The sequence below is a fragment of the Neovison vison genome, chromosome 3, assembly GCF_020171115.1.
Source record: "Neovison vison isolate M4711 chromosome 3, ASM_NN_V1, whole genome shotgun sequence".
Classification (NCBI taxonomy): Eukaryota; Metazoa; Chordata; class Mammalia; order Carnivora; family Mustelidae; genus Neogale; species Neogale vison.
Genome location: NC_058093.1, coordinates 85,649,558 through 85,793,736, shown reverse-complemented (window position 1 = coordinate 85,793,736; position 144,179 = coordinate 85,649,558).

Here is a 144,179-nt window from a genome sequence, read left to right as displayed (position 1 = left end):
CATGGAAGTTTAAGAGTCTTGACATCAAGTCCTTAACTTTTCTCACCTTACTTTGTTGACTTTTGGGTTTTGGTGCCACTGAGTTGCAATGTAGTTTAGTGACTAAGCACCAAGTCTCTGAGGTGGGATAGGTTTGATTTAACATTTCATTTCCCCTACCTTGTAACTGTGTTAACACTAGCTTTAGAAAGGATCTTATTTTTTCAAACTTATGAAACATTTATATAATAATTCATCAAAAGATGTAAAATTACATCATCTGGTTATATTTATCTGTATATATACATCTCAGTTTCCTTATCTGTAAAGTGGGAAAAAGCATAGTATATACTCTCTGTATATAAGATTAAGAGAGAGAGTTTTATTTTAAGAAAGTGGCTTAGTAATTGTGAGAGCTGGCAAGTTTAAAATTTATAGGGCAGACTCACTGGAAAGAAATTCAAGAAAGAGTTGAAGACACAGTCTTGAGCCCCAAATGCATAGGGTAGGGTACCACATTAGAAACTTAGGCAGCGTGTCTATGGTACTGTTTTGAGGCAGAATTCTTTCCTATCTGAGAAATCTCAGTTTTGTTGTTAAGGCCTTCAACTATTTGGATAAGACCCACCCCACTTTGGGGCACCTGGTGGCTCAGTTAGTTAAGCATCTGCCTTCAGCTTAGGTCATGATCCCAGTATCCTGGGACTGAATCCAGCATTGGGCTCCCTACTCAGTGTGGAGTCTGCTTCTCCCTGTCCACCCTCACTGCCCCCCCCTTTCCCATGTTCTCTTTCTCTCAATTTCTCTCTCAAATAGAAAATAAAATCTTGGGGGGAAAAAATTACCCTCCAACATTATGGAGGATAATTTCATTCACTTAGAGTCAATTGGTCATGAATGTTAATCACATCTACAAAAATACCTTCCCAGCAACATATAAAGTATTGTTTGACCCAACAACTGGGCACCATAGCCTGGCTAAGCTGGAATAGCCATCAATGTTTTGGTGTAGAATACAAGTTAATGTGTAGGGAAATTGAATCACTTTGGTGGGACAGAGACTAGAGATGATTCTCTCTCTGCAAGCATGGGAGGTAGGGGAAGGGATTGGTGGTCTTGATCCACTGTCCTTAGATTCTTGTTATAAATTGTCATGGACGTTAAGACCTCTGATTTCCAAATGTTCAGCTCTGCCACTTACAACCTGTGGACTTCGGCAAGTTGATAATTCCCATGTGGCTCCTCAGAGTCCTTATCAAAGGGGATGCTTGTGATAGTTTCCTTATGATGGGAGGTTGTTGCTAGGAGCAAATAAAGTGATACATTAAATCTCATAGGACAATGCCTGGCATATACTAATATTCCATAAAAATGAGCTTTGTTTTGTCTTTGTTTTTGTTTTAATTTCACCTGATCTTTAATTCCCATGTGATTGGCTTATTACTAGGGTATAAGACAATTTTGTAAAAGTGGGTTATATTTGAGAATGAAAGAGGGGTTTGTAAATGTTTACAATGTAAACATAGACCAGAGTGTCCAAGGAAAACCAGACCATATGGTGAATCTAGCTGTACTGAAATTTGCTGTAGATTTCCTTTTAGGGTTGAAAGTGCTTAATACATTAAGTTTCTTAACTTTCTGAAATTTTTTTGGGTTTGTTTTGGTTTGTGTTCTTTTTTCTTCACAACAAGTTAGTCATCACATATAAACTAGGATGGACACAACTGCCTTAGGCAGACTCTCTTCATTCCTTGTAGGTAGGAGGTGTTAGATAAAATTTAAATTTTCCTGAGGGTCCCTTCAGATGGAATTTCACTAGCTTTATTCCATCAAATTCAAGGTCTTGCTGCTATTATTCAATATGTAGGTATACCTACATGCAGGCTTGTCTGCCAGCCAAGTTCAAATCACTAAAAAAGTGATATTTATAATTATCTTTATTTTTCTATGAGCAAGATGATTTCTAACTCAGGAAAACCACGTTGCTGTAACAAAACTATGGCATGCTTAAACCATGTAACATATGGGATAGGGATAAGGGGAAGTAAAATCCACTTTATAAATGTCAAATAATATATTTTATTTAATTGCTCATATACTGCATGCCCTTTGCTTTGGTTGCACTCTTCTTCTCCACCCCCCACTACAAGTTTAAGGAAGTAATACATTTTCTCACCTTTGCCTTTCCCGCCATGATAGGCTATCACTGATAGCATCTGTCACCTTAAATCCACAAGGTACAAATGGTTTGCTGGTCAGGATTCAGTCGGAAGAGCAAATATAGAGTAAAGAATTAGTAAAATGATTAAATTTTACACAATTCTGGTTGAGCCAATCTATATTAGTCTGCCGTACCTGCATCTGGTGCTAAGCCTAATGTCAGCAAGGACATTAGCTGGGAAGAGCAGATAGATATAAAGTAGTAGAGACCAAGGAACGACAGGAGTCTGAGGACAAACTGGAACCACTCCTGTCCCTCACTGCCTCCAATATCAATATGCAGGTGATCTGCAGGGAAATGTGGCACACCTTGTGCAGATGTGCAGAGCTCAGGGTTCTGTGCAGTCGAAGGAAGAAGTCCTTTAGGTCTGGTTACACCCCTAAGATGAATGAGAATATCAACAATCACATAACTGGGTGACAACAGGACTCACTCTAGGGTGACTTAGACCATAGAAGTGTCCTGCTTCTTCACTTCTGCCTTGTAAATCTCACACACATTTCTCTGGTGGCCCATTCTGACCCAGGAACCTGGAGAAAAGGAATCCTGGGTAAAGATACCACAAACAGTTTCAAGAAGCTTCTCATGGCAAAATGTCATTTGAGAAGTGCTTAACTAGTCACATATCCAAAACTGTTCTTTGTGCCCCAGTCTTAGGAGGCCCTCTGCTTCAATGGAATCTTCTGTGGCTATTCTTGGTGATCTGCACATTGTTTAAGAACTACATTCTGGCAAAACTGAGTGATGTTAAAACAATACCACCACCTAATATCAAGACCTCACTCTCCGTTCCTTTAGTAGTACTGTGTAAACCAAAACTGTAAAGAAATCATTCAGGTTGTTATGTTTAGAAACAGAGTGTGGGGGGGACAAGATGGCGGGGTACTAGGAAGAGGCGTCTTTTCAGCTGGTACCCCAAAGTGAACTGATTACCTACCAAAGAACTCCGATCACCCATGAAATCAGCCTGAGATCAGAATTATACATGTCTGGATCTCTATAGGGGCAGAAGACGCCAGTGAGCAGGTAAAGCGGAATGGGAACAGCGGACTGATATTGGAAGATAAACAAAGGGGGAGGGAGCCACCAGAGGCGACCGGTGAGAAAGTAATATCCCGATATGAGCCAGAGTGCCCTGCGTCTGGGGACCAGCATTAACTTGGAGACTGGTTGAAAGCACTCCAAAAGAGCAAAGGATCGTGGGGGGGAAATTGTGGGAATCGGGGCGGCTAGGGACAGGGGCTTAAGTCCCCAGTCCCAGACGGCCTCCCCGGCATGGAGGCAGAGAGAGTGCGGCGGAGAAACCAGTTCCTGGTCCCTAAGCTGCTAGCGCGCCCCAGAGCGCGTGGGTTCTGGCTCCTGTGAGGGGATGGGAGCTGCGCGGGTCTGCAGAACGCGCGCTAGCCCTACCACAAAGCTTGAGATGCGCGCGCACGCATCTCCTGGGTTTCTAAGGCCCGGGGGCGCTTCTTGACCTGCGCCATTGTTTCAAAGTCTAAGCCCCGTGTGCGCGAAACTCTTGCCCGGACAGAGGCGTGCAAAAGCCCAGCCTGCGGCTTACAGACCGGCACCCCGTTCTCAGTGCCCCAGACGCGCGCCCGACCCACAGCCGCCTCTGAAAAGAGGTGCGCGCAAGCGGGCACTCCCAGCCCGGGCCGGCGGCAAAATCCCAGTGTGCGATCGCTGCTTGGAACCTCTCTGGTGGTCAGGAGCTCCCAGACAGCCGCCACTGCCTTGGCTTTGGGGACGAGCAAAAGATCCTGCGCCCCCAGGGTCTGCAACTTGGAACCTGCTCTGCCAGCGGCCAAGGGGGAATTTATTCAGCTTCTGCACCCAGACTGAGGCTCCTCTCTGAGACGGAGATCAGGGTGCGGTTTGATTTCTTCTAATACTACAAAAACCATCAAAGGCGGTCAAGGTGAGAGGAAAAAAAGTGAACAAGCAAAAAAAAAAAACCCGCCAGAGAACAAAAGCCTGAAAAAAACCAGTTTCCCCAGAGCCCACCCCCTTGAGGGGGGCGGGGGGACTCAACTCAGGGAACATCATTGACTGACAACCCACGTGGCAGGCCCCTCCCCCAGAAAACAAACCAAGAAAAAAAAAAAAAAAAAGGACTACAAGAGAACCACCACTACTTCATAGGAAAACTTGTATTATTCACTCGTTTCCACTATTCTGGTTCATATATATATGAACATATATATATATATAGTTTTTTTACACATAGGTAATTTTTTTAACCTATTTACCACCACAGCGAGCTGCACAGTACATCAAATTCCATAATACCTTTCTAACCTGAACTTTTTGATACATACACCTATGTTTTTCTTTTGCATTTTTATTTTTTGAATTCCTTTTTTTAAAATTTTAGTTTAGTTTAGTCTAGTATATTCCTTTTTATTTTTATCCTCTAATATTCATATAGAGTTAACTTCAAAGTAATCCCCTTTCCCCAATCAATACTACCCCTATAGGTAAACCAATTTTTAATCCCCTTTATCTTAGGAAAGTTGAGTCCTTTAACAAAGATATCAAGATACATCCAGGAAGAATCAAAACAACCTTCCTCGCACACACTGAGAATTTATAAGGACTCTCCCATCTTCTTCCACCAGTGTTTCTGTGTTTTTTTGTGTTTGTCCTGATAGCATATAAATTTTACACTTGTGGTTCTTTTTGACGAGGTTCTTTCTTTATTTGCATATATATATATTTTTTTTTCTTTTCTTCTTTCTCTTGCCATATAATTGTATCAGTCTTTCTATCTCTTTTTGTTTGTCTACTTCATAAATCTTACCTTGGGGCCCATCTGGGCTGAACCTTCTCTTTCATCTTCCCTTTCTTTCCTGTCTCTCTCTCTCTCTTTTATCTTTTTTTCTTCTTCTTTTCCTTTTATTCTTTTTCTTTTCTTTTGTCTCTCATTTGGGTGGGGAATCCTGATTGCTCAGAAGTGTTCCAGGGTGCACCTTGACTGCACCAGAGTTGATACATCCAGCTACATCTGTTCAGTCTTCTCCCACCAAAATGACTAGGAGGAGGAAGGCCCAACAGAAGAAAAATACAGAGGATGGACCTTCTGCAACAGAGCTAACGGCTATCAACATAATATGTCGGAAAGAGAATTCAGGCTAACAATTATCCAGGCAATAGCTAGGTTGGAGAAAGCCATGGATGACCAAACAGAATTGATTAGGGCCGAACTGAAAGCGACCAGACAGGATGTTGACAATGTTAGGGCGGAGCTTAAAGCTACCAGGGAGGAGGTCCACAATGCTCTCAATGAGTTCCAATCTAATCTAAACTCTCTCAAAGCTAGGGTAACTGAGACAGAAGATAGAATTAGTGATCTGGAGGACAAACAGAGAGAAAGGATCAGGAGGAAGCCTGGAACAAACAGCTTAGATCCCACGAAAGCAGAATCAGGGAAATAAATGATGCCATGAAGCGTTCCAACGTCAGAATTATTGGAATTCCTGAAGGGGAGGAGAAAGAAAGAAGTCTAGAAGATATCGTGGAACAAGTCCTTCATGAAAATTTTCCGAATCTCGCGAATGAAACCAGCGTTCATGTACTAGAGGCTGAACGGTCTCCACCCAAGATTATACACTCCAAAAAAACATCACGACACCTGGTAGTCAAATTGAGAAATTATAATTGTAGGTATAATCTCCTGAAAGCCGCCAGGGCAAAGAGGCTCCTTACTTACAGAGGGAAGCCCATCAGAATAACGTCAGACCTGTCCTCAGAGACCTGGCAAGCCAGAAGAGGCTGGCAAGATATATTCAGGGCACTAAATGAGAAGAACATGCAGCCACGAATACTTTATCCAGCAAGACTGACATTCAAAATGGATGGAGAGATAAAGAGTTTCCAAGACCGGCAAGGCTGAAAAGACTATGCAACCACCAAGCCGATACTGCAGGAAATATTAAGGGGGGTTCTATAAAAGAGGAAAAATCCCAAGAATAGCATTGAACAGAAATATAGAGACAGTCTACAGAAAGAAAGACTTCAAAGGTAACTCGATGTCAATAAAAACGTATCTATCAATAATCACTCTCAATGTGAATGGCCTAAATGCACCCATAAAACGGCACAGGGTTGCAGATTGGATAAAACGACAGGACCCATCCATATGCTGTCTATAAGAGACCCATTTTGAACCTAAAGATACACGCAGACTGAAAGTGAAGGGGTGGAGAAACATCTTTCATGCCAATGGGACTCAAAAGAAGGCTGGGGTAGCGATTCTCATATCAGATAAATTAGACTTCAAACTAAAGACTGTAGTCAGAGATACAGAAGGACACTACATAATCCTTAAAGGGACTATCCACCAAGATGATCTAACAATTGTAAATATCTATGCTCCCAATATGGGAGCAGCCAATTACTTAAGAAAACTGTTAATCAAGATAAAGAGTCATATTGATATGAATACACTAATCGTAGGAGATCTTAACATGCCTCTTTCAGAATTAGACAGATCATCGAAGCAGAAAATCAATAAAGAAACAAGAGCATTGAATGACACATTGGACCAGATGGACCTCATAGATATATACAGAACATTCCACCCTAAAACAGCAGAATACTCATTCTTCTCAAGTGCACACGGAACCTTCTCCAGAATAGACCACATACTGGGTCACAAATCAGGACTCAACCGATACCAAAAGACTGAGATTATTCCCTGCATATTCTCAGATCACAATGCTTTGAAACTGGAGCTCAATCACAAGGAAAAGTTCCGAAGGAACTCAAACACCTGGAAGCTAAAGACCACCTTGCTTAAGAATGCTTGGATCAACCAGGAGATCAAAGAAGAACTGAAACAATTCATGGAAACCAATGAGAATGAAGACACTTCGGTCCAAAACCTATGGGATACAGCAAAGGCGGTCCTAAGGGGAAAATATATAGCCATCCAAGCCTTGCTCAAAAAAATTGAAAAATCCAGAACACACCAGCTGTCTCTACACCTTAAAGAACTGGAGGATCAACAACAAATCAAACCAGCTCCACACATAAGAAGGGAAATCATCAAGATTAGAGCTGAGATCAATGAGGGAGAAACCAGAGATACAGTAGAACGTATCAATGAAACTAGAAGCTGGTTTTTTGAAAGAATCAATAAGATCGATAAGCCACTGGCTACACTAATCCGAAAGAAAAGAGAGAAATCCCAAATTCATAAAATTATGAATGAAAAGGGAGAGATCACAACTAACGCCAAGGAAGTAGAAACAATCATCAGAAGTTATTACGAACAGTTATATGCCAATAAGCTTAGCAACCTAGATGAAATGGATGCATTCCTGGAAAAATATAAACTACCAAAATTGAACCAGGAAGAAATCGACAACCTGAATAGACCGATATCTAATAACGAGATTGAATCAGTGATCAAAAACCTCCCAAAAAACAAGAGCCCAGGACCTGACGGATTCCCTGGGGAATTCTACCAAACCTTCCAAGAAGAAATAACACCTATTCTCCTGAAGCTGTTTCAAAAAATTGAATCAGAAGGAAAACTTCCAGACTCTTTCTATGAAGTCAGCATTACCCTGATCCCCAAACCAGGCAAGGACCCTACCAAAAAGGAGAATTTCAGACCAATATCACTGATGAATATGGATGCTAAGATTCTCAACAAGATCCTAGCCAATAGGATCCAACAGCACATTAAAAAGATTATACACCATGATCAGGTGGGATTCATCCCTGGGCTACAAGGATGGTTCAACATTCGCAAATCAATCAATGTGATACAACAAATTAATATGAGAAGAGAGAAGAACCACATGGTCCTCTCAATTGATGCAGAAAAAGCATTTGACAAAATCCAACATCCGTTCCTGATTAAAACGCTTCAAAGTATAGGGATAGAGGGAACATTCCTGAACCTCATCAAATCTATCTATGAAAGACCCACAGCAAATATCATCCTCAATGGGAAAAAAGCTTGCAGCCTTCCCATTGAGATCAGGAACAAGACAAGGATGCCCACTTTCACCACTCTTGTTCAACATAGTATTAGAAGCCCTAGCAACATCAATCAGACAACAGAGAGAAATAAAAGGTATCCAAATTGGTAATGAAGAAGTCAAACTCTCTCTCTTCGCAGATGACATGATTCTTTATATGGAAAACCCAAAAGACTCCACCCCCAAACTACTAGAACTCATACAGCAATTCAGCAACGTGGCAGGATACAAAGTCAATGTGCAGAAATCAGTGGCTTTCTTATACACTAACAATGAAAACACAGAAAGGGAAATTAGAGAATCGATTCCATTTACTATAGCACCAAGAACCATAAGATACCTTGGAATAAACCTAACTAAAGGTAAAGGATCTGTACTTGAGGAACTATAGAACACTCATGAAAGAAATTGAAGAAGACACAAAAAGATGGAAGACCATTCCATGCTCTTGGATCGGAAGAATAAACATTGTTAAAATGTCTATACTGCCTAGAGCAATCTATACTTTTAATGCCATTCCGATCAAAATTCCACTGGCATTCTTCAAAGAGCTGGAGCAAATAATCCTAAAATTTGTATGGAATCAGAAGAGACCCCGAATCGCTAAGGAAATGTTGAAAAACAAAAATAAAGCTGGCGGCATCACCTTACCTGATTTCAAGCTTTATTACAAAGCTGTGATCACCAAGACAGCATGGTACTGGCATAAAAACAGACACATAGACCAGTGGAACAGAGTAGAGAGCCCTGATATGGACCCTCGACTCTATGGTCAATTAATCTTTGACAAAACAGGAAAAAATATACAGTGGAAAAAAGATAGTCTCTTCAATAAATGGTGCTGGGAAAACTGGACAGCTATATGTAGAAGAATGAAACTCGACCATTCTCTTACACTGTACACAAAGATCAACTCAAAATGGATAAAAGACCTCAATGTGAGACAGGAATCCATCAGAATCTTAGAGGAGAACATAGGCAGTAATCTCTTTGATATCAGCCTCAGCAACTTCTTTCAAGATATGTCTCCAAAGGCAAAGGAAACAATGTGTCATTCAATGCTCTTGTTTCTTTATTGATTTTCTGCTTCGATGATCTGTCTAATTCTGAAAGAGGCATGTTAAGATCTCCTACGATTAGTGTATTCATATCAATATGACTCTTTATCTTGATTTTGACTTCATCAAAATCAAAAGCTTCTGCACAGCAAAGGAAACAGTCAAAAAAACAAAGAGGCAACCCACGGAATGGGAGAAGATATTTGCAAATGACAGTACAGACAAAAGGTTGATATCCAGGATCTATAATGATCTCCTCAAACTCAACCCACACGAAACAGACAAACACATCAAAAAATGGGCAGAAGATATGAACAGACACTTCTCCAATCAAGACATACAAATGGCTATCAGACTCATGAAAAAATGCTCATCATCATTAGCCCTCAGGGAAATTCAAATTAAAACCACATTGAGATATCACCTTACACCAGTTAGAATGGCCAAAATTAACAAAACAGGAAACAACATGTGTTGGAGAGGATGTGGAGAAAGGGGAACCCTCTTACACTGTTGGTGGGAATGCAAGTTGGTGCAGCCTCTTTGGAGAACAGTGTGGAGATTCCTCAAGAAATTAAAAATAGAGCTTCCCTATGACCCTGCAATTGCACTCCTGGGTATTTACCCCAAAGATACAGATGTCGTGAAAAGAAGGGCCATCTGTACCCCAATGTTTATAGCAGCAATGGCCACAGTCGCCAAACTATGGAAAGAACCAAGATGCCCTTCAACGGATGAATGGATAAGGAAGATGTGGTCCATATACACTATGGAGTATTATGCCTCCATCAGAAAGGATGAATACCCAACTTTTGTAGCAACATGGACGGGACTGGAAGAGATTATGCTGAGTGAAATAAGTCAAGCGGAGAAAGTCAATTATCATATGGTTTCACTTATTTGTGGAGCATAACAAATAGCATGGAGGACAAGGGGCGTTAGAGAGGAGTAGGGAATTTGGGTGAATTGGAAGGGGAGGTGAACCATGAGAGACTATGGACTCTGAAAAACAGTCTGAGGGGTTTGAAGTGGCGGGGGTGGGGGTGGGAGGGTGGGGTACCAGGTGGTGGGTATTATAGAGGGCACGGCTTGCATGGAGCACTGGGTGTGGTGAAAAAATAATGAATACTGTTTTTCTGAAAATAAATAAATTGAAAAAAAAAAAAAGAAACAGAGTGTGGTGAGTGGTTAAGAATGTTAAGTCTGGGATTAGCCCAGGTTTAAACCCTGCTTCTTTTGCCTACCATTTAGATGCTCTGGGGCAATCTCTGTTGAAACTTTCTCATCTGTGAAATGGGGATAATAATAGCAATGGCCACCTTTTGTGTGGGCCTTAAATATCTCAAACATATGAAGTGCTTCAATCACTGCTGTGCTTAACAAATCGTGACTAATACAATTATACCAGAAACCCACTTGAATAGGAATTTGTTGCACAATATTTCAAAGTCCTTGTGATTAGAAAAATTTATCTGTCTTTATCTTTTTAAAGATAGCTTGATCACCAAAAGAAAATACTGTTGGATATGGATCTCTATTTTGATACTCCACCTTGTCACTTATTATCCCATGAGAGAATCCTTTCCTGAACTGATTTTACTGAAGCACTTGGTTTTGCCATCTGCTCTAACCTGAATGCCCATGACCTAAATTAAGGTGTTCATTATTCTCTTCTCTTCCCTCATCTCATGGATTTGGACAAGTAGGTTTGCCCTTAAAAAATGTGACAAGGGGGCGCCTGGGTGGCTCAGTGGGTTAAAGCCTCTGCCTTTGGCTCAGGTCATGGTCTCAGGGTCCTGGGATGGAGCCCTGCATAGGGCTCTCTGCTCAGCAGGGAGCCTGCTTCCTCCTCTCTCTCTGTCTGCCTCTCTGCCTACTTGTGATCTCTGTCTGTCAAATAAATAAATAAATCTTTAAAAAAAATGTGACAGGGGCCAATGCATTTATTAATGCATATTAATGCATAACTACTCAAACCTGTTCTTTTTCTTTTTTCAGTTATGTTCACTCAAAGCTATTGACATAGAAAGTATGTCCATTGAGTCTACGAACAAACAGTAGCCCCAAAGTATTGATTTCTTGATATATGAGTAGAACCTGCTATCCTGAAAACCCATTCTAGGGAGTAGTACTCTGCTCCACACCTTATGGTGATGTGTTAACACAAGGTGGCTAGAATACTAGGTGGCTGTTTTTCTGAGCTTTCAAAGGAGCAGACTGAAACTTAGAGCCAAGTTTGTCCATATTTGACCATTTTCACCTTGTGAAGTTGTGAATGGAATTTCCCACCATGCATTAGGTGGAAAATGTGAGTAATTGCATTTGCTTCAGTGAGTAAAATATATATTTTATTATCATTCTTAGAGTTGAGGAAATTATGTTTTCTAGCTTTGTTGTACATAGATCAAAGAAGAGACTCTCATTTATGCCAGATTTCACTATATATTAAACGAGCTATTTTTGGTGAGATTATGAGGTAACCAAAACTCTTTCTAGTTTAATTTTACCTTTAACTGAATTCAGATTGCTTTAACTGAAGAGTCAAAGGGCCTGACCTCTAATTCATTAACATAACCAGAAGCACATGTAAGCTACCGGCTGCCAATGGTGCTTGCGAGTCAGTGACTATGGAATACACACAGCAGTCTTAGGGGGCTTACTCAGAGGTACTCTGGGGGTATTTTTAGGTACATGGCAGAGGGAAAAATAGAAAGAAAGAGAAAGAAAGAAATAGCATATAGTACGCAAAACTTTGCGTATAAACTGGCATCTAACTTTTCATAAAGTATAAGTCAATCATTTTTTTGATGGAAGAATCATGGAAATAACCCCTCCTTGCCCCCACAAAGATTCATCCTTAAATTTTATTTATTCTCGAATTCCTGAAAATTCCAGTGGCAGCTGATTGTAATAGTTTCTTATGAGACAAACTCTCTTGCGGAGTATTAGTTCGCAAAGCAAATTAACTTTTGGTAAGAATTTAAATAGCAGAGGAGGAGAATATAAGTCTGAAAATTTGCCTCCTGACACACACAGAGGTTAGGAGAGCAGAAAGAAAACCCTTTGTTGAACTGAAACAAGAGCACATTAAAGTGGGTGTTAGCTGAGCACTGCCTGACCCTTAGGGATTCTACCCTAGGAGGATTTTTGCAAATGTACTCCTTCTCCAGCTTTCTGTTTTACTTTTAGAACATCTCATTTTTGTAGGAACATTCTCATTTGTGAGCACCTTAGAGAAATAAATTAGAGAAGGTAAAATTCAGATTTTTATTTTCTTTTTTCTGCCATCTGGCAAAGGGAACAAAAATATATGGGATATTTCCTGAAGTGCCATAATAAGAAGTAGTTTTTATCTATTTAGTTTTGGTGTCATACCCTACCCCACCTCTTTATGCTGGAGTCATTCTAGCTGATTAACTCACCTTTACAATGTGGAGTCATCAGAACTGATTACCTCTGATTATTGTAGTTCTTATTGCCTTATTCATATTTTTAACTAGGGAGAGAGATTTGACCCTGGAGACGAATATCATGTAGGGTACCTTGGTCATTCTTGAATTTACGTTGCTTTCATTTTACAGTTTAATTCTCCAAATCATATTTTTGTATTGTACATAAAACTTATGTCTTTGTCTCATAAGTCTGGGGCACAAGAAATATTGATAGTTTTGTGATCCAGAAACACCCTTCATCCGTAAACCGATCTGAGAGAATGATTCAATTACTTTATTATTATGCATTCTTTGTGAAGCTATTTTAATCTCACCAAGAATCTCTTTGCTAACCGTTTTTCCCACAAATATATTTTGATGAACCATATAAACCATATAAGGTCTCGTTAACTCAGTCCCTGATACAGTAACTGGTAGATAATAAATATTCAATAATTTGAATGGACTGGTCTGATATTTTATATAAAGCAGCTGAGATTAAATAAGAATGTATGTAATGGCCCCAATCTGAAAAGCTAGTGCTAAATCTCCTATAATTAACTCAGGAACCAGTGTGTGTTATCCATTTTGCAGAACATTTACTGTTCCACGCCCATTTCCTCCTACTCATCACTTATTCCATGATCACCTGTCTTTCCGGCCCCCCTGCTCAAGTGGACTTTCTGTAATACTGCTCAAAACTCTTAAGTGGCTTGAAGTCTCAGTTTTTCTTAAAGCACTGTTGTTATCGGCTGCTTCTGTAACTGCTACCTCTTTTTTTTTTTTTTTTTTTTTTTGGAATCTGTCCTATTTTTGAGAGTACTGTGGCAGAGACAGAGCACTTTCAAGTCAGAAGGAATTGGGTTAGGATCTCCTGTAGGTATTACCTGCATTCACATAAATGAGGTGACTAATCCCATAGGACTCACTGTCCTCACCTATAAAATGGATACATGGATGCAGTGGCAGTGTCATAGGGTCCTTTTTGTAGATTAATAGTTTTCAATAAATTTTCCTTCTTTATATTTTGCTTAGTTTCTTTTGCCTCCATAGTTCAGGGCTTTGTGGTTTGTTCATTTGCATTTTTTATTTGTTTGTTAATGAAAATTATGTTTCCTTCTAGTTAACACCAGTATTATTGCCTGAATGTGGCAAGCATTCCCCTCTCAGGTGTGTTTCCCTGCAAAGTACCTCACCCATCATTATTGTGGACTGTATTATTGGAAGATGAAAAGTGATTTTTAACAAACATGTTCTATTTGGATTAGTAGCTCCAACCTCTTTTGGATGACTTTACACTGAGTGTACAGAAATACACGTTTAGACTTTAGTTCTATACTTATTTTTTTTAAGATTTTATTTATTTATTTGACAGACAGCACAAGTAGGCAGAGCACTAAGCAGAGGGAGAGGGAGAAGCAGGCTCTCCGTTGAGCTGAGAGTCCGATATGGGGCTCAATCCCAGGACCCTGGAATCATGACCCGAACAGCTGCTTAACCGACTAAGCCACCCAAATGCCCTAGTTCAATACTTTAAATAGTAGAACATCCAGATTCTATGACCTTGCTGTCCATCATTATTTTGCCTAATGATTGGATAATAGATATTTTTGTGTTTGTCTCTATTCTTATATAGGTGGGAAACAAAATATTTAGTTTTTAAAGTAAAAACAACAACAAATAAAAAAAATTTTTCCTCATTGCTCTTCAAGACTAGCATTCTTTCTTTAGTTCCTTGCTATACAAGGTATGGTCCTGGGATCATCAGCATGAGTATTTGCCTGAGAGCTTGTTAGAAATGCAGAACCTCAGGCCCTGCCTAGACCTGATAAATCAGAATCTGCATTTCCTCAAGATCCCCAAGTCTTTCCTATGCATAGTAGAGTTTGAGAACTCCTTTGAAACAGTGATTTTTAAAAAATTGAAAACCATTTTTGGCCTGAAAGAAAGACCCAAAAACCAGAGGCAGTATTAAAATATCACTCATAGGGACGCCTGGGTGGCTCAGCTGGTTAAGCAGCTGCCTTCGGCTCAGGTCATGATCCCAGCGTCCTGGGATCGAGTCCCACATCAGGCTCCTTGCTTGGCAGGGAGCCTGCTCCTCCCTCTGACTCTGCCTGCCATTCTGTCTGCCTGTGCTCGCTCTCTCTCCCTCTCTCTCTCTGATGAATAAATAAAATCTTAAAAAAAAAAATCACTCATAAACTAGCAAATGGGGGGCCTGAAAAAAGGTCTTACTTTTAAAGCCTGCCATAAGAAAGGGAAACTAATTGCCAGTAGATGTGACAGCCGGGAATGTCAGTCACGACAAAGGAGAGGGTAGAGTGGGTTTTTCTGCTTAGTGCTGAATGAAGCTATGGAAAAAGTTGTTCGTAACCACCCCGATGTTATAAAGAAAAAATTACCAAGTGACATATTCTAGATTAAAAGGAAATATTAAAACTGGCTTTCAATATTTAAAGCTTATTTAACTAGTAACTCTTTGCCTGACACTGACTCATGTCATTTTATTTCATTCTTCTTTTGATCCACACAAATAGTTACATGGTTTAAAATATATTATCATGTCACCTTTTTGAATAGGTTAGATGAAAAAAAAATTTTAATACTGGGTGATGAACCCTATGGCCAAACCTTGATGAGACAATGTTGGCAATAGAGCAGTGATTCTAGGCAAGAAAAAAAGTCCTTTTCCCCTTTTTACAAATAACTAAAATGCATTATTTATACCTCCTTTTTCAATATTGGGCTCACGGATAATTGACAGAAGTTTTGTGACCATTTAGTCTAGGTGCTTCTCTGAATGTCAGAGTTGCCCATTTCAATTTCGTTTCTGGGATCAAAATGTCTGGTTTGGTCTGTGCCGGAAAAGATGCAACGTTAATGTAAAATAAAAAGATTTCTGCTTTCTTGTAAATGGACTCGGGCTATTATTATTATTATCATTATTATTTTCCTCCGATTCCCATGTCAAGAGCTAGGTTCCTTTCCCATACTTGGTATGTAGTACATCTTTTTTCTTGGAGTTAATTCTCCCAGTCTGGTGTGTCAGCCAGGATAAACAACACTTGATGAATGAGACTCAAGGTGTTTAGTCACCTGAAACAGCTGTTTGAAGTAACTCTACACACAGCCTAAGGCCTGTGTTTTCACAGCTGTGAGAACTCTTCAAAAGCTTTCCCTCTTGGCCTCACTCTTTGCTGTGGCTTTAAACTCTTAGCGCAAAATCTGGACTATTTCAAAAGAGCAGAATGAAACTAGAGACAGTAATTTTGCATGATTTTGAGCCAAAAATGGCCTAAAATAAATAAATGAAGTACATTTGAAAGTGCTTTACCTAGGTGGGCTATATATCTGAGAATTGTTCTCCCTCTCTACATCCCCATATACTCTCTTAAAAGGGAGATGTGTGGCTGAAACACTACGCTTTGTTTATATGGCAGTATTTTCATTTTCTGTTCTGATCCTTTGACACCAGGGCTAAAATCTTATGAGCTTGGAACTATATGTACCTGAATTAAGCTCAGGGAATTGCTGAATGTTTGAGAGAGTTCCAGGCTCATAAATTGACCTAAGGTGATTAAAAATGGCATTCTTTGCCAGTCTGCTTAGGTGATTCTGGCTTTTGAAGTTCCTCTGATGTCTTCTATTGGCCTGGCATGCGTAACTCATAGAGCAAACTTAAACGTGACCACTACGTTTGTTATAAGGCCCAGACTTCCTGGGTCTGTCTCAACAGCAGCTGTTTTTCTTCCTCTTGTATATAATGAAAAGGACATAGTGGCTTCTCACAAAGAATCCCATTACTTCTTGTTAAAGAGATGTAAGGATCATCATTTTTTGTTCAGAATGACGATCTCTCTCTTTTTTCCTTTAACGTAGAGATTTTTATTTCTGATTTTTTAAAAAGGTTTTATTTACTTAATTGAGAGGGAGAGATTGAGAGAGAGAGCAGGAAATATTGAAGGTCAGAGGCACAAGCACACTCCCTGCGAGCAGGGAGCCTTATTTCTGAATTTTAAAAGTAAAGTTTACTTGCCTTTGAAAAAATTTTCGTGTGATTCCTAATAACTATGTTCCCAACCATTCTCCTGTATTTAATTAAACAGAATCATAGGTATAGTTTATCCATTCACTTCATGAATATGAATTTAGTGTCTGATAGGTGCTGAGAATTGGGTTAAGTACTGAGAATACAGAAGTAAAATAGACAAGGTCCTGCCACCACATGGCTTAACATCTAATTGGGAAAACACACATTAAATAAGGAACAAAACAAACAATGAGTATCTTACAATCAAGGTAAGGGTTACAAAGGAAGGGCCAGGATGGAATGAGAGCACACATTCCTGAATGGTTATTATCTCACTTTCTCTGAAGCCTTTGATTTGAAGGTAAAGTTAAAATCAATACTGATAATGACTTTTTATTATAGTATTATCTTAGTGCATTAGTTATTATAAGAAAGTCCTTTTTATTATTATGTATTTCATAATAATATATTATGAAATATATTGACTCACACAGTACTTTGACCATTATACATTTCTGATCTCAGTTTTCATAAATACGTTAAAATTTAAATGCATTTTTATTATCCTCAAATATTTATGTAAAATATTCAGCAGACTTGACACATGGCATTGGGGAACTATGGAATTTATGCTGGTTTGTTTAGTCATGTCTTCTTCTCCGAATGATTTCCTATGACAAAGATAGAGTCAGGTTAAATAAGTTTATTTCTTCATTTACTTATTCATTCATTGCACAATTTATTGACTACCTACTATGTGCCATGTTTGTTCCTGGGAACACAAAATGAATACATTTGTAAGCTAGCAATTATTTCTGTGACTAATAAACTCTGAAATTTCAGTGGCTGAACAAGAGTAGGCACATTGGAACACCAAGGGTCCCTGTCTGCATGTTATATTCCTTGAAGTAAGAACCAGGGTTTCTTTTCCAAATGGTTGAAAAAAAAATCAAAATGAGAATACTATTTCATGATATATGAAAACTATATGGAATTCAAACTTCAGTACCAGAAATAAAGTTTTAAAGGAATACAGCCACATCCATTCATCTACATACTGTCTTTAGCTGCTTTTGCTCTACGATGTCAGAGTTGAGGAGTTGCGATGAAGATCATAGAGCCCACAAAGCTGGAAATATTTACTATCTGGCCCTTACAGAAAAAGTTTATATCAGCAGATCCTTGGTCTAACATAATCAAAGTATATTTCTTATTAATAAAATGGCTGTTCCTGATCCATAAGCATCCCTCCTCAAAATAGTGTTTCAAGGACTCAGCGTGCCTCTGTTTCTGGTCTCTGGGAGCCATCTTTTACATGGTGTCCCATAGTGTCTGTGCTTATCCACAGCATGCCAGAAGGACAAAAGTAGAGTGGATAATGTATGAGCAAAGTTTTTTGAATGAGGTCTGGATGTATAGTATACATTGATTTAGCTCACAATAGTTCAGCTGGAAAGCAATCCTATAGATGCACTTAACTATAAATAAGATAGGGGACTTATGACAAGGAATAGAGGAAAAGGTTTTAGAAATCAGCCACCAGCTTCTGCTATAATTTTTCCCCCTAAATCATTAGCTATATGAGTCAAACATATAAAATGATAATTATTCTGTAATGATTTAATTCACAGAGTTGTATCAAAGGTAGAACAAAAGCAGGAAGAAATAAAGATTTCAGCTAATGGTAACTCAAGAAAGTTGCTACAAAGAAAAGAGAGTAACATGCAAAAGTTATAAGTATAAGTTCCATGACAGCAATTTATATAGAGTGTTAATGAAACTCTGAGATGCTAGTGGAAGTATCTAACCTTGCATGGGTGAATCAAGAAAGTATTTACAGAAGGACTGTCATTTTCATGATAAAATAGTAATAGCTACTGTTTATTGAGCACATATTATGTTTAAGATGCAACAGGAAAACTTCATGTATTAAATATTTTTATTTATCAATCACCAAAAACCTATAAGGTAGGTTTTATCACCATTTTATCAATGGAAATAGTAAAACTAGGAAAGATCAATTTTTTTTTGTTTGTTTGTTTCCTCAAGGTCACATTTCTAGCAAATTGGGACTTTAAGCCACATCTTTCTGAATAAAAAAATCTGTATCCTTGACTCCTTGTCACACTGTACACACAGGATACCAGATGGATAACAGGATTGGGCCACTTCTTGTAGAGAACAATTTATATGTAAATAATGGGGCTATGTAAAACAGAACACATGGAGAACAATAAATAATTCTAGGTCATGAGAATATTTGAAAATCATGGAGGAAAGGTAGACAATGAGGATAAAATGCAGGTTGGACATCAGTCTAGAGTTATAGGGATCCAAGAAATATTTCATGTGGGACACTAAAATGATCAAATTTGGGTTTCCAAGAAATAACTTGCAGATCTAGTAAAGGCCAATTTGATTGGAGAGATGATGGAATTTTTGAAGCGACAGATAAAACAAGCACATTTCTAGGGGGTAAATTTTCTTAGAATGTATCATTTGTAGAACAGTAAGTTGATGAGAATTTCCCTAATCAGCAAAAATTTTAATGTAATTTATTCCAGTAAAGAAATAGTAGGAATTTTTAAATGTCACCTGATGTTTTGTTTTGTTTTCACTGTGTTCTGTTTTGATTTTGAGTAGTGATAGATTACCAAAGTTGCCGCAGACAAATTTGTGAAGTAGCTTTGATTCACAAAACATTTAAAGAAGACTAGGATCTTCATTATTTTCTTAGGTGGAACTTTTATAGGGCTGAAAACAGCAAAAACGAAACCCCTTATGGACACTAATGCAAACATTACCTGGCATTTGTACAAAAATTTTATTAGTTCTTTCTCCCCATAAAGAGCAGTACTCTTTTATTACTCAATTTAATTAAAACTCGTTCTAGAGACCACCTTGCAACACAACCTCTTCTCACTTCCAGAGAGCTAACAGGGAAGGCACCTCAGATCTTTATTTTGGAGATCTTCGGTGTTTTCCTTCCTTCTCCTTTCTAGGCTGATGGAATGGACTATGAGTTTTCATGATAATAATCAGAATCTTTTTACCTGGTCAATTAATATTTTGGCTTATAGATTTCATGATTCTGAGACTTAGTATGTCTGTGCAATTGATTAGCTTATAAGTAAATGTTTTTAGTTAGAGCCTGAGTTTTATATTTGCTATATTTTTAAGCATAAACATATTTTAGCTATTAAAACAATAATATCAAATTTGAATTTGTTTTACTCTAAAGCTATTCTATGGCAATAGGACTCCAAGGTACATGTATATTTTCCAGGCTACATAGTTGAATTTTGTTGTTAGAATCAAGTTTTCTTTTAAAGTCATGTTTTATCTTATGACCAAGGATTTGCTGAAGTTCTATCCTTCTTTACTGTCATTGCCTTTGATCAATATATTGCTTGATATATAATAAGCAAACAATACATGCTAGCTAATATTATTTAAGGTAATAATGACATACTTTCTGAAATAAAAATCATTCTGACTAAACCAAGAGGATTCTTCGGGGCAGGGGTGGGAGGCACCTAAGTGGCTCAGTCCATTGAGCATCAGACTCTGGATTTTGACCCAGGTCCTGATCTCAGTGTCCTGGGATTGAGTCCCACATCAGGCTCCAGGTTCAGTGGGGAGTCTGCTTGGGGATTTCTCTACCTCTTTTTCTGCCCCTCCCCATGCTTGTGCTTGCACTCTCTCTCTCTAAAATAAATAAGTAAAAATCTTAAAAAAAACGGGGGGGGTTATGTGGATATAAATTCTTGCCCAATCTTAGGAGGATTCCTGGAGCCAGGGTATTCCTGCAGAATTGTCCTAAATAGAGGGAGATGTCATGAAACTTTGTAGTTCCTCATTGCCTAGTCATTGAATATGAACTGCTCTTGGGGTTAAGGCATAAACTTGGTGGAATAGGCTCCTCATCCAAGGACAACTCAGCTTTGAGCTATCAGCAGCCAACACACCTGGCAGTTTGAGAAATGAATGCCTAGTCTTGAAGTGAAGAAGGAGATACTGATAAGGAACACAAAATTTTACTAGCCTAAAACATTATATCTACTAAAAATAACTTAACATAAACTATTTCTTGAATTGCACTAAAGTGTTGCACTAAAAATAGTTTGGGTAATTGTTCTTATGTTAAGAAATGCTGGCTATAATATTAATGGAAGAATTACATGTTGTTTGGTTGTTAGTTCTGCTAAAAGCTATAGTCAAGTACGCATACACACATAGATCGAATGAGAGAAATAGGAGGTAGAAAGAAGGTATTATTCCATTTATCTCCATTAACTCCCATCCATGCCTAGGAGACTAGATGTAATTGCAGGATTACATGTTGCATGTACAGAATGGATCCTCCTTTCTGTTAATCATTTTTCAAATAGTAATAAAGGAATAGTGTCCACTATTCTAACAATGGAAAATCACATGGTAATCCACCTTGAGTCTTTTCTAACCAAATTCTTTAGCCCTTTGTTAACCATACAACTATAAAATAAGGAATGTAATAGCCAAATGAAGACAAACAGAGAGTAAATAAAATAAATGAATACACGGGTACCCAGGTGGCTCAGTTGGTTGAGCGTCCAACTCTTGATTTCAGCTTAGGTCATGTTCTCAGGGCTGTGAGATCAAGCCCCTTGTCTGGTTCTACACTCAGCATGGAGTCTGTTTGTCTCTTCCCCTTACCTACTCCCCCTGCTTTAATAAATAAATAAATAAAACCTGAAAAAGTAAATGAATGTAAAACATGACTGCACAATGATTTCATAGTAATGATTTCTGGTAATAAGTTCTACAGTAAGAAAATTAGGTAGAGGAAAGACACAGGGACTATTGGCATAATAGAATTATAGAGAGCGAGGATCTTTCCCCAAAAAATGTACCATTTCAGTGTAGGCCTGAGGGAGATGAGAGAGTAGTCTTTGCAGACATCAAGAGGAAGAATGCCCCAGGAAAAGAGAATAGGAAGTGCAAAATACCCTTGGTGGGGATACATGCGTGTATGTTCAAGGAATAGCAAAGAGTGAAAAGAGGAGGAGTGGGGTGCCTGGGTGGCTCAGTGGGTTAAGCCGCTGCCTTCAGCTCAGGTCATGATCTCAGGGTCCTGGGATCGAGCCCCGCATCGGGCTCTCTGCTCAGCGGGGAGCCTGCTTCCTCCTCTCTCTCTCTGCCTGCCTCTCTGCCTACTTGTGATCTCCCTCTGTCAAATGGATAAATAAAATCTTTAAAAAAAAAAAAAAAAGAGGAGGAGTGGTGTGAAAATGGGAAATAGTTTCCAGACATTTATAAATAGTTTAGCTTTTTTTCTTAGTGAAATGAGAAGCCATTGGAGTAGAAGATTAACAAAATCTGATTTTGTTTTATTTTGATTTCAAATATTTTATCTATTCTGAAGATAGGTAGAGAGAGAGAGCACAAGTGGTGGGGAAGAGCAGAGAGAGAAGAATAAGCAGACTCCACACTGAGCTCAGAGCCTGATGTGGGGCTCAATCCCATGACCCTGAGATCATGACTTCAGTTGAAACGGAGAGTTGGAAGCTTAATCGACTGACCCACCCTGGCACTCCAAGATCTGATTTTGTTTTAAAAAGATCTCACTTATTGTGCTGAGAATAGACTTAAGAAGGCAGGGGCAAGGGGATGCCTGGGTGGCTTAGTCTGTTAAGTGGCTGCCTTCGGCTCAGGTCATGATCTCAGGGTCCTGGGATCGAGTCCCGCATCGGGCTCCTTGCTCCGCAGGGAGCCTGCTTCTCCCTCTGCCTCTACCTGTCACTCTGCCTGCCTGTACTCTATCTCTCTGACAAATAAATAAATAAAATCTTAAAAAAAAAAAAAAGAAGAAGAAGAAGAAGAAGAAGGTAGGGGCGAAAGTGGAAAAATCAGTTTGGAGTCTAGTATAATAATTTAGGCAAGAGATGGGTGGGATATGGTGGTAGCTGTGGAATGTTTGAAAAATAGTCAGACTCTGGTTGTATTCTGAAGCTGGAGCTTCCAGGATATTTTGTAGTTCGTGAATAAAAAAGAGTTAGAGATGGTTCAGGTTTTTTTGGATTGAGTAATTGGGAGGATGGCAATGTCATTTCTGAGAGTGCAAGGACAGTGGAAGGGGTCAGTAGGTGTTTATAAAGACCAGGAACCCAGTTTGGGCATTTCTCTTAGATATTCAAGTGGAGGCAACATGTCAGCTGCTGAAGATGTGAGCCTGGAATTCAGGGGACAGATCTAAACTGAAAATATAAATTTGTGGCACAACTGCGTGCAAGATCTCTGGGAGTACAGGTAAACAAGAAACATTACTGAAAAAGAGCAGGCTAGGAGGTAGGAGAAAAACCAGGAAAGGGTTATGTCTTGGAAGACAGTGAAGAAGACATTTTGAAGATTTTTTTTTTTTAGACTGTCACATGCAGAATATCCTTTAAACTGTAAAGCAATTTTGAAGAAGTATTTGGCTATATATAAAGCAGTAATCCAATAAACCCATAAATATTTTCTTAATATATTAAGTATAAGTTATGTAGTCAATAATTGCCAAAGTAAGGCAGTTCTAGGCTTGTTGAAAGTTTAGATTCCTATAAGATTGTGAGTATATTATTTTATCAATAGTATTTATGTAAAAGAAGATCCGTATTTGCATTACTTTTTTCAATTTCTGTGTAAAATATTCATATTGATGTTGCTCTTCACAATGAAGCTACAGAGCAGAAGAAAAAAAGATTGGGTCATGATTATTTAAAAGTTTAGAAATACTCAACTTTTTAGGACCTAGACTATAGAATAGCTGATGGTCCCTAGAACTTAAGCTCTTCTTATGTAAACAAATATAGTACTCACTTTGTATTAAACAATATAGTGTCTCTCTAGCCCTTTGATTAATTTGGGCAACTGTCTTACAGATTTCATTCCTCTCATTTTTAACTTTCATGTTGTTAAACTATAATCCCGTTAACATCTATTTCAAGTAATCTCCTTCCCTGGTGATTGATGTTAGATACAACAATTACGATGCCAATGCTGGGAATAATTCTTCACAGATGTTGTCAAATTACAGGTTAAATGGGGAAAAGAGTTTCTTTCTTCTGGCCACCCACCCTTCATTCCCTTGAAATAGGTGCACGGTGCCGTGCATCCTGTGCTGTAGGTATGCCAATTCCCCATCCTGTCACTCATCTGGTTTAAATGACTTCCATTTGCTGTTTCAAAGAATGACAGAATGTTATGTACAGAGTGCTTTGCAGGTAACAAAATGCAATAATCCAGCCTTGAATTTTAACTGGCAAAGGAAAGTCCACTGGGTCTGGCACAGTCATGCTGATTTTTCCCTCATTATAAAATAACATTTGTCATTACTAATAAAATATTAAATAATATGATGACTATGATTTACTTAAAACTATTGCAGAGAAAGAAAGTGGTCTTGAGTTGGTCATTGTCAAGGCTGGATGAGAGATAACATTGAGTCTGCTTCCTGGTCTGTTTAACATTACATTAACAACAACAACAATAACAACAACAGCATTAAAAATAAAAGCAGAGTCTATGTTATTTTAGCCCTTCATAAACCATTGTGTTCTCATAGGAAGGAAATGCAGAAATACCACAGGTAACTTTCCTCTTGGTTACTTCAAGGAATGAAGTCATATTTTCTTGGCCATTCAGTTTGGACCAGTGAATTATGGTATGCATTCCTTTAGTTTTGCATTTATTTTTGTAAGTGAGTTCACTGCAATTCTCAGCAGGAAAAGAAGGAAGGATATGAGATGAGGAACAGAAGAAAGAAAAAGGAAACTTGGATTGCCAAGTAAACAAGTAAGGTTAGGAAAAAGATTTGGGGATTTATGTTTCAGCCCCACCTCACAACTGACATAATTGTAAGCCAAGAAAATCTGGTCTGTGCTTTAGCTGAAATTCCTCTACTTGCATAAACTGAGGCTGATTATTTGAGGTATTCCCATAGAACTGTCATGAGGCTTTATTAATAAATGTTGGTCCAGAATATAAACTTAAAAGATGCTCCATAGCTCCCCTTGGAGTGGGGATAATGACAGGTAATTTTTGTTCTCTGGCATAATTTATTTTAAATACAGTCTCCCTACTCAAGGCAGAAATATTTTAAGTGGCAAATTTCTTTTCTCTCTTTGAACTACAAGTTGTCAAATGTTCACCTGCTCTAATATTGCCAATATATCTTGGCAATATTTCATTAAAGGCATTCCACCAATAAAGTAGTCTATTTTGTGTGTGTGTGTGATAAATCTCTAAAGAGAACATTACTTTCCTTTAAATCACTTGCCAATATCTCAAACTATAATAATCAGGAAGTATTTCTAGGTGTCTACTTGAAATCTTTGCCTCTGCAATTTAATATCATTAATCTTGAATTTTCAAGGCATTTCCACCAATCTTTTTTCATCATTCTTATTTTTTTTAATGACTCAAATACAGTTTTGCTTATAATAACTTGAGTTGGTTTAACTATAAGGTTTCCCAGTCAAGAGGCTGAAAGAGAAAGAGAAGAAGATGGAACTGAAAGAATCCAGGGATAGGGGGACTTGACTGATGGCTTGACTACTCTCTGAGGAAGTGCATACAACCCAGGTTTGACTGGCTTAAAAAGAAGGATAAATCCAAGCTCAGCCAATACCTGTATTCAAGGCAATCCAATCTTAAAGGGGGGTATTGCAACTAAGGTCTTCAAGCAGTAGAGAAACTACACATTTAGTTTGCACTGGTAACTAGGAGTATAAAGAAAGGAGGAGGTGGGTGGGGGTTGGGTGGGAGGTTATATGATTCTGAAGAGCTAAACAAAGTTGTGGTAGATCAGTTACAACCACGTCCCCATACTTTATATGTCCACATACTTTATAATATGACTTTGCAACTTTTCTCATTGAGCAAGTAGATAGAGTCTGTCATTTCATCCTTTGTATCTGGGTTGGCCTTGTAACTTCTTTTGGCTAATGGAATGAATACTTCCATGCTCTCTCCCAGACCTCTGCCAACATGGTCTGTGTAAGCCTGGACTAATCTTCTCAAGGGTGAGAAATAAATGGAAGCAAACTGTAGTACCCAACTAACCCCAGAAAGAGCCATTAGCTAAACATAACTGAGAGAGCCAGAAGAGACCCCGAACAGCTGACCAGCTAAGCCCAGTCTCAACCATAAATTAAAGAAATAGGTGTTGTTTTAGGTCACAAAATTTTAGAATTATTTGTAATACAGCAATGGATAGCAGATATTTGGAAAAATACAAGCAACATTTAATAACTAAACAAGTAAATAATGCAAATTTAAGTGGGAAAAATGGTCCAAATACAATTTTGCACCATGGAGTTGGGGACCCTTTCAGACAAGATTTCTAATGACCTGTCTGAGGTTGATATTTCAGTAGGAATCTGAATTATGAGGGGTCATTAACAATGGGGAGAGGTAACCTATATAAAGTGGTTACATAAAGATCAACAGTGAGCACTCTGTAAATACTCTACCAATGTATAGATTTGATTAAGCTAGTTCTTGTGTTTTTGAATCACCATGCCAAATATATTCACCCTCTGCACTCAAAAACCAAAATGCATATAGATTTAAACATCTACTGTTATGCTACACATCTTCAAAAATAGTAACAAGTTTTTAAACATACGAATTAAACACAATTAAGTAGATTTTGCCCATTCATTAGAAAGCAGACTCCCATCCATCATTAAATTACCTCAGATTAGGGAGCATATTTAACTTTCAGCATGTAAACAAAACCAAATAAAACTCTGGTAGACAAAGATAAGGAATACGAGAACAAATCTGCAATTTGTCTGGAGTTGAGAGAAAGACACAAGTGAAACAACAAAGTATGCATGGTCTCTTCAAAGAGAGAGATGTGGTTTTGAGCATCAAAAAGGCATTTCAAAGAGAGTCAATAATAGCTTCCTGCCCAAAGTGAAGACTGTTCAATGATCATTTATTTATTTTTTCTGTAAAGGAGGTATAGGTCACATAACATAAAATTAACCATTTATTATGTGAAATTCAGTGGCATTTAGTACATTGACAGTGTGGTGCAAGGGTCACTGCTACTTCGTTCCAAAACAGTGTCACCATGCCCATTGAAACCTAGTACCCATTAAATGGATACTCCCCAAACCTACACCCCTGGCCTTTGGTAACCACTAATCTGTTCTCTGCCCCTATGGATTTACCTATTTTGGATATTTTATATAAAGGGAATAATACAATATATGGCCTTTTGTGTCTGGCTTCTTTTGACTTATGTTTAAGGTACATCCATGTTTTGGCATGCATCAGTAGGTTTTTCCTTTTTATAGCTGAGTAATATTCCTTTGTATAGATATACTGATTTTGTTCATCCATTCATCCACTCCTGGAAATTGAGTTGTTTCTATGTTTTGCCTATTATGGATAGTGCTGCTATGAACTTTTACATTTCAGGATTTGTTTGAATACCTGTTTACAGTTCTTTGGGATATAAATCTAGGAGTTGAAGTGCTAGGTCATATCATAATTCTACATTCTAGATGAACTCTTGTTGTAGGTGTTCATAAAGTGAAGAAGATACTGAAAGGCATGAATGAACATGAAAAGTCATGAAAAAATGCCACTCTTGGGGACAGGCATTATCTGATGTGGTAGCAACAAAGGGGAAGTATAACGGAGAGGTAAGGGTAGATATAAGAAATTTACATAAAAATTTGATCACAAAGGATCTTATGGATGAAAACCCTTGGATTTCATCCTATAAGGAAATTTCATGATAAAAATCCCAACTTGAAAACTGAAATCCACCTAGTCTATGAGTGAATCCAAATAAAAACAAGCAACATATATCAGACACAGTGTCTAGATTTATTTACGTTTCAAAGCCTAAGCATAAATAAACATACCCACACACATATAGATACATATATAATGCAAATGTATATATTCAGTGATGACCTGTAGTGGAGATTAAATTGCACCCAGTACAGAGAGATATATGATGAATTTTGTAGATTAGACAAGTTACCATGACAACAAACAGGTGAAGATTTTTATGGCAGTAATGGACATGAGGTTGCACCTGAAGGCAAAAGAGGGGAAGCTGGTCAGGCACAATATGCTGAAAGCTTCATCAAAGGCAATGTTCCTAGGGATTATGTGGAAGAACCATATTGTAGAGATTTTAAAGGATTGAATTGATAGTACTGGTTTCCGGTTGGATTTGGTGTTTGAGCAAGTAAGGGGTATCAAGGATGACCTGTTCTTTTCATATTGAAATGCTATAGATACACTTTATGAATAGCTTTAAGTAAGCCTACATTGTGAAAGCTAACATAAGGATCAGAGTCCATTAAAAAAACAAACAAACAAACAAACAAAAAGAAAACCTGTGAAAAGCAAACAAATAGCTTCTTTCTTCCTCATAAATATTTTGGAAAACTCCTTCCCAAACTGTCAGAGATACTTTGATGAATGCCTACATTATTTCTTTTTGACAACCTATATGTAAATTGTTTCCAATACGAACAAATAAATGTGTTGCTAAATATCATAGTCATGGTTCTTTGGTATCATTCTGTACTCAGAAAAAAAAAAAAGGGTTTTAAGTTTATGGTTTACACAAACAGAGAAACAGAGGAAGGTGAGATAAACATTAGAGGCCAGAGAAACAGTGAAATAAACAAAGCGATGTCTCAAATGAAGTGTAAGTCCATGGTTTACCCAGGATTTCTCAACTTTGGCACTATTAATATTTTGGAACAGATAATTCTTTGTTATGAGGGAATTACCTGCTGAGCATTGTAGGATATTCATAAGTATCTCTGGCCTCTACACACTGGAAGCCCCCTCAAGTTGTGACATTAAAAAATGTCTTAGATATTGCCAAATGTCCCATAAGGTGTCAAGTCATCCTGGGTTGAGAATTTCTAATCAATTATAAGTAGTTAAATGGTGAAGTGTTCACTTAAGCTAAACCTTCTTTTTACATGCAATACGATAAAACCTTCTCTCTCTCTCTCTCTCTCTCTCTCTATATATATATATATATATGTATATAAATTTATAAGATTTGTTCTGCTTATTTTCTCTCTGATTCAATGCTTTTAATTTATAAGTTGATATTATAACTACAATCAGTATAAACTATGACTATTCTAGTATCAACATACCTGATTTCAAAAAAATCATTCAAGTTATTATTATCATTATTAATTATTAGTTACCTGCTGCTTACATAACATTGTACTGAGCTCCATGAGGTTACAAAATAGATTCCATTCTTTCAGTTGATAATGTCTTTGAATTGGCCATTGATAGCCCCAAAATATCTACATAGGAATTGTTATTTGGATGGTGATTTGCTGGTAAGTGGAATCATATTTGCTGTAAAGTTACCAATAGAGCAAGCAAAATAATTTGATTTGTACAAATATTTTATTCTTCCCCTTTCATGACCACTTCTATGTGTTTCTACTGGGTAGGAATAATGTTGATTAAACACCAAAGCATAGTTTTAATAAATATTAAAATGAGAAAGAAAAACAAAAGCACATTTAATTGAAAGTATCCCTTAGAAACATTAAGTCTTGAAAAATTTTATGGCTGTTGACTGGAAAATTTTATTTGTGACAAAAGTTTGTGACAGAAAGTCAGGGTAAGCGACTATATGATTGCAAATAATAGCGATTATCTGTGTAATAATTTGAGATTAGCTTGTCGAAGCCGATAGAACTTCTTTAACATGGTACTGTTGACCAGACAGCTTGAATTCTGAACTGTGGAGTTTATATTTAAATTCACATTCACATGAAAGTTTATCTTGTACTTTTTAAAAATTTTTTATTTATTTTCAGCATAACAGTATTCATTATTTTTGCACCACACCCAGTGCTCCATGCAATCCATGCCCTTTATAATATCTTATACTTTTAACTATCATTCATTCACTCAAAATAATTTACCTAGTTCAAGGCAGAGATTGGATCCTATTCATCTTTTGACCTGTTATGTGACAGATTCTATGCTAGATGTTTTGGATCAAAGAAGCAGATCACATAATTCATAAGACTGAGAATCTCCCAGTCCTAGAAAAGAGATAGAAGAACAAACCGATAATCATGGGTATGTGTACGTACTACGACTGGTGGAATATTTAGTTTATTTATAAGAAAAAAAGAAATCAAGACTTCCTGAAAAGCCAATAAACATTTAGCAGAAAGTTAAATTTTAACTTAAAGGATGAGTAGTATTTCTCCATATACGACAAGAAGGGAACAGCTTTGGATGGGGTACATAAGTATGCATACATATAGACACAGGTAATTATGCAGCCTGTTTCTAGAAGTTCAAGTACTTTGGTGTCGCTGATAGGAAAGAAAGGAACTGACAGAAGATGAACTGTGGAAAAGCCGAAGGAGCCAGAATGAAACAATGATCTACATAGGGCTATGACGATGACTGTCATGCAACTGTAGGGACATGTTAAATAGCACTGTAGCTGAGACTTACTATCTGGTCACAAACCCATCTCCTCCCTTCCTAGACACAGGTCCACTGAGACCTTGGCTGAATTTTGCAGCTTCCTTTCCAGTTTTGGTGGTCATGTGACTGAGTTCTAGCCAGATGAATGAGAGGAATAGTAATGTGTGTTCCTTCCAGCCCAGGCCGCTGTGATCCTCCTTGCTGTTTTCCCTCCTTGTTGTTTCCCCTCTCACAGAGTAGCCTCCAGAGACGACTGTGGTGACATTGGAAGCCACCTACTGAAGAGACACAAGAATGCAAGATGTATAAAGACGATATCCCTAAACTATCACTTGGGAAAAAAGTGCCCAATATTAGGAATGTTTAAGTTTTCCTTTACATCAGTGAAACACAAATTTTTGGGTTTTTTGTTTGGGCGGCTAACAACATCTTAACTAATATAAGGTCCTATCTGAAGAAAGTTGACCATGATATTATCATGGTTTTCCTTTCATGCTTATTATAATATTTCTGTAGTTATAGGCACCTGTGCCTACAGTAAAGAAACAGAATAGATAGCGAAGGCTAGGCTTCTAACAGTAGAGTGATGTTCCAAATCTTTGTTTAGATAAAGTCATTTACTTATTCAAATTCATGGCAGGATTTATCTTGTTATCTACAAATAGATATCAATAGTTAAAGAGATTTTATAGCTTTTTGACATTCAATATATTATGCAGGTTTAAAAGGCTCTGGAAAATGGATGAACTATCTGAGCTGAATAACTTTCCACTTGTAAAAATGTTTCTTAAAGTACAGAGCCCTCAGATTTCATACTCAGTCTTGCTTGTTTAAGCACATGGTAAAATGTAGACAGGTTTTTCATCTGACACAGCAATCCTGATGGAGCAACGCAGCCTCCAGAGGGCTAATACCAAATTGAAAAAAAAAAGTGACAGGTACACTTATAAGGGCAGATAATTTCAGAAATGATTAGTTTTAATGATTCTTTTAAACAGTACTATTTTATTTCTCTATTGACATCAGGTCCTTTCTTTTTTTTTTTTTTTTAACTGATGGTAACTTTCATATTTAAGTGACTGGAGTGTATTCTGAGCCCTGAAATTAAGATGCTTTTGAGCCAATCCAAGTGCCTGAGATATTGCAGAAACTCTCCTGTATTACTTTGCATATACAATAGCTTGTTTTATTCTGCATTGGGTTCTTACAAGAGTAATTTCAATTTGCCACTTAGTAGTTTAGATAAAAGCCTGAAATCCTGTGGCCAACCATGCCTCCAAGGCAGGCATTAGCTATTTGATAAAACCACTGAAAACACAGGAGGATGTACATCTTTGATTAATGCAAATAATAGGAAATTTTCTCAATAACATTTGGTCCTGGGCTGCTTCCAAAGTAGTAATTCACAAAATATGACTTTTTTCATTGGGGAGGTTATAAAAATTTGTTTGTTGGAGGTAGGGAAGGAAATGTAATTAAAGGCTAAATTCAGACTCACATTTCATCTTAACCAAAAGAATATGTGTGATTTGGACACCAGTCACCTAGGCACTTCCTATTTTAAGGCAGCGTACATTGTCAGCAAATCAAATTATCCAATAGCAAAACTACATCTGGCAAAGCTAGCTATACCAGGTAACCTTAAATAGAAGCTCGGGGGTAGTTAGCTGTGTTGCTACACTGGACTTTGCTGCTAAGAGTTCTCTAAAGTTCCTTTATGCAGCATTGTTATTAAAAGAATAAAACGGGAAGAGGTGAAATGAAAACATTAAACTTGTGGAGTTATGTGTGTGTTTTAATGCCCCCTTTGCATTTGAAAGTGCTAACAACATCACATTTAAAATAAAGCAACTCTGGGGGTTCATTTTATATATTAAAAAGTTGGGTCTTTTTTTTATTTTTTGCTTTTGCGTATGGTCCTTATACAATGAAGCTTTAGATCATAGATGCTTTAGGGAAAGCCTATTATGCATAATTTGCATTTGGAAAATCAAGGAGGTTTGATTTGGATTGACTTCAGGTACCAGTCTAATCTAAAAACACCCAATGAATTATTTTTGTTGTATTAAAAGTCCAAAGGGAAGCTTTAGTTTGTAAGCCTGTCAAAGTAGTGCATGAAGATCTGTTTACCATAAATTTTTAAAAAATACGTTACACTTTTGAAAAGCTGATTTCTTCTCACATCAGTGAAGTGAACAACACACACACACACACACACACACACATACACCAAAAGTCCAGTTAATTTAGACCTGGTAACACCCATTTTTTTTTTTTCTCTTATGAGTGGTGATATCACTTATATATGAAATCCAAAAGGGTCTGGCATCTCTATTAAGGTTAGCAATCTACTGGCTGTCTTTGAGGTTTATTTTACTGCAAACATTAAATAAAAAACACTCTCTTTCCTGTATACAATGCTTGAAACAAATTTGTTCATTTGTATGACAGCCAAATCATCCTACTGGCTCTCTGACAGTGATGATATTTCAGGAGGGGCATGATGTATCTTTGAAGAAAAAAGAAATAAAAAACTTTCTGGGTGAATTATTAGAAATATAATAGTTTAGAATTTAAAGATTTCCTAGAATGTTCAGGGACTGCAAGAACAAACTAAGCTTCCTTCCAATAAAGTTAGGTCAGTGTTGTCTCAAGAATGAGTTGGCTTGGAGTATTTGAAGTCTTTAACTCTTACTCAAGTATTCTGAGATCAAGTTTAATTTATTCAAATTTATTTGTTCCCTGAAACACAATAATTGTCTTCAGTTTTAGCCAAAACCTGGGAACAAGGATGGAAAAAGGAGAAATGCAGAACATGGGATTAAGAATTTTATAAAGTTGTGAATCAACTTCTAAATAGCCTGCATACGATACCCAAACACATTAATTTATTCACCCTAAGACTGTCTATCCTGTAACTCAAAACCTTTTGTCAGGTCTGAGAAATGGTTTGTTTTCTTAACCTTATGTTGTTTTAAAGGGCAATACCCAGATGTTCTGGGTTTGTGATAAAGAGGGAATTAATGAGTCTGTCTGTCCAACTAGAGCCTACTTATGAATCCGTACAGATGCCAATTGTAGGGTGAAATGTGATGTTCCTAGTGTAGAGGACTCACAAACATTTCTAGGAAACAAAATGTTTTAATTAATCTTTCCTTTAAATACTTTTCCTTGTACTCTACCAACAAATAGATCCAGGCATGATCTGGGATCACTTTAAAAACTAGGTCTGGTATTTCTTCTTCTTCATTTATAAAACTTTGAAGCAATTGCTTCTGTTGATGCAAGCTGGGTTTTGCTATGTTTTGTTGCTTTAACCTTAAGCTTTACTGTAAGCTGTGTAAACTAAAATTAAAGATCTCTCTTCATTTTCCAAGTTGTTTCCCTCTAAGAAATCCTTTCTGTCTTTTTCCTAAGTAAAAAGATTAAAAATATGTTTGAATAGAAACTATAACAATAATGACCTTGGCTGAAGTTTGGGCTGAGCATATCATACATAAACCAAGAATAAAACTCTACATAAGGTAAGCCGAAGGTCACCAGAACTTTCTGAAAGTATTTTCAATAAAACAATTTCATTTCATTTTTTTCTTTATTTTTTCTAAGTATTAACATAAGAGATCATGGTATAAGCATATTCTATATCAATTGTCTCTTGATATGTGAAATATTGACATTCTCTAGTTTATGGTAGTCTGATCCCTGATTTCTGTCTAAAAGTTTAACATTATTTTTTGAGTTAGGTTTCTATTTAGATACTAAAAGGAGTTTGTATGTAAATCTCACTTATAATAATGGAACAGTGTGTGCAAATTACTAGACAGGTAGGTGAGACTGTGCTCCACGGAACTGGCATGTTGATTTCGAAATTACAATGTATATCATGTCTCTTATCCTGTACAAGATAATAATTTTATAGTGCAAATAACCAAGCCCAACCTAGTGACAATATTCAGATGAAGGTACTGTCTTTTATTCATATCCACCCATCTACCTTAGGAAAACACGAATGTCCATATATTTAACTATTTGAAAGCCATTCTTCTTTAGGCCTATCAGTTTTCCTGAAATACTCATGAATGTGTTAAGCAAAAATTATAGAAATTCTAGATATTTGATAGTTTTTTTAACTTTATTTTTTCAACAGAGTATTTTTTAAAATGAGGTAAAAAAGAGGGAAATCAAGAAATTTCATACCTGTCTTGATCTTTTAAAGGAGTTATTTAAAATGATTTTCTTTTCTTATATAATTTTTTTTAAGATTTTTTTTTATTTACTTGACAAAGAGAGACACAGCAAGAGAGGGAACACAAGCAGGGGAAGTAGGAGAAGGAGAAGCAGTCTTCCCGCTGAGGAAGGAGCCCAATGTGGGGCTCGATCCCAGAACCCAGGGATCATGACCTGAGCCAAAGGCAGCCGCTTAACTGACTGAGCCACCCAGGTGCCCCTAAAATGATTTTCTTTTCTGAAACAGAACAGATTTCTATTACTTGCCAATAAACACTTTTACTCTAATTCTTGTGTGTGTGAGTTTTAGGGTTTATTTGATTTAACTTACTTTCATTGTATGGTACCTGACAGTGCTTATAGATTAACTGTAATGAGTAGGAAGTTTGCAGGAGGGGATTCAGTATTCAACTTTATAGGAATATTTTTCTATAGGTCTATCTTTATGCTGTGTAATCATAACAGTTTTTGAGTATACTACCATGTAATAAATATTCAGAAAAAAATAACATTTTTGTTTTCTATCATGAGTTCAATTTAATTTAAATTAATTTAAATTTGTACAGGTTTTTGGCCCAGTGTATAATAGGACATAATTCTAATATCACCTGAATGTGTATGGAAATCATGTTTGAAGTTCTAATCTAAATTACTTTTGAGCTAAGACTAAGGAAAAATGAGATCTAATATCCTGCTTTGGGTGAGATAAGTAATCTAACTTGTAATTTTAATTCATACAATTCAATTAAAAATTATGTCCCTACCTATTGCAAAAATAATTTGAGCCTTTATTACACAAAATTAGAAAAAAAATCATCTTGTCTATTACTTTCATAATTTTCTTTATCCATATTTTTATTTTCTTCTTTTGAAACAGGAAAAAAGTGAAATTATTTTTTAAAGTTTATGCTGTCATGATTTCCAATCCAATTCGTCTGTCTCAAAGCCTGAGACTTCCAAAGGAGTATCTGAAAATGTAGGCTAAAAGCCAAAATTCTAATTATTAAGACATCTTTATAAAAAGAGACCAGAAGTAGAGAATATAAAATAAAGAAAAGAAAAATGATACCATTCACAGATTTTGCTGCCTGAATAGTAAATGTCCATGTTGTGTGGTTGATTTGTGATCTTTCTTATAAAGCATCAATCTTTTAAATATATTCAGGGAACTCCTTGTCTCCTATTGTTCATTCTTCTCTGGACTGTCCTTTAGCAACACTGGCCTTCTTTTATTTCCTCAAATATATTGAGCTCTTTCCCACCTCAGGACCTTGGCCAGGACATTTCTTCAGCCTTGAAAGCACTCTTCTGGCTAGCTTCTTTTTATCTTTATTGAAGTTAAATCTCACCTCCTTCTAAGATTTTTTTCTGACAACTCAATCTAAAGTTGTTCCTATCTTTGATATTGTCTTGTTCTGCTGCCTTCAGAGTACTGATCACAGTATATAATTGATCTTTATCTGTTCACCTGTTTGCTTAATGTCATTTTCTTTCACTAGTCTATAAGCTCTGAAGATGAGATCTATATTATCAGCCACTCAGCACCCAGAGGCTATCATAGGCTGTGGTCCATGATAGGTGATTAATATATATGTTTTTAATTAGAGGATAATCAAGTTCTGTGATATAACAAAAGAAGTAAAACCTTACCTTAAGAACCCCAGATCTGAGTGAGACATGTACACATGTCAAAATTAAAAACAATTTCATAAGGTAGTGTATCAGTATTAAAATTTGATAAAATGAGAAATCATAGAGTTCTGGAATGGTCAATAAAGTCTTAATGGAGTTGGCAAGACTTGAGCTTTCATGAAAATCGTAGACTGAATGCTCATAGATCCACAGAGACTATGGCAATCTCATGATGCAGAAGAGGGCATCCTTCACTCTGTAATTCAACAAATATTTTTGAATACTTACAGTGTTTTAGAAGACAGAGTCACAGCGGCAAACAAAAACAGACAATTCCTTGCTCTCAGGGAGAAACAATACTTGTCAACTGACCTTTATGGAATTATTTACTCCATTATTTATTTACCTCATCTACAATTCTGGGGTAAAAATAGTCCTTTGTAGAGAATGCTGTGTGTCCTACACAGATATTCTTGACTTTCTTTTACCAACTCTGTGAGAGCCTCCCTTCAGTTTCTGCATACTTTGCTGCTAAGGCTCCCAGCTTTTTCTGATTTTATGAACCATTGTATTGGTGCTGGTTGTAGCATATTGAAAAATATTCTTCAGGTGCTTTCTTTGGTAAAGAAAGTCATGATTGGGGCGCCTGGGTGGCTCAGTGGGTTAAGCCGCTGCCTTTGGCTCAGGTCATGATCTCAGGGTCCTGGGATCAAGTCCTGCATCGGGCTCTCTGCTCGGCAGGGATCCTGCTTCCCTCTCTCTCTCTCTGCCTGCCTCTCCGTCTACTTGTGATTTCTCTCTGTCAAATAAATAAATAAAATCTTTAAAAAAAAAGAGAGAAAGTCATGATTAATTTGTGATGTACTTGGGCACGAGAGGGAGGAGTTCATTATGAAGTTATATATCTTCACATACACCAAATGGAGGCAATGAACTCACCTCAGTGAAGCTTTTCTAATGATGCAAATTTCTAGAGTGAGCTCTCAACTGAGTTGGAGACAGTTTACAGGGAGAGCAGAGACTGGATGTTAGTAACCTTAGAATCAGCATGCTTTGTTAGCTATCTGAATGAGGGTCATTGGCAAATATAGGGGAGGGAGGGAAAACAAGACAAAAGACCCTTGCTAATATGGAGATCTGAAACCCTTTAGCTAGGAAAAATATTATCATTGACAGAAATAGGTAGGTAAATACATTAAGCTTGGAAGCCAATTTGAGTGAAAAGATGATACATTGAGTGTAAGCATGTAAACTTGAAAGCATACTAACAGTTGGAAATGGTGTTTAAACTGGAAAAGAAGAATAAATATCATTGGGATACTGGTGGCAATAGGTTGTTAATAAAATTAGTCCAGGGACTCAGCAACATGTATGTCCTAGTTTGGTTCACTCATCTTCCCTGTAAGGTCTCCAAGATGTGTGTGTGTATGTATATATACATACACACACACATGTATGCATATACATGTGTGTGTGTGTGTGTATGTGTATATATATATATATATATATATATATATATATATATCTCGTACTGGTAAAGAAAGTAAAACAGCGTTTTCTTAGTAATGGGAACTTTCAATCAAACCCTAATCCAGAAGCTAGATTGGAATCCATAATAGAAATCTTTACTTAAGCTAACATGTTAGTATATGTGCTATTGAAGAGAGCACAAGCTAACCTTTAACATTTACTTTACCTAAATTAATCCTTAGCATTTTTCCTGTTCCTTCTTGCTACCCTAAACTCATCAAATACAGATATTCATTGCTAACAGAACTAATTAGATCCAGAGAGTCTAATTAGCCCATTTCTTAGACTTCCAAATTGGGACATCTAATCTTAGTATAATACCAAGGAAAACTGTCTCAGGTACAGGAAAAAGGAAGAAGAGAAAAAGATTATGAAAGAGTTCAGCGACAATGCCAAAGGCAGAGACAGTCAGTCTGAGTATTCAAGATAGGGGTGGGGGAAAGGAATCTTAAATGTTCCAATGCAATGAATAAAAAAAAAACAATTGCCTACTCTTATATCCTGGCCTTCTGAAAAGTCCACCCCCAGGAAACATAAACTGTTCTTTTCTTTCAGTTTTATTCTCAGTACCCTCACCGGAGAAGAGAAGGAAAAGGAGAAAAAGGAGGAACATTGAGTTCTCCTAAAGAAAACTCATAATGAGATAAAAATATAGAGAACATGGACAGTAAGTCTTTAGTCTTAATTCTTCAAATAGAATAATGTGAAAAAAATAAGAGAGAAGTCAACAAATAAATCAACAATTGGGCAAAGATGTATTTTGCTAAGGGAAGGATAGCACTTTACAGTTTTATGCCAACAGTGTCACATGATCCAAAGGGAAGGGAGAAAGAGGTCTAAGGAACCACCTTTGGACCTATATATGTGATGGTCTTGAAGTGATGGGGACTTGACTGGCAGTTTTCCTGGAGGTACCGTTTCTTTTTTTTTTTTTTTTTTTTTTTAAAGATTTTATTTATTTATTTGAGAGAGAGAGACAGTGAGAGAGAGCATGAGCGAGGAGAAGGTCAGAGAGCGAAGCAGACTCCCCATGGAGCTGGGAGCCTGATGTGGGACTCGATCCCGGGACTCCAGGATCACGCCCTGAGCCGAAGGCAGTCGTCCAACCAACTGCGCCACCCAGGCGTCCCGTGGAGGTACCGTTTCTTCAAAAGTATTAAGTACCTGTGTAGTTGGATGATAACATCTGTATTAAATATAACTGCATAATTGATACTATTTTAAATATGTAAACCAAGAGTGGGAATCCTTGTTCTGTATTTTTCAGAAACTAAGAGTTCCCTCCCTCAATTTCTTCTCAGAGCTGTTAGTATGCCAATTAGGTTCTGGAGCTCACTGCAGAGCATGGAGTAGAAATAACATTTCTGTCTTTCCATTACTTGTTTGCCACTAACCTTTTTATATTGTGGGGGCCACATGTTGTGGGGCCAAAATGTTGAGGAATGTACTTTGGGAAATGCCTAATTAGCATATTTAATGCAGAAATCAGAATATGGAAAGTTAAAAAGGGGATCTAGAAGAGGTAAAGAAGTGGAGATTATTGTGTAAACTATTTGTTTGTGAGAGGCTGAATACACAGAAGAGACAATGATCAATTTGCCCAGGAAACTAACACTTTTATCTACAATCAACAGCCTATGAGACTGGTCATGCCAGACTTGCAGTGAGGCTAATTATCATCTCTGGTGACAGTCCTGGAAGCTGAACAATAACTTCCATGACAATCAGTCCCAAATGACCAGGACTCAGTCAACAATCGACAGCCTCCTTATTTTTTGTCCCTACTTCCAACTTAGGACCAACTACAGAAAGGCAAATCGTACCCTTAATCACATAAGATGCTCTGCTTCTACTTGGCTATCCTAGAGCTTTCTTGTGCCAGCAGCCTCCAATCAGGGCATACCTAAAGCCTTCCCTTTTTTCCAGTAGAAAGTTTTCCCACTGTTCTGTCTTCTTTTCAATCTCTGTCAAAACAAAGTGATGGCTTCTGAGTCCCTTGCTATTGTGAGCTCAGACTAAGTAGCCTTTCTTTGCTTTTCTCATTTGGTGGGCCTTCGTTTCTTCCCACATTTGTAAATGTTGGCTTTTATTGAAAGACATAAATTAATTAGTGTGTAAACCTAAGGAATAGCATATTTGGGTAAAGGGTTAAATGTTAAAGACTATGTTTCAGATGCAAAATGCTAGCATTCAGTGAGAAAAAAAGATGGAAGGTACTGTGGACAGGGAGAGTGGGAAAAGAGAGAGAGATTGGGAGAGAGAGAAAACACTTAACAGGGTTAATCCCAAAGGAAATAGAGAGATAAGTGGGGACAGGAACCCATAGAACATAGAGGGGTGGAGAAATTTCTTTTTACTTCCTCACCTTCATTTTTTGACCTCTAGATGCAGACTGAAGCCCCCTAGAAGCAGAGCTCCTTCATTCCATCCAACACAGTGAAGCAAATAAGCTGAAAACAAGAGCCTGGCCTTTTAATTTTGTGTAGTTGCTCTGAACTGTCAACCAATTACATGACCACACAATAATTTTTGTTTCCTCAATAATAAAAATAACAATAATGGCTTGGAATTTAGGAAAAATGATTCACATGGAACAGTTTCAGGCTCTATTAGATTACTTGAAGGTCAGCATGAATCAGTAGAACCTGTTCTTAATGTAATGCTAAGTAGGACTCTCCACCCTGTCTCCCTGTTATTTTCTTCTCCTCCCTGGTCTCTTTTGCCAAGAAATCTTCCACATCTCCACCTCTGTTGTTGATAAGTCTAAACCAGCCTCTCAAGAACTTCTGAGCAAAAATATTCTCTTAAACCTTATTCGATTTATCCTTGTTCTTTCCAAATTTAGGACTTTTTAAAGAATAAAATGGTCTTGATAAAATGAGGTGGATGTTTGAAGCTACCATGTTGTTTGGCCTGGCACTTGGAACAGATGGAATCCACTTAGGAGCTCCTCTTAGAGATGCAAATTATTGGGTCCTGCCCTAGACCTCCAGTATCAGAAATTTTGCAAATGAGCTCTAGTAATCTGTGTTTAAACATGCCCTCCAGGTGATTTTGAATTTTGACAACTGTTTTAGGGCAGGGATTGGCAAACCATAGCCTTTGGGCTAAATCCTGTCCACTGTTTATTTTGGTACAGCTCAGGGAGCTAAGAATGCTTTTTGCATTTTTAAATGATTTTTTTTAACATCACATGAAAATTATATGAAATTCAAATTCCAGTGTCAATAAACAAAGTTTTATTAGAGCCTAGATACACCTATGTGTTCACCACATATTGTTTATTGCTGCTTTTACAGAACTCAGTAATTGTGGCCATGACTGAACAGCCTACAGGGCCTAAAATATTTATTATCTGGTCATAAGCTCTAGGTCATAAGCTTCCTAGGAAAGACTATATTTGTTGGTGATAAGCACTAAAAATTTACTTTTCCTTTTGGACTCTTCTACTTCAGATGGTTCATTCCACGGGTCTGGAAATCCAATGGCATTTCCTCTGTCAGACTCCTTTTATCCCCCAAAGGCAAGCTCATCAAGGTTGCTTCCCAGGGAGGAAAATGTCATAACAAAGGGATTTCTCTACCTTAGATGTAATCATTATAGTCACTTGGCTAAGATTCGAAGCATAGTTGGAGACATTTTCTGGAAATATCTTACTGTTGGCTTAGTAGACGTTCTCAAACACTGCTGTGCATAAAATTGCCTTACAGAGTTTGACAAACTGGTAGAGTCTTGAGGTAAATTCCAGAAGGCCTGAATCAAGAATTCTGAGCTGGGTATCCAGAATTCACAAGCACCCTGGGTGATTCTGACTCTGGTAATCTGAAAGACATACTTCTGAGAAACATCGAAAATCACTGAATTCTGTAAGAGTTCCCCATTGCCACTAAATAGACATAAACTGATTTTCAGGCTGAGGCATGGGATTTGGGGTTAGAAAGTAAGTAAAAGGGAGAAAATTTTCCTGAAACTGTGAGTAGGTAAAAACTTGACTAGATTTTCAGGAATCGGAAACTACTGTAGTTGGAGGTGTCTTCCTGATGAGAGATGCCCAGCATATCTCTTTATTCTTATTATATCTTAGTTATCTAAGATGTAGCCATTTCCAATACTTCACTTCTTAATTCATTTAAGGTTTCTTTGTGGAAGAAAGAAGCCAGCCACCTTCTTTGTAGTATTATGTACGATTTGACCCACGTCTATTCCGTCGACCTTACATTGCTCTCTTCTCACTGTCAACTCCCTTCTTTCTATTTTATACCTCATTTCTCTAAATATGGTAGAACAGGGACTTTTTGTGTACTTTTTGCCTGAAACCTTTTGTATGAAGAGTGAAAATTGCAAATTAAAGAAATACGAAACTAAAAAAAGAAGTATAGGCCTTAAAATACTTACCTTCTCTCACTTCTCTATATTTCTAATTATATTTACCTTTCTACAAATATTAGCAATATTACTCAAAGTTTTCAACATAACTTTTATTAGAAAGGTCCAGGTACCCATGAATCTGATCATACAGCATTTAATTGTAGAAGAGAAATGTCATTCTTAAAAGTTTTCCCTCCCTTTCTGAGAATTGTTTGATAATTTCAGGTGACATTCTGCTTTTTCAGGTGTTATCATTTAGTGAGCTTTTTAATGATCATCATAGTAAAAAAAAACCACAGTAATTAATTTTCTTTTTACCCAAATCACAGAAACAATTGCACTGCGTAGGACAACTTAGTAAATGTTTTCAGGTCTAGATCAGGACCTCCAGCCAGGATTTGAGCATGATTTGGTTCAAGAGACTCCCAAGTAAATAAAAGGGTGACCCCAAACTGTCCAATCTTGGGGTCAATGAGCCTGATGTGAAGTGAAGAAGGACCTGCCTGTCCCTCTCCTGCTAGGCGAGCTTTCAACACATTACAAGCCCCACCCAAAAGAGTGAACTGTTCTTTTATTTCCTTCCCTCAGACTCTCCTCCTTGTCCCTCTGCCAGCAAATCTGAGGGAGATGAATCATGTGAGAAAGGTGGGGGCAAATCAGCTCTCTGCACTGGCCTGCCTTGCACTGACTCATCTCAGAGGAAGCAACACACTTCTATGGCAGAGGGCAGCTATTTATTTATTTATTTGTTTCGTGCATGTGCTTTTCCAGACTCATAACATACACCATCAGCCTCCTGAGTGAGTTCCAGAAATGAAAAAAATTATAAATTGAATGCACATGGAGAAACCAAGTCTCCATCCAAGACCGCACAGGCTCCCCAATCCAGCACTCCAAGTCCACACCCTCATGGTTTACATAGCACCTTTCTTCCAAGGATCCCAGAGAGCTGCTCCAGCATAAAGGAATTAGACTAAGGGAAGGATGTGTTTGAGTTTCCTTCTAGACTAGTAAAAGAACTACTAGGCCCTCTAGAGTTTAAGGCCACACAGGCAGGCTAAATATGTAACAGGGAATCAAATTAAATCTTAAGCCTCTAGGTGTTCATTTTTCCATTTTAGAAAGCCCAAATTACTCCTGATTATTACTATTATTATTACTATTATTATTTTATTCTTAGGGGGGAAAGTATGAAGTGAGAAGATTTTTGCTTTTGGAAATATATTCCCTGGCACCCTATTTCTGCTTTATTTCTTCTCATTTATCATACTTGTCCCCCAAATATCAAACATTCTCATACTGCTTTTCTCCAGGAGAGCAATCTAATCAAATCATTTATACTAAAGTGTTGATGATGTGTACTGCTCATCTCATGTATATCCATAGATTCTTTTTTTGCAAGGGCTAGACCCTAAAGAACAATTGCAGAGTCAAAAGAAATTATGGCAAATGAAGGAATTTGATGTATTTTTAGGATTAAATTATCAGTGTATGTGGGTCTTTGCAACAACCTGTATGCATGTAATCTGCTTAGAATAAGGTTTGCTTCGCTCCAAGCAAGGCTGAGACCCTCCAGTACCACTCATCAGCTTGTCGGTGCCAGCCTGGTAAAAGCTGCTGCTTTTTCCTATATGCACTGTCTTCAACCTCATTCACTCATTTAAATTACTGGTATAAGAGACTTAACCATTTAGTTCAAACTTTGATGGTTAACAGAAAATATATTAAAATCTGGGATCTGAGACAAGTTCAGCTTAGTATCTAGTTAAGGCTAATTTCTGAGTGGTCCATTATCTCTTTCACTCACTTTGTTGTGACTTGAGGCAAGTCCTGGCTCCTTTCTGCCTTATTTCAGTTCCTGGGTTTAATCCACCAGACTCTGGCCACCAGGACTGTTATCTGCTCCTATTCTGATGCCTGGTTTTATTGCATTGAGTCTTAGTGCTGTAGGAACCAGAGAGCCTGGTGTCTGCTTTCCCCCATCGAATATCTTCACCCTTTGTTCACAGATTGCTTATTCTCACCTTCAAGAATGACTCAGCCTCAAGTGTAGGACATCCTTGTGACCCTGAGAGAGCACAGAACAGGAAACCCCCGATACCTGGAAATCACTGTGCCAGGACATTTGAATAATCAGTCAAGCCATTCCCTTACCAGACTGCAATCTGCTTGGTAGAAGAACCAAATGCCAAAGGACAACCGAATATTATTAAGGATTCATAATGACTGATGAATGAAACTTAGATATGTATAAATATTGGCTATTGACGTAGGATCTTAGATACCATGAATTCTTCTTTCTAGCCAATAACTCTGAAACTCTCATAGGTGAAATTAAATTGTCCAAGGCCATAAAGCAATTTACAAACTGGTCCAGGATTAGACATTGATCTTTTGAGTCTCAAGACAGTGCTCTTCTTATTATTACTATCTGCCCTCCTCATTTCTTATAATTAAAAAATAAATAAAAAAAGAATCCTTGCACAGAACAGATACTGTTTTGAAGTGAGCTTGCTGGCTCCATGGCACCATTATTGTCAGGCCTTACCAATGCCTGATTAAGCAATGCTTAATGGGCCTCTGGGCAGAGACATAAAGTTTTTGTATTATAGAAACAGTACTAACCAAATTTAAAATTAAGATTTTCCTAACCCTTCCTACTTCTGCTTATATGTTGGTCATATTTGACATTTTCATGTAATATTGCAAAAATACTTTCCATGCCATTATTTCAATTTTCTAAAATTCCAGTTGGTATTCCCATACCTTGCATTTGTTCCACTTAGAGTAACTGTGTTTCCAGCAGCAAAGTATCCCCTCATTGACTGTAGATATGTCTCTACTGAAAATCCACCAGTGTCCTATCCTCTACTCTCATACTACCACCACAAGGAAACTGATGCTCATGATAACAGCACATTACAACGGTCGGTGTGCAAACTTGCCAGAGAAGGGTTCTGTTTTGTCCATAAGACTTTCATAACCTGATCAAAATAAAAGCTCAAGGGATCATCACCCTATATTTTATAGAAGAAGCTTATGTTACGGGGCACCTGGGTGGCTCAGTGATTTAAAGCCTCTGCCTTCGGCTCAGGTCATGATCCTGGGGTCCTGGGATCGAGCCCCGCATCTGGCTCTCTGCTCAGTGGGGAGCCTGCTTCTTCCTCTCTCTCTCTCTCTCTCTCTCTGCCTGCCTCTCCTCCGACTTGTGATCTCTCTCTGTAAAATAAATGAATAAAATCTTAAAAAAAAAAAGCAGCTTACGTTACTATGCCGGCTAGAAACAGAACTCGAACATATTATCCTACCTAACTGGAAAGTAAAAGATGCTCTTGGGAAAATTTTCAAGGAGAATTGAAAGAAAAATGTTCTTAGCATTAACATCAGAAATTCAAAAAATCTAGACTCCGTATATTCTTTGAACATTATAATTAATCATCATTTTGGAATCAATCACATTTGTGGAGTGGCAAACTTTTATATAAAAATAGGAAAGCATGCCTTACCCACAAGAGTATTAGGCTCTATTTGTCATGGCAGAACATTGGGCAGGAACAAGATTTACAGACCAAAATAAACAAATATATGATTGTTGTTGAAGTACCCAATGTAGAAGGTAAAGTATGGTTCATTTGGGTTGTAATATTTAAATGTTTATAATATTAACATACTGTTGCTTTCCTTCTGAAGTAACTTAATTATTTCTGCTGCTTGGAGAATGGAATTTTTACAAATGACACGTATTATCTTGACATGGTCAAAAACAATTAGTAATCTATCTGTCCTTTTCTTAGATGCCTCCTTGAATCTGCATGCTAGCCTTTTTCTTCCGTCTGCTAATACCACAGATTTACTGTTCACCACCCACTCAAATGCTGGTATGCAGGCCACATGTACATACACTTTTTTTTTTTTTTTTTTTGGTAATGTGTTAGGGCTGAGTAACGAATAAGGTTTTTGCGATGAAATGAAAACAAGGAAAGCTGCTTTCACATAAATATCATGTGTCTCCTACCTGTGAAAAAAAGGACAAATAAAACACTCCTTTTTTCTTCCTCCACACAGACCTATTGTTTCCTACAGTAGAAAGTCCCAGATAAGCATATACTGACATTGCATTCCTATGCAACACTGATGTTGTCTATCAAATATTTTTTGTAGAGCAATCCCATGTACAAGTAAGGCCAGATGAAGCTCTGCTTTTTCATATAAGGATACCCCAGTAGACAAACATTCACAATGGTCTCAAAAGCAGATAAAGAAAGAAAAGAAAATTTAAAGTCTTTTAAAAATGTATTTCAAGTTGTGAAATTAGAGTGGAAAAAAAAGCATATTGGATGTTATTCTATCTCAGAGTTTGTACTTTTAATGGTTTTTCTCTTTATAGAAAGAATTAATCTAGTCATGCTAGTCCTAGAGATATTTAAAAATTAAACAAAAATAACAACAAAAAATTACTTTAAACCACCAAGCATTCCTATTCTTTTAGGTAATAAAGACCTTTTACTTAGAATGAATTATGTATTAAACTTTTTTCATGTCTTTGCTAGCTCAGCAAACCTTTGTTCTGAATGCTTTGTGACCATTAATGCCTTTGATTATAGATTACACCACCATTTGATTTATTTTTTTCTCATGGGCAACATATTTCTTTCATTGAGCAACGTTCTGAAACTTGGAAATCTAACCTGTGTTTTAGTCTTAGGAAAGGAACATTCATATGGTAAATCCTCCCTGGTTGGACTTGGTATTCATTCAACTCTTATACCGTTGATTTTAGGCCAGGTTTAATTATGCAATCACCCTCTACTCAAAGAGGATAGTAGAATACAAAAGCATTTGGATTTAATACAGTGCCAGTTTCTTGAAGAAGAAAAAGTAGGGAAATGCTAATATTTAACAATGGAGTAATAAGCTCTCAATGCATATCTAGAGGGCAACAACATAAATTGACTGTGTAAATTAGAGCTAGATTAGGCCTGAAACCTAGGCAAACCATGCACATTTCTGCTAGTATTCAGAAAAAATAAGATACTCTTTTTAGTTCTTCATTTTATCAGGAAAAACAAGGAAATCAGGCACCTGACCTGAATGTTTTATGATTAGAAACAATTTGAACATGCCAATACCACCTCTGAATTCAGTTTTGTTTTTTTCTTCCAGAAAATTGTGGTTGCTTTAAACACAGTTTCCAGGGAAGTATTTTTTTTACACATTCTGAATTGCTTGTCCAGTCATTTTCTTCTATTACATTACTCACATCCCCTTGCTGGAGGAAATTCCCTCTTACAAATGCTGTATCACTGGGATCTATGTATATTTATGTAACCCTGGTAGTTTTGTTTCTTCTTAGACAAACTCAATGGCACTATTTCCTGAACTGAGCTCCGTTGTCTCCATTAATATTAAATTCACACTCACAAAAGGCGAAATGCACTCAAATCTCTCAGGCCTTTTCTCCAGGATATTTCTAGCTAACAAGCTCTGCTCTGATTTGGGGGTTTACTAGAGAGTGCTTGAACTTGATGGAAAACAGCATTGCAATGCATTGGTTCGATGCTTGTGGGCCAACCCTTCCTTCCATATCGGCATGCATTTTCTCTCTATTAATGATCCAGAACAAGGATAAATCAGAGATCCTTAGCCCTAGCTTAGAGAAGCACATTTTCTAAATAAACAAGCAGAAGCATTGAGCACTCAGGAGAGCTGAGACCCCCATGACAGTCTGGTTCATTTGAATGACCCAGAAAGGTTATGCAGACTTTTTGTCTTACAAGAGCCTCAAGGTCCCCTGGGGACAGCTACAGGCTCACTTGCCATAATAGAGCAACACAGCCACAGCCAGAGTTTTGCCCTCTAGGTGATAATACTTTGGGACTTCACAGTTACAGGGCCTATACCCAGGAGCCTGGAGGCCATATGCAAGAGATGATCTCCTGGTGAGAGGAGCGTAGTTTCTGTTTCCTACAAACTGAGGAGGATGCAGAGTTAAGGTTGAAGAGTTAACTGTGAACTAGCATTAGGTCCACTGTCTCTGTCCCTAGACTCTCTCAGGAAAGGGAGTGGCTGTTTATATACACACAGTACTGCTTTGGCTTTGGCCCGGAAATAAACTGGAAGGGTATTGTACCCTTAAATAATGACAGCAATCCTTTTGCAAAAGATTGAGACCCATATGCAGGTTAAGTAATGTGACTGCTGGGTTTTTCTTCTCTTTGCTGGAACTTTGATTGCAGATTCCTTTCTCACCACGTATTTTGAAATTTTTCTGAATGGTTCGCTTAATTCGTATGTGAGCTAAACAGGATATTTGCTTCATTTAAAACAAAACAAAACAAAACAAAACAAAACAAAACAAAAAAGGTACAATTGTCCCTGCCCTAGTTACTGTCTAAATATTATATCACTCATACTTTACATATGTTTCTGTCGTCATAAAAGTACGTCTTCCTAAATATTTAAATGAGAAGAATTCATGCTGTTACTCTTCCCAGTTTTCTTAGAAATGTTTACTTTAAAGGTATGGGGCTGGTGTTTTAATTTCTTTTTCTTTTCTTCTTTTCTTTCTTTCTTTCTTTCTTTTTTTTTTAAATTTGTGATCTCAATACTGAAAGAATCCTCCCGAATCCCTTTTCATTACTCACATGTAGTTGATCACGTTAAGAGGCTTAGAATTATTTGGCAGATGTTCCATATCTCATGATTTCATGCAAGGCAGCAGAAAAGCAATTATTGTGGTATTTCTTTTAAAAAAAAAGTAGAAAGTTCTCATCAGATCTGAGGACTGGGTGGAGCTCAGGGTGTGTCTCTTCTGTCTCTTCTGGTTTTTGGTGGAGTTAAGATTTTTCAGAGGAAGTCCATTTGTTAGATACAGACAAGGAGAAAAGTACCCGTAAGATTATTTGTATATCATCAGTTTTTCAGAAGGCAATCACACATTCAGCTTTAATCTAGAGTTGGAGTCAGGAAACAAGCAATTTTCAGAACTTGTACAAAATTAACAGTGAAGGTAATAGAAGTAGGATTCTGGAGGTTGGTGGTGGTGAGGTAGTAGGAGTCTGGCTGCTGGTGGATTAACAGCTGTGTCTGTACTATGGCTTCAGGGGACCCCCATTAGATTCCATTAACCTTTCAGCCTATTTCTCGCAGAGACTACCTGGGTGGCCAGAAAAGCAAGAACCAACATAATTGGGGCTTGAAAAATAAATCAATGTGAAGTTCTGGTGTTGGGGTCAAGATATTAGTTAGTCATTGACAGAAGAAATGGGGCTTAGAAATCAGGACATAAACTCATACCTTTTGTTTTTAATCCCTCATAGCCAGCAGTGTAACTTGCAGAAATAATGCATCATTTTTCACATTTCCACAATTTACTCTTGTAGAACAGTACATTGAAAGAAAGTGATTTTATTATTTTTTTAATTTACAAAAAATTTTTTTGAAAGGAATTTAGAACCATTCGCATGTGTATAAAAATTGCAACACTATCAAAAATTGTGAAATTGAAACTTCTCTATACCAGGAATCAAAACTTCATCTGGGAGTCATACCTTAATAAGTCATGAAGGAGATACTGGCCTTATTTAATTACTACCATTATGGTCTCCTCTGGTTTTGTTTTTGTTTTTTATTTTGGGGGTTTTATTATTTCCTTTTTTTTTCTCCCCCAAAAATGGCACAATGAATCCACCCCATTGCAAGTTCTGGCCTTAAACAGGATTCTGTGATGGCCCCTCTACCTGAACCTACTTTCTTTCCTATGCATCCTAGTGACTGGAACTGGAACATTGACCTCCCCAGATTAAAGATGGTCCTTCCAGAGGATGCAGGCTCTCCTTAGTCCTCCATTCTGCACACTGCAGTTTCTCCTTTTCTCGGGTGTCATCCCGTAGCCTGGACCCAAAGCCTTCCTGACTCTTGCTAGGCTAAGGGACATCCCTTGGGCTTCATCTATATCTCAATTACTTGTGATAACCTGACTCTGAAAGCCCAGATCATTAAGCACACAAATAATTCAAACTCTTAATGAGAGGCATACTTTTCAATCTCCATCCTGCAAATATTTGTAAGAGCTGCGAATTAATCATATTATCTGAGGGATTTAAATTTCATGTTTTTCTGTTTCCCTCATTGTACCTCTGGCAGAAGCCCCAAAGAATCTTAGGATGGCCAAAGTTCATACACTAGGAATAGAAGAAAAAAGAACAGAGTATTAGATAACCTATCTAAGGTTAACCTTAGAATACTTTTAGAATACTTTAAAAAAATCACATACTATAAGAGACTCTTAATCTCAGGAAACAAACTGAGGGTTGCTGGAGGGGAAGGGGGTGGGAGGGATAGAGTGACTGGGTGATGGACAATGGGGAGTGTATGTGCTACGGTGAGTGCTGTGAATTATGTAAGACTAATGAAATCACAGACCTGTAGCCCTGAAACAAATAATACATTATATGTTAATTAAAAAAAGAAAAAAAAAATCACATACTTAAAATGCTGTGAGAAGAGATTTTTTTTCCCTGCAATATGAGTATTTTCTTATACATTTCACAAAATCAATCATCTCATTTAGTTAAAAATAGTGACATTCCAATAAAAAAAACCTCTCTTTCTCTCTCTCTCTCTCTCTCTCTCTCACACACACACACACACACACGTTCAAATACACACTTCTCCAGCATGCTTATGCGTAACATCCATTAGCACAGTTCCACATTTACAGCCACCACTATATCTGACCCCTCATTCATGAAAGCTCCTGCTGCTTAGCCTTGAGCTACTGGGCTCCTGTCATTTCCCACTGAGCACACTGGGGTGGATTTGGGTGTCTTGCCCTCATTTACAATCTGAACAAAAGAAACCCAAGCCAAGAAAGCAGCTGGCACCATAAAAACAGTAAAAACTCTAGCTGGCATCTCCGGTTGCCACTGACTAGCCAAATATCCACAGGGAATGGTGCCAATATAGATTTCTGGGACAAAACAACAAAATAGATTTTAGTCAATAAACATTGATTTGACAAGAAATCACACAAATCCGTCCATACCAAAGGACACGTACATCCACAGAGTTCCAAACCAATGAGCACATTATGGACAAATTGAAAACCTGCCTAGGCTGGATTCATATGTGGCACATGGTCTCCAAGGTCTTCATCTGCCAAATATGGTTATATGTTAGGTGTCAATGTTGCTCTCTGATTGTGCTACCAGCTGACAACATAAACCACGGACACTGACAAAGCAAACACATACCATCACTCTGAGGGTGGTGTTTTTCAAACTTTTTTGAAATGAAATGAAAGAGATGTTTTGCAGTGCAGTCTAGTAAATACACAGACATACAAACAACACATGAAATAAAATCTCATGAAACAATACATAACCCTACTATGAATGGCCAGTCTTATTCTTTCTGTTTTAGTCTGTTATACTCTATTTCATAGTTTTAGTATTGTTAAGCTATTGTTATAACCATGGAATTGATTGCAATCTGTTCATGAGTCAGGGCAATCATCCTAAATATACCCATCCGGATGATAGAAACTTCTCATCCATTAGGACTTGTTTTCATTTCTTAGCAGGTATTTTGGGGTGGAAGGATAGCTTTCCTTTTTTTTTTTTTTTTTTCTTTTTCTCTTTTATTTTTTCTTCTTTTCTTTTCCTCTCCTTCCTTTCCTTTCCTTTCTCTTTCCTTCCCTTCCTTTCCCTCTCTTTTCTGTTCTTTTCGAGTTACATACATACATATAGTTATTCCTTTAACAATTCTCAGTAGATATGTAGCTGAAGAAAATGACTCCATCAAATTTATCATTCACTGATTAACTATTATGTGTATAAACCTAGGATGAGTGTTTTAAGGATTACTAAAGACTAACGAAAAAATTGTAGGTAACAACATTCACTGCATTTGAATAATTTAAACTTACATTTAAAGAACTACAATCAATTCAGCAGGTTTTTAGGGTTAATTGTTCACCTAGAGTTGACCTCCTTAAGGAATATTTAAAGAATATATTGCTGGGCAAGTAGAAATCCACCAAGTCAAATATTCTTTTCCTCCCCTTACAATGAAAATTCCACTTAAGTATCCCCTGAACTTAGAGTTTCTGGTAGTGGTTAGGGCTGGGAAGTCATCAGTTTTGTAATTAACAAGATACAGGAAGATTGCTGGAACCATCAGTCCCCCTTTCTTGGTATAATTATTTGCTGTGGGATGCCTTCATTTCCCAGCAACAGTAATAGTCATATGAGTCTGGCTCAGCCAATCAGGGAATACAAATGACTTGGCCACCATAATTGGCTCAAGATTGGGCACATAACCCAAGCAAACCAGTAGAGTCATTACTGAGAATCAAGCTGAAATTACCGGGGAAAAGCCATACTTCTTAAACTTTCTTGTAGTTTTTGATCTGTGACAAGACACATAAATCTTCAACAAAGAGCAACCAAGATAAAACCTACCTAAGAGTAAATCCATATATTGCAAAGATTAATCTGGGCCCTGGATCTAGCTATGCTTAACAGTGAAATTACTTTAGCACCACTCAGAAGAATCAACTCACGTATTTTTCTTTTCTTTTTTTTAAAATATTTTATTTGTCTGAGAGAGAGAACACAAGCAGGGGAGAAGCAGGCAGAGGGAGAAGAAGGCTTCCCGCTGAACAAGAAGCCTGGGATCATGTTCTGAGCTGAAGACCCATGCTTAACTGACTGAGTGACCCAGGCTTCCCCAACTCATTTCTTAAAACAAACAAACAAACCAATAAAGTAATAATAATAATAATAATAGGACTTCCAATAAGGACAATAGGAAAACAACCTGAAAAATCCTCTACTGCATTCAAACATTTTTGAAGGATGAAGTTACTTCACTCCCTTGTGTATTTCCTTAACAATAATGGTTCTCTTATAAAAGGTTATGTAACTCTAAGCAAGTCACCAGACCTCTCTGCTCTTGGTACATTCTATATGATATAAAGATGTTAATGATGTTTTTATTTTATTCCTAATTCACTCATTTGGCTAAAGATTGCGATCACTAAGTACAAACTCTAGACTTAAACCATGTACAACTTGTAAATTTCTCTCTCCTTCCAGCCACTAACTGCACCCCCAATTCTGAGTCTTCATTTAGGATAGGACATGCACTCACTTTTAATGAGCCTGGAAACATCTGCCTTGGTGATTCAGTACAATTTTTCCTATTACCAAATAACAAGCTAAAAGAATAAGTATTTTTTATAATGTAATGTATTATCTTCCTATAAGGTATCTCCAGTCCTCTGAAATATTTCTTATGATAGCCTCTCATCACTTTGATAATGGATATCCTAGGCGAGAGGTGATGTCCTCTCATCATGATTTTGATTTGCATTTCCCTGTTTATTAGCAATGCTGAGCACTTTCTCATGTGTCTGTTGCCATTTGCATATCTTCTTTGGAGAAATGTTCATTCAGGTCCTTTGCCCATTTTTAAATTTGTTACTGCTCTTGCAGCTATTGAGGTATAGTACATTCCTTCTATATTTTGGATATTAATCCCATATTGGATATGAAGCTTTCAAATAATTTTTCCCCATTCCAGAGGTTGCCATTTCATCCTGTTGATGGTTTCCTTTGCTGTGCAGAAACTTTTTATTTCAATGTAGTCCCACAATTTATTTTTGTTTTTGTTGCCTTTATTTTTGTTATCAAATTTAAACAATCGTTCTTAAGACTGTTGTCAAAAAGTTTACCACCTATATTTTTCTCTAATAATTTTATGGTTTTAGGTCTCAAGTTCAAGTCTTTAGTCCATTTTGAGTTGATTTTTTGTGTATCATATAAATTAGTGGTCCAGTTTCTTTCTTTTGTGTGTAGCTGTCTGGGTTTCCTAGCATTATTCATTAAAAAGACTGTCCTTATTCCTCATTCTATATTCTTTTCTCCTTTGTCATAAATTAATTGACCACATATGTATGTGTTTATTTCTGAGCTTTTTGTTCTGTTCTATGGGTTCATGTGTCTGTTTTTATGCCAGTATCATACTCTTTATTACTACAGCTTTGTAATATATTTTGAAATTAAAAAGTGTGATGCCTCCATCTTTGTTCTTTCTCAAATTTGCACTGGCTATTTGGGCTCTTTTGTAGTTCCACACAAATTTTAGGATTGTTTGCTCTATTTCTGTTAAAAATTACATTGGAATTTTGATAGAGATTGTACTGACTCTCTAGATTGCTTTAGTTAGTATAGATAATTTAACAATATTAATTATTGTGATCCATGAACACAGAATGCCTTTCCACTTACTTGTGTCTTCTTCAATTTCTTTCATCAATGTCTTAAAGTTTTCAGTATACAGATATTTTACCTCCTTGGTTAAGTTTATTCTTAAGTATTTTATTCTTTTTGATGTAGTTATAAACAGAATTTTTTTCTTAGTTTCTCTTTCTGATATTCCATTTGTCTATAGAAACACACCTGGTAGTATGTCTATTATTAAAGACAAGAAAAAACAAATACCGGCAGGGATATGGAGAAAAGGAAGCCCATATACACTGTTGGTGGGAATACAAAATGGTACAGGCACCATGAAAACAGTATGTAGGTTCCTCAAGAAATTAAAAACAGAACTACCATATTATCTAGCAACCCTATTTCTGGGTATATATTCAAAGGAAATTAAATCATTATCTCAAAAAGATATCTGTACTCTCATGTTCATGGTAGCACTATTCACAATAGCCAAGATATGGAAACAACCTGAGTGTCTGTCAACAGATGAATAGACAAGAAAATATTATGTGTATAAAAAATGGATTATTCAGCCTTTAACAAGAAGGAAATCCTGTCATTTCCAACAATGTGGATGAACCTGGAGGACATTATGCTAAACGAGGTAAGTCAGAATAGAGAAAGACAAATATACTTCATGGTATCATGTGTGGAATTAAAAAAAAAAAAAAGTCAAAGTCATAGAAACAGATAGGGATTAAGTGGTGGGGAAAATAAGAAGATGCTAGTAAAAGGGTGCATACTTTCAGTTATAAGGTAAGTTCTGAGGACCTCTTGTATAACATGGTAGTAACTATAGTTAACACTATACTATGTAATTGAAATTTGCTAAGACAATACAACTTAAATGTTCTCACACACAAAAAGGTAAATATGTGAGGCAATAGAGCTGTTATTTAACTCAATGGGGGAACATTTTTTTTCATATATTTTTATATTCTTATGTATATATATCAAATCATAACATTGTATACTTGAACTATCTTACAATTTTATTTGTTAAGTATATCTCAGGAAAACTGGATAATAAAAAAGGTAGCTTCCAAAGTCAGTAGAGAAGCCTTTTTTTTTTTTTTACTAGATTCATTTTACACACACACGCAAAAGATGTTTGACTATTTTCACAAAATCAAATGGCTAAGGATTTCTATTCAATAGTGCATTGAGTAAATCGAGAAAAGAGGATGTGAAAGAAGGGAAATCAAGAGAAATGAATAGGATAGGGCCAAACCAAAGGCATGGTGAATGGAAGGGTCAGAACAACCCCAAGGGTCTGGGATATCATGACTCTGGCCAAGTTTATAACCAGGTGCATGTTTTATGTGAGAAAAAGGAGATTGAAACATAGTTACGTATTCTCCAAGGAAGGATCATAAATAGTAGAATTATGTAAGCACACATTTATTCACATAGAACATCATTTATTTTATCACCAGTGGTTTCTGTGCTAGGTCTTATTTTCTTGAACAGTTTTGCCCATGTTTTCTCTTAATCAATTTACACATTGGCTGTTTTGCAGCATTTTTCCTTCAGCAGTCAGAGGAGTGAGGACCTCCCACGTCTATGATGGACAGACCTTTAGCTCATCTGTCAAAACAACCTGCTTGTTCACTGAATGTCTAGTCACTGAAGAAAAATGCCCTTCTGTTATTTCCCATCAATTTTCCTCTCAAAATTAGGAAGAGCTTTTCTTTTTCCATCCAAAAACAAACTTAAAAGCAATAAGGTGGATGGTCAAAGCTAAAGAAGAGAAAGAACAAAACAGAATGAGTTAACCTGACTGTGTTTCAGAGTCACATATAGATAGTTTTAGAAAGCTGTAAAGTATCTTGTCCTATTTATTTTATTTTGCAACACTTTGTCTCTTGTCAATGGACATTATATTTCTTATCTCTCTCCATTTTTAGTATAAACACATATAATAAGACAGGGTAAAGATAGGTGGTTTATACACATTCTATGATTGAGACCACAAAAAATTTTAAGTGCAAAACAAATTGTATACAATGATAAGAATGTGATTCCTATTGTCCAATATTGTTAGCCATCATAATACATTTTATCAACTTGAAGTTTAAAATAATTATTTTATCTGTTATTTAGGAAAAATTATTTTATTCCCCAGGTTCACTAACTTATTCATTCACTGATTTATCTGGCACAGATATTTTTAAGACACGTAGAATGTGAACAATATTTGTAAGATATTAATTATTTTTTAGTGGCCAAGTAACTATTGTACCAAAATATCACCATAAAGGGAAAAAATGTGTGTGTGTGTGTGTGTGTGTGCGTATAAATATATTTTGAAAGCTGAGAGTAAATAAAATAATTCTCTATTCATTATTGTGTATTCCTCTTCCAGGTCTGCCTGAGTATAAAACCTAGGTTTATCTTTATTTAGCTTCCTGAGGAAGTCACTTAACTTCTTAAGCCCTGGTTTCCACATTTGTAAATAAATAAAATTGAATTAAATACAACTGAGGTTATGCTTATTGTGATTCAAATTGTTCCTTTTAAAAAAATTTATATTCCCATTTGTATTCCCAGTAAAGACTGGTTCTCACTTCTTGTGGTAGGTTATTCAAACTGATTTCAAGAAGATTGGTAGGCTACAGTAGGGATTCAAGAAAGCAAGAAGATTTGAGTCAAAGAGAAAATGCAAAACACCACACATCATGTGCCATGCTTTTTGTAAAAAATCTACATACTGACTTTCTCTATCTCCCATTAGAATGTTTTCCTAGGAAATGCCTGATAATCTTTTATGGAGTAGGGTGGTTTTATGTCAACAGAATTTCCCAGTTCCATTTTCTTTTAAGCCCTACCACTAATGGCTCAAAACGCTGGCTTATTAAATAACTCTAGGTGCGAGAAAATGGTAAAGGGGGGGGGGGGTCTGAAATAGAATATTGGGGAAGTCTTATTGACTTCCTGAAACCATATGTTGGACTCAACATCAATTCTGTAGGCAGCCTGGAAATACAAATTCAAGAGATTTGAGCAAGAAAATGATGTTCCTTCATCTACTTCAACATCTTCCAAACTTTGAGTCTGGTTGTGCAGGTGTTGATTTTACTGGAAAACAAAGAAATTCTTCTTTATTCTGTTTGTGCCAATGTATCTGAGTTTTCAGTATGTTCTAAATCAGACCCTATAATCTTGATGTCCTAGAAGAAGTTTATTTTATGTCAATTTGCTCTGAAATCAATTAGCTCTCAACTACATAGTTACGTATTCTCCGTAACATAGTTACATATTCTCCGAGGAAGTATCAATTCGCTCTCAACTACAATTTTCAAGAACATGTGTGTCACATTGTATACGTTGTGGGCAGTTTATAGATTAAAAAACATCGTCTTCACTCTCAGGAAGCTGACAGTCTAATTGTTTTTTGGGCCTGGTTATGACCTAGGGAAAAGTCAGTCTTACCTGACTTTAGGTTCCTCAATGAGCAAATCTCGTTTTAACTAAATTCACGCATTATTTTAAAATGAAACATTGTTCGTATGGAGGACACAGCTGTAAAGAAAGGCTATAAAAAAGATACCTACTTCACAGAAGAAAGGACCTTAAAACAATGTCAGGTGAAGAGCTGGCTTTATATCTTCTACAAGGAACTAAGGGACCCATCAAGGACCCTGACAGTGTGGACCAGTTTGATGATGAGTAGCATCTTCAGAGCAAATAATTTTGACTATTATCTAATTATTTTACCTATATCCCAAATATAGGTATTCAGAAGTACAGAACATTAATATGTTTTTATCTCTTCTAAATTTCTGGACCCAATAGATAAGTGTCCTTTTTGTTGCTTGATTCTGCTAAAAATCTCAAAGCTGGAGGGGTTTTATTTATTTCTGTCATTCAAAAGGAGAGGTCTTTTCTACCTGGCCATGTCTGTGCATCTTTTGATAATTCAGTTATGAAATCACCTAAAAGCCATCTAGTCAGGATCCTTGGACTTTCAGTGTCGAAACCTTTTGGTTTATTGGTCTAGACTTATTCCTCACTCACCGAGTCAATAAACCCCTCTTCTCCTCCTCTCAACTTTCACCATGTACCCCACGGGAGCCTGATGTAAAGAATTCACTGATCACAATGAAACTCTCCATATTTTTGTGTAAAATAATCTTTTGGCCAGATATTAGATCTCCTAATACTTATTTCATGTTACATTGAAGTTGATCATTTTTTTAAACTTATAGATGTATAAACTTAAGATATTTCAGAAAGAGCTAAAATCAATAAAAATAAAACACTTTTTGAAATGTCTGAACTTTGTATGCAGCATAAACTAACTTTTGGAATCTCTTCTTTATCTATATGATTGCTAGTTGCAGTGGAGAGAAAAAAAAAATCAGGAAAGTTCAGAGAACATGCTGTAACCCCCACATCACCAGCATACTAGGATCCATTCACAGATAGAAGTAGTGAGAGTACACTTTCCTTGTCACATCTGTTTCACTACTTGTGAGTATTATTGCCTAATAAATGGAATGAGAAAAACGTGATGGGAATTTAAAAGTAAGACAAAGAGAAAGAAATTTACAAAAATTATTGCAATTTACAGAAGTCAACAAAGTAGAAGGACTGGAAGCATATTTTCTGAATTTTCTATAGGTTGAGTTGTTTGATGGGGAACACATTTGAGATGAAGAAGAATAAAAGGTCATTGTGAAGTCCCTAACATAAAATTCTTCTAAGTTTTCTTTTTGAAAGATGGAACCCCCAGCATGTGTCCATCATCATTACATTTAAAGTAGAATGACTAGAGATATAAGTGGTTTTCATTCCATTTCATCTAATATAATTTTGTTCCCTAAATGTTAAAAAAAAAAAGAAATTCTTTAACAAAACATGCAAATTGGCAGTTTTGAAGATACTGCTTTTTTCTGAGCTTTTTTTTTTCATTCTGACCATCTTCAAACTAAAAAATGGAAAATATAAGTAGGTAATAGTTTAATTTGTTATTAAGAGTAATTACTGTCTGGTCTTTGAGGGTTATTTCTATGTAAGTTTTAAATAGAAAACCATTTAACATATATTTATCTTTGTAAGCTATTTTAAATGATCAGCAAATACCTTCTCATCACATAAAAGGAGCCATTTAAAACATTCTTATTCTGATAAAAAGAAAATTATAACCTATGAGACCATAGAAACTAAAGTAGCATTTAAGCTGTGATAGACACTATAAGGAGAAAAGACATATTTAGTCAGCACATGTTTCTTTGATTGTCCTCTTTTCATTATTGATAGATACAGTTTCTATTTTTGTACACTGTTGTGTACCTGAGTCCTAGTCATCTAATAAAAGAGAAAGGTAGACTGTAAGCTTTATTAAAGATCTGAATTTAAAGACTTCTTGATGTCTTTTGACTTGAATCATTAATGGGCAACAGTCTAATACTCATAATGTAGAAAGCTGTCTGTTGTTTTTTTAAGAAAGTATTATCATGTTATCTATATATTTTGCTTTGATTTATTCATCTACACATATTAAATGAAAATGTTTACTGACTTTCTATTATATGCAGAGCACCATTCTAGCTGCAAGGGTATAGCAATGGACAAAACAGACACCAGTTACTACCATAATGAAGTTGACATCTAGAATGGCTAGACAGATGATAAGAGTAATCATACATATATTTTTGCTTTGTTGGTTGGGTTTTAATGACTGTAATAGGGAAAAAGAAACCAAAATAAGTTGGAAGAATGCCAAGTTCAGGGTGGAGTGGTAATTTTAAAAGGTTTATCAATGAGAAGGTGACATTTGGGCGAAGAACTGTAGAAAGTGAAGAAGGAAACACCTAGATATTAACATATATAAGGAGAAGGAACAGAAAGTAAGAGGGCTTGTGAGTGAGGAGTCTTGGAATCCCAAGGGCCAAGACATAAGAAAGAGACCAGTGTCCCAACAGTAAGATGAGAGTCATCATAGTAGTTAAGTCCGAAATATAACAGGATAGGGGCGGCTGGGTGGCTCCGTGGGTTAAGCCTCTGCCTTCAGCTCAGTTCATGATCTCAGGATCCTGGAATCGAGCCCCACATTGGGCTCTTGGCTCAGCGGGGAGCCTACTTCCTCCTCTCTCTCTGCCTGCCTCTCTGCCTACTTGTGATCTTTCTGTCAAATAAACAATTAAAATCTTAAAAAAAAAAGAAAGAAAGAAAGGAAGAAAGAAAGAAAGAGAAAGAAAGAAAAGAAAGAAAAGAAGGTATATAACAGGATAGGTGCCTGCATGGCACAGTCAAATAAGCATCCAACTTTGGTTTTGGGTCAGGTCATGATCTCAGGGTCTCTCTTAAGCAGGGAGCCTGCTTAAGACTCCCCTTTGCCTCTCCCTATTCTAAAAATAAATAAATAAATCTTTCAAAAAGAAAAAAAAAAAGAAGTATAACCTATAGGGCATTGAAACAGCTTTGGCTTTACCTGTAAGCAAGAGGAAAGTTATTGAAGAGTTTTAAAACAATGAGTGACATCTGAGTCAATTATAATAGTAGTACTCTGATTGCCATACTGAGATGAGGTTAAGGTGGATGATGTTTGCATTGGGGAGACCAATTAGAAAAGTTGTACAAATGTGTTGTGCAGGCAAATATGTAATGATGCAGGCAAATGATACTGATTACTTAGACCAGGGTGGTAGTAATAGATATAGTGAGAAATGTTTGGGTTTGAATATTTAAAGTTTAAGCCAATAGATTTTGCTGGTGGATGAAGGTTAGTATGACAGAAAAAAAAAAAGGCCTAATGAAGATTTAAGCATTTAGACCTACACAACTGGAAACATTGAATTGCTTCTTACTGAGATGAGAACCACTACAGAAAAAGTACATTTGGGATGAACAGGGATCAGGACTCTGATTTTACATGTTAGATTTGATGTCTCACCAGCATCAAGTAGACATGTTAGGTAGAGTGGATATATAAAACCAGAATTGAGATAAAATATAATTTGTTAAATTATTGGCATGTAGAGACTACTTAAAGCCATAACATTAGATAAAATCATCTGAAAAAAACTAAGTAGATTAGGGGAAAAAAGTCTTAGGCTTGCTCTGATATTTATTTTTGGGTGTGGGGAGATGAGAAGTAACTGAAAAAAGAGACTGAAAATATATAAACAGTGAGGTAGGATGGTTTCAAGAGAAAGTAGTGTCCTGGAAGCCACAAGTAGAGAGTGTTTTAAGATGGAAGTAGTGATCAAACATGTGTCAAAATATTCTTGACAGTTCAAATGACATGAGGACAGATAAGTGATCACTGGGTTCTTAAGGAAAGTCCAAGTGACCTAGACAAGAGTTTGTTTACACAAAGATGATCTAAAATACAGTTATCCCTTATATACTTTAGTAATAAACATTCTAATGTATTCCATGCCCCCAGAACAGTGACAGCATGCAGTAGATGTTCAGCAAACATTAAAAAGAAAATGAATAAATAAATGGATTTGGGAGAGTTGTTAACAAAAAAAAAAAAAAAAAAAAAAAAAAAAAGAGATGGGGAACAGAGTAAAATAAACTTCACCTGTGTTCTTTGGCTTACCCAAGTATTGACTTTAACTAAATGGATATATTTTAAAGTACATTTATTCTCTCCATTTCATTTTAATTACAAAAAGTGATATTAAACAAAAAAAGAAGAATGTGTTCTATAAAATAGCCTAGAATCCCAGAAATTAATATTACTACACAAAACTCTTGAGAATTTTTTTTTTTTTTTGGCATATAACAATGTCAGTACCCTTTCATTAAGTGACAGAGCCCTTCAATAACAAGGTTAAAATTAATATTTTTAATTGTGGTTGCACAGGCAATTTTTTTATTCACAGTCTTCTCTCTGCAAGGTTAAGAGAAGGGAAGTCTAAAACAAAGAAAATGCTTTTATCTTAATAAAATTCTATAAAAACAAAAAGCAAAGCCAGAAACTATCACTTCAAAACGATGAGCCTTTGGTAGAAAACAGACATATGCTTTAGCGAATATTAAGTTAGAAAGTATATAATTTAAATATACATATAAATTGGTCATTTTGATTCCCATTTATCTAATAAATATTGAGCACCTAGTATGAAGTAAGTATAATTCAGGGCACTGAAGACTGAATCTCTGTAGCAAACACTGCTTGAGACCCACATCATCAGCCTTTCTTCTTTGCTATTCAAACCCCTACTTTCTTAAGGGAAAAATACATTCAGTCCAAAATATGTACCATCCCCTATTCTCTTGAAACAGGAGTCAGATACGTGATGCAATTGTGGCAAAGAGATGTAAGTGGAAGTCTTGTAGGTTTTTTAAGAAAATGTGTTACCCAACTCCAGGACCTTCTTCCTTTTCTTCCCTTCCTTTCTCTTACCAACTCTGTAGATGTGATTTTTACAGGTAAAGAAGACCTCTTGTGCCTACTAGGCAATTAGGATAATGATAGAGACCTAAAGGCCGGTGGGATAGGTCCCCTCCCTTTTGGTGTCATTGAGCTGCAATACTCACTCAGGAGTACAGAGCCCTGGAATTCTGGTTTCAAGATAAAAACATTCCCTTCACCTTCACCAGCTATCATTCTGAATGTATAGGTTAAGTATACCCTGTTGTCAACATTGTCACTGTGAAATGGAGGAAAAATGAAGGTGAATGCATAATTATACTTCAGGGTTATAAGATTAACCAAAGAAATCGGCACAGACATGGGGCAGCCTAGAGGGAGTGAACACCTCTGCCTGGTGGGCACAAGAAACATTTCATTTAACTGCCATTTAAAGCCAATCTTACAGTGTGGGTAGTCATTAAACTAAAGAAGGCAGGGAAGGACATTCTAGGTAGAGAAAACAGCATCACACAAAAGGATAAAGATGTAAACAGCATGGCCTATTACACAAATTATTCTGGTGTGCCTGGGATTGGAGTGGAAGAAGATGATTATTAAGAATTCAGTCAGAATGTCAGGCAGAGGCAAGATGAAAGGTCTCTTGGCCTATGTTATGAAGGTTGGGTTTAGCTTTGGAGTCAGTGGGAAATCACTAGAGGATTTTAAGCAGGGACTGACATTATCAATTTGTGTTTTCGATAGAGCTGGCAGCAATGCGGAGTATGAAACATAAGTGCCATCTCCCTTTCCTCCACATCAACCAAAAAGATATTGAATAAAATCCAAACATGCGGAAACTAAGGGATAAATACTGTCGTCAAGTATATGAAACATTTATGAGAAGGATGCTCAGCAGTTGTTCTGGGTGTCTGTGACAGACCAAACACAAAGGAATGCACTCGAATAAAACCAGTAGAGTTGAGTTGAACCTTTAACAAAACATCTCACTTGAGGACTGCTCTGCAAAGGGATACCACCAGAATAGACTGCAATGGGCAACTGGAAATTTTATTTCTTTAAATAGCTGGGAGAAAAGAAAAGAGCTATCCGTTCTGGAGGATTTTTATGTATTCACTCCCTTGACAGGAAGGGGTGTGATAAACTTACTTTGAATGCACTCCAGTTCAGGTTCGTTCTGTTATGATCCCTAAAGTCTGGAGATGAATTTTCCCATCTATCCTACCCCACAAAAAACACTCAGCTACATAGAATATAGACAAATAAAATACTAATCATTTGCATTCATGACTACTGACTAATATCTCCAATTAACTGGTTATTTATACTAATAGAAATCAACATTGGAGTAAGTCTCACAATAGTTCCCACAATAATTTGGGATACATTTTCCCCCCTACATGATGTCTTTTTATTTTTACTTGGCAAAAGAGTTCCATGATCTAATAGATCTGGCAGATGGAGTTACCAAAGTTTAAATAAATTTGTTTCAGAACACTTCAAAGCCTGTAATGGGGTAATATTCATTGTGAATCTTCAGTAAGTTTATCCAAGATTTTATCCAAGATTGCCTTAGCCAGCTCTAGCTGCTATAACAAAAATACCATAGACTGTATTGTGTGGGTTAAACAACATACATTTATTTCTCACAGCTCTGGAGGTTTGGAAGTGTAGATCAAGATGTGGGCAGATTCCTGACTTAAAGACTGCTGTCTCTTCACTGTGTGCTCATATGGCCTTTTCTCATAGATCACTCTTTTTCCCTGCCTGTAAGAGCATAAATTCCATTATGCAGATCCCACCCTTCTGATATAATCTAAACTTAGTTACTTCTCAAAGGTGTCACTCCAAATATTATTATATTCAGGGTTAGGGTTTCAACATATGATTTTGGAAGGGCAGGTGGGCATAAATATACAGCCCATAACAAAACGCATGATAAAGTACACTTTCATCAATAATTTATTTGAGCATGGAATTCCTTTTTTATAAATGCAGCTATAAATATAGTTATTTAGAAAAATATGCTATGTATTAAATTACTGTATTTCTGAATTTGAAAAATATTTGATAATAGGAACTTAGAGGGTTTTTTAATAAAAAAAGGCAGAAAATAAATGCATTTTGAGTACTACTATGTTCTACACATTTTATATTTACTTTTCAAGGTGTGGTATGGGATAGTAACTCGAGGAAACAGGCTTAAAGAGGTTATTTTTTCACTGTCTCACTCCTTTTCTTTTTTTTTTTTTAAGGTTTTATTTATTTATTTGAGAGAGAGAGAGCTCAAGCAGGGGGAGAGGCTGGCAGAGAGAGAAGCAGACTCCCTGCTGAGCAATGAGCCCTATGTAGGGCTCCATCCCAGGATCCTGGGATCATGACCTGAGCTGAAGGTAGACGCTTACCCAACTGAGCTACTCAAGCATCCCATTTGTCTCACTCCTAATAAGCGATGATAGAAACACTAAAAACACCTTTGCTAATAGAGCTTTATGATTTATTTTCTAAGCAGAAACCAACCTGTGAGCCAAATGAGGTACTAAAGCTATAAAAGTACATAAGTTTTAAAGTAGTAATTGATTAATAAATTGGCTAGAATATTTGGTAGATTTATAGAGAAATTCTATTTATAACTATTTAGGAAATAACATTTTCAAATACTAAACCAGATAGGACAAGGTATGAGGTATGAAACATGGGGTTTCATGTGGCCCATGAGGATAATCATGGGCCACACAAAATGTCTAGTCACCTTAATGCAAGACCTTGGACAAGTGAGTTCAATCTTCCTCTCCAGCTTTACCTTCCCTTGCTCCGGTTTTTCACACATCAGTTCAACCAGATTCCTGACGCTGCCCCTTGAAACCTCTGGCCTCCTCACTTTTATTAATGTCATTCTCTCTGCCCTGACTTTTTTTTAGTCTAACAAAATCTTTCCAGTTCCTTAATGAACAATGCAAGTGCTACCTTCTTGACATTTTTCCCCCCTTAAGTCCCTACAAGCAAAGATCCCTTCTTCTGAAATTCTCATGCTTAGTTTAAGCAGCCTGCATGACTCATCACATTGGCTTTGTTCCAACAATTTATGTAATTACCTTAAGTTCTAAGTTAAATCAAGGAGTGCTGGAGAATAAGAACGTTTTATTGCTAGTATATCAAGACATCCTTGTTACCCATATGGCATCTTGTACCCTAGGTGCTAAATATTTGATTTTTGAGTGTGTTAGTATACAAATGAATGAATGAATTCAAAAGTTCAAATGAATATTATAAGTGAATTTTGTCTTACGATTGATTTCTACTAGTTCCAGTCTTTAGGCATTAGCTTGGGGTTAAGGGAAAGAATGGGACACATTTAGAAACAAAGTTTTAAAAAGGAGATAAACTGAATAATAGATATACGAGATAGATCATTGTCATTTTTGTACAGTACTAAACATTCATGAATAAATAAAAAATACAATCCACTCTGCATATTGACCTAATGTGAGGGGTTTATCATTAACGATCCATTTGCTCACAGTTTTTGTTTGTTTGACTTTAAATTTTTGCTGTTAAATAAACTAAATCTAGAATTTAAAACCCGGTAAGATGTACAGTTAAGAGGTATCACCTGTTGGTTTTACACTTCCACATTGTTTCAATACTTATTTTCAGTACTTTGAGTACTTAAAGTACTCATGCTTTGAGCTTTCACTCAGTTGTGGAAACAGACATTGATCAGATTTGCACAGAAGGAAATGTAAAGAACTACTGTGTTTAGAGTAAGAATTTGTGTGGAAAAGTGAGAGCATATCATAACATATTTGACTTGGAGAGGAAGGACAAGTAAAGTGTTCCTCCAGCATTTTTGAGTATTTAAGATATGAAGAAACAGCTACAGTTAGCTAGCAGAGCGTAGAAGAAAGAATGTTCTGTTTGGGGCACCAGCATATGTTCTATGGTGAGTAGGAGCACTTGGAGTTTGAGAAAATGACACAAGTGAAATGAGATAAAGAGGTGGATAGTGGTCTAGGAAAGGTCTTCCGGACCAAATTACATCTTTGAGATTCTAGCAGAGGACTCATACATAGGACAGTGTTTCCAAAATATCACACCTTTGAAGAATGAAGTTATGAGTATCTTCCCATCTTCTACCTTGCACCTAACAGCTATTTTTTGTATATATAGGAATGAATAAATAAAATTGTAAAGTTGCATAACATGTACAAATGGAGAACTTTCTTATTTTTCTCCTTTTTCTTTATGGCAAGATCAGTGACTTTCAGGAGTTTATTTATTTATTTATTTATTTAAAGATTTTATTTATTTAAAGATTTTATTTATTTGAGAGCAAGAGAAAGCAGGAGAAGGGGGAGGGTCAGAGAAAGAAGCAGACTCCCCGCTGAGCAGGGAGCCCAATGTGGGACTGGACCCTGAGACTCCAGGATCATGACCTGAGCCAAAGGCCGTTGCCTAACCAACCGAGCCACCAAAGCACCCCAACTTTCAGGAGTTTAAAAGAAACACTTGCCATTTGCAAAGTTTCTTAAATCCTAAAATGTTGGATATTAGGAATTACATAATCAGAATTCTTGGTCTTGGTTTCTGTTTAACCCATCATGTTTTCCGGATAAACTCTCCAAGCTCTCAATAAGTTGCTCCCATTCACTCATTTCCATTCACTGTACTCATGCATGTAGACCTGAAAGAGTGGTATCAAACATGTATCCAATTTAGTTTCTTAAAAGAAGCTGTCAGATTGAGTATTGGAGGATCACTTAACTGTACAGGTTAGGTCCTGTGCTATGTGCCAGGATATAGAAAGAAAAGTAACAATTTCTCTGCTTTCATGGAGTTTCTTATAAAGATGGAGGAGACAGATATTAAACAAGTTAATGACAAAGAAGATGACTTTTAAGAGTGAAAGATGTTAAGAAGAGATTAAAATATAAAAATGGCAGATTATTGCTTTGGTGATGGCTTCCTTAATTACAACGGTCAGATTCAAATAACAAGTACAGTTTGGAGATACCATCTTCAAAGACCTCTGTTGAAAGATCATAGGCATAGATAACACATTTCAACAGTTCAATGGGGGTTTTTAATTCTTTTTATTTGGTTTGGGTTTTCATGCTATCCAAGCAGAATATGTAAGAAGTATTAAATCTTCTAACATATAACCCCAAAATATTAAAACTCCCTACTAGAAATGTAATATGTTTTCCAGATGAGGAGCACATATTTTTAAAATGTTAAATTTAAGTTCGGTTATCAAGTTGGCTCATCAGCCCCTGACAGTGCAGCTTTCAGGGTCACTTGGTCCTCATTATCCTGCAATCTTTCTGAAGAGTAATACTACTGCCAAATGAACCTCACAGTCTGAATGGATTAACCAAATCAGAGCAAGTAAGATTCATTCTGAATGCTAACCGAAACTGAAACTCCTCACAGGAAAGCAGAGAAAAAGAGGAGAGGGGAGGGAGAAAGAGAAAGGAAGGAGAAAGAGAAAAAGTAGGAGGAGAAGAGAGGGGAAAGGAGAAAAATTAAATGAGACAGAAAGAGAGAGATTGTGTGTGCAAATGAGAGAGAGCAGGTCGTGCCGAGCCTAGAAGGTAGACAGACACCTGCTATGCCGGGCTACTGCCCACGGGGGGCTGGCAGGTGCTTCCTCTCCACATGGTTGCCCAAAGGTTTCAGGACCTTACTCTCTACTTTGATCACCATACTCCACACAAAGCGGAAACAAAAAATTCTTTTGTGTTTATTTAGAACTTAGGTTGGGGACTTTTACCACCAAAGCCATGCTTGAGGGCAGGTTAAAGTCACAATATTTTTCAAAGAGTCTGCATCCAATACCCAATTTTGAGTTACTGACTAAACTGAAGTCAGGGAGTAGAATTAGTTGCTGTATTTACCTCTAAACATCTACCTTGTTTCTAGAGAGAGTCAGCTGAAGCACAAAGGTGGGGACAGGTAAGGTTTTACCTGAAATCTCATTTTGATTTCTCTTCTCTCCCCTCTCCTCCTCCAAAAAAAGTAATACTTTATTAAAAGATCTGCTTTAAAATGTATAATGTGGTTTCAATAAATTATCTCCCCTCTCTTTAGGAATATTATTTATTTCTTCTTTACCAAATCATTCTTCAGCCGTCTGACCTTAAACAAATTAATCAGTCCTGCTGGATCTCAATTTATTCAGCTCTGAAATCAGGCTAATAAAAGTATCTACCTCATAGAATTGTTAAGAATATTAAATGAGATTGTTTGTATGAAAAGCTTATACCCTAGAAATATTTGATGGATATTAGTCCCTAGATAAGTCTGGATTGAGCATGCAATGGGAGTGCAGGAGAACCCCACTGGGTGACCTCAAACAGCTTGCTGAGTCGGGTGGATGGGTCTCAAGTAGAAAATTAAAATGTGCATTATTTGTATGCCAAGCTTGAGAAGTATGGCATATAATGTATGGGAGCCTAAGAGAGTATCAGGGAGATAAACAATATTTAAAACATAACTAGAGGGAGCAATACCCTTAATGGAGACTGAGATGCAGCTCAAAGAAAGATAATAGAAAAGTCAAGAGAAAAGGGCACGGCATGCAAGGTGGAGTGATAACATCCAATGCTATTGTGTAGGAATGAAAAGATGGCCCGTAATTAATCAGCAAGTAGATCTTGTTAACACTGAAACTATTGCAGTGGAGTGTGGAGGTGACAGTCTGCACCACATAGGTTTAATAAGTGAATGGGAGAGCGTTGCCTGGGTAACTCAGTCAGTGAAGTGTCTGCCTTCGCCTCAGGTCATGATCTCAGGGTCCTGGGATCCAGTTCTGTGTCAGGCTCTGCGCCCAGCAGGCGGTCTGCTTGTCTTGTTCCCCCTGCTCCTCCCCACAGCTCATGCACTCTCCCTCTTTCTCACTTTCCCAAATAAATACATAAAATCTTTTAAAAAATTAAGTGAATAGGAGAGAATGAATTAGAGATAGTGAATATAGAAAAGACTTCAGAGTTTGGCTATAAAGGAAATGAGAAAGATGGGAAACGTTTAGAGACAAATTTGAACCAAAATGTGACAATTGCAATGGAATGTGTTCCCTGAATGTGTGGTAGACAGCATAGTAGTTCTCCACAGAGCAAGCTAATGGACATAATTAAGGTTATAAATCTTGAAATTGGAGATTACCCTGGATTTTCTAGATGGGTCCAACCTAATTACATGAGTCCTTAAAACAGATAACTTTCCTGGCTGTGGTTAGGAGAAAAAGGTCAGAGAGATGCAGTTTCTCACTTTGAAAATGGAGAAAAGGGGGTCACAAGCCAAGGTTTACATCATCTCTAGAAACCAGAAAAGGCTGAGTGCCTGGGTGGCTCGGTTGGTTAAGTGACTGCCTTCCTCTTGGGTCATGATCCCAGGGTCCTGGGATCCTGTCCCTGTTGGGCTTTCTGCTCAGTGGGGAGTCTGCTTCTCCCTCTCCCTCTGCCCCTGCCCTCCTTCTCGTGCTCTCTCTCATATGCTTTCTCTCTGTCAGATACATACATACATACATACATACATAAAACATTTAAAGGAAAGAAAAAAAACACAAAGGACAAGGTAATAAATTCATACCTAGACCCTTCAGAAAGGAACACAGCCCTGATGACATCTTAATTTCAGACTAATGAAACCCATGTTGGACTTTTTTTTTTTTTAAAGGTTTTATTTCTTTATTTGACAGAGAGAGATACAGTAAGAGAGGGGACACAAACAGGGGGAGTGGGAGAGGGAGAAGCAGACACCCCTCCTGATCAGGGAGACAAATGCTGGTCTCTATCCCAGGACCCTGGGATCATGACTTGAGTCAAAGGGAGACACTTAGCGACTGGGCCACCCAGGCACCTCCCTGTTGGACTTTTGACTAACAGAGTGGTAAGGTTATAAATTTATGCTGTTTTAAGGAACAAAGTTTGTGGCAATTCATTGTGACTTCCACAGAAAATTAGTACAAAACTGGTCTTGGCTGGAGACTCACAGGCTCCTCTGTGGTTAGCTGGTTCCATGTGACTACTGTCTAATCAGTGGGATGTATATGAAAAGGAAATCAGTATCTCAGGCCTGTCTTCTAAATATTCTCATGAGATCCTTCACCATCATTTTCTTCCCCGCTACACAGGATAGAATGCGGTTCTTCCTGGCCCTTTAGAGTGGAATAAACACAGAATGGAAAGTCCTTATGTGGAACTTAATTGCATGGAACTCTGTCATGATAAGAAATCCACTTTTACTGTGTAAAGCACCCATATAGTGAGATTTTGGAGATCATTTTTGTAATAAGTATCATCACTTTCTCTGAACAATAGGTTTATTATTAGTTTTCTTTTTACCTAATTGTTGTGATTGAATATATTTCTGCCCTCATGAGACACAAGTGGCATGGTGACTTTCAAGAAAGGGATGGAGAAGTGGAGGGAGAGAAAGAAAGCAATAATGCAGTAGAGCTCAGATTTAAAATACAAGTGATGAGACTAGACTTGGTGGCAGAGGGAAGGAAGCAAAGGAAAGTAAAATGTGAATGAGGGTAAGTTTTACAGGTATGGTGATATAATATCTAGAAATCACCCACCCCATCTGATAGCTTCTATTTTCTCTGTTCACAAGGTGGTAAAGTCTGGTTGGTGAGATAGGGAGTTCTTTGGGTGAAGATCTGATGAGAGTGAGGACGAGCGAAAATAGTCACTGAGGAGTATGAGAAGAGTGTTGACTAGAGTTTCAGATAGCACTGGATACTAAATGGGATTGGAGATCATGATTATAAAGACACCAGCATGCCTACTTGTGAGTTTATCTTAAATGGTGATAGCCGGGGCACCTGGGTGGCTCAGTGGGTTAAGACATTGCCTTCGGTTCGGGCCATGATCCCGGGGTCCTGGGATCGAGTCCCACATGGGGCTCTCTGCTCAGCGGGGGCCCTGCTTCCCTCTCTCTCTCTCTGCCTGTCTCTCTGTCTATTTGTGATCTCTGTCTGTCAAATAAATAAAATCTTTAAAAAAAAAAAAAAGGTGATAGCCAACACATGCCTGAGTACTAAGTAATTGATCAGTTAAGTAATTGATCAGTTAGGCTGATATATTTGAGTATATCTACACATTTACTAGGTTATAAAATGATAAAATATAATATTTGACATAGAATCATTAAGCTGATGATCCAGTGCCCTTTATCCATTCCCGGTCGCTTTTCAGCCTTCTCTGCAGTGCTGTCATCCCCCAGAGGCTGGTCCAAGAACTGCAGTTCCTCAGGCTCAAAGCCGCCTTGACTTAAGTTTGTCAGGTAGAAGCACAACCAGGAGATTGAAGGAAAGAGAGGATAGAGTATTCTGACCCCCAACTCCCTCCATGCAGTACCTTGATTTTGTCAGTGCTACATTCCAGGTGCATGTTCTCTTAGACTGTCCTTCATCCAAGACCCCAAGTTCTCTCTGAACTCTATTTTATTCCCATTTCCCCTTTAAATCTAAGAGCAATAATGGCTTCTCATTATTGTTATTTCCTGGGTGCTTTACTTCCACCACTGGTTTCCTTAACCCTACTCAAGGATTCTGTAAATGGTCCCTTTATTACACTCTTTTCAGTAACACCCTGTGTGTATCATCAACTTCTGCAAGGACCTTGACTAACACTGTTTTGGAAGCCATTGTAAGGCATTTGGTTTTGCCCAGGGGAAAATTGAGATGGAAAGTTTCGGAATATTTTGAGCTCAGCAACTAATTAGATGTGTGACTTTGAACAAGTCACATGGCCTCTCCTCACTTCAATGTATTCATCTGTAAAATAAGATAATTGCTCTATTGAACCACTTCAAAGGTCCTTTATATTTTGAAAAGTATTTAATGTATTAGTCATCTTTACAGTGGTTAATCTGATTCTTTATTAACTGGATGAGTTAAGGATGTGTATCCAGAGGACTACCTTTGCTCACATAACAAAAAAATCCTTCATTTTAAAAAAATTGCTAAAACTAAAATTCCCTAGAGGTTATTTCCTATACCCTTTTAAATGGATTTCCATACAAAAGTTATATATATATATATATATATATATATATATATATATATAGTTTACCTATATAGGTAAACTCCATTTGTTTCAAGGATTTTAGTTTTTATAGTTTAGAAATTCTGGATAGAATTTTTGAAAGAAAGAAATTTTTGAAGTTATGAAGATGGAAGTACCAAGATTATTCCCTAAGCACAGATATGATTGGGGTGAGCAATCATTGGGGTGAGCATATACATATTTAAAGTGATTAATGCAAGGTAAAAAGACCAAAAGAGGTTCTGAGTATATTTTTGCAAACCCATTCTGTATATTGAACATGTATGTTATATTTATTATCTGCTAGATAGTCATATTCAGCAATTGGAAATAGTTGTTTAACTTCAAATGTCTTTTTTCCATAATTCTGATCGATTGAAGTTAGCTGAGTGGATTATTTCATTTATTGCTCAGTATTTTTGCTCTTGATTTGGCTTGTAAAATTATAAATTCACAAAGTTAAGTTACTTTTAAAAGAAAATGTATTATTCCTCTGAACATACACTTAACATTCTTATAACTTACTTGATTTGTTATTTGTAACAAATTATTTCTGATTCGTTAGTCTTTAATATTTCTATGACTGATCTAGAAAATGCAGGTTTTTAAAAATCATAATGGGTCCACTGCTGTTCCCTACCTTCTAACAGTTCAATGAATGTTTATGTCAACATCTAGAATAGTGTTTTCAGAGGGAAAAAAAGCACAACAGATCATAGTCTACCTAGAAAATGTAACAAAGAGGAATGGAATAGTAGCAGCTGCTTTTCCCCCCCTATAATGGTAAGCATGTTTTATGAACTGATTTTAGAAGTTTAAAATGTGAATTATGTCATTTTTAGCATCATCCTGCCTTCTATTGCCTCACTGTTGAATCATCAACTATTTATTTGGCCTAGAATTTAAGGGTTCATAACCATAAGGTCTATGGGAATTGACTCTATTGGTACTTTACGTCTTATGTATAAATGAAGATCTTTCCAAACTGACAGAGGTATTGTAGAACAATAACAGACTATGGGCAGGCTTATGCTAAGATGTTTCTTCTATCACTACCTAAAGTAAACTAACTCATTGCTTGTTTATTTGTCTTATGTTCCACAAGATTACATTCACTTTCAAGGGAGGGATAGCTTTATATTTACTGCTGCATATTTGAAAAATCCTGTCACCTAATGTGACTGAAATCAATAATTATAAGTGTACCTCTTCCTTCAAAAGATTAAAAAAAAAGTGCCAAAAAATTCAATAATCTTTCATAGTCTTATAACTAGTTAGTAGCAAAGCAGAGTGTAGAATCCAGGTCTCCTTACTTTTAGACCAATGCATCTCTTGCTTCCCTCCCACTTTTTTGGAACTTCTCTGAGAACTTTCTATAGCCTATCAATTGACTTGAACCAACTTTAACTAATGGATATCTTTTCTTCTCTTTCTTTCTTTCTTTGGTAACTATCTGGGAAATCTCATGAATGTTTTTCTGGTTGTATTGTCAGGAAAATGCATTCATGTTATGCCTTTTTATGTTCTTGTTCAATCCTTGTCTGAAGGATGAAATATTGGACTTGTAATGCTGCACATATGTTATGTAAATTATAGTAGCATATTGTATTGCTTTGACCTTTACAACAGTCTATAATTTGATTGGCTGACTAGTCAAGTTCATAGTGTTTACAGTCTTGCTGTTACTTGGATGGACATGATGAGATATTCCAATTCAGCCAATCAAAATACAGAATATCGAAAAGGTCAAAGTAGTATAATGTTTTCTTAAACTACAGTCTTCTCTTTACTGGTCAAATATTGCATTCTCATAAAAATAGAGAAATCCTGTGAAGTAAAATATATCTGAGTATAAGACATGTTATGGGTACTTTCATATGATTAAGTTGATGTCAACTTTTCTTGTTTTTGAACTTAATTCTCTTAAGAGAACTGCTTAGATTTTTATTAAAGCTGTGTTGTTAGAGACTGTGTTTTTCTTTTCTTTGAATCTCTAGAACCTATAGTAATAGTATATTATAGTATGGTGTTTAATATATATATATTTATTAAATAGATGAATAAAATTCGCAAACTGTACCAAAACTGGCTCATTTTCTCCTCTTACCTGTCTTATACTACCTTACCTTGGTCTTTTTTGCAACTTATCTCATTCTTTCTGGGGTCCCTCAAAACTCAGTATCAGATCCTCTTTTCACTATATTCTTTCTTCCTGGGAAATATCATTCAGAACAAGATATTTCAATTATTACCTGTAAGTCAATGTCTTTCAGATGTGTATGTCTAGGACTTTCTTCTGATTTTTAGATACTTATATTAAATTGTCTATTTGAATTTTTCAGTTGAGATCCAGGAGAAACTCAATTTCATCATGCCGAAAGCCAAGCCATGACCTGTCTCATCAAACCTGTTTTTCTCCCAGTGTCCTTATCATAATGAAAAATACCACCATCCAGTATGTTTCAGAAGAAATCTAGGTGTCCTTCCTTATGATAACTTAGGTGGATTAGGGAAGAAGGAATGAGTTTACCTAAATATCTTATCTTTTTTCAATGTCTATGAAACATTCAATATTTGTAATTCTTAGAGTTCTAAATTATTTAATTCTTTCATTTGAAGTTTTATTCATTTACAGTTCAATTACTCATGCATATACTGAACAGATCTTTATTGAGAGGATTGTGATAGGAAGAGCATTATACACGACGAACAAGAAGAAAATTTCTAGCTTCATGAAACTCACAGTATAGTAGAAAAGAGAGATATAATCAAACAAGCCTTAAATCATAAATCAGGTGATATGGCATGCCAAATACAATTGAGAAAACTACCACAACACTGTGAAGAAATTTCATAGAGGATCCTAGTTGGCCAAGGAAGGCTCCTGAGAAGAAGTGAGATTTAGTACCAAGATCTGACTGAAGAATAGTAATTAGTATATCTGATCACACATGTCACTCTTCTGCCTAAAATCCTCTAGCATCTTCACACCTCACATATAGAAATCCAAATTCCTGGCCACGGCCTTCAGGGCCCGTTTGTGGGACTCTTCCCTCTCGCATTTTCATGTTTTATTTCAATGTGCCGTCCCATTATCAGCTTAAATATCACCATCAGAAACTTATAGTGTAAATGGAAGAGTTTCTCCCAACTTATTTTAATTTTTTTTACAAATATTGTTTTCTGAAGTTACTTGTTTTTGTTATTTATCAGCTGCATCTCTCAAAAGAAATTAAACTCCATGAGAGATAATATAATCATGTCTTTTGGCCTCAACCAAATGTCTTAACCACTTGTCTTAACCAAGACATGTCTTGTCTTATGTCTTAACCACTTGTAACATGTCTTAACCACTTGTAATATTGTCTTATGTCTTACCCACTTGTAGCAGGGCCCAGTACATAGAGAATATTTAGCAAGCCCAGCTTACTCAATATTTCTTCAAAGAATGAACAATGAATCCATATATGCATTATAGTACCTTTTAGGTTTGGTGTGGCCTTTGCTTTATAATTATACCAAATTTAATTTTCCAAACTTAAAATTCATCTTAAATTTGAAATTGAAACATTCCAAAATGATTAATTGTATGTATTTAATATAAACAAGGCGACATAAGCCATGTGTTAGTTTTCCTAACTCTTGTGTACCTCCCAATTATAAAAGAATAGATTTTTAAAATTTTATTATTATATTATTATTATTATTTTTTTTTTCAGAGAAAGAGAAGGAGAGTATGAGCACAAGCAAGGAAAGCAGCAGGGGGAGGGAGAAGCAGGCTCCCTGCTGAGCAAGGAGCCTGATGTGGGACTCAATACCAGGACCCTGGGATCATTACCTGAGCTGAAGGCAGATGCTTAACAGACTGAGCCACTCAGGCATCCCCAAAATAGATTTTTTTAAAATGTAAATTGAATTTCTATTCATATTTTTGAATTGATTCTCAAAGTACCAAAGCTAAAGTCAAACTTGATTTTCTGGAAATCTTTGCCTTTTTCATCCCTTGATCAAGCTAGGGCCATTTAGCATCTTTACAAAGACCTTTCCTGGCTGTGGGTCCTATTTTTTTTTATTATGTTATGTTAATCACTATACAGTACATCATTAGTTTTTGATGTAGTGTTCCATGGCTCTGGGTGGAGGAGACCAGGAACTATTCATTCAAGCATTGTCATATTGTTTGATGAAATGATTAGCAGAATGGTCAAAAGAGAAAAACTTGGAGGCTAAAAGATAGCTAAATTTGATGTTTTTTAGTGCCTTTTTTCCTCTTATAGACTCAATGCAAAACTGTGGTTTTGACTGCTTGAGAAAAACATAATAAATTAATAAGTTTATTGTTTTTAGGAGCATTAAGAATCTATCTAAAAACATAGGCACTGAGTTTTAGTGAAAAACCACTAGTTTTGGTGGGAAATATAAATGAGTTAAAAAACTTAAATAATATTTGCTAACCAAAATTTTGTAGATATAACTGACAACAAGGACTATCAAGGTTTCTTTTCTTTCTTTCATTCGTTCGTTTTTTCTTTCTTTCTTTTTTTTCCCCCCTTAAGGAGCAGTCTTAGTTCCAAAAAGTCTCAAACATTTCTGCCTGTTACCTTAATGACAAAAGAATTAGGTATTCAGAGATTTGGGTGTTAGAACCCAAAACCACCTACCATAATCAAACAAGTCTTCTGAAATCTCATGGTTTATCATGAAATTAAAGGAGATTCTGCTTTGTCAACCAGAAAATTCCCTTCTGGATTCTCAATAACTAATTTCAAATCTGTGAATAAGACTATGGTTTAGGAAAATGTGATACTTAATTGCCAGTCTAAATCATTGGCAGTTGAAGAGTATGATATAATGCTGGTGGAAAACTTGAACTATTATAGATTGTTAAAGGTGGAAGGAAACTTAGAAACTATGAACTCAATTCTTTTCTTTTAAGGAAAGTGAATGATAGGTCAGCATAGGGCCTAATAGTTTATTGGAACCAGAAATCACCCTTGAATTCTAACTTCCTGTCACACCATCTGGTTAACTTCTCACTAGCCCTACACTGCTTTGGCACTACTCTTATGGCATTGTTGTTCAGTAAAATCTCATATTTTTATGCAGTTCACTTAATAACATCATAATATACAATAATCAAAATATTTTATCAGGTCAAATTTGTGACTGATTTTAAGGAATGGGAGCCCATACTAAATAACCTTCAGAACACCTTTCAGCTATCTCTAATAAGATGCTAAGCAACACTGAGACCACACTAATATGTTGCATGATGAAAGTTGTGAAAGTGAGTGGACTGTGGAAAATAAATAAAAATAGCAAAGTCTCTCCAACTCTGGAAATTTTCAACACTGGATTTATAGACTTGTTGGAAAACCATAGTGACTTTCTACATTATTATTGTCTATTCTAAATACCCTGGTAGTCAACATTGTCAAAGCTGTGCTCTTAGAAGTGCTGTTATTGAAGAAGAAAAAGAAATTCTTTCCCACTTATTCAGTTTCAAATGCATGATGTATTAGAGAAACTTATTGTCATGATGAATTTAGACAGAAGTTTGGATCTTTTAAATTATTTGATTTTTCTCTCTCAAAACAAACAAACAAACAAACAAACAAAAAACAGAAACAATAAAGACAAATAGTCCAATACGAGGAAATCAACTATACAAAAGGAGAAGATGGGCTGAAACCTAAGAAAATTCTCCATCACATTTTTTTTCTAAATTTTACAGCAGATGAGATATTATGTGTTCAATAATTTAACAAGACAGGGTTATTTCCCCCCTTGCCCGCCCCCTGTGGACTCATGTGCACAAATACCAGATCCTTGCTTTCTAACCCATGGAAACCTTCCCAAAGGCCAGAGGCATATAAGATTAAAATCTGTTCTACGGCTCTAAATAGTACATGTTGGATCTGTTTAGGGATTTATTAGTCAAAACACTCCTAGTAAAATGGAAAGAGGATTTGATAGAGAAGAAGCATTTCTATCAAGAGAAGCTAAACAATAGTTTCCTCAGATTTTGAAACCACTCCCCCAACACGTGATTATTCTCTAATTCCCTGGCTGAACAAATAACCATTTTAATTAGACTCTGAGGCAAGCAACATTGTGTCCATGGTAACAGGTATAAAAAGAACTTTAAAAAAAAGGGAAAAAAAAGAAAAAAAATGTGATAACTGAAAATGTGTTTAAATCATGATAAAAGGATTTAAACAGATGTTATTTTTTTCAAAGTGTTATTTTAAAAAAGAATTTTAAAGGGCTCTTGATATGAGAAAAAATCATTTTTGGATATGTCTGTAGGGAAGTTTCTCACTCCTAAATGCTGTAGTTCATGATTGCCATGGGTGAGTTGGGAAATGAAAGGGGTGCCAAGGGGCAGAAATCAGAAGGAAAACCAAGGTACGTTTAGTTAGATGCTTAAATTCAAGTGAGTTAAAGTGTCTTTGGTGCGACTTAATAGATTGTGTGTTTAACAGTCCTTTTTATTAAAGTTTGTGTTCGGGCAAGACAATGCGCAGGACTTGAGTTTTAGAGACAGATTGGAGGATGGATAAATCTGGACATATTGCTTAGCAAAGGGAATGAAAAGCAAGGGCATGGAGCAGTGCTTCCTGAAATTGAGATGCACTTTCTAGCGCTTTAGACAGAAACAACCATGCCAAATGATTTTTTTAGACTATGAATTTGACCTTCTCTGTACTGTATGTATTCATACTTTAAAATGCACACACACCCACACAGACTTTCTATCATCTATCTATCTAACATCTTCAGATTAAAAGGGAAGTGGGTAATGGATTATCCTTCCCCTAGCAATCCAGATTTTCAGAATCAGTAGGAAGCCATTGTAAAGAAGGACAAAGTAAGAAGAAGGCTTGACTTCTGTTTCTTTCTTCCTTTTCTGCCAACAATTGCCTTCTCTAGGAACAGTGATTCTGTGACTTTGTTTAAAATGAGTAATAACTCACTAAAGTTAAATGTCCCTTAGAGGACCCCGGCAAGTTCCATGGACTAAGCGAAGGGTAAAGTTATAAGAGGAAACCCAGAGAGAGTGGGAAGAAAGGAGGCTTGGAACTGGCAGAAGGATGGCTTATTTTGGCTGGACTCCTCCTGTAGTTTAAATACCTACTGATTGAAGGCAAATTGGACGTTAAGGAAGGCTAGAGTGCCCATGTAAAGGAAAACAAACAAGCAGTGACCCTAAGTTGGTCTTGGAGGAAGTCAAACCTCTTGTTGCTTTGCCTCAGATGTTGAAAGAACCTAAATATTGCTTTGTGTGCAACATAATTTTGAGTTCTTTGGGTTTTATAAATAAACTGGTTATCTGAGAAAATACCAGCCCATGGAGGTAAACTCTGAGAAGCAGAAGAGAATGTGGGAAAATGAATTTAAAAGAATAGATTTTAAAGGACTATTTTAAATGTGTACTCTGATCCGATGTTTAAATTAATAAGCTCCTAAGATTGACTAAGTCTCTATTTACTACATGGGACAAAGATTGAAACAACATAGCAGTAATTATAATACCTTCTATTTGAACAGGGAATTATACTTCATATATAATTTAGTGACTTGATATAGTAGCTACATAAAGAAATTCCTAATTCTATACTCAAACACATACAAACTCACACGCACATATAAACACATTCTCATGCAAACACACACACACACACACACACACACATATATTTACTCCTCCATGCAAACAGGGAAAAAAAAAAACGTTGCTGCACCATAGCCATACATGTGATCTGTAGACTAGAGGGATCACAATATGAGTATAAATAATACCTATATACAATTACATTTTACACCCTGAAGTTATGTTTTACCTTGTCTCAATTAACCTAAAAGCAAAATCACAGGTGTTGTTGAGACATTACTAATAATAAATCTTTTTCTCTAAGTGTATTTTGGGTAAATTATTTCCAGAATATTAAAAGGTGCCCCCTGTGGATAAGAGTCCCCTCATCATGTATGTTTAAGAAATGATGGGTCATTGCTGCTATAAACATTGGGGTACAGATGGCCCTTCTTTTCACGACATCTGTATCTTTGGGGTAAATACCCAGGAGTGCAATTGCAGGGTCATAGGGAAGCTCTATTTTTAATTTCTTGAGGAATCTCCACACTGTTCTCCAAAGAGGCTGCACCAACTTGCATTCCCACCAACAGTGTAAGAGGGTTCCCCTTTCTCCACATCCTCTCCAACACATGTTGTTTCCTGTTTTGTTAATTTTGGCCATTCTAACTGGTGTAAGGTGATATCTCAATGTGGTTTTAATTTGAATCTCCCTGAGGGCTAGTGATGATGAACATTTTTCCATGTGTCTGCTAGCCATTTGTATGTCTTGACTGGAGAAGTGTCTGTTCCTATCTTCTGCCCATTGTTTGATATGTTTGCCTGTTTCATGTGTGTTGAGTTTGAGGAGTTCATTATAGATCCTGGATATCAACCTTTTGTCTGTACTGTCATTTGCAAATATCTTCTCCCATTCCGTGGGCTGCCTCTTTGTTTTCTTGACTGTTTCCTTTGCTGTGCAGAAGCTTTTGATTTTGATGAAGTCCCAAGAGTTTATTTTCGCTTTGGTTTCCTTTGCCTTTGGAGACATATCTTGAAAGAAGTTGCTGTGGCTGATATCGAAGAGATTACTGCCTATGTTCTCCTCTAGGATTCTGATGGATTCCTGTCTCACGTTGAGGTCTTTTATCCATTTTGAGTTTATCTTTGTGTATGGTGTAAGAGAATGGTCGAGTTTCATTCTTCTACTTATAGCTGTCCAGTTTTCCCAGCACCATTTATTGAAGAGACTGTCTTTTTTCCACTGTATATTTTTTCCTGTTTTTTCGAAGATTAATTGAACATAGAGTTGAGGGTCCATATCTGGGCTCTCTACTCTGTTCCACTGGTCTATGTGTCTGTTTTTATGCCAGTACCATGCTGTCTTTTATGCCTCCATCAGAAAGGATGAATACCCAAGTTTTGTAGCAACATGGATGGGACTGGAAGAGATTATGCTGAGTGAAATAAGTCAAGCAGAGAGAGTCAATTATCATATGGTTTCACTTATTTGTGGAGCATAACAAATATCATGGAGGACAAGGGGTGTTAGGAGAAGGGAGTTGGGGTAAATTGGAAGGGGAGGTGAATCATGAGAGACTATGGACTCTGAAAAACAATCTGAGGGGTTTGAAGTGGTGGGGGGATGGGAGGTTGGGGTACCAGGTGGTGGGTATAATAGATGGCACAGATTGCATGGAGCACTGGGTGTGGTGAAAAAATAATGAATACTGTTTTTCTGAAAATAAATTAATTAATTAAAAAAAAAGAAATGAGGGACGCCTGGGTGGCTCAGTTGGTTGGACGACTGCCTTCGGCTCAGGGCGTGATCCTGGAGTCCCAGGATCGAGTCCCACATCAGGCTCCCAGCTCCATGGGGAGTCTGCTTCGCTCTCTGACCTTCTCCTCGCTCATGCTCTCTCTCACTGTCTCTCTCTCTCAAATAAATAAATAAAAAATCTTTAAAAAAAAAAAAAGAAATGATGGGTCAAATACAGTCTTTCTTCATGAAAACATCTTTTCAAGATTTTTTTAAAGATTTTATTTATTTACTTGACAGAGAGAGATCAAGAGAGCACAAGCAGGGAGAGCAGCAGAGGGTGCTGGTAAGTTATACTCCCCACTGAGCAGGGATTCCTGACATGGGGCTCGATCCCAGGACCCTAGGATGATAACCTGAGCCAAAGGCAGATATTTAACTGACTGAGCTACTCAAGCACCCCCCCTCAAGATTTTTAATTTGTTTATAATGACTCTTTGAATGAGAATGAGTTCTTCAGTATTTGCCAAACAAATTTGTCCATAGAACCTTATTTTTCACAGCACTTTTGAAGGGTAATAGAACACAAGATGGGGAACCATGACCAAGAGGAAGGTGCTTTGGTTCAAAAGATACTGCTCAAAGAGCTTTGAAAATGAATGCTAGTTACATTTTTTAGTACATCTTCTAGGCCAAGCATTCTACAACAGCTTGCTTTATTCTTGGGACAATGTCATAAGATGCATATAAATATCTGCATTTAGTGGTTAAACAAAGATCCAGAGATGTGTAATGTTTTTCCCCAGTTCATGAAGCTAACAGAGGAGTTGCAGCTAACATCTGAAACAGCTTTGTTTTTCTTGTAGCCTATGCTCTACTAGGGATGACAAGCAGCCTACTGACTTATTTTTTGAATCCAAGTTTCATAAGGGTCCAAGCATGCTATGTGAAAACAAGAACACACTTTTTAGAAAGCAGAGTAAGTACCTCCCTTCATGTCATAATTTCAGAAATGCCAGGAAGTTCCTGCTCCTCAAAATACATTCTCGAGACATCTAGATAATACAAAAATTCTGAATGGCAATACTTTGCTTAAAAGATTTATTTTCTCCCTTGAAAATTATAAATATTCTTGTATATACTTTAAAGATGTCTTCAGTACTTTCAAGGTGTTCCCAGATATGACTGAGCGGAACTTGGAGAAAACCTAAAAACAAAGACAAAACCAGACAGCTTACAAACCTCTGCACCTTTTAAAACACAGCATATAAGGTTATGGAATCCAGCCTACTCTGTGCTCAGTGGGGAGTCTGCTTGAGATTCTCTCCCTCTCCCCCTGACCCTCCCCTACTCCTTGATTATGTAAACATTCTCTCTCAAATACATAAATAAATCTTTAAAAAATAATGAATAATTCAAAATAATATTTGAGTATATAAATGGGGATTTTGTAATTGACTAATAATTTATTCATTGAATGAGTATAATGAAATATAAGAACTAGATTCTTGTTTTTGTTTTTATTGGTTGATTTTCTGGGCCCATTGACTTGATTCAATCTAAAAACTAGGAATCATTTAAATATCACTTTAAGTGGCTAGCTTGTGATGACTCACATTCATTGATCATTTTAGAAGATATTTTTCTATTTGCATATTAAAGATTTTCCAATTTCCAACAGCAAAATCTCTATGTTTCTTTAATAGTATAAGAATTCATCAAAGAGCAATTGTTTTCACATAAAATGAAAACACTAAATCATCATAATATTTTAAAACCAAAATTAATTTCTCTAGTTTCTGCAATGACAAGAACAATTTTAAGTTGTATCTAAACAGAGTTGTTGATATCACAACTTTGTCATTATAAGATAATCCAAACAGGATGATCTAATGGCTTTTATTTTATTATAATTTTTATGGGTTTTGGCCATGTTATTCAAAATATGTGTGTTAAAGGAAAACAAAAGAATTACCTTTAACTGAACCATGTTGACAATTACCTTTGGAAAAACCTGGATAACCATACTAGATGGTATTATAATAACTGAAGAAAATTATCAGCCTGATTCCACTTTGCTCATTATCTAGTGTTTCCCTCTCAACAGAAAACCACACAACCCAGAAACATGTTGAGCTATATGAAATTGCCAACACCCAATCATGTTTTTCTATAAAAAGGGACAATTACTTATGGTTTCATTAAATAGTAAGTCAGTTATGTAATAGCAGATAGTCAAGTGAATATTACCAAGTCTAGCAAAAAGCATATCCTCTTCAAAAAACAAAAGAAAAAGAAAAGAGAAGAATCCCAAAGAATAGGCAAATTTATAGATAAGTAAATATATTCTTTGCAATTCAAATAATTTTCTCAATTTAATAAAACTGTAGACCATCTTTTGTTTTATAGGATGTTAATGAAAATGAGCTTTATTATAATTACTTCTTCTAATTTCCAATTTCATGCAATGTCTTCTTCTGATTGCTCCATTAAAATAGTGTGGGCGCCATTTTTGATGTTCTAGAGTCTTCCGAACCCTGGTTGCTATGCATAGCATTAATGCTTATGATACAAATATTATAGGACCCTGAAGTTTGCCTATTAATTGAGAAATAAATTTTTAAGAAGGACTTGAATAAATATCACAGAAGCTGCTACAAAAATAGACATAGTTTAGTTCTCAGTAAATTGGCATGATCTTTTGATCATACCCATCATTATCAAAACATTTCCAGATGTGAGATATTGAGATTATTCCAAGAGAATATTTTCAAGATCTGAAATTTTAAAATAAAAGGTAATATTTATATTTGCAAAGACTAACACAGCTTCCTCGTAGAAGTGAGTTATAGGGTAAAAAAATCAAGCAAAGTTAAGTTCAATATGCTGATAAAATGTGTTAAAATTACAGATGTTATAATCATTCAGTGAAGCAGTCCATTCTATGTATTAGTAATTCAATAATGGAGTCAGGGAAAAGGGTCACCAACATTTTAGGTGTTAGAGACAAACCCAGATATTTTAATTCTTTAAAGCTTCTCCTAACTAGTCAAACTCCTTCATCTTGTGAATCATCCTAAAGCAGAATATCTGTATCATATAATGCTTCCATGTAAAGGTAGAATTTATTTCACAGATTGAGTCCCAGAGCATGTCAAAATAAGAATAAAAAAAATAAGTATAGGCCTTTTTCATTGTTTTGCTTCTCACTTTCTTCTATTTTTCTTCATCTTTTATTAAGTTGATACTGCCTGGGACAGCCATTATAATTTTTGTCATTTAGTAGTGGCAGATGGTGGGGGTGAGAGAGAGGGAGATCTTACAGAAGTAAATCTTATATTTTTTAATTTATCATTCAATAGCAAATGTTATTTTAGTATGTTTACAGGCAGTAAGCCTAAATTTACAATAGTGACCCAACCACATAGCCTTAAAAAATAGAGTCCTCACTCCCAAACTACAGAAAATAAAACAACAACAACAAAATAACAACAACAACAACAAAGAAAACAGAAAGCAATCCTTATTCTCAACTGATGAGATCAAGCATCTGTTTTGAGACCTCAGTATATAGCTGTGCCCAGAAATTCTCCATGTCCATGGCCTACCCCGGATAGAAGGGATGCTTTGAAGGGAATCTGCTAAACATCTAAGATATACTGCTTCTCATTTTGCTCTGTGCTTAATATTGTGAGTCAGATTCTAACCAGGGATGTTGCATTAGATGAAACTAAGGGTAAGGCGAGGCAATACAAATTTAAGTGATGTCTTCAATTACTAAACATGCATCTTCCCATCTCAGGAAGATTTCTGATCATCTTATTCCCTGAAAATGAATTGGGCCAGAGATACTTAAGAGGTGCTTACCAGAAAGTATGCTCCAATGACCTTTTAAAACCTAAAGAGCAGGGGCACTTGGGTGGCTCAGTGGGTTAGGGCCTCTGCATTGTGCTCCCATCATGATCCCAGTGTCCTGGGATCAAGCCCAGAGATCCTGGGATCTCTGCTCAGCGGGGTGGGGGAGGTCTGCTTCCTCTTCTCTCCCTGCCTGCCTCTCTGCCTAGTTGTGATCCCTGGTAGATAAATGAAATCTTTGGGGGAGAAGAAAAAAAGTAAAAACCTAAATAGCATTTTTTTAATGACAAGATTTAGCGAGCTATATTCTTATTCTATTTTATTTTGAGGAAGAAATTTTCACTGTCACCTTTTATTTTTAGATATTTTGATTTTAAATACATTTTAGTAATAGTTCAAACTTTTGCCAAAGTTAAAAAAAATATGTTAAGGTCTTTAAAAACGCAGTGACTGCTTAGTTGTAATACACTGTGATTATGGTTTAAAGTTCCAAAGTTTCTGTTTAATGTGAATCGGTGTTGCTTTTCTAAATGTAGGAACTTTTTACCCTTATTATTTTTTGGTTTGTCTTCACACCAATCACAGAGAAGCTGGATTGCTAGTCATAGTTGTTCTTTCACAGTGATTTCAGTTAAAGTTTGTTATATTTCTTGCTTGTGTCAAAAATCTTGTATCTAAACTTAAATGGAAGTCACATATGCAGCCTTATAAGATCCCAAGTACCCTTTAAATGTTCCATGGGCCTCAGCCAAATGAATAATTGTCCATCAGCTTATGGTTCATTAGGGACCACAAATCAGTTGAGTGGGAGGTGTTTCATAGGAAACTATTCAAACCTACATTTTGCTAGATTCTTGATGAATAGAACAGCCTAGGATAAGAAACTTTCATCTAGGAGCTCCAAGGTAGTTAGGCTGGTGATAGCTGAGACCTATAAAGCTAATTGGGCAGATAAGAAAGGGGGTAGCAATCTGGTCTGGACATAGAACGGAGACATTCCTTGGTGTTTATTGGCAAGTAGAAAACTTCTCTGGAAGGGAGATCTATAAATGAAATTCACTAAAGAATTAAACTTCAAGAAGACTTCTCCACAGAGAAATACATAGCAATAAACATTGCAATTTTGATTTTTGTTTCATTTTAATGGGAAGATTATTTTTAGTATATGTCGATTTTAAATGCTTTTATTTTTATTAGCATTAGCTTACATTGTAATTGATGTTTACTTTTATAGTCCTTTCATAAATTCAGTTTGACTAAATTTATTTTTAAGTATTATGTTCAATTAGGCTACTATTTTAAAGGAAAGAAAACTATAGCATATCTCTAAATAGATGATTCCTCCTGTCTATTTCTCCACCATTTTTACCCTATGCACATATGCTGAGAATTATTTTGTGGCGAGTTTTCTCTTTAGTCCCATGGAAATAGAAATACATATTGCAGATTTCAGAAATTCATGAAGGAAATAAGGTGCCTGTGTTAAGGTTATACGATATTAAGGAAAGCTTTGAAGGTACTGAATCTTACTCAAACAAAAGCAAAAAAAAAAACCACAAACAAAACAAAGCAAAAATAACTTCATGCAGCATTCCAAGGAAGATTAGGGAGATGCATAAATAGGCTGCAAGGGTATTTTAGCTCCTACTGATTTTGATACTTGAAAAGTGAAAAGCAACCCAAGTATTAATTCAAATGGTAAGCTAGACTTTTAGAATCTTGTATACATACAGTTTTGTTAATTAAAACTTACTTTGAGTAGATTAATCAAGTAACTGTAAAACAAACCATCTAGTCTTGCTTTCTGCATATTAGAGAATTCCATTAACCCAGAGAAATATAATGTCCTACATTTCCTTTGGAAGAACTCTAAAAGGCCTAGGAAGAAAAAGAGAGCTCTGGGAAATCTGTTAAAACACAGGTTACATAATGAAAGAAACTGATTATAATTTTAGAATTTAAAAAGAAGGTGTCCCTGATGGCATGAGAAATGGGACAGAACATTTCATGTATGAAGAAGGGGAAGCATGGGACTTTCAGTGTCTGTTTCTAGTGGCTAGTCTGGGTAGGCGATATCTAGGAACTGGCCGCCAGGACAATGTAATTATTTCACCACTTCTTTCTTTTAGGAATGTCATAGACAGAAGGAACATAGAAGCTATCACATTAGCTAGAAAGAAATACAATATTCCTTATTTCCTTTTTAACAATGAAATCCTTACTAGCTGCAAGAATAAATATACATATATATATATATATGCGTATATATGTAGATACACATGTAAATCTCCAATTCTTTTTTTTTTAAGATTTTATTTATTTATTTGACAGAGAGAGATCACAAGTAGGCAGAGAGGCAGGCAGAGAGAGAGAGAGAGAGGAGGAAGCAGGCTTCCCACTGAGTAGAGATCCCAATGCAGGACTCGATCCCGGGACCCTGGGATCATGATCTGAGCTGAAGGCAGAGGCTTCAACCCACTGAGCCACCCAGGCGCCCCTAAATCTCCAATTCTAAGTAAAACATACATTATATATTTACATAACTAGGAATTATTATTACATATAGTTAGAATTGTTGGTTTAAATCTACATGGTGTCTGAAGCTAATTTTGTATACATAAGATTGACATTAGAATTTTAGGCCCCTTATTTATAAATCATAAAAGATTGGCTGAGTTTTAATCCACCTACCTCTATCTCTTATTTTACATATTAATATACTCCTATGTAAAAGTATTATAGTACATTAGTAGAGAATTTTTGTAGTAGATGGAAGCTCACTACATAATTGAGACTGCTCTTTCTCCTAATACCATTCAACTTAAAAATATATATATTTCTTTGAATTACATAGCATAATTTTGAGTTATTGTTGAGAGGAATTGTTCACCTTGCCATCTTTGGCATTAAAATGCGTAGATCTCAGAATTTCTCCAAGAATTCACACATCTAGGAAGAAAAAAAGCAAACTACACAGAACAGTTCTTCCACTGTGAAAAATAGCAAAATTCCACACCTACAACAAATTGCAAATTTTCACATATTTGCTCCAGGCAAACATTTGCAATTTTCACAGCAAATAAGGCTTTTGGCTCTAATACACATTTTTTGTCTTCTCCCCCCTTTGGAAAAAAAAAAAATCACTCTCCCTATTTTCAGAAAACCAGAAAAACACATGAGGCAAAATTTTTGATAATATCATGCTTATTCTAGGTATTTAATTTTGATACCAAGTCACTTAAATAAAAAATATTAGTTCAACATGACTATACTTGGTTCAAGAATCCATGAGTTTGTGCAGGAACCCTGAAAATGTAACTTAACTGTTATTGTGACCTGTTAATGTTAATGGGATTCCCAATTCCACTCTGATCAGAGGGATTGTTCCTAAAATGTTGTTGTCTAGTACTTTCAGGAAATAAAATATTTTCCTAGTAATCAAATAAAAACAGAAGTTGGGTTTCCCCTAAAAGATTTCTTTTTTTTATTTTTTTAAATTTAATTTAAAATTTTTAAAGATTTTGTTTACTTATTTGACAGAGAGAGACACAGCGAGGGAGGAATCACAAGCAGGGGGAGTGAGAGAGGAAGAAGCAGGCTCCCCAAGGAGCAGGAAGCCCAGTGTGGGGCTTGATCCCAGATCCCTGGGATCATGACCCAAACCAAAGGCAGATGCTTGATGACTAAGCCACCCAGGTGCCCCCCCTTTTGTTTTTTTTCATTTTAGTACTATAAGGCTATGGTCCTTAGGCAGAGACAATGGTGTTTTCCAATCAGCTATGAAGTATGGAGAATATTTTTTTAATAATACTTATGCAAGGATTTGTTTACATTAAAAACAAACAACAGGAGCGCCTGGGTGGCTCAGTGGGTTAAGCCGCTGCCTTCGGCTCAGGTCATGATCTCAGGGTCCTGGGATCGAGTCCCGCATCGGGCTTTCTGCTCAGCGGGGAACCTGCTTCCCTCTCTCTCTCTGCCTGCCTCTCTGCCTACTTGTGATTTCTCTCTGTCAAATAAATACATAAAAAATCTTAAAACAAAAACAAAAACAAAAAACAAACAACAACAACAAAAGCTACAGACCACAACAGGCTAATCCTATACTAATCTCCTCTAGTTTACTTGTCTTCTAATATATTTTATGGAATGGGAATGACAGTTGCAGTATTATTACAATAAGTACATTGAAAAATGTGTGTAACACACTCATGAGAGAATGTTTGTTAGGACATCATTTACAACCTTTTGTCTTATGGTTAAAACCAAGCAAAAGCAAACCAAAAACAAAAAGAAAGGTTGACAGTTGCCTTTAAGTGATAGGGAGAAGGCTTTTCATTTAACCAATACTACTTTGAGTTTTCAAACTTAGAAATCCTATTGTATGTTATTCAGTTGATTTACTATGAATTACTTTATTTTATCCAGTAATGTAGGTATATGTTGTGGTGTGTGTGTATGTGTGTGTGTTGCATGATAGAGAACTTTCCATTGCACATCCTTCTGAATCACTCCTAGTGTCTATATAAGATCTGTAACTTATTCTGAGGGAAATCATCTGAAAGTACAGAACAGCTCAGGTCTTGCTTTTCTTCAAAACATAGCTTTTTCTTTTTTTTTTTTTCCCCTCCACAGGGAGAAAAAAAAAATTTCCACCTCTTTTTCTTGTTTTTAAGAGACCAAGCACAATTTGATCTCTGACTACCTTACCAAGTCCCTCTTTCCTATCTTTCCACCATGCATCTTTTGTGGTACCAATACCTGAATATTCTGACATGTTTAATCCCACTTGGATGTCTTTACTTATGCTTGTCTGGCATATTCTTTCCTCATGCAGTTTCCCTGCTGAATGCCTCATCAATCAAGGCAGCTAGTAGGCCATTGTTTTTAAGTAAAACTTTCACAATCTCCCTATTTGGAACTCTTTCCTATCTCCGTATCTATACCTCAATGATACTTCTTTGCCCATTATCTCATAATCATGCATTTGTCAAATTTTTACTGAGTTCCTATTATTGCCAACATCTGATAAATACAAATGTTATATGACATAGTTCTTGACTTTTAAGAATTCACCATGAGGCACATTGCCCCAGTCCAGTTATATAGGCAACTTGAAGGGCAGACTATTTCTTTATCACTTAGGAGTGCTTTAAAATGGCAAGTTCTTACAGTACTTTTTCAATAAATTACAATGCTTCACTGTAGGAAGAATGCACACAGCCAATTTGTTTCTAATTTGATTTATGGCATAAAGAACTTAGAATATGAGAATTATTCTTATCAATGTAGTTTTTAAAAGAAAAATTATCAGGATACCTGAGTGGCTCAGTCAGTTAAGCAGCTGCCTTCGGCTCAGGTCATGATTTCAGGGTCCTGGGATGGAGCCCCTTATCAGGCTCCTTGCTCTGTAGGGAGTCTGCTTCTCCCTCTCTCTCTGCTGCTTCTCTGGCTTGTGCTCTCTCTCTGTCTCTCTCTGTGTCAAATAAATGAATAAAATATTTAAAAATAAATAAATAAATAATAAATAAATGCACAATATCTGCTTCACAACTGAAAATACAATAAATTCACAGAGGAAAATGCCCTGCTGGTATGTTTGGGGCACTTCTCCCTCACATTGTCAGTGCTCCAGGAATAGTTCTTTAGCAGCTTCCTATCCAGAGTGACTTCGTTGCTTAGAGCTAAGGTAAAAGGGTTTGGGGATGCCTAGATGGCTCAGTTGTTTAAGCATCCATCTTCGGCTCAGGACATGATCCCAGGGTCCTGGGGTTGAGTCCTGCATTGGGCTCCTTGCTCAGTGGGGAGTCAGCTTCTTCCTCAACCTTTGCTTGCAGCTCCCCTGCTTGTGTTTGTTCTCTCTCTCTCTGTCTCTGACAAATAAATAAAATAAATAAATAAAAACTTAAAAAGATAAAAGTGTTTGACCAAATAATTGGAAATTCTTTACTCCTATTAATTAGCTGCATACCTTAAGTGTACTGTATAAAGTTTAAATACTCTTTTTTAATCTTGATCTTTCTGCAACTCTTAAATCTTAGGCTAATTGCAATAAACATAGTTGGATCAAAGCTTTCAGATGCTAATATTCCAGTTAATCCAGTGGAGAAAACAAAACTCAAAGATGATCTTATTTTTTCCTTTTTGTCTAGCAATGGGAAAAATGTATAGCTACTTTTAATGAAAAAGAAATAATTTTTTAAATTTTTTATTAACATATAATGTATTATTAGCCCCAGAGGTACAAGTCTGTGAATTGCCAGGTTTGCACACTTTACAACACTCACCATAGCACATACCTTTCCCAATGTTCATAACCCACCACCCCCTCCCTTAACCCCTCCCTCTGCCAGCAACCTTCAGTTTGTTTTCTGAGATTAAGAGTCTCTTGTGGTTTGTCTCCCTCCCGATCCCATCTTGTTTCATTTATTCTTTTCCTATCCCCCAAATCCCCCATGTTGCCTCTCAACTTCCTCATATCAGGGGTATCATATGATAATTGTCTTTCTCTTATTGACTTATTTTGTTAAGCATAATACCCTCTAGTTCCATCCATGTCTTCACAAATGGCAAGATTTCATTTCTTTTGATGGCTGCATAGTATTCCATTGTATATATATATATGTACCACATCTTCTTTATCCATTCATCTGTTGATGGACATCTAGGTTCTTTCCATAGTTTGGCTATTGTGGACATTGCTGCTATAAAGAGTCAGGTGAACATGCCCCTTTGGATCACTACATTTGCATCTTTAGGGTAAATACCCAGTAGTGCAATTGCTGGGTCGTAGGGCAGCTCTATTATCAACTTTTTGAGGAACCTCCATGCTGTTTGAAACACTTTTTAATTTAATTTAATTTAATTTATTTATTTGACAGAGAGGGAGAGACAGTGAGAAAGGGAACATAAGCCAGGCAGAGGGAAAGTAGGCTTCCTGCCAAGCAGGGAGCCTGATGCAAGGCTGGATACCAGGACCCTGGGATCTTGACCCAAGCTGAAGATGCTTAATGACTGAGCCAGCCAGCCCCCAAAAAGAAACATTTTAATTATATGTTTGAAATTATGTTATATGATTATCATGTATCTAATATTATATCTATTTTGCATTATTTAACACACATTGAAATCCCACTGTTCGTGATAGCCCAAATGCAAATTTCTTTCTAACCTTGAACTAATTTAGGCTTTTGTCTCTCATATGAACCTGTGGGGATCATCTCCTAAGTGAACTTTTCGGCTTAAAGACAGTATCAATAATGATAGTATTTATTGGGTGCTTACTTCTGGATGATTTAGTATATTAGCTTTTTTACTATTTACAGGAGTCCAAACAGAAATAGATAATATTAACTATTATTTGTAGTTTTCAAATAATAAAACTAATGCTTCTAGGAATTAAGTAAATTTTCTCTTAAATTTCCTGGCTAGAAAGAGCGGGAGTCAGGAGTTGAATGCAGGTGAACAACACAGACACCACATTTTTAGTCATGACAAACCAATGCTTCATTTTAAACTCTATTCATTTTTATGTATTTCTCACCAACTACCTCTAGGATCTAGCTGCCATAGTCCCAGTAGGTTATGCTCTTATTTGCAGAGGACAAAAGATAAGCTCCAAAGACCCCCATGACTTAGTACCCTTCTTCTTTTGCAAACTTGTTTTTTGGCTAGTGTCCATTTCTCATTTGTTTTCACACAGTAAAGAAATGTTTGTAGGTTCACCTACACCCCATACTTAGCCACACTTCTATGCTTGTGTTCTTGTTCACCTGTTGCCCAGAAAACTGTTCCCACTAATCTCCACTATAACTCTAGTTATCAGTCAGCAATTCAATATGGTTGTCATTTTTTGGAAACTTCTCTAATCATAAGGTAAGTGAAATGCATCCTCCCCTGCTCTACACATCTAACGCACTGTGCATAAAACTATTTTAGCACTTATTTTATTTAGATTAACTTTTCATGTGCCCCTTTTCTACTAAACTATATATATTAGGAACAAAGCACTGCTTATTTTTTGTCTCCAGCGTCCACCTCATTGCTTGGCATATGAAATGCATTCAACAACTAAATATGTTGAACTGAGATGAACTTTGGGTGCAGGAGGAGACAGAGATGGACAAGAGGCCCACAGTTTTACTTGTTTACTTTGTCAGAGTAAAACTCATTCAGTTTTACTTGTTTACTTTGTCAGAGCAAACAGAAGATGAGTGTTATTAAAATCTAACAATTCTGAAAGTAACCAGTCATGATACACTTTCATCAACACTGGAGTAGCTCTTCCTGGTTTGCCTCTTCCATACATGATTTCATTTGATCCTCACAATGAAAGTGTGAGGTAGACACTAGTATTATCCCTAGATTAGAGAAGAGGAAAGGCATAGAGAACCCAGATGACTTCCCTAAGATCACACTGTCAGATGGCTGCTAGAGAATTGAAACCAGGCCATCAAACTCTAAAACCCTTTGTCTAATACTAAGCATTAAGGTTATTTAAAAAAAATAGTTAAAAAAAAAAAGTACCCACTGAACCCTCCTAATGCATCAGTGACACTCTATTGGTGGTAAGTGAGGTATTTTGTTGGGGGGAGCTGTTACAATATATGTTTTATACAGGAAATACGTGTGATAAAAGAAAGCCCTAATTTTGGAACTAATATATAGTAGTCCCCTTTATCCACAGTTTTGCTCTCTGTGGTTTCAGTTATTCACACCCAATGTGGTTCAGAAGCAGATAACCCTCCTTCTAACATATGGTCCGAAGGTCATATAACCTAAGGCTACATCACAGCATCTACATCATTCACTTCCCTTCATCTCATTACATACGCCTTTTATAATCTCCATCATCACAAGAAGAACGGTGAGTACTGTACAATAAAACATTTTGAGAGAGAAAGATATGACATTCATATAACTTCTTTATTATTGTTATGATTTTCTATTTTATTATTAGTCATTGTCAATCTCTAACTCTACCTAGTTTATAAATTAAACTCTTTCATAGATACATACATGTAGGGAAAACATAGTGTATTTAAGGTTCAGGACTATCTGCCATTTCAGGAATGCACTGGAGCACTTGGAACATATGACTCACAGTTAAGGGGCTACTGTATCTATGAAATTATTTTGTAACAAGAAGTATATGTTCAATAAAAGATACTTAATGATTATATTCACTAATTTCACTTCTATCTTTTAATCTATGGAACGTATATTGATGCCTAGCATATGGAAACCTCAGTGGGCATTTTCAATATAATTATCAAGTTTGTTTTTCTATGTATTTTCATGTATAAATTTTTTAGTGAAAAAAATACTTTAAAGCTCAAAACTATACATTTTCATTTTTATATGTTCTCCTTTTATCTTTGTATGATGTGGACTTTCAACTAAAGTGTCCAGAAACCATAATACAACATAGGCACTAAATCATTCACTAAATAAGAACTGGTTCATTCCCAAAAGCATTTATCCAGTGTTTCTTATGTTGGACTGAGAATAGGAGAATTGTATTTTATAATGTGATGATGTAAATAAAGATAAAGGAGTCCTATTCCTTTATATTTGCATTTTTTTAAAAGATTTAATTTCTTTATTTGACAGAGAGATGCAGTGAGAGAGGGAACAGGAGCAGGGGAAGTGGGAGAGGGAGAAGCAGGCCTCGAGCTGAGCAGGGAGCCAGATGCAGGGCTCAATCCCGGGACCCTGGGATCATGCCCAAGGCAGACGCTTAACAACTGAGCCACCCAGGTGCCCCTATATTTGCGTTTTGATAGTGCTGAAATTGAACAGGGCTGAGGTCATATTTGAAGAAGCCGTGAATTTTGGAAAAGAAGTTCAGAAATTATTTGGTAGACAGAATAAAGTAAGAAAATGAAATTGGTACTTCTGTTTTATTAAAATATCTTTGATATCATTATGAGCAGGAGAAATTCTAATAGTATTAAATCCTCGGAAGATTACTGTTAAGTAAATATGTGTGTGTGTACATACTCAAAAAGGGAAGAAAGGCTTACCAAGATTATCAGTGATGGAAATCAAAAAGAAATGACTGATGACAAAGACATGGTCACAGTGAGACTGACACAATTCATTACTCATTGGTTGGATGCACTGAAGATAAACCAGAAGGTTAAACAGAAATATTTAAAATTTGTCAAGTGGAAATATGGTATCTCATCAATACACACACACCTGTATCCACTCACCCATATGTGCAAAATTTCCTGTCCCTGCCCAAGGTTTTATATGTTTCTACAATGCATACTTCTAATTTCATGAGAAATACTCCACTAGACTTGCATTAAAAAGCACTAATTATTGCTCCATGATAGTGTTTCCTGTATATGGACTGCTTAAAATATGTGACTTGAATGAAATGTGCATATCTTTGCAGGATGAAAGAGATAGAAACTCCTTAAAAAGTAACATGTTGGGACACCTAGGTGGCTCAGTCAGTCAAGCATCCAGCTCGGTTTTGGCTCAGGTCATGATCTCAGAGCCAGTTGTGAGATTGAGCCCCATGTCAGGTTCAGCACTCAGCAGGAACCTGCTTGAGATTCTCTCTTCCTCTCTCTCTGCCTCTCCCTCACTTGTGGGCTAGCTCTCTCTCTCTCTCAAATAAATACATTAATCTGTAAAAAATAAAAATAATAAGTAAAATATTGTAATTACAATGCTAAATTTTTAAAAATTAAATACAGAATGTAAAATAAACACGTTAAAATTCACACTCAAGTCCCTAAACTTGGATATGTCTGTGAATAATAATAATCCATTTTACCTGCTTACCATTTTTATTCCCCAAACACTTTCAAATCTAATTTTTTGAAAAGACATGATTTTAACACATGTGAAAAGGGTGCTTAAATTTTATTTAAGAGTTTTGCTTAAAAAATTCCCATGCGTCATCAGGGGGTCAAACGCCAACACACAGTTTTCTTGACATTCTGACTTGCATCTCCCCAGATAGGTACTGAAAAATCAATGCAACATTCTGTTTTAATTATCTTCCTCCAGGCTCTGATTATAGTACTTCTTCATCACCTGTTGGGAAAGTGTTTACTGAGCATTTCCTATGGGCAAAGCACTCAGGTAGGTGTTGATGGCCATAGAAAACAAGTGTTCTGGTTCAAACATCCAGGAACCACTCTTTTCTCAAATAAGCCTCTCTAGGCTTGCCTACTACATTCTATATTATTGCAACTACCAGCTTTTTAATATATTTGTGTTATTTTCCACTTTGCTAAGAATTTTTTAAGATAATTTCAAAAACCTTGATGAAGCCACTATAGGTTAGTATGCTGAGTAACAAATGCTTTTATGATCTGCTGCTTTGTAAATTTTACAATGATCCAGTTCTCCTGAGATGAATTGAGGCCATATTAGTTACATGGTAGTCAATAGGCAAGTCTCAAAATCCTTTGAAAATGGTATTAGTGTCACCTAATGACAGTTAATCCTATGAAATAATGCTTCATAGCCAAGTTTTTGAAGCAACTGAAATAAAGAGCTAAGAAGCCTTGAGATTTTATATAATCAGCCTTTAAGTTGTATCTCTTAAATATTATTTTCTCATCAAGGTTTTTGAAAGGACTTGGATATCAAACCATTTGGAGGTCATGCCTTTTAGAATGTCTTGATTTCAAGTTTCCTACATTGTTAAAAAGGGCAGAGATCTATGATTAAGAAGTCAGATAAGCTGGTAATTGAGTGGCCATTCTTTTGCTCATATTGGGAAAGATGATTTTTGTGTACTTGGTCTTCTACTTTCACACTTCAAAGAGATCAAGAAGAATGGCTAACAGAATATAAATAAAATGTGGGGGGAGTGGAATTTTCATTGGTGATGAAAGAGAAAGGATGATAGCCTTACACCTTCAAATTCAAAGGATTTTACACTTGATCTTAGCCAAAAGGCCGAGAAGCGATTTTAATTAAATAATAAATGGGGAAATTATGAATTGAGTAAGAATGTCAGTTCAATCCAGACTCTTCCCTGAATATCTGCATGGTCTTACAAAGAAATGTTAAAAATCCCTATCCCTTGCTTTTCTCATATACAAAATGGGAAGGAGTTATATTTCTATCTACCTCATAGAGTTGTGAGATTTAAATGACGAGCAAATGCTCAGCCTGGTGCTTCATCTACGGTAAACTATCAACAAGTGTTACTTAGCGGGACTCATCTGCCCCATCTTCCTCACCATTGTTACACAAGAGGGAATTAGGGTCAGATTCTGACCCTATCCCACCAACAAAGTTTTCCCGAAGGAGCAATGCGGCCAGGATCTGAGTGGAGAAAATGCTGAGAGAACTCTGTTCACAGTATCTGTGAGGGAAAAAGACAGGATGTGGTCTCAGTGAACATTTTAGAAACCCAATATGGCAGGATTTCTTCCTTCTCTAGCAGCCAGAACAAACAGAAAGTTCCTAGCTGAGTATCAGAGAAAAAATACTACCAGTTCTATAAAAAGACACATTATGTCAAAATAAGAGGACATTCCTGAATACTTAGAGGAATTGATTCAATGAAATAGATATACTATAAAAACACAATAAAGCAACATAAAAACCCACAACACAATTTAAAAAAAAAACATCACATTAGGAGCTTTCTGATTTATGATCTCACTAAGATTTGAGACAATATTTTATTTATTTACATAGAAGAGGGAAATGTGAAATGGAAACAATTTGAAATCAGAAAACAATGCATGAGAAAGAAAAATATGATAGCTGAAATGAAAGTATAATGGGTTTCAAAAACCACAGATATGACAGAAAACTGTTTTATAGAAGTCAAATTCAAAGAATTTGTCTAAGACGCAGATGAAAATCATAAAAGAGAAAAAGAAGAGATAAAAGAAGAGAAAAATCAAAGATAGAGGAAATAAAACATAAAACAAAAGCCTAAACAAGAACAAAACAAGAACAAAAATCAGGAGCAATAATCAAATTATTTTTAAGAAAAAACTTCATTTTAAAAAAAATCCAGAGTTACAGATTGATACACCACAATAAGTGTTAAGATCAAGAAAATGGAAGAAACCTTATTTTAAAGAAAATGTTTAATTCTAATGATAAAAAAAAATCCTGGCAACCGGGATGATGCTAACTACAAGACAATAATTTAGTTAAAGCAAAGGAGACAGATATTGTGAATAATAATTTAATAATTATCAACTGGATCAAAAACAGATTCTATCAGTAAATATTGGCATTATTTGAATCAAGAGTAAGAGGGTAAAATTCATGGTGAATTTCTCTTGTTACTCAAGATGATTTCAATATTTTTTTTCAATAATTTTATATTGAATGTTGAATGTAAATGGCAAGCATTAGGTACTGAAATGGATTTACTGGTAATTCGCTTCTTACAAATTTTACAATACTTCCTAAACCTTCAAATTTTAAAAAGTTATAAGAAGAGAATAAAAATGAAAAGAAAATGCCTAAGAAAGGGGAAGAAGGAGCAATAAGACAAATGAGGCAATTTATGAACTTAACTAGTATTCTCATTCAGAAGGATAGACAGCTCATCTTTGCATGAAGCTAGATCATATTGATTTCCAAAGGCAAGGGTTTCACATCTTAACCAGTCATCTCACAAGGGCAGGGGGTCTGAAGCCAGGGAAAAGAGCTCACAATGATACCAGTCAAAACCTTTGAAACCTCCTCACACATTCTCTGCTCTGTGCCATTCCCCCACATGACCACCATTCTGAAAAGCACATGGGTACTCCTCAGCTCTTATTTCTTTGCATAAAAGCCTGCTCCAGTTGTTGGTCCTGTATCCCTGGGCAAGCCATTTCATTCCTCTGAGCCTCAATTTTCTCCCCTGAGCAATAGTTGGAACTGGACAAGGTGTGATAAATTTCTTTATATTTCTAATTTGCAGGTGGTTTAAGGATTATAGAGGTGACACTCCCCCCAAGCTTGACTAATACTAGAATAGTGTGGCAAATTTTTGTTTTGTTGTATTTTGTTATATTGTGTTTTTTTCTCTACTTATTAATTGTTTTTAAAAATTAGCATATAATATATTATTTGTTTCCAGGGTACATGTCTGTGATTCACTAGGCTCACACAATTCACAATACTCACGAAGGCACATACCCTCCCCAATGGCCATCACCCAGCCATCCTGTCCCTTCTACCCCCTACATTCCAGCAACCCTCAGTTTGTTTCCTGAGTTTAAGAGTCTCTTATGGTTTGTCTTCCTCTCTGGTTTTGTTTCATTTTTTGCTCTCTTCCACTATGATATTCTGTCTTGTTTCTCAAATTTCACATATCACTGAGATCATATGATAATTGTCTCTCTGATTTACTGTTTTGCTTAGCATAATACCCTCTAGTTCCATCCACATCATTGGAAACGGCAAGATTTCATTTTCTGGTGGCTGCATAATATTCCATTGTATATATATATATACCACATCTTAATCCATTCATCTGTCAGTAGACATCTAGGCTCTTTCCATAGTTTGGCTATTGTGGACATTACTGCTTTAAACATTCAGGCCCACGTGCCCCTTTGGATCACTGAATTTGTATCTTTGGGGTAAATACCCAGTAGTACAATTGCTTTGGTTTTATGGTAGCTCTATTTTCAACTTTTTGAGGAACCTCCATACTGTTTTCCAAAGTGGCTGCACCAGCTTGCATTCCCACCAACAGTGTAGGAGGGTTCACCTTTCTCCACATCCTCACCAACATCTGTCATCTCCTGACTTGTTAATTTTAGCCATTCTGACTGGTGTGAATTGGTATCTCATTGTGGTTTTGATTTGTATTTCCCTGATGCTGAGTGATGTTGAACACTTTTTCATGTGTCTGTTGGCCATTTGGATGTCTTCTTTGCAGAAATGTCTGTTCATGTCTTCTGCCCATTTCTTGATTAAATCTTTGTTCCTTGGGTGTTGAGTTTGATAAGTTTTTTATAGATTTTGGATACCAGCCCATTATCTGATATGTCATTTGAAAATATCTTCTCCCATTCTGTCAGTTGTCTTTTGGTTTTGTTGACTGTTTTCTTAATGTGCAAAAGTTGTCTTTCTTGATGAAGTCCCAGTAGTTCTATTGTGTTTTAACACTGATTCCTGTTTCTTAGCCCCAGATTCTAATATAAATGATGTTGGAATAAGGCCTGGCCATGAAGATTTTAATAGCTGATCACTTACAGAACCATGGAACAAAACTAATTTCTTGCACATCAAGAAAGTACATCCATGTAAAAACTGTGTGTTAGGGCAATTGAATTACAGTAACAAAAACCTAGTTCATTTGCTATTGGGGCAGGGAGGGGGGCAACACCTGCCAATAAAAAAATAAATGCCTGAAACATTAAGATATTTTACAAAATAATCTGGTACCTTAAAATTGGTCTTTTGTGCCCAAAACAGCAGCTGTCTTGAGAGTAATTTTTGTGGACATACCTATCAAAGGACCAAGCATCTTTTCCTAAAGCAAGTAAGAGTAGACAATTCATGTGAAGGCCAAAGCATTGACTCTGGGAGAAGGGAGCAAGAACAGGTGGGACTCTGAAACTAGCAAGCATTGGGGGGAAACAGAAAAATTCTGCCTCAGCAGAGCAAGCCCCTTGACCTTGAATTCTCTTCTTCAAGATGACCTGTACATCTTACTGTTTTTGAACTCTACTAAAAGGCTTTCTTATCAGAGACACACTCCTGATCATTCTGTCTATATACCTCACCCCTTATGTATACTTCTTTGTATTTTCTGTTGTTTTTATTTGTCTTCATAGGACCATTTGACTTTTTATATACTTAATTGTTTATGTATGTGCACTGATGTAGTTCCATTCTACATATCTGGTTTATAGTATACAGTCAATTAATACTCACTGACAATATCACAAGGTGGACTTCTCATAAGGAATAAATTTTAAGTCTACTCCAAGAGCTGACTTTTCTATTTAGACTTTTCTATCAGACTACTTCTTAGTATTTATAGAAGATTTTCATAGCACTTAACACAAATGTATTATTCGAGAAGGTGTTAATAAGTGATTAGACCATCAATAACATTCTTTTTTTTTTTAAGATTTTATTTATTTATTTGTCAGAGAGTGTGAGCACAGGCAGACAGAGAGGCAGGCAGAGGTAGAGGAAGAATCAGGCTTCCCGCTGAGCAAGGAGCCCAACGTGGGACTCAATCCCAGGACACTGGGATCATGACTGAGCTGAAGGCAGCCACGTAACCAACCGAGCCACCCAGGCGTCCCCATCAATAACATTCTTAAAGAATAATTCTGTTTAATGTTTCAGCATCTTATCCAAATAGACTTCCATCTGCTAAGAGGCTCCCACCCAAACCTCCAGTTGACTTAGCTACATTTATAAAAATCTTCATGGATACTTTTATAGCTAATATTTATAAAAATATTTTAGGGTGCCTAGGTGGTTCAGTTAATTAAGCTTCTGCATTTGGCTCAGGTCATGATCCTGGGGTCCTGAGATCAAGCCCCATGTCAGGCTTCCTGCTCATGGGGATCCTGCTTCTTTCTCCCTCTCCTCCTTACTCATGCTCTTTCTCTCTCTCTCTCTCAAATAAATGTATAAAATCTTTTTAAAAATAAATAAAAATTAAAAAAATAAAAATATTTTTAAATTACCAAACTGGATGAAATAATTTTATCATTCAAATAACTGTTGAAAATTATCTGTCAATCATACAAAATATACTTTGAAGGACAAAGAATCCTATTGCTGTAGTTTATAATAAACACTTCTTCTTTTTATTGGTTACCAGTCAGCAGGGCCATTATATCAAAACTACTCAAAGGTCTTGATAATCAAATGATACGTTCAGTTCTCATTGTACAATAAATTATCTGTTTTCCATGGTAAGCTATAAGTGCCCATTTTCTGTACATGTCATAGTATAATGTTCAGTAGTAAAACTTGAGATTTGCTTGTTTCTTCTGTAAACTATTGAACCTAGAGACCCAAAACTGGGTCACAAATAATGAGTCAAATTTTATACTTTTTTTAAGTCAAAAGACCAAGAAGTAACGGGAGAATTTGAGACAGTTAAAAAAAAAAAAAAACCTAATAAAAATTGTGTAAGTTCTGCTTTGAAACTATACAGAGAGAATCATCTCTGAGGAAATAGTTTAAGTTAACTTGACAGAGAAGGAGGCGCAGTATTAAGAAAATAAAAAATAAAACTTAAAACAATTTGGTCCGTGTGTCATCTTTACCCATAATTTATATAATATGAATGAAAAAATAGGTAAGGTTTGATAAAAAATTATTGCCATAAGATTGGAATATGTGGATCTTCATAATTTAAGAAATCCTGCCTATAAAGCTATTATCAAAAGATCTATCTTGATCTACTTAGCTCTCTACTATAACCATACCCTCCTAAAATTATAGTAGTAGTAGTAATAAATTAAACATTAGGATCATAATTATCATTATTATTATTTTATTATTATTTTATTTTTTTAGAGAAAGCAAGAGAAGGGATGGTATGAGGAAGGACAGAAAGAGAGAATCTCAAGAAGACTCCATACCCAGTGCTGATCCCAATGCAGGGCTTGATCTCAAGACCCTGAAATTATAACCTGAGTTGAAATCAAGAGTAGGACACTTAACTGACTGAGCCACCTAGGTGCCCCCAAATTTGTGGTAGTTATAAACTATGTCCACAACTTGTTTGATTGTCCTCCCATTGAGAAGGAGGTTTTATTCATCCTTCCCTTTAATCAGGACCCACATGAGTGATTTACTTGTGACAAAACACAACAGATAAGATCCCATATGACTCCGTCTTGAGATGTTTGATCTAGGGAAGGCCAACCTCTATATAAAGAGCTTGACTACTCTAACCCTGCTATGCTAAAGAGGCTAGTGCTCCAAATAATAGTTCAGCTGAGCCAATAGTCAGCACCAACTGCCAGCCATCTTGGATGTTTAACACATCTAAGCTTTCAGATGATTGTACTCCCAACAATAACACAAATGACCCAAGCAAGAAATGCCTGGTGAGTACCTCCAAAATGTCTGATCCTCATCTACACAATTATGACCCAAATTAAAATAATTGTTTTAAGCAAGTTGGACTTGGGATCATTCATTTCACAAGTACAGATTAGAAAGCCATACTTCTACAACCTCTCCGATCAAAAATTATACCACAAACAATTATTTTCTTAAATTATCTGTTTATACCCAACAGCAAAACTTCTCAGAGGAATATTTTATACTGATTTTTTTTTAAACTTTTAAGTTGCTTATAACTGCCTTGAAGTTAAATAAATTCTCATTTTCAAGTAAGTCCTTTGGTGTTCTACTTTTTGTCTTTTTTTTTGTTTTTAGATTTTATTTATATTCAAGTTAGTTAACATATAATGTATTATCAGTTTCAGGGGTAGAATTTAGTGATGAATCAGTTGCATGTAACACCCAGTGCTCATTACATGAAGTGCCCTCCTTAATGCCCATCATCCAATTACCCCTCCACCTATCTCCCCTCCAGCAACACTCAGTTTTTTCCCTACAGTTGAATCTCTAATGGTTTGCCTCCCTCTCTCTTTTAATCTTTTTTTATTTTTTCCTTCTCATCCTTTATATTCATAAGTTTTATTTCTTAAATTCCACAAATAAGAGAAATCATATGGCATTTGTCTTTCTCTGATTTATTTCACTTTGCATAATACATTTTAGTTCTATCCAGATCATTGCAGATGATAATATTTCATTCTTTTTCAGTAGCTGAGCAATATTCCATTATGTATAGATACCACATCTTCTTTATCCATTCATCAGTTGATGGACAGACATCTGGGCTCCTTCCATATTTTGGTTATTGTAAACATTGCTGCTGTAAACTTTGGGGTGAGTGTGCCCCTTCAAATCATTATTTTTGTGTCCTTAGGGCAAATACCTAGTAGTGCAATCACTGGGTTGTAGGGTAGTTCTATTTTTAATGTTTTGAGGAACCTCCATACTTTTTTCCAGAGTGGCTGCACGAGTTTTCATTCCCAGTAACAGTATAGGAGAGTTCCCCTTTCTCTGCATCCTCACCAATATCTGTTGCTTTCTGACTTGTTACTTTAAGCCATCTGACAGCTATGAGGTGGTATCTCTTTGTGGTTTTAATTTGAATTTCCCTGGTGATAAGTGATGTTGAGCATTTTTTAAGTGTCTGTTAGGATATTCTACTTTATATGTCAAACATCTGTCAGTTGTTTTGCTTTCCCTCCCCCTTTCTTTCTGACAATCTTTGCCATTTGTAGTATTCCAGAAAAAACTTCCCTCAGATTTTATCTAACTAGTATTGATTAACTTTTGTGTAACTAACAAATTTTCCCATTGATTTTTTCTTTAAACCATCATTTGTGTATGTAAATAATGTTATTAAATTTGGTCAACTGATTTTTTTTTTCATGGATGTAGTCAAATATCCTTCATGGACTGGAAAAGGTCTTCTCTCAGGTTCAATATATAATTATTATTATACAGTCACAGATAGTTATCCAGGGTGCAGATAAAGTTTTGGCAAAGGCATTAACAACTCTCTCCATTAGATATTCAGGAAAAATAATGCCAGCTACTTGCTACATAAACATATGAGGAAGAAAAGGCTGTCAAATTAAGTCCAAACATAAACAAAAATGTACTATATATTTATTTTAGCAGGAAACATATAGCATTAAGACATACTAAATCACCTAATTCAGATATGAATTAAATATGTATGGCACATTCCTGTTAAAAAAGGTTTAATAGAGCCTTAAGAATTGGACTCCGGAGCCATGATGTCTGGGTTCAAATCCAGCTTCAAGCCCTATTGTAAAGTCTGCAAACCATTCAACAAAAACATCTCTTTTGCTGTTTTCATGAGCATGTTTCTCAGCATCCTTTGATATTAGGATGACTATGTGGCTGAGTTCTCAACAATTTAATGTGATATGCAGCATCTAGGTCTGTCCTATAGAGCCTTATCCTTTCATTGTCTGGATATCATCTAAGATCTTCTCAGAAAACATGTATTTAAGTTTAGCAGAACTTTGATAAGCTTGGTTTTATGAAGGACTGTGTGGAAGAGAGTTTTCTCATCCCCAAGTCACTGACTTGGGACTACAGTGGGGTATTAATTTTAATTTTAATTAAAATTAAAAGTACGTATCTTTTATAGAAATCCTTTCAAAGTATATTTGCATAATACTGCCACTGAACCCTAATATAAGCACTTACTACCTATATAACCTTGAGAAAAACTAAACTTTCAGTGCCTCAGCATCTTCATGTGTAAAATGGTCATATTAACACCTCCATATGGTGTTGTTGAAAGGATGAACTAAAGTAGTCTATGTTGAGTACTTAGAACAAATTATGATTGACATTAAACACTAAGAGGTCTTCTTAGCCATTGCCATCATGATCATGATTATGATGATTCAGTACATAGAATGTCTAATTGATAAGACTAGGTTTATATCACATAAATAAAACAAAAAATTACTTCTTATATTTGAACTATGAAATAAAAATGCTAATACTTATTTTTTTCATTCATACATTAAAATATTAAATATTTACTCTTTATAAAATGTAGCTAAGAGCTTCAAATTTAACATGATTATGACAGATGATTTTCCAGTCCTTACAGATCATATTGTTTAATGGAGAAAATAAGTAATTATTCCACAATTGCAATATGTGGGATAAATCTCATATTCAAGTTAGGAAAAAGATGACAGAAGCAAGTAAGTAGGGCACCTAACAAAATCTGGAGAAATCAATGACTCTAAGACAAGACCTTAGTGGTAAGTGGGAATTACCTAGGGCTTATCTAGTTGAAGGAATGAATATAGGGACTGGACAGGGAGAAGAGAGTGCCTGAAAAAGGAAAAGCATATGCCAAGGCAAGGAGGTAAGAGGAAGCATGACAAAATAATCTCCTTCTTTTCTTCTCCACCTCCCCTCCTCCTCCTCCTCATTCTCCTCCTCCTTTTTCTTCTTCTTTTCCTCCTCCTTCTTCTCCTCTTCTTTCTCATCTCCCATCACTCCCCTTTCCCTTGTTCCTCTTCTTTCTTCCTCTCCCCCTTCCCCCTCCTCCTCCTCCTTCTTGTTCTTCTTCTTCTTCTCCCTCTTCTGCAGGTTAAAAAAATATATTTGATAATACTTGACACACTATGTTACATTAGTTCCAGGTGTATAACATCTCCATACATTAAGAAGCAATGTGAGTGCATGAAGGAACAAAGGAGTTTGGGGTAGATGAGATGAGAGAGGGGAGAAGGGGAAAGATCACAAAGGTACTTCAGGGCTGTGCTAGGACCTTTGGGTTTATCTTAAAGACTGTGGGATTTAGGGACACCTGGCTGCCTCCGGCTCAGGGCGTGATCCTGGAGTCCCGGGATCGAGTCCCACATCAGGCTCCCAGCTCCATGGGGAGTCTGCTTCACTCTCTGACCTTCTCCTCGCTCATGCTCTCTCTCACTGTCTCTCTCTCTCAAATAAATAAATAAAATCTTTAAAAAAAAAAGACTGTGGGATTTATGTAGAAGGATGACATGATAAAGATTACAGTTTTAGAAATGTGACTCTGTCTACAATGAGAAAATGGATTGGCAGTGCATTCACCATGATTATGAGAGAACCATTACTAGTTTAGGTGATAGATGATGGCATCGAGCTAGGACAACAGTAGAAATGATGAGGAACAGTGAATGTATGAAAGCCATATTAGGTGGTAAATCTACAGGACTGGGAGATTGTCATTAATGAGGATAAAGAGGAGTAGTCACAAGTAATATTCAGGTTTTTAATAAGGCTACTGAGTGGTTGGCAGCATTTGAGAGCACTCCTGAAGAGAGTTTTGTTGATTTTGACTTTGCAGCATGTAGCAGATTTCAAAATGTGAAGAATGAATGGACACTTGGGTACAAATGTTCAGAAGTCAAGTCTGTTTTTGTTATGATTTTGTTTGCCTGAAAGAGTGGCATAAAAAGCAAAAAGGAGCCTGTTCTTGGTCTACTCTATAGTCCTGAGCTGACCTGAGGCAAATTTAAAGTTAAAAAATGTGACTAATGTAATGTTTATATGTTTATCTAGCTGACAGAGTGATGTGGGATTTGAATGAATATGTACTGGGGGGATTTAATAAAGGAAATATTCCTGCATTCCAAAATGTATTTTAGTGATCATTCTGTATTGGAAAATCTCTCCTTAGCTCTTATTTTCACTGCATAGAAACAGGAAGCTCCAAGAGGATTCCTTAATGAATCCCTGCTTTAAAAGAAAGAAAATCAATGTAACTGATCTGAAGATAGATTGAAAAGAGATCCTAGTAACCCGGAAATGGCTTTTTATCACTACTTATTGAATGGGTCCTTCATTTTTTTTTTAATTTAGAAAATATGATAGATTAAAATTTTGTTCTGATTATGTAAGTAACTCTTGACAAAATTTGGAATATAAAGAAATTTATAGAAAATATCTATACTTAAATGAAGGCATTGTTAATATTGTTTTATATTTCCATCTAATACTTTTAATATGCATACATATTTTTCTACAAAATTAGAAATACAATTTTATATATTGTTTTTCATTTATTTTAAAGTAAGCCCCTAAGTCATTAAACATTCTTTGAAAATTCAAAATTTTAGAGCTTATAATACTTTAAATATTGAAGTATTTAAATGGATATAATATGGGTTCTAATTTCTCTTCATTACATATAACTCAGATGATCTTTATACAAGATACAAAAATCATGTGTTCTTAGAAGTGAAATTACTTGATTAAAAAGTATGCCTAAGGGATGTTTAAGATCACTTGGTTATTTATTAGGGTTACTGTGGGGAAATCACATTCCAGAACCTAAGCTAAATGGAACATTTCTACTACCTCCCTCTCTTGTAGTGTTATTTTCTGTTTATTAAGTGTGCCTTATAACCAATGATTGTTTAAGGTAGATATAATGAAGATTTTTATGCTAGTTAAATGGTACATTTTCCCTAAAGTTTGCTTTGAGTGCATATCTAAAGCACATTTGTAATTTTCTAAAATGACATTATTTATTCCTACCCAATGCTCAGATCTACATGGAAACCTTAAAGCCACAGCTTTCTCCATAGCTTTAATGTGCTTTATTCTGCATGACATTGAAAGGCAGTGTCAATTATGATGAATTGTGAAGCTCACAACTAATGATACATTTAAAGCCAATTCATTTGTCTCTTTGATCATGTAAATGCATTGGTGTTCACCAAGCTTGCCATGATAGGACATTATAGCTACTTTGGAGTCATTTCATTGTGCACTTATATATCAATACAGCTGCCACTAATGTTTACAAGTCCATGTGCTACATATCTTCATGATATTTTTGCAGAGGTCAATGCTTATGCATGGTAGATATATTTATTACGTAGGCAATAACAGACCCACAGGAGCCATTACAGCTCTTAAGACATTAGTGTCTATGATCACTACCATTTTATTCTATCCTCTTCTTACTTTATTTAGCTGGTGAGCTTGTTTTTTTCTTTTTTTTTAATAATTCTCTCCTCATATTGAAACTATTTTGGTAGATTGTAATGGTAAATTAGTATTATATCTAGAGACTTTTTAGAAAATACTTTCTTGGCACACATATCAACCCTATTTCTAGAACTGCAAGTACTTGCTCTTTGACTTTGAAGTTGTGTCCCTATTCTTGATAATTCACTTTTGATTATTGTCTAGACAATAATTGACTATTTCATAGGAAATATTTCACATCTTGCAAAGGTTTTGGTTGTTCTGCAATAGTAAGTGATAGCGAGGCATAAAATGTTATTCCCTAGATCCAACACCTTGCAACATAACTTACAGAAGCTTTCTCTTCAAGAAAAATTCTCACTTTCAATTCATGTTTAGTCTGTTTTTCCTATCTTATCCCTAACAGCTGGGATATATCTGCTTCCAGGGAAATGTGTTATGTATGTTTAATACCAATAGCTAAAAAGAACTTTGAAAACTGAAAATAGCCTTACATTTAGGTTTAAAACAATCTGCCAAATAATTTTAAATTGATCACCAAAGCAGTGATCATGACTTTAATTATTAACAATGATTATTAATGACTAAGACCCAGTCTATGGAAATACAGAAAAGATAGCCAAAGATGATCATTTTCACTTCAATTATAACTTAATCCATAGGATTCTTTTCTTTGTGTCAGTAAGCTTCTGGTCCAGGACCAATTTGCTTTAAGTAGAAATTGTACTTAATCCATAGTTTCTGAGGCCAGTGTGTGAAGACAGGAGTTCCCTTTTTCTTACGGTTTTGTCAGTTTCACTCTCCTGGAAGCCTTCAACTTTGCCAGATCACGTGCTCTGAATTCACATGCTTAGTCAGGAAGTCTGTCGTGATATTAAACCAGTCTCATTTCCCAAGAGCCACACCATTTTTGCTCAAATCAGGACTATTGGCCAGTGGGGGCATTACTCACAGAATATTTGTCAGGCCAGATGTATTGATGTTCACCCTCTACCTATGAGGCAATGTCTCTGGATACTGAGTCACCGGGAGGGGTGACCAACTCAAGGAATTACAGACCTTCAGATGTTAGCCAAGGAGGTCTCATTCAGTCAAAATCATCACAGTGTTTTATTATGAGGCTGAATGCCAGTAAGAATAAAGGTATGGGTGAGTTCTGACTCATCAAAGTGTATTAAAAGATGGTGTACATAACTGATGCCCTACCCAGTGACCTCAAAACTGAGTGAAAGTGCTAATGTGAAAATGGTTTTGTCATCTCGCTTCAGTGTTAACTATCAGTGGTCGGTGAACAAGATTTCCTAACTCCCCCATTTAAAGAATAATAAAGGTCCTGATGGATTGTTTGGTTTCTCAGGCCAATGGAGAACATTAGATGATAGCATAGTCTAGCGAAACCCCAGAAGTAACTTCATGCCACGTGTTTATATAAAAGATACTTAAAAGGCCATTATATTAAATGCTCATTTGAACGCTTTCAGTTAAACATATCTAAACTGAATTCAATCATAAAAAAACTAGTAGATTTTGTAGAGAGGAAAGAATCTGAATACAGTCATTATCAGTATTTTTTTAAAGAAATTATCCCTATTTATCTCATACTAATTTTGTACTACAATGTGGTGGGCCTATCCTTGTGCTATATTCAAATCCCACTGTTACTTAAAACAAACTAAAAACAAAACACCCTATAAATTAGATTATGGCATGTACAAATAATGCACCTATAAATTGTAAGACAATGTTATCCATAACAAGAATAGTTTTGTTTCCGAAGGCCAGACCATAGTTTCTCTTAGCTCAGAGGAATATTACACAGGTAGCAGTGCCTTTTCACACCCTGAGAATGTGGTGCTATATGCCTTCTTTCTGTGAGGAGGCTTTAATGCATGATAGTAATAGAAAGTACTGATTTTAGTAAAGAGTATAGAGAACCTACAAGATAATGATAGGAGAATTTTTTAAATAATAGAGTGATCGTAAACCCAAGTTCATTGACTGACAAAGGTACATTTTTCTCTGGGAAAGTAGTGGGAAGGTCCTCTGCTATTACTAATCTAATTCCTGATAGACTAGTAAATTAGTCATTCAAAAAATGGTGTCATTGCTATTTTTTGAGACATGGTGAAAGGCTGAATTTATAATGCCTAATGCCAGAAATGGTATTTATTTTCATAGAGCAGCTACAGTATAGGTGACTAAGGTATGATAACTACCAGAAGGAATTCCATTTGAAAAATTGCCTTACTTTTTTTTCCCCCCCTCGGGCAGTATGAAGAGGATGAGAATCAAACAAATTATATTTGTAGTATGAGAATGAACTATTTTATCTCATTTTTAAAAAAATACAACTTTCAAACAGCTTCCAAATTGGGATCCTGCATCATTAAGCATTTGACATTTGTCCAGTTAAAACTATTGACTCATGCTTTCATTGCTTCCCCCTCAAATTACTACAGTGCCACAGCTGATCTGACTATATTTTCCATTTCTTATAAATAGCCACAAGAAAAGTATTAATTATCCTTGTACGATTTAATGCACCAACTGCCTTAACCTTTCAGGTTTTCTTAAACGCCAGCATAACAAGGCATATCCATGGCAGCAAATGTGATTTATGACAGGAATCTTTAATTTCTGTTTTTAAATATGTTACCCACCGATCTGCATACATTTAAATTCGCCTGCAACACTTTTCTCTGTCTTGAGGCTGTTGTTTAATATTCAAGGATGATTTTTGTCCACATACATTTTGGTCTATGTCACCTCAGATTAAATTATTACTGTTTGCAGCCTTTTCGGAGCAGGCCTCAGGCCCTTATTTACAAGAATCAATGAAACAGTAATGAAAATCCATTTTTCATACTATCAGCTCTGGCCTGCTTTTATTTAGTTAGCTGTGTCTAAGCAAGCAATTCATTTTGTGCAAATGTCATGTAGAGAAAAAAGGATGAGCCGTGAAAGGGTTAATCATGAAATAAGACCTAAGCTTTCCCCCATATAAAAAGCATCCGTAATGCTAAAATTAAAAAAAAGCCCTTCTTAATGTATGCAAAGTAATGTATATTGACACATAAGCAAGGCTTTTCATGATGAATATTGAAATATATATGCAAAGCACAGGAAATGTGTAACATGTTATAGATCTTTCAGTGTACATTTAGAGGAAATGAACCATTTATATTCTACAATTTAGTGAATACCTACTGTTTATTGGTACAGAGCACATAGGAGTATATTTGTCTTAGTAATTTATTTAGGTAAATATATTTATTCTTCTAGGGGTTCTTGTGCTTTTCTTGGTTCTATAGTACTAGACATAAATATTTAACAATGCATTGTCTCAAATGTTATTCATGTAATTTATCAGAGAAAACAGTGGAGTTGTAATAACTTTTAAGCCTGCACCTTCTCTTAAACCTGAGATTGATTTACAATGCAGGAAACTGAGCTGGATTTTCTTCATACTGCTGAGGAGAATTATTTACCAGTTCTAACTGAGATAAGCTAAACTAGTATAGCTACCAAAAGCATGAGTTTTATTTGCCCCTTTTTTGAATCAGCTTTTTAAAGCAAATACTTGGGCTGTAGAAGAAAAGAGGCTAGTGAGAGAAGAAAAGCATTTAATTATTATGAATATATTTCCCTGTATTTGCTGACCTACCCATTTTCCTTTATACATATATGTATACACAGAAATATACATATATATTACCTCTTGTGAGTATTCCTCTTGGGAATTTCTTCTAAATTTTAATGCACTTGCCTATAAGGATGTCAGTTCAGATTATAGCTAAGGTCTTGTAAAAGTGACTGTCCACTTTTTAATATTACAAAAGAAATGAATAGAGGGTGAGAGCATTTGGAGTCTTCTTCATCTTTGCACTGGACTTTCTTGGAAATAAATTGTAAAGACTCCAATTCTGGGTTTTTCTATCTGTACATTTTTTCTATTACATTTGGTTTTTAAAGCTCAGTTTTGTATGTTCGGTGATAGACTTTCTAATACTGGTGTAATGTGCCGATCTGAAAGCTAGCTAATTTGATAGTTCTAATTATCTTTGAAAAGCTGAGAATAATTTTCCATACAACCAAAGCAGAAATTTTTTGCAGCATAGTCCTGAAGCTGCAATCGAACTGTGGATTCAGTACTGCCATTGCTCATATAGATAGAGGTGAGACTGGTAATTAACAGGTTCCTGTAACCAAATCAGACATGAAACCAAAACAAACCAAAGTTGTGCTTAGCCTCCTCAGATATTGTATGTGCTATAATGTCCACACAGAGTAGTTTTGATTCTAATACTAAAGCCCTCTGTGTTGAGATTTTAAAGTATAGAAAGATCACAACCACCTGAATTATCAGCATCGAATCGTTCTGGAAAATTGATCATTACAATTTTTTATTGTTTGAATGAACATTGTTGGCTTAAGTCTGATAAGAAAAAAAATTAATCGGTTAGTTGCTAGGAAATAAGTTATTCGTTTCTTGTACCTTTTCTTACAGAATCAGCCCCCTGTTAGTTTGCCTTCACACACTGGCATTTATAAAAGGTGCTGAGGACTAAAAGGTTTTCTGCCAGACATACACATTTTAAAAAATAAAGTTACTGTGCTTTCAAAACAAAACAAAACAAAACAAAACCCTGCTTTTAGTTTCTCAAAATGTTTAAGATAAGAGGGGGAAAAACGCACAAAGCTTTACTTTCAGTTTGAAAGCGGTCCAACTGAGTTTTATTTATTCGAGCCATTTACCCTGCCTGTCAGTAACCCCATTAAGTTGTGGCCTGTACGACTGAGTAAATTCTGTTTCTCGTGAGACATAAACTTTCTCATTTACACATTTTTAATACATATCATTTCATTACAGATCCAACCTTTATATGACAAAGAAGTAAACATTATGTTTGCAAACTCCTGCTTACAAGTAGATGTAGACCTTAGATGTAGACCCGTGCTCCATGCTTTCCATTCAGAGCATATGATGAGAGATGACTCACTCCTTCTATACCTTACATTACAGCAACATAATTTGGTAAAGGCTTGGGAAAATATCAATGTTATATGTTAAGTTTTAAAAAGAAAGAAATCTGTTACTAGTTTCTCAACTGTGTATTATTTACTGAGAATAGGAGATGGGTGTCAAAAACAAGTATACAACATTTTTTGATATTTTATTTCTCTGTTAGGATTGAAGATGACTTTTTTTAAAAAGTCTTCTATTTTTTTATTTTCTAAATTGTGTAGAATGAGATGCTAGATGATATTTCCATAATAAAAAAGGAATTTTTTTTTTTTTTTTTTTTTAAGAAGTGGGGTAAGAGAAAACTCTAGTGAGAAGGAGGAGGGCAGCCAACAGGGGTCAGAACAAACAGCACCTCACTCATTCAAACAGGATGTTATCTTTTCCTTCACTTCTCAATAGAAATTATACCCATGAGATAATAATCCAGAAACAGTATTTTTTTAAATTCCTTTGAGAAAATTTAAAAGAGACCATGATAATTAACTATAAATATTGCTTTCCTTCCTAAATCCTAGTTTCGGTCAGTTGTGTGAACAAATGGGTAGTTTGATGCTGTAGGGTTCCTGGGAGAGGGGTGAAGGGTAGACCTGGACGTGGTGGGTCTACACTGGGATGAGATTTAACATGGAATGAATGTGCTTAGGACCTGACACTGTTATTTTTCTCATGATGCAAAAAATAGCTGACGACCACTCTACTATCTCTACTGACCACATTCTCATCTGTCAAATGGTGATAATTTTAGTACCCAGACCCCAGGATTGGAGTTACAATGAAATAATACAATATCCATAAAGCATTTTTAGTTCTTCTTGGCAAATAGTAAGAGCTTTAAAAATGTTAGCTATAGAAAGTATATATATAAGTGTTTAGGAATCAGTAGAGAGGATTATTTTAAATTGGAGATAGATGCAGAAAAGGAGGTGTAAAGGTGTAATTTTAAAAATTAAATATGCCAAGAAAGTATCAAGACAGCTTTGAATCCAAGAAAGAAGGGAAAATGGGGCAGGAATTACCTTCATTATTCTCCTCATTCTCCTTTTCCCTTAAGTAGCAATGTCTCTGCTGTCAAAAACCAAGACTGGTATGATTAGCATTGATTAGATAACATGATTTATATGTGGGCTAGCCTAGCAACCTAACAACTACATCTATAGAAAAACATGTTACTAGTGACACAGCTGATCTACAGGTGAACATTTGGAATATATTTATTAATAAATTGACTTTCATAATTTATTATATCTTATTTTATTTAGCTTACCTTCATATTTTTATCTTATTTGATTATATCTTTTTGCCATTTAATTAACAAATGCATTTTAAAATAGCACTGATATAATTCATCTGTAGGCTAGAGAATAATAAGAAATAAAAAAAAAACAAGAACCAGAGCACATACTATAAATGGAATTTCTCAGATTTTTTTTAAATTTTTAAAGATTTTTATTTATTTATTTCAGAGAAGTAGGGGAGGAGAGAACAAGCAGGGGGGAGGAGTAGAAGCAGTTGGGGAAGCAGACTCTTAACCGAGCAGGAAGTCCAATGCAGCCCCAGGACCCTGAGATCATGACCTGAGCCCAAGGCTGACAGTTAATGACTGAGCCACCCAGGTGCCCCTCAGATAGATTAATTACTGGTTAATGAATGTTCTCAAAGAGCAAAGGCCAGAAAATATTTACTTTTGGGGGTGGGGGCATGGTCAGCCCTTAGGATTTAGAAAATTGACTTGATTTATGAACATACTCTATTGCATTGTCCACATCTTATATAAACCTGATACCAGGAAAATACAGTAAAACGGAGTAACTGATAGCTATCTACTAGATAACTGAAAATAAGTCAGTGTCTGACTAATGTACTTAGACAAAAAACTGGACAAAGCATTGCAGTGGACATATTTAGTAACTAAAGAGATGGTGCAAAATGAAAGAAAAACATTTACATCTCTATCTTTCACGAATACCCCGTCATAGCACAGAATGTTACAGATATGAACTACAAAAGGAGCCGTGCTTCTGAGAGAACCAGAGGAGGAATCAATTTATCTCAAGTATATTCAGATTTCATCAAAGAGTTATGACCATTTATGAAGAAAAAGGAAATATCAATTTCTAAATTTATATTTAATATTTACAAATATGTAAATTAGGCTGTCTCAGAAATGTGTAGCAGATGTCCCTATCGTCTTGATGCTGATGGACTGCCTAGGTATTACTTTAAAATGATAGATTGGCAATGAGGATATTATTTTCTACTCTATTTCATCATATTCATTTGGAAACATTAATTCTTTTAAAGAAGATTATACATGCAATCCAATCTTGACAGCCTGGCTCTATGTAATGGGATGTTCTATTTAAATGTGAGGACATATTGATCTCACTCTGAAGTATCTATCTAGTATCTATCAAGAGGATAAAGTTTGAACATTTTCCATGGTGGGTACTGTTCCAAAATTTTTGAAATTGAATATGGTATAAAGAAAAAAAAAAAAGTAGTTACTTTTCCCTTCTTGATTTGGAGACATTTTAAGCAAAGAAAAGAACATTGGAGGAAGTTGTGATATTTCTTTACACAGGATCTTTTAGCAGGAGGCTAGAATGCTTACCTCAAGGGAAAAGTAAGCCAAAAGGCCCGTTTCTCCTGTATTTTGAAAAGTGGATCATTTTGGTTAGGAACTCTGGGCCATAAACTGTCACAATCACCACAACATTCCCATTTATGGCAGTGTCCCTTCACATATACCATTTCTGACCACTCACAAAATGATTTGAACTAACTAAATCAATTTACTTTGAGATCTTGGATTTGTCTTAACTATTTTAAATTTGGGTGGCCAAGGTGTTCTCACTAAATTATTTTTATTTTTCATATCTATATATATGAAAATGGAAAACATTTCTTTAACAATATCCATTTAAGGGAGAGTACCTTTAATATGGAAAGAGAGTGGAATATTTTAACAAAATAAAAATTGACCATGACTAATGGCTATAATCAAGAACTATCACTTTGGCATGTGTGTGTGTCTGTGTATGTGTGTGCAATATATATTCCAAATCAAAAATTAAAAAAAATTAGCATGCTGCATAAAGCATAAATAATATTGAATAACAAGTGTTGTTTATTTAAATGTACTACATAAAAGTGATTTAGATTAATATAATTCTCCCAGTAAAGTCTTGATTATATTTTACATATGAGTATCCAGTGTAATAGCTGGTAATCATAAAATACTATATTTCACTAGTTGAAAATATCTTTATATTCAAATAAACCTAAAAGTTAATATATACACATATCTCTATGTTTTAATACAAATACATTCAAATAAAATTTTGAACTTTGATAATATATGGTAAACAAATATCAAAAAACTGTTTAAGAGTATTCATTAGCAATTTGTGGTTTAGGTGGTACAGATGGTTATATTAAAGATTAGTTGATTCTTAAAAGTAGAGTATATTTATGTTAGCATGTAGATACTGTGTTAGCAAAGATCCCATGAAATCTGAGACAAAAATGCCATATTTTAGAGCACCTAGAACAGAATCTGGGATATCTAATTGCCAATACAATGAATTTGAAAGTGTAAGTATAGAATGTGTATATGTATTTGTATAAGATGTTTTCTTAAAGCTTCCACTCAAACTGCTAATATAAAGTTATGATTAAACTGTAAAGAGCTAGAAATTATGCTATATACATATGATATAGGGAGATTTTACATAGCTGATTTTGACTATTATTAGTAAAAACTTTAAATTGGAAGGCAATTACACAGACTACTGGGACTTCAATAAATTCAGTGCCAGCTAAAAAAAGAAAAGGAAAACAAAAAAAGAAAAGCAAATACTGTCTTAGAAATAAATGTATATCTATTTAATATTTACCAGAAGTCAAAAGATCTTCCTAAAAGATGCTTTCACTCATTTTTATATTATGTCCCATTATATATGAAATAAATTGCCTCTTCCTGACAAACTCATGACTTTCTGCACATGATATATTTTTCTCAAGAGGTATTTGCTATACTTTTCTTCCAAGGAAAAAGAGTTAGTCTTTTTATTAATTATTAGACAACTGGAACCAAAAAAGTCAAAGGGATCAAATTACTAAAAAGTAGAAATTAGAAATGGGATACATTCTCTCTTACCTGACTTAAAAATGTCAAAGAGATAGTTCAAAACACATGCCCAAACAATAACCATTTCTACTTGTATTTGGAATGCATTATTAAAATCAATTTGTATCACATAGCTAATGGTTGAAGGAGTTGGCCCAAATCCATTCTAAACGATAGTGGGAAATCAGCCTGGGAGTCAATTTGCAGAATATTCCCTCCCATTCAAATGAATGTTTTTGTACAAAGGTTGAAAGCTGCAAAATGTTCTTGGTGAATGTTTCTAAGTAATCAAAAGGTCAAAATAAATTTGGAACCTCTTCCTCAAGGACCCATCTGGAAATCTGGAAATAAGTAAAAGGGACTATTTTTACTAGCTGGTGATTATAGATGATTTCAAAATGATTTATTATAATAAAATATTCATAAACTGCATCCTCAGTGTCACCTTTTCTGTATATTTTGAAAGAAAATTTTCTGAAGAGGGTGGTCCACTTCTGAGTCCACATACACTGCAGTGTCTTCCAATGCTGGCCATTTCTACCTGCCACACCTTGGTTATGAGTCATCGTTGACTTCATAGCTGGTCATCCTCTGGAATTCCAGGATTCAGAGGTCTTATTTTGTTTTGTTTTGTTTTGTTTTTTGTTCTGTTTGTTTTGTTTCAGAGTATTCCCTGCTATGTTTGCCTTAACAGAAGCATCCCATGGGTAAAGCCACGCTTTTCATACCGAATCCTTCTTTCATTCTGGCCAAAGTACTAGACTGGAAGGAATACTTTAGTGAACAATTAGGGGGAAGCAGAGGAATGACAACATTGAAAACTTGCTGTTAGATTAAAAAACTATTTCTCTTCCTGTCTGTCTCTCTCTCAAACACACACACCCTCACACTCAAACCTAGGTGATATCTGTGTTGCATATGTTCTGCCCTACCAGGTCCTTCTAGGTTTTTGGTTTTCCCTTAGCCCCACACATTACTTTATTATTTATTATGTATGTACTTACTTATTTTTTTTTCAAGATTTTATTTATTTGACAGAGAGAGAGAGATAGCCAGAGAGGAAACACAAGCGGGAGTAGTAGGAGAGAGGAAAAGGTCTCCTCCAGAGTAAGGAACCCTAAGCAGCAGGGCTGGATCCCAGGACCCCAAGATCATGACCTGAGCCAAAGGCAGAGTTTAATGATTGAGCCACCCAGGTGCCCCACCCACTACTTTTAAAATATGACTGCTTTATTAAACCTACATCAGTTGTAAGCCAGGAACCTGACTGAGTAGCCTCTTCATTAACATATCTCTGTTCTTAACTTTGTTTTCTTTCTGGAGACTTCCCACCTTTCAATATCTCCAGAGAAAGCACCTTTTTCAACTTTATTTAGGTAAACAAATCCTCTCTTACGGATGGTGTACCAGAAGAGTCTGGCCCCCTCCCATGCCAGGGAAATATGTAGTACATGGTATTTTTCAGCAGTATATTTTTTTGAACTACTGATTTACTTAGTCCAGAGTATGGCCCTCCCTTTGTATTTGCTAACTTCTAGATCCTCATGGGTAGTTTTCTGAATAGTACGCACACATTTCCCAAGGGCAAATAATGATTCTCCCAGATAATAAGATAAAAATCTCTATAATAGATCAACAATTTCCTTAAGGCAAGATATTGACAAGGCTACTTGTCTTTCATAGACATGGCTCTATTCTTTCCCAGAATGCTGTAATTTTTTTTTTTTTTTTTTCTGGTCTTCCAGGTTTCAGAATGGGCCCAAAGTTCTTCCACATGCAAAAACTGGGTTTATAACAATGCTTTCCTAATAACATAGTGCCCACCCTTGATTAAATTATTTTCTTTTCCTTGAGGAAAAGTAGATTATACCAACTGGACATCCATGTATAAAAAAAATGAATCTAGACACAGACATTGCAGCCTTTACAAAATTACTCAAAATAAATACAAAATGCAAAAGTGCACAACTCCTAGAAGATGAACTAGGAGAAAATCTAAATGAACTTGGGTAAGAGTATGACTTTTTAGATATAACACCAAAACACTGTTCATGAAAGAAATCACTGATAAGCTGTATGTCATTAAAATTAAAAACGTCTGTTCTGCAACAGACATTGGCAACAGAATGAGAAGCCACAGACTGATAGAAAATATTTGCAAAAAACATATTTGATGAAGGACTATTGTCCAAAATATACAAAGAATTCTTAAAAATCAACAATAGGAAAACTATCTTAATAAAAATGAGCAAAAGAACCTGGGCACACACCCCACCAAAAAAGACAAAAAGATGGCAAGTAAGCATATGAAAAATGTTTGGGACAGCTGGGTGGCTTGGTCAGTTGAGTGACTCTTTATTTTGGCTTAAGTCATGATAAGGGTCCTGCAATCAAGCCCCACATTGGGCTCTGTGCCCCACAGAGAGTCTGTTTGAGATTTCCCATCTCCCTCTGCCTTTGCTTTCCTTCTACTCATTCTGTGAATGAGTAAGTAAGTAAATAAATAAATATCTTAAAGGAATGTTCAACATCATATATTATGGAACTGCAAATTAAAACAACAATGTACTATACCACACACCTATTAGACTGCCCCAAATCCAAAACACTGATAACACCAAATGCTGAAAAGAATGTGGAACAACAGAAATACATTATTTGCTGATGGGAACACAAAATGATGTAGTCATTTCAGAAGACAGCTTGACAGTTTCTCACAAAGTAACGTACTCTCTCTATGCAATCTAGCAATTGTGCTGTTTGGTATTTACCCAAGTGAGCTGAAAACTTCTACCGATGTAAAAACCTGTGCAGAAATGTTTATAGCAGCTTTATTTATAATTGTGAAAACTAGGAAGCAACCAAGATGTCTTTCAGTAGGTAAATGGATAAATAAACTGTGGTACATCCAAACAATGGAATATTATTCAGTGCTAAAAAGAAATGAGCTATCAAGACATGGAAAGATATGGAAAAGCCTTAAATGCATATTTAAATGAAAGAAGCCAGTCTGAAAAGTTTACATACTATATGATTTCAAATATATGAAATGCTGGAAAAGGCAAAACTATAAAAATAGTAGAAGTAGAAAAGATTAGTGATTTCCAGGGTTTAGAGGGGAGGAAAGGATGAAAAGGTGGAGTACAGAATCTTTTTAGGGCAGTAAAACTATTTTTATGACACATAATTTTGGATATAGTTTATATTATATTATATTATATTATATTATATTATATTATTATTACAGTTTTCAAAGCCAATAGAATAAACAACATAGAGTGAAGCCTAATGGAAACCATGGATTTGGGGTAATAATGATGCATCTGTGTGGAGTCACTGTAACAAATCTACCACTCTGGTTCAGGATATTGATAGTAGAGGAGGCTATGCACCTCTGAGGGCTAGAGGTATATATAAACAGAAATCACTGCATCTTTTGCTATGAACCTAAAAGTGCATGAAAAACCAAGTCTAAGTAAACAATAACAAAAAATGGTAAATTTGTAATCAGAATTTTCAGTTCTATTTACACCCTTATCCACACCAAAACATAATACATGGAGGCACAATAGAGAAGCTATCTTCTCTTTTGCATGGTGAATCCCCTCCCACACCACATCACTGCCTTATTCAAGAGTTGAGCATCATGGACTTGTTATTTCTATTAACTAACCTCATAAACATGTAGAGTAATGTAGCATAATTCACACATCACCCAGTAATTCATTGAGCCATAGTTTATAGGAAGTTGAAAAATAATTTTACCACTGTTTTACTGTTAAAGAAGCTATGGCAACAAGAATTTTTTTAAAAGTCTGTAAAGACTAAAATGGAAAATTAGAGCTGGAAAAAGAATGAGTCCTTAGAATTCTATATCTCTCAAAATATGTGGAAAAAAACTCACAGAAACGTCATCCTTCTTTTAATTTTATTAAATGACATAGATGCTATCTGCATTCCAATGGTATCATCTTTCAAGCTATAAGCTTGAATAATGGTATCACTGTTTGTTTTTTCAGATATTTCCACTATGACTTTCTACACTGCAAGTTTTTTACAATTTATAAAATATTTGTATGTGTATAATTTCATTCTGTCTTCAACTTGGTAGAATAGAAATAACCATTGATGTTTTCTTATAACCTAGCCTTAGTCACCATGGACTGTTGATTGTACCTGAGAAGTGACTCTCAAAAATTTTCCTTCTTGTACCCCTTTCTTAACCATTTTTCCTGTTCTAGTCACTTCCTCTACCCTGTTACTAAATTTATCTCTGGAAAGGTAAGTGTGTGAATGTGTGTGTGTGTTTATCTATGTGTGTCTGTGTAGGTGTATGTGATTTCCATGTTCAAAACAGTCAAAGAAAAAAAATAATAACCCACTTTCCATAAGAAAAAAACATCTAATTCATCATCTAATTACAGAATCTTCAAAATTAAGTTTTTACTTATCGTTTCAGGCACATTGACCACTAGTACCCATTCCTTAATCCACAAACTTTATTTTCCAGACCACAGCTTTCAGACACCATGTATTTCATGTTTCCATGTCTTAAATATGCTCCTCCTTCTTACGAAAACATTATTCTCCTTTCTTCTGGACAAAGTACATTCATGATCTAAAACTTGGCTACTGTCATTTGATCTGTGAAATCTTATCAACTTTGACATCCCTGGAGAGATCTAGTTGTTCCACCTTTCTAGGTATTTATACCTATCAAATTTAAGCCAGTCTATTTCACCAGACTGAAATTTTCTGGAGGGATGATTCACTTATGCAGAGCATAGAGCAGACATATGATAAATACTTTCTAGAAGAATGAAGGGACAAATAAATGGTTCTTCATCTTTCAAGGAGGCCTAGAGGCTATAAGTGACTAAATGACATAGTAGAAAATGATGCAGAAAGATGGCAAAAGGTTAAAGGACTTCACTAATTTTTCTATAGAGGTCACCTGGGAAACTTTTCCAAATTATAGATGCCATGTCTCAGGCTAGACCCAATGTGTCAGAGTGTCTGAGTCCTGTGCCAGGATGTACATGCGTCTAAGGCTGCACAGGTGAATTGCATCAGCAGGGGGAACTGAGAACACATAACTGTGCCTCATCACATCATACCTACCTCCCATCACACCTACACCCATGTGCCAAGGCAGGGCTGCTGGCACCACAGACTCTAGAGGACTTGTGCCAATATTCTTAGAATTCCAAACTCTCTTTCAGGAAGAGAAGTGTGAGGGGAGCAAGGGCTGGAGTGCAGGGAAGACAGGGAAAGAGTGATGTGGATAAGAAGGTCAACTCTGAACCCATGCTTGCCAGGGAGTCAGTGTGTGGCGACTCATACTTGGTGGGAAATCAGGGAGATTTTGAGACACACAATTGCAGAGTTGCTGATGTATGATATAGACTCATCAAGACAGATAAAAATTTGCCCAGAAATTACATAGAAGAATGACTTTCATTATTCAAGCTGAGGTAACTTCTGACACTCCCCCATTTTATCACCTTTTTGAAAGGGCATACAACATGAATGGACTAGAGATATAAAATCATCTGAAACTCATCTTCATTTTTTTTAACTTTTGCCATACATCTTTTAGAAATGATGTTCTGTGATTTCAAAATAGTGGGAGAATCATATATTTTTCTTAAAAAGGAGGAAGGAATTGATTAATAGGTGGAGATTATATCTCCAAATATACGCTTGATTTTCATTGTGTGCATTCTTTTTTTTTTTAACTTGGTTATACTCATTTGTATGGGTTTGGTTTTGTTTTTTAAGATTTTATTTATTTATTTATGTGAGAGAGAGGAAGAGAATATGTGTACTTGTTCAAGCATGGGAAAGGAGAGGGACAAGTAGATTTTTGGCGGGATGGAGCGGTGGCCAAATCCCACAACCCAGAAATCATGACTTGGGCCAAAATCAAGAGTCTGACACTCAACTGCTTAACTGACTTAGCCACCCAGGCATCCCTGTTTGTTTTTGTGTTTTGCAAACAAAGACCTAATAAGAAATTCATAATTTCTTCATGAATCAACCCAAATCCCAAATCACTGTTTATCGATCCTTCTTCTGCCATTATTGATAATATATGAATTCCCTAGTATCCTAGTACCTTAAGCCATATATGATTTTATTTTCTTTCATTTTATAGTTTCCTTTGTTCCCTTTCGCCCCAACCTACAAAGTGCCACTTTCTGTGTGGTGCTACCTACGCTTCATTTATGTGGAGGGGTGGTCACTTTGACCTCTACTGGCCTGCAGAAACAATCACCTCTGTGATTGTCTTATTTTATTCTGGTCCCCACTTTTCTTCAACCTAGAGGGTTTTGCTGGTGGTGAGCTAAGACCCCAAAATAGATTCAATAGCAGAGCTGCATGATCTTTTCATTATCTCAGGGTTGTCTTTTCAGATGCTCTGTTTCATTTCTATGTTGTTGAGAAGTTTGAAAGCTCCTAAGTCTAATGAGCATTAAAATCCTCAGGAGTAACTCTTCTCTTCCCATCAGCTATTTCTGGGCTTTTTTTTTTTCAGAGTTCACTTCCCCTTTAATCTTGGGGCCTCATTAGTTACTTTTATACTGGGATAAAGAGTTGAATTTTATAGAATGGAAGCTCACACTCTGAAAACACTGACATTTCCTCTGTCATCATGACTGCATATGGTGGTTGCTATTACTGACATTTGTCCAAAGATTAAGTATCAGAGATAAACTTATTTTTCTTAGGTGCACCAAGCTGATCTTTTCTGTTCCATAAATATTCATGTTAAATATTCAAGAATCAAGATGAGTCTTGGATAATCATATTAGTTCTTGAGGGAATAATTAGTGGGAGACAATAAATGTCTGTTTGCATGAATATATATGTGTATATATATGTATACATATATATATAGTGAAAGAAACAGAGAGATACAGAGACAAAGAGAGAGAAAGAATGAGGGTCTAGGTTAGGGCAACTCTCAAAGTCTGTTTCATTTATCCACTGAAGAAACAGTGCATTAGAATTTCAGCAATATATACAGAGCCTAATGTGAGACCTTTGGGAAGGATGCTTTAGAGGCACTAAAAGATTATCTCTGACATTGAAAATGCCTGGTCTCTTGTCCTTGCCTTTTAGACCCTCTGTCTTCAAAGGCGTCGCCTCTAGAAGGACTGACTGCAGTGATATGCTTATAGCTCCATTTGCAGACTTTCTTATAGGTTCATAAATGGAGACTAGAAGGAGGAGGGAAAGGAATAAAATTTAATAACTGAATAAAAATGTAAATAAAGATTTGCCTAAAATTACTTGTCCAAGAAATAATTCTCCCTCCCCCTTAAGCTAATACTTTGATAAGCTCAGTACAGTGATCCTGATTTGGAGCGTGACCTTTGAAAATGCTCTCCAGCTTGATTAAAGATGTATTAAATTTGTTTAAATAAACCTCGTTGTAATGGCACATCATTTGTAAGAAGCTATTAGGGGGCTGGAAACTGTGCTGCTGTATTTGCATGAAAATGTGCCCTACTCGAATTGAGGATCTCTCCTGAATTAACTGCAAAGGGAAATGACACTTTCATAATTTTTTCTGACAAAAAAAAAAAAGAAGAAAGAAAAAAAATGAAGAAGGGAGGAAGAAAAGAAGGAAAGAAAGAATAACTTGATGCAAAGCTCTGCAAGAGGAGGGAGACCTGCATGTCAACAACAGAGCCAAGCATGCAGTCGGTGCTCTCAGTCTGACCAGCAGTCTTGATGCTCTCAAGGTATTCAGTTAAATGCAATCAATAATATTTATCTGCCAATTACTTTGCTTCCAGAACGGCTTCATCTTTGGGTCTGTGTGTGTGAGCACATGAATTATTTGAGAGTAACCAGATCCATAAGGACGTTCAAAAGAAAGCTGTATTGTCATATGTCTTGAAATTCCATGACCAGAATCTCCTCCCTGGCTTCAATTTTGGTGCAGTCTCTGCAAAGGTAATGCTCCCTGGGTTTGTGGAGAAGCTTAAGCACCAGAATGCCCCCACCCACCACTCCCAAATGAAGGGTATAGTTGCCAGATGTACAATAATTCCTGTCAATGGCTCCCAAATGAGCTGTCACTCTGATAGGAAACAACAACAACAACAAAAAACAACAAAAACAAAACAACAAAAACAAAACCAGGGGGGTCTGTCTTTTAAATCAAATATTAAATTAAAACCTTTCTCACTCTCTTGTAGGAGTCCAGATTCCAGGCCATCTGCCAGTTTGCAGGAACTCCAGCCTCTTTGGAGTTACCATTTTTTCATCTAATCAGGTACAAAGATGCCCATTTTTAACCCAGCTTCTTCCTGATCAGTCTTTTTATTTCTCTGTTGGAAATTTGCAGTTTTATCTGTTTACTGAAACTTGCCACCATCTCTCCAGTGTATGGAGTCTTTCCACGGAGGTGCAGGCGTCCAGTTCCCTCTGCTGCACCAGAGGCGATACAGAACTGAGATGCATCTACTTGGTGCGCTCAGCCAGCCCCTCTGTTCCAGCATTGTGCTAAGAGTTTTCACTATTCTCTTTGGAATCTTAAAATAGCCACATGATTAGATAATATTCCCATAATTACAAGTTGACAAACCGAGACTCAGTAACTGGCCTGAAATCACATAATTAGCAAGCAGTGAAGCTATGTTTTCAGCTTAAGTGTGTCTGACTCTAATGCCCATGCCATTTTATTATACTAACTTTGACTGGAATTTACCATCTGGAGATAAATTAAAGGACCCAGCTATGAGACATGACAAGGAATATCGATTAACAGTCCCAGTTCTGAAACACATAGGAGTATGTCCCCCCAAAAATAAACTATTCGTATAGCAGGACAAGTCTTTCCTGGACAGTAATATTTAAGGAGGAAAAACTGTTTGTTGCAAATCATTTAGAATCTCTCTCTCTCCTTCCTCCCTTCCTCCCCTCCTTCTCTCCTTCTCCCCTCTTCCCTCCCTCTCTTCCTCTCTATCTCTTTCCTTCTTTTTCTTTCTCCCTCTCCCTCTCTTCCTCTCTTTCTTTCTCTCTCTCTTTTAGCTTTGTAAGCCTGGGTACTTTCTGTTAAATAGTTTTAGCACGTTTTCTACATTGAAACTTAATTCTTTTATTTTTCTAAAAGAAGAGCCTAATGTAATTTGAGATTAAATATAATCAAATTAGGTTATATTTTTGAACATGACCTGTGACTTCTAAGTAATATTGCTTTGTTCTGCTGTCCAAATTTGCATGAAGACAATTCTAAAATATTTAGAACAATGGAAACATGTTTAGAGCCAGTACACAGTTTTCATAAGTGTTTTGAAGGGGATGATGCAAAAATAGAAGGAAGGAAGGTAATTTAGGAAGTGTTTACCAAAAGACCAGAAAATGCAGAAAATGCACAATTATTCTTTGATTGTGTTTGAGAGGAAGTCAAAGCATGCTTGAGACTATTTCTTCCTTTTTAATTATTTTCCTACAAATGTCCATGTGAAATTTTAAAATGAGAACATGTTTGAAGTAGAAATTTTTTGAACATTATAACTCCAACCTCTTGCATTCAAATAAATAAATCAATAAATAATAACTTTAAAATTATGGAAAAGAAATTGTTGATGGCAATATAGTTAGTTAATGGCATAGTTATCTATTGTTTCCCAACCTATAGCTTTTCCTTGTTTTCTCTCTAGTGACTCATTCTCACCCAACAACGGATCTTGGGTTTCATGTCTCCCAACCTCAGAAAGTTCACAGAGGAAAGTGGCATGACAAGCTTGTAAATTCTTTTGTATTCTTTTAGTTTTCACCCAAAATCTACTTTTAGTTTTGCCCTTCAGATCCGATACAGAAAAAGTCACAAAATAAAGAATATACAGAACAATCATACTGAAGCTATCATTTCTCTGTAGGATCCTAGTTAAACTTCTGTTATCATTGGTTCAAATGAGTTAGTTGCTCCTTTCACAATTTTCATCAACTTGAAGCTCTAAAATTGCATCTCCACACTACTTTTTTTAAAAAAAATATTTTCCATAAGCAGCATTTCACATTAAGATAGTGAATGAAGATACTCCTTTACTACTTGTCTAGGTGGGCTACAAATAGCATCTGTACTCCCCTGAGGTTGGTGGAGGCCCACACAGAGGTTCCTGCTCTTGGCCTGAGATCTGTATCTGTGTTTGCATATTTGGGTTACTATAGACAAAGCAGAAGGGATCTCTCTCTCTGAAACTTTTGCATAGGGGCCCAGAATTTAAACTAATACTCCTGCCTTCTAGTGCTTTTTTCCTCCTCATTTCCTTTTAGTTTTTAATTTACCATTCCCAGCTGAGATACTTGAGCGAATAGAAGCAACCCAGCTCCAGGCTAATTGGTTCATCATGCACTTTATGATAATTTTCATTCTGGATTTTGATTAGGTCAGTATGGGGACTGCTTTGGTCAAAGCTTGTAATGATCTGCCTATTAACTCTGAAATAGGGTCTTTGACTGTACTCATCTTATTAGATATCTCAGCGCCTTTAACTCTGGTAACCATGAAATATTACTGAACTATCTTAATGCCTTATGCTGGATTTTAATATTTCCAGTATTAGTTTTAGACCTATTCAACTCAATGTGTTATTTTCATTGGAAGTTCTAAATGTTGCTGATGGGCAGATGGCATAATGTTACCCCTTAAGACTCTGTAGGATAAAAAAAAAAAAAGAAAGAAAAAGAAAAAAAGACCCTGTAGGATCAGCTTTTCGCATGTATCTAGTGTAGTGAAGTGTGTCACTGTTCCTCTGAATCAGCCAGACCTGGTGGCTTTTGCCACTCCACCACTTACTAAATTCTCTACTAGTGACTGAACCACTTATTCTCTCTTTGTCTCCTTTCTGCACTGTGGTCCTGAAAAGTTAATATGAAACATCTATAGTGAGTACCACAGTGTTGGGAACATAAGAAAGGTTCAATGAATGCTGCTACTATTGTTTTAGGGTTATCAAAGCAGATTTAGAACAATGTAACTAGAAATGCAGGTTTAGACAGAATGTAACATAAAGGATACTCCAGATTCAAACTAGAACACTTTGGCTTCAGTTTTCTTGATATTTAGAGAGCAATATTTAGGGAAGTGGAAGTATTTACAGTTGATTCTATTCTCACTTTCACTTTGTGCATCTGACATTCTATTAGGTTTTGGGTTAATTCTATCCTGGCCTTGATTTGTATTGATCTCTATAAAACAACATCACAGAGGGGTAACACTTTCTTTGTTCACACTTTGTTGACTCAGAGTTCTTTACAATTTATTTGTTAGCAATTTTGAGTTCATTTTGGATTATATATTTTATAATCCATATCTAGCCACTGTTTCCACTTCAAGTTCTTATTTTCCTTCTCTTTAATATTCAGTTAGTTTAACCATTTGGAAACTTGTGTATAAATCTTGTTGTAACTCAGTTTGTTACCTCTGATATTTTTCCCCCTTTATGTCCTATGATTTAAAATTTAAACACGAGTCAATTTTAATCTCAAAAGGCTAAGAACTGCTAACAGAAGTACTTTTACACAGTTAATGTGAAATTTTGAAACACAGTTTTCTAAAACAGGCTGTTTCCAAGAGAAAAAAATACACTATCCTAAATTACCTGATAATCAATATGTTTAGTAAAAAAGTTACTGTTTTTCATATATATATGTATATATACGTAAATATATATGAATTCTACTTCAACTTACCTTTCTTTAGTATGCTATTATGCTGTATCTTTAACTAATTAGCCTTTCATTATGTATGTGTGTAAATATACACATATACATATATATTTGTATATTTGTATAAATGTAAGTATAATATATAAGTAAAATAAATACATAAGTAAATAAAATATGTATAAGTAAAATAAAAATATGTATATTTGCACACACACATATATATATCTGATGCTTCTGCATTGACTCTTTACCTGCAAAATTGGATTAAAATTTTCATATTATTGACACAAGTAAAGATTTCATTGTTTTCACATGTATTTACTGTTTTTCAATGAAAAATAAATTAAATTTCAATCACATTTATTGAAATGTATCAGCTATTTAATAAGCCATAGTTCTATAGTTTTAAGTATTTGTATAAAAATTAAGTAGAGGGACGCCTGGGTGGCTCAGTTGGTTAAGCAGCTGCCTTCGGCTCAGGTCATGATCCCAGTGTCCTGGGATCGAGTCCCACATCGGGCTCCTTGCTCGGCAGGGAGCCTGCTTCTCCCTCCCTTCTGCCTGCCATTCTTCTGCCTGTGCTTGCTCTCTCTCCCTCTCTCTGACAAATAAATAAAATCTTTAAAAAAAATTAAGTAGAAAATAATCTGAAAGTGGCTATTAATCTACAACACATTCCAAACCACAAATTATCAAATTGGATATTCTTCTTTTCTTTCCAAAGCCATTTACTTGGGAAAATTTGACCTTGACTAATTTTGGTAATTCAGAAAAATCACAGTTCACAAATTAGATATCTTTTCCTTCCATGTACAGAGAACTATTCTTTTCTGAATTGTGGAGAGTTGCATTTTAGATTCTTTATAAAGGGATTTTTCTAAAAATGTATTTTTGATGTATTATTTAGTAATCACTCTGTTACAAAAGACAATTTTAATTTTCTGATTATAAGAGACAAGTAGAATATGTGAAATAGTATAGAGGTTCTGCTGTCTGAGAGCAACTTGGAGTCCTGCTTGCTCAACTCTTCCATGGCTGCAGTTTGAGGAAGACATTATGGAGCTATCCCAGAAGCAGTTCTCACCTTGGGGTAAGTTCTTACTGGTAGGATCAACATATTTGGGAATGTTGTGCTTGGTGTGGTAGGCTTATAAATGGAATGATTTAGGTTCCTTGGGTAACACAGTAGGTTAAGCTTCTGGCTCTTGGTTTCTGCTCAGGTCATGATTTCAGGGTCCTGAGATGGAGTTCTGAATCAGGTTTTATGCTCCTGATAGAGTCTGCTTAAGATTCTCTGTCCTTTTGCCCCTCCCTCCCTACCTGTGCTCTCTCTTTCTCTAAACACAAATAAATCTTAAAAAAAAAATTCTTGTTAAGGAATGAAGTAATTTACTTTATTGGGATGGCTAACTAACCTTATTAACTAATATATAAATCAGACTCCAAATTTGTTCATTTACCAGTTGGTCTACTTCCCTTCCTGGGGCTAGAACATTTCTGTTCACTTTCAGGAACAGGCCTGTTATCAGAGTAGTCAAGAAACCAATATGGTCAACTAATCTTTGATAAAGCAGGAAAAAATATCCAATGAAAGATAGTCTCTTCAATAAATGATGCTGGGGAAAATTGGACAGCTATATACAGAAGAATGAAACTGGACCATTCTCTTACACCGTACACAAAGATATACTTTAAATGGATAAAAAGACCTCAATGTGAGACAAGAATCCATCAAAATCCTAGAGGAGAACATAGGTAGTAACCTCTTCTACATTGACCACAACAACTTCTTTCAAAACATGTCTCCAAAGGCAAGGAAAACAAAAGTGAAAATGAACTTTTAGGACTTCATCAACATAAAAAGCTTCTGCACAGCAAAGGAAATAGTCAACAAAACAAAGAGACAACCCACAGAATAGGAGAAGATACTTGCAAATGACACTGCAAAGGACTGATTTCCAAGATCTATAAAGAACTTCTCAAACTCAACACCCAAAAAAACAGATAATCAAGTCAAAAAATGGGCAAACACATGAGCAGACACTTCTCCAATAAAAATATACAAATGGTTAACAGACATATGAAAAACTATTCATCATAACTAGCCATTAGGGAAATTCAAATCAAAACCACCTTAAGATATCATCTTACACCAGTTAGAATGGCAAAAATTGACAAGGCAAGAAACAACAAATTTTGGAGAAGTTGTGGAGAAAGGGGAACCCCCTTACACTGTTGGTGGGAATGCAAATTGGTACAGCCACTTTGGAAAACAGGGTGGAGGTTCCTCAAAAAATTAAAAATAGAGATACTCTATGACCTAGCAATTGTACTCCTGGGTTTTATCCCACAGATTCAGATGTAGTGAAAAGAAGGGCCACATGCATCCCAATGTTCATAGCAGCAATATCTATAATAGCCAAAATGTGGAAAGAGCAAAGATGCCCTTCAACAGACAAGTGGTTAAAGAAGATATCATCCATATACACAATGGAATATTACTCAGCCATTAGAAAGGATGAATACCCAAATTTTGCATCATCTTGGATAGGACTGGAGGAGATTATGCTAAGTGATATAAGTCAAACAGAGAGACTCAATTATCATATGGTTTCACTTATTTGTGGTAAATAAGGAATAGCATGGAAAACTTTAGGAGAAGAGAAAAAGGAAGGGGTGGAAATCAGAGTGCAAGATTAACCATGAGAGACTATGGACTCTGGGAAACAAATGGAGAGTTTTAGAAGGGAAGGGGGTGGGAGGATGGGTGAGCCTGGTGATAGGTATTAAGGAAGGTGCAGATTACATGGAGCACTGGGTGTTATACGCAATGAATCATGGAACATTAGAGCAAAAACTAATGATGTACTGTATGGTGACTAACATAACAGAAAGAGAAGGAAAGAAAGAAAGAAAGAAAGAAAGAAAGAAAGAAAGAAAGAAAGAAAGAAAGAACCAAATTAGCTACCAGTCAGTGATTCTTGAGCATGGGAAAGGAACATCAGGAGGGCAGGGGTCTTGAAAATTTGCCTTGGAAGATGTGTCCCAGGTCCAAGAATATTCTTTTTTTGTGAGACTAAATAAAAGTGAGACAGGCAAACCTTAGTTCTTATATTATTTCTCTTTATATATTTTCTTTATTAAAAATTAAATCTAGCCTACCACATAAATTTCTCTAAGTACCAAATCTAATCTATTAGTTTTCTTCTTAAGATTTATTTATCCATCTGAAAGAGTTAGAGAGAGAGAAAGAGAGCACAAGGGGGAACGAACAGAGGGAGAGAATCTTTCAAGTAGATTCATTGCTGAGCTCAGAGCCCAAAGTGGGGGTTGATCCCACAACACACGAGATCACAACCAAGCCAAAACTAGAAGTCAGATGCTCAACTGACTGAGCCACCCAGGTGCTCCTAATTTATAAATTTTATTCATTCATTCATTCACTTATTGGTGGGCAGCAAAGTAAAGTTTATTGAGTGATAATACCGAGCTCCCAAAGAGGGAGGGGACCTGAGAGGGTCACCTTAATTTATCAATTTTAAATCACGCCATTACTGTAACCTAGCATTAATTGTGAAACATCTCAATTTCAGACATTCAAAAAGTCTTTAAAGTTCTTCTTAAAATTAATAAAATATGGATAATAATGTTGATTAATGTCTTCACTTGTTTGGGCTGCTATAGCAGACTACTGTAGACTGGATGGGTAATAAACAACAGATACTTCTTTCTCACAGTCCTAGAAGCTAAGAAGCACAAGATCAGAGCTACATTAGATTCTGTATCTGGTGAGAACCCATTTTGTAGTTCATAGACACCTTCTGACTGTGTCTGCACATCATGGAAGGCGGGGAGAAGCTCTCTGGGATCTCTTTTATAAAGACACTGATCCCACTCAGAGGGCTTCACTCTCATGACCTAATCACATCCCTAAAGCTCCACCTCTAAATCCCATCATAGTAGGGGTTAGGTTTTAAGATATAAATTTTGGGGAAATATAAACATTTAATCTATAGCAATTAGGTACAATATTTGTTTTCCCGTTGTAGATCCTTGAATAGACATGGAAGCTTACTTTATTGCTTTTAATATGGGAGAACAACTTGCCCTTTATGATGTCTTTGATAAATATCTAAACCCAATCATTATATATTGACTTAAATAAATAGGTTTCTCCACTTGCCTATCACTAGGCCTGAAATTTCTTCCACTATTGTCTTTTATGTTTTTCTTGGTAGAAGCAATATAAAATATAAATTAAACTATTGATCATATTTGAACATTTTGTCAGTCAGGTAGCTCTCTGATAACCCATACCAGAGAACTAGAGGAATAGTCATGCAGCGTCCAGAGTTTGGTTTTTGGTTTTACCATAAACTATGTTAAATTACTTTCTTTCTTTTTCATTACAGATCATAAAGTACCAATGCATGTTGTTGTGCAGGTAGAGTCACATATAGTAGCTAGTACAAGTACAGAGCAGGTATATTCCTTTTCCGGATCCATTCAAACCCTCACCTCACCTTCTTTTCTGCACTCTCCCTTCCAAAAGTGATTTGAAGACAACACAAGACAGTGTAAATAGACCTATTTTGAAGATTGCTATTAAATTTGGGGCATATTCAGAGTTCTCATCCCAGTTCTGATGTTTGTTGACTCATGAATGTCATTGAAATGCCCTACTCTTTCACCTCTATAACAGATTCTTGTTGTCTCCCATTTTTTAGTGTATCCTGTGTTCCTCTATCCATGTTCCTCTTCTTCTTCCTACCCATCAGCCCTCCTATTCTCTAAACAATTGAATGTCAAATGATGTATTAATCCCCACTTCTCTATTTTCAATCACAGTTAAGCTTTGTAACAGCATCTTCTTTTTCTTTTTCTTTCTTTTTTTTTTTTTTTGTTAAGATTTTATTTATTTATTTGACAGGCAGAGATCACAAGTAGGCAGAGAGGCAGGCAGATAGAGAAAGAGGAGGAAGCAGGCTCCCTGCAGAGCAGAGAGCCCGATGCAGGGCTTGATCCCAGGACCCTGGGATCATGACCTGAGCTGAAAACAGAGGTTTAAACCCACCGAGCCACCCAGGCACCCCATGTAATAACATTTTCTTATATTCCTTCCATTCTTCCTTGTCCTTTCTTTCTTTACTCTCTGGTAGTATGACTTCCATACAAACCACTCCACTGCAGTTGGCATTATCAAAGACATTGATAAAGGATTCCTTTCTTTATCTTCCTGGACTTTTCAACTGCATCATTTATATCTGTTATGAAAACACCCTCTCCTGGTGTTAACATTTCCATTCTCTCATAAAATAGTTTTATGGTTCCTTTTGTCCTTTGCTTAATTTTGATGGTCCCTAATGTCCCACCTGCAGGTGTTTTGCTTTCTACTCTTCACACACTGTCTTTAGACAATCTATTTCCAGAGTTGCCTTGTATAACTCCAGTAGAGACCTATCAACTAATCTCAGGAACATGCCCATCTTCCACCTCCTCCTGGAAGTGTTAGGGACTCCTCACAGTCCAGATATTTAATGCTGACCTCATCATTTTCCCTTCAAACTGACTAGTCTTTATTTCCTATCTGAGACTATACTATTACTGAAAAAAGAAATCTGAAGGTCTTGGAGGACTTTATCCACAATCTCAGAAACTATCCACATTGTTTATAGTACACTAGATTTACTTAATATTTCTTGAATCTCCTTCCTCTCCTTTGTCAGCTTTGTTTTTCCTCTCATAATTTTTTTTAAAAGACTTTATTTATTTGTCAGAGAAAGAGCACAAGCAGGGGGAGCAGCAGGCAAAGAAGGCAGAGGGAGATGTAGGCTTCCCGCCCAGCAGGGAGCCTGATGCCAAACTTGGTCCCAGTGCCCTGGGACCATGACCTGAGCTGAAGGGCAGACACTGAACTGACTGAACCACCCAGGTGTTCCTTTTCTCTCATAATTGCTCATTGGTGTATAACCAATGCAATCAGTAGGCAATAATTGCTTGCCTCCCCTGCAGTCCTGTTCCCTTTCCCAACACTGTCCTTTGCTTTTAGATAAGGATTTATCAGTCCCACCATATTCAAGGTTGCCTGCCTAGTGTTCCAACTGAGTTTCAGGGGTGAAGTTAGAAATTTGGTTCTCAGCTAATGGGCATACTCCTACTAAGCGAGTCAAATAAGAAAAATGTCTGGACTCTTACAGAAACAACCAGAAAAGAGTTTTCTTCTTTCTACTGGACTTAGATTTAAGAAAATGTAGGACTGGAATATAGCAGCACTGTATCCCTGAGACACTAAAAACAAGACCAACACAGAGAAGCAAAGACTAAAAGAAGAAACTTTCTTGATAAATTAAATTTTTCAGGTAAAAGGATTAATACATTTATTATTTTGGTTAGGGAATTTTGGATTTTTTATTATTAATTATTATTAGTAGTAGTAGCACTAGTATCTAAAATATGTGTCTTTTTGCTTTTGTCAGCCCACATCCACATTCACAAAGCCTAAGGCAAAAATGTGTATGAAGGCCCACAAACAGTATATCTAAATATTGAAAAGATTTAAGTCAAGCTAAAAGCTGTTAAATAAAAGTTTTCTCCATCTTTGTCAAATGTGCATTAATTAGGACAAAATTGAAGACACTATAAAGTTCTGTTTTTTTAAGATTTTATTTATTTATTACAGAGAGAGAGGGGAGGGTCAGAGGGAGAAATGGACTCCCTGCTGAGCAAGGAGCCTGATATGGGACTCCATCCCACAACACTGGGATCATGACCTGAGCCAAAGGCAGACACTTAAACAACTGAGCCATCCAGGTGCTCAATGTTCTTTTTTTTTTTTTCCATGACTGAAAATAAGTAAAATGTCAAAAAGAATTTAATTACTGAGTTTCTGGTTGTTTTGTGATAGACTGGTAAATTTATATGGTTAATAAAAGAAAGATAAATGAATTAATAAAGTATTTGATACAATTTATTTTTTATTTCTTAGTTTCAGCTAAATCACTAAGTTATTATGGTCATGATTTTTATATAATTTTAATAATAATGGTAATGTTGATGTAAAAAAATATAAAATGCCATCACATCTGTGATGCTAATTGTGTATGTCATAAAAATATAAATTTCTCAAAAAGAAAATTTAATTGTGTACTAATTGTGTATGTCATAAAAATATAAATTTCTCAAAAAGAAAATACAAAAATTAAGTTAGATTTTCTATTTTTTCCAAAATATTTTTATTCTTAGTCAAAATAATCTATTAAACTTAAAAGTCAAATACAAGTTTTAATTACTAATTATAAGTTCACTTATTTAAATAGAACAAAAAATTTAATTTAAATTTTGGATGTTTTATTATAAAAATTTATAAAAATAAAGCTATCACCATTCTTCTATACTGTGCTTACCTAACCCAGATTAAAGAAGTGGTATCATACATCACCTTGTTACCTCTGGCCCTACATATAAAAAAGTTAACCTAGAATTATTTAACACCAAAAAATGTTCCTCAGTTATTGAGCCAACAGTTTCAAATGCTGTGCTAATTTACGAATCTCTCCAGAACTTCAAATTAGAGCATGAAGAGAAGTACAAAAATAGACATGACATTCATGGGAAATAATACTTTGAAAAAAAATTTATTGCATGTATGCTCTCTGAGAGGAAGAATTTGACAAGTTAATTAGTCTTTCCTCTTACCAGGTGTTTCCACTGTTCATGCTTTCTACTCTCTAAAGCACTATCCTCTGGCATCAGGAGGAGCAAACGCCTTACATTTTTAGGACATTCAGATGCAATTCCCTTTGATTTCAAGGGCATAAGGCAAAAGATGTAGAAAAGCAATCCCTTGAGACCAGAATGGTTTAGGGCTACAAAGTGGACCTTCAAGATTATGGGTCTTACTCTGCCATTGCTGGGGGCCAGAAGCAGTCATCTATAATTAAATACATCTTTGTTCTGTGTTTCTGATGTATGAGGACATCCAAAGTGTGAAGCACCTCAGGTTTAGGTCTAAGGATATCACCTGCCCTAGTTTTAATGTACTCCATTTCCCTTAAGAAAATCTGTCCATTAGTGATTTCCCACTGTCTACGGGGGGGAAAGACGGGTGACATTCAAACCAAAGACCATAACACAAATATTGCCTATTTCTCGGGGGAGGGGGAGGGGGTATTTATTATTACTCCCAGATCCTGCATTAGTTCCCATTGATAGTTTTCTTCCTTCCATGATTTTCTTTTTTTCTTTTCTATAAGTCGTAAAGTCTGGACCTGTGTTCCTAACCATTGTGTTCCACTATCTACCATTGCCTGGTTGTCCATTCTGCTATTTGTATGTATTGCTTCACTTTCCAAGAGCATTTAGTAATTCCTACCACCTAAGGAGAAATGTTTATACACAATTATATGGCACCACCTGTTGAACTCTATCTTAAATGCTTATTGCAGTCAACTATTTCCTTTCTTTTCATGATACAACATATTTATCCTTAACTAGATTGCTCACTCTTCGAAGACAGAAATTATGCCTTATACTTCTTGATGTATCCTTTACTGCTAAAGGTAATGCCTATGACATATAATAATTACAATCTTAACAAGTCCATTTTTATTTGAAATTCTACCTATGTTTAAGAGATGCTTTATGTATAATGACTCATAGTGTAATTTGCTTTCCCTTTCCAGTTAATTTAGTGAAATTTCCAGCCAGAACATGACGTTTCGGTAATTTATCATAGGGCCATTCCTCTTCTCCACTGGGGACACCTTCTCCTTGTTCTACATCTGTGTGTGCTTGGGGTGGACACCTGGTGGAAGGTCTGTTCACACGCATGCAGATGGGTGCTGGGAGCAAACCGCCCCCTCGTGAAAACTGGCTTGCTACTGAGAGAAATACCTTATGTCCTCTAATCCAAAGCCATCCTGCATGTTTTCCTTACCAGAATTTAAAGAACATACTCTGTTCCCATCCAAATGTGAAAAGTTTAATTTCAAAATAAAATGTGTCACAATAGCAAAGAAACAAAAGGGGAAAGATTCCTTATGTCTTCACCAGTTGACATATCTTACTTTTACTGGTTCTGAACATAGTACAAACCCTTCAAAAATGCTCTGAATAAAAAGATTAACATGATTTTTATTCTTGTGAATTGGAATCATTTAAGAAGAAGGCCAAAGAAATATTTCCCTCACACTGTCCAGTCTAGACATGATAGTTTTAAAACTACTTATCTTTATCCCTCAAACATCTGTAAATTCTCTTTCCTTCTGCCATGAAAATATTCTTGTTCTAAACCAACACTGATGACCTTATGGTTGGGACAGATACATAATAAGTCCTTATGAATCTAAGGACCTTACAATTTTGTTACAATTATCTTTATCTGCTAGAGGGCATCAATTAATTCATTAAAAAGCAGACAAACAAACAAAATTGTGTGCCAGCTATGAACCAGGCATTTTGTCCAGTGGTTATGCAAATAAGCATTATACGAACTCCTTACCATCCAGCAGAATTGATAGCCCTTGTTAAAATGCAAATGTTATCTAAGTAAGTTAACACATCAAACCACTTAACCACAAATGGTTTGTCAAATTACTAGTCAGTCACCCGAGAGACACTGACCTGATGGAATAGAACTGATGTAGGTAAAGGCATGTGAGAAATAACAGGGATCAAGCCATCTGCATGTAGGATGGTGCCTACATGAAATTTTCAGACCATTTGGTAGATCATGTGGATTTGTCAAAGAGGTTAGGTAAACAGAAAAGTAAGTTCAGAAATTTTAAAGACACAGTTGTTTCAATATTCATGCAGACTCCCAAACACTTACAGGTTTAATACTTTCTTCCTGCTAAGGTAGATCTGGTCAGGAAGATTTTTTTTTTTTTTTCTTAATAAAGAGCACAATTGGGGCACCTGGGTGGTTCAGTGGGTTGAACCCTCTGCCTTCAGCTCAGCTCATGACCTCAGGGTCCTGGGATTGAACCCCACTTCGGGCTCTCTGCTCAGCAGGAAGCCTGCTTCCCCCTCTCTCTCTGCCTGCCTCTCTGCCTACTTGTGATCTCTCTCTCTGTCAAATAAATAAATAAAAATCTTAAAAAAAACAAAAAGGAGCACAATTTTATAACCCTTTTCTTAGACAGAACATAACAGCATAAACAGAACAAAACAAAATGAAAAATATTTGTGTGACAGATTAAGGTAAAGGGAAGACTGCCTGTGACTCCAAACATCTGGCCCTAGGGACTTCAACAACCCCAAGTCTCACACAGTTTCCTTAAAGGATAGTTTCAAACTTCCATACACCTGCATTCCATTTGTGGCACCTGAGTATCTTCAGGCACATTCATTAAGAAGCTTTTAATAGAAGTTGGGACATTCTTTACAGAGTAACTCAGTCTTATTCCACAATTATCTACAATTCTATTTCACATTAAAAAAATAATAGTAACAATGATTAGTGTTTGTGGAATGAGTTCAGCAAAGTCATCTCTACTTTGAAAATGAAGACCTTGCCTCTTCTAGAGTCTCTGAATTCACTTTATTTTGAAACGATTAAATGATTATAGAATATGATTTTATTTATTTTTTGTTTTGATCTACATTCTAAGCAATAAAATATTCAAATGAATACATTGAATAATATTTAGAAAAAGAAAAACCTTCTTTCTGAATTTATGATAGAAAAGGATCATCCATGTAAGTTTTACACTATTAGATAGCTTACTGACACTGTATATATCTTTATATATATATGTGTGCGTGTGTGTGTGTGTGTGTACATATGTATGTTCAAGTTTAATGGAAACAATAAAATATGTATTATATATATATAATAAGACATTAGTTTGTAGCTTTACAATATAGGAAAGGGAAAATAGGTAACTTTAGAAAGAAAGATCATGGGGCGCCTGGGTGGCTCAGTGGGTTAAGCCGCTGCCTTCAGCTCAGGTCATGATCCCAGGGTCCTGGGATCGAGTCCCGCATCGGGCTCTCTGCTGAGCGGAGAGCCTGCTTTCCTCTCTCTCTCTCTCTCTCTCTCTCTCTGCCTGTCTCTCTGCCTACTTGTGATCTCTCTCTGTCAAATAAATAAATAAAATCTTTAAAAAAAAAAAAAAAGAAAGAAAGATCATGCTATTTTCTATTCCAGAAGATGTTATTTTGCTGAGGAAAAAAAAGTACTGACCATTGGGAAGTGGAGGGGTTTAGATATAGAAATTACATCATTTTACAAGGAGAGCAGCTTTAATAGTAAAATAGTACTCAAAATTAATAAAATTAATATACAAAAGAAAATGTAAGTTTTCTCCTTTTTTACATTTTTCTTGAATTTCCATATTTGAACATACTACTCTTACAACTAGAGATTATTTTGAATAGAAGATGAGAGAATAATGTGTCATTGCAAGGAAGGTGGTCAAGCCTTTCCAGTTGGCTCTGGCAGTGCACTACTATGTCCAAGGGACCTGGAATGTGCCATCTCACTGCTCCATGTGATCGCCATGCCACAACAGATCCTTTAATATAAATCTGATGCATATTTAGAAGCTAAGCACACTCAATTGAAAGTGCTTCCAGTGGTCTAGTGAGCTGCTAGCTAAATTGGAAAATATCAGTGGATTGTCTGTCCTTTACTTTGAAAACTTTAAATAAATTGGAGAAAGAGAAGCAGAAGTAGGACTCCAGAAAGAGTTGAGCAATATGACAGTGGTGAGTTTTACCTCCTGTCTCAGCAAAGTTTTTCCTGTCATTTTAGTTAGAATTTCTTCTCACATGCTTGACACTTGTTCTGGTAAAAACAAATTTGTTATCCAATTATCCCCCATATCCTTTATTTATCATGCCTTTGTTCAGGAATTTAGTTTCCAGGTCTTTTTTCTTTTTGTTTAAATTTTGTTTTAAGTTTATTTCTAAGAATTTATAATATTGACTTTATTGATTTTATGATAGGATGCCTTGAGATGCTTATTAGGTTATAATTATAAAACTATTGTTATCAAAATAAATGATTATTTTTAAGGATGATACAGGCTCTATTTGCAGAATTTTAAATGCTTATTATTTTTTTCAACTTCTGTTACCAAAAAGAGTTGTTTACTTTAAATAATGAACATCACTTAATTCCTAAAAATTACCTTGAATGTTGCCTATTTTTGTTTTGAAAGTTAAAATCATATGAATGAAATAGTTACGTGCTAATTATCTCTGATATTCTAAAGAGAGCTGAGGCTTTTGCTAAAATTTTCATCCATGTCATAAGTTCATGGGTGATTATTTTCTCAAACTGATAATAGCTGGAGAAAAAATCTGGAAAGAGAACCTCAGAAATTTTCTGACATTTGAGTTTAATATTTGGTTACAAATCAAGAATAGGGTAAGGAGGGATAAAAATGTCATCAATTTATTACTTTTTGAATATTTTTAATATTTAAAAAGATATTAGAATGTTACTGACTGAATATTTTTTAGAATATATGAACATCATAAAAATAAACCCTGGACTTAAGATGGGGGTTAAGAGAAGAGTCATTGGTATATGGAGCAAGCAGTAGTGCCTCTTATATTAATAAAGAATATATCTTCCTTGAAGAAGGAAATGGATCTTCCTCTCCACCAGCCTCCTCTCCTCCATGTTAATTCTTAAAATGAGATTGGAGTCAGTTTGGTTCAGATGAGATGGTGTGTTATGTGGCTCAGACTATGACAACAAAATACCATAGACTGAGTGGTTTAAACAATGGAAATTTATTTCTCACAGTTTTTGAACCTGGAAAACCCAAGATCCAAGTGCCAGCAAGGTAGGTTTCTTTCCAAAGTCTCCTCTGGTTTGTGGGGAGCCACCATCTCCCTGTGTGCTAACTTGTCCTCTTCTTTGTGGGAACAGAAAAGCAAGTAAGCTCTTTGGTGTTCTTCCTTATAAGGGCACTAATCCCCTTAGAAAGGCCCACTTTGATGATCTCATCTAGCCCTAATCCTAAGGCCCTATCTTTCAATGCCATGACTCTGGAGTTTAGAGCTTCAATATATGAATTTGTGGGAGACATAAACATTGAGTCTATAATAGACAGTGAGATAGTTATAAAAAAACAAAAATTTGTAAGTCTCAAATCTTATAGGAGCCAAGCAGGGCTATGTCCTAAGATGATGCCTGTGATGTTTAGTAAGTTTCTTTCTGTGTGATGAAGAGAGCACTGGCCTTAACATCTGTGCCAACTGAGTTTAAATTCTGTGGTATAATTTCCTAATTGTGTGGCTTTGAATGTTTAGTCTCTCTAAGGCTAAACATTCATGGGCAATAATTTTGACCTATTTGTTGTATAATGAAGTACAATAGAAGCAATGTACATTAATATGCTTAAAATAGTAAATAATCAATAAAATATTTCTAAAATACTTTTTAATGAACCTGATCCTACATGTTATTACACAAAAGAAATACACCATACAATTAAGAGACCATTAAGAAGATAACTGCAATTAACCACAGTTATCAGTCAATATACAAGAAAAGACATATCCTATCTTTTGATATTTCCATTATTCCATTGAATTCTAAAGCTACTACTACATTAACATATGACCAAAAACCTGGTCCAGGAAAAAAATATCTGTAAAGATATCATTATACATTTAAGTCACATGCTAAGTAGATTTACAACTGGTAAGAAGGAACTCATCCAAAGAAAATTGTTTGCAAATATGACCTGTAGGATTATGGCATGATCATCTAAAGAAAACCATTTTTCTTGAGATTTCTACTATTTTATGTTTTTCTTGTTTTTGTTGTTGTTGGTTCATTTAAATTTCTTGACCCTCCTGAGTCAGATTCTTGGTATGTGCCTCCCTTCTGGTGCAAATTTTCCTTACTATTCAATGAAGAATTAGAAAAACATACTAAAATACCATGACACAGAATTATGTCCTCATTTTTAGCAAACCTATCATCTGAGCAGGCATGAATCGTGTGTTCATGTCTAGACCTTTGTTCAATATAAAGATAATAGC